Source organism: Engystomops pustulosus, chromosome 6 (genome assembly GCF_040894005.1).
Source record: "Engystomops pustulosus chromosome 6, aEngPut4.maternal, whole genome shotgun sequence".
Classification (NCBI taxonomy): Eukaryota; Metazoa; Chordata; class Amphibia; order Anura; family Leptodactylidae; genus Engystomops; species Engystomops pustulosus.
In genome coordinates this window covers 161,648,363-161,792,541 of record NC_092416.1, presented here as the reverse complement: position 1 = coordinate 161,792,541, position 144,179 = coordinate 161,648,363, and the positions used below count along the sequence as shown (strand labels likewise).

General features: G+C 43.7%; 4 protein-coding genes across 7 annotated transcripts in view; 2 read left to right on the top strand and 2 right to left on the bottom strand.

Annotated features, from left to right (window-relative positions):
* Positions 1-30,875, bottom strand: part of PPP1R16B (protein phosphatase 1 regulatory subunit 16B) — a 40,263-nt gene extending 9,388 nt beyond the window's left edge. The window contains exons 1-7 of the mRNA XM_072112156.1: positions 30,690-30,875; positions 21,614-21,928; positions 8,649-8,719; positions 6,547-6,692; positions 2,073-2,176; positions 1,860-1,984; positions 13-138 (exon numbers count right to left, since the gene is read on the bottom strand). Coding sequence (XP_071968257.1) covers positions 13-138; positions 1,860-1,984; positions 2,073-2,176; positions 6,547-6,692; positions 8,649-8,719; positions 21,614-21,869 — 828 coding nt within the window. The 5' untranslated portion in view covers positions 21,870-21,928; positions 30,690-30,875. The remainder of the gene's footprint in view (positions 1-12; positions 139-1,859; positions 1,985-2,072; positions 2,177-6,546; positions 6,693-8,648; positions 8,720-21,613; positions 21,929-30,689) is intronic.
* A 29,176-nt stretch (positions 30,876-60,051) lies between these two features.
* On the bottom strand, positions 60,052-81,575 carry ACTR5 (actin related protein 5). 2 transcript variants are annotated; one of them, XM_072112155.1, is made up of 9 exons: positions 81,480-81,575; positions 66,715-66,944; positions 65,212-65,381; positions 63,905-64,122; positions 63,067-63,228; positions 62,875-62,985; positions 62,645-62,784; positions 61,386-61,518; positions 60,052-60,763 (listed from the first exon to the last, which is right to left on the bottom strand). In XM_072112155.1, exons 1-9 carry the CDS (start codon positions 81,546-81,548, stop codon positions 60,503-60,505), a joined length of 1,494 nt encoding a protein of 497 aa, XP_071968256.1. In that variant the 5' UTR covers positions 81,549-81,575; the 3' UTR covers positions 60,052-60,502. The 2 variants fall into 2 exon arrangements, with proteins under 2 accessions (XP_071968256.1, XP_071968255.1); XM_072112154.1 differs by lacking the exon at positions 81,480-81,575 and adding an exon at positions 68,844-69,262.
* ARHGAP40 (Rho GTPase activating protein 40) lies at positions 81,532-123,673 on the top strand. Of its 2 annotated transcripts, none has more exons than XM_072112152.1 (15): positions 81,532-81,764; positions 99,506-99,672; positions 103,972-104,189; positions 105,139-105,220; positions 105,395-105,522; positions 111,577-111,742; positions 113,301-113,392; positions 113,642-113,719; positions 115,073-115,232; positions 116,154-116,236; positions 117,195-117,401; positions 117,869-118,003; positions 120,900-121,060; positions 122,034-122,089; positions 123,034-123,673. In XM_072112152.1, the coding sequence occupies exons 1-15, from the start codon at positions 81,547-81,549 to the stop codon at positions 123,138-123,140; spliced, it is 2,058 nt and encodes a 685-aa protein (XP_071968253.1). In that variant the 5' UTR covers positions 81,532-81,546; the 3' UTR covers positions 123,141-123,673. The 2 variants fall into 2 exon arrangements, with proteins under 2 accessions (XP_071968253.1, XP_071968254.1); XM_072112153.1 differs by lacking the exon at positions 81,532-81,764 and adding an exon at positions 94,496-94,862.
* On the top strand, positions 108,925-111,129 carry LOC140064857 (uncharacterized). Of its 2 annotated transcripts, none has more exons than XM_072112151.1 (2): positions 108,925-110,171; positions 110,421-111,129. In XM_072112151.1, exons 1-2 carry the CDS (start codon positions 108,925-108,927, stop codon positions 110,926-110,928), a joined length of 1,755 nt encoding a protein of 584 aa, XP_071968252.1. In that variant the 3' UTR covers positions 110,929-111,129. The 2 variants fall into 2 exon arrangements, with proteins under 2 accessions (XP_071968252.1, XP_071968251.1); XM_072112150.1 differs by having other exon boundaries at positions 108,925-110,553; positions 110,626-111,129.
* Positions 123,674-144,179: the final 20,506 nt, after the last annotated feature.

Sequence of the window (144,179 nt, the reverse complement as noted above, 5' to 3'; positions counted from 1 at the left end):
TACAGTCCTTACCTGTCCCCAAAATGCTGCAGCATGAAGAGGTTCCCACATGTCCGGGTCTTTTACATCCACACAGGCCCCATTCTCTAGCAGCATCTCCGCCACTTCTGCAAATCCCCTAGAGGCTGCGACATGGAGCTGAAGCATCAGAGAACCCAATGTTATTACATTATATTGTGAATCATCATCCAATATCTCACATTTTCAACTTGGTAACACTCCGCTTTATAAAAAAAACAGAGTCTCGGGTTCACTTTCGGGACAACCCACACCAATGAAGTTCGGGATCTGGGGGACCCGAACACGCAAAGGTCGGTATGAACCAGAACTTTGTGGTTGGGAGCGCTCATCACTAATTATATATCATATCGTATTTCCAATATACATATAGATTTTTAGGGGTAAGGGAAAAAAATTCTTTAGGCCTCTGTCCCTAATTTGTTAAACCCCTGGCAATGAACCTACTTGCTAGTGCTACATCAATGGTTGATGTGAGCTGGTGAAAGGTACTCCTGGGGCCTGGAGTATTTAGTTACATCCATGGGTATAGAATTCACTTCTAATCATTCCCTCTCCCTTTTTTAAAAATCACCTACAAATTGTCTCCAAAATAATTTGCAAATGGCTCAGCCTGAGTAAGGCTGAGGGGCAGGAGGGGGAATGTCACTTTAGACAATCCTATCTTAGGCTCCATAAAACCAAGAACCTAAGGGTACATTCATGTGTTTACATTGTGTTAACATAGTGTAAACACAATGCAAACACAATGGGGCTTATTTACTAAGGGTCCCGCAGCCACATTTTTGTCGGGTTTTCCGACTTTTTGGGGGTCACGCAGGGGATAGTGGTTTCTGGCGCATCTGCACTGGCTTTCGTGTGACGGAAATCTGGCAGAGGGCCGTCGGACGATCCGACGGATTCGGACAAACTGCAGGATTTAACTTTGCATTTGTATTGCAAAATCAAGCTTTTACATGCACCAGGAAGAAGAAGGTGAACTCCGGCGGACCTCAGCGGGGAAGCGACACATGCAGGATATCGCGGCACAGTGCATTGGAGTCGGGGAACGCACCTCGGTGATCGCGCAGGGACAGGTAAGTAAATGTGCCCCAATGTTACATTGTAAACGTCACTGCATTGCACTAACAAATGTAATGTGTGAATGCACCCTAAGAATCAATATAGTTTGGAATTGGATCTCTATCTGCATCTTGCAATCCAGACCGCTACAGAGCCCAAAATAGAAGCGTCTAAAGTGATGTTCCCCCTCTAGCGATTTCAGCATGACTCATCTCAGGGAAAATGTGATTATTTTGTAGCTTATTCGCATATGTCCTATGAATTTTTTTTTATAGATACATTTTTGACATTAAGAGGCAATTTTCTATCATATCTGAGGGTGTAAATGTTGGTGGCAGGGTTTAGGGTTATCACAAATCATTTATTTATGCAATTGATTTATACCATGGGAAACAACTACGAAGCCATTCACATTGGATGCCACAATGACATCTCTGACACCCCATCAAGAAATGGATGAGGGGGTCTATCTTTTAGCCTATGTCCGGAACATGTCCGCCATCTTGAAATACGCCATATTGGATTTTACTAATGGGAATGCGGCCATGTAACATATCAAAGAAGACCAGAATTGTTTCAGAAATTGATCTACAAATTGATTTACAATATCTCTTGTGTTTCAAAAGTTATCAACACAAAACCCTATAATAATTCCGTTTTTCTTTTTGTAATGTAGATTTGGTGGCATGGCTTCCAGGTGCATGGGATTGTGTATTGGGTAATTCTGACTACAATATGTTCCCCGAGTGAAACATTGGGTGTACAGCCCTTTCCCTCACCAGAGTGGCCCCCTGGCTGTCAGTTCTGTTCAGGTCCTGTCCGGCTGCTACCAGCGCTCTGACATCATTCAGCATGTGGCGCTCCGGGGCCTGCCGGGCCTCATTAACCATTTCTTGTGTGATGCCTGGATGGAGATGGACAACGAGAAGATTAGCTCTAATTTCCTTGAGGTCAGGAATATGTTAACCCCTTGTCACACTATTTCCCCTCACCTTTGTAGGTCATGCAGTTTTCTATGACGTTGAGCGTAGCTTCCTCCTCACACAGGTCGTAGACCATATTACCATCAGCATTAACTGCCAGCAGATCTGCACCACTGGAGAGAGAAGCACAATTCTGTGAAGACCTAAAGTGTTACAGAATCTCTAGAGTCTACATATATATGAGTCAACTATTTGAGTTTTGATCCAGATTTATAGATTGTATCATAATCCAGAGCTGCATTCACCCTCCTGCAGGCTTCAGAACTAAACTCTCCCAGTATTCCTTTGTACTATCCATGTAATATGAGCAGGGCCAGATTATAGAGAGGGTTCCAGGGGCGTGCGCCCAGGGGCCCCCACCACTCTATTCCTAATGGTGCCCCCACTAGCAGTGACTCATCAGTGAGAGAATGAGATAAAAATGTCAGGGAAGCAGTGGTGCATGGGACTGGCATGGTGACTGGGAGTAGTAGTCAGTACTACTACCACTAACATTGTGCCAGCTAGGCTAACTTGTAAGTAGGATAAAGTTTAGAATATTCATGATAGTTTAGAATAGTAATGTGTATCACTGTTTGGGCTACATTCAGTAGGACCCCACCAGATTTTGCCTCCGTCTATCTCAATCTGGCCCATGGTATGGGTCCTATCTTTAACTTGAGAAACATCCAGTCTCTTAGCACATTACCATAGAGTTAACCATCAGCATCCATACCGTAAACTTATAGTGGAATTTTTACTTTTTTTTTTTTTTATTGCAATGCTTGTGGATGAGATTTAAGATCTTCAGCCTCCAATCAGGCTTTGTTCGCACAGGCATTATGACTTTCTGTGAATGATGGGCACTAACAGTGCCTAAAAGATCCCACTCACTATAATATGCTTCTGTTAGGCCTCTTGCACACTAGCGTTGCGTTTCACGTGCGTGTGCAATGCGTGAAAAACTGACGTTTTTGCTGCGTTTTTGTTGCATTTTTCCTTGGAGTAATTTGCGTTTTTTTTGCGTTTTCGGCGCATTTTTGACGCGCGATTCAATGGGAGACTCGAGCATATTTCAAAGGGACCATGGTTTGGGATTAAAATGTGTTATTTAATTGAAAAATAATGTCTTCTGATAATTTGCAAACATCGGCGATCTATTCTTCACTGTTCCGCGCGTATATTATCTCCCGACAATTTAGCAGATGTGAAGAACAGTGAAGAATAGAATAAAAACATTGTACACAGTGAACACAGTGAACACAGGATCATTTAAGATAAAAACACAGTGCAGAACACAGTGCAGAATAGATTACAGATGTTCGGCACATCTGCTTACTTGTCGGGAGATACGCGCGGAACGGCGCGAACAAAATAGCATGTGAAGAACAATATATATGTGTGTAAAGAACACATTGCAGATGTTTCCATACATCTGCAATGTATTCTTCACACATATATATTGTTCTTCACATGCTATTTTGTTCGCACCGTTCCGCGCGTATCTCCCGACAAGTAAGCAGATGTGCCGAACATCTGTAATCTATTCTGCACTGTGTTCTGCACTGTGTTTTTATCTTAAATGATCCTGTGGTCACTGTGTTCACTGTGTACAATGATTTTATTCTATTCTTCACTGTTCTTCATTGTGTTTTTTTAATTAAATGCTCGATCGCGAGCAGGGGAAATAATGTTATTCTGGTCACCTAGCAACCCTTACGTTTAAAACGCATTGCACATTGCGTTCTTGATGCATCTCCATAGACTTGAATGGGGCGTGAAAAACGCGCGTGACCTGCAAAAATAGAGCATGCTGCGATTTTGACGCGCGTGCAAACGAACGCAAGCACGCGCGTTAAAAACCACGCTAATGGAGAAAGACCCATTGAATACAATGGGACAGAGTGCAATGCGAGTTCTGAGCGTCAAATGCACGCGCAGAACTCGCGCGTGAAAAACGCCAGTGGAGAAGGGGCCTTAGAGTGTCCACTATTTTGCCATGTTAAAAAGTCCTGCCTGTGTATTTTAATCAGGATGGTTATATAGAAGGTGAGGACAGCAAACTAACCAATCTGGGCCTGATGGGGTATTCCAGAACTTTTTATTGATCAAGCAGATTGGAAGGTGCTTAGTACCCACCACCCTCACAGATCAGTCGCTAAATAATTATTTTATTATTAAATTATCGGCACAATTCCTTAATTGATGCAGCTGGCCACATCACAACTGCATCGTGGTCGCACTGTCTATCCGTACGTTGAGAGTGCCAGACAGTGTCGGACTGGGTTTCCTTAAGACCACCAGAGAAAATCAATCCCACTCTTCATTATCCCCCAGGAAATATACTCTAGCAGCTTTTAAATTGTGTTGTTTTCTGATGGACCTCAGGGGTTCAGTATTGGGTTGAGCCAGGGCCCACCGGAGGATCCTCTGGTACTCAGGTGGGCCAGTCCGACACTGGTGCCAGAGATCCTCGAGCGCTGTGCTCAGTAACTTCCAGTAGTTCCATAGACAGCAAATGGAGTGGCAGTACGTATGCTTGACCTGGCACTCCACGCAATAGTGAGAACGGGGCCCCTGTGATCAGGCGCAATGTAGTGAGTACAGAGTAAGACAGAAGTGGGTTGGTGTTAAAGGGATATTCCCACGTTTATCTATAGGATATGTCATAGATGTCCGATAAACGGGAGACCTTCATGTTCATGTTCAACTTTGACTACGGAGGTCATGTGAATGTGCATGTGAAGCTCTGGCCATTCAATCTTGTGTACACAAAATCTATTCCTTAATCTATGTACATGTGTACAGTAAATATATGTAGAGAAACGTCCAGGATTGATGTAAGGAGTCGGCACTGCTGCTTGCGTATATTGTAGGAGATTATCAGCCATGGAAACATAATACGTGTGTAATTGTTGATGCTAATAGGTTGGTACACCTCCTCACCACTTATAGCAGCTTAGAATCTAGACACGTACGGCTTGTAACCACTAGGTGGCGGAATAGCTAATGGGACTGACTATATCTGTATATCCAGCTTATATTTCCCATGTGGTGATGAAGGAAGTTCTTAATAACATTAAGTAAATGCTGTATTTAGCAGAACAAACTTAATAGTTCCCTTAGGCCTGGAGACTATACCGCATGCACTGGTAACATCACCAGGCCCACTTATATTTATCCATAAATTATATAATGTGGTTAAGCAGAGAAAATACAGTTTAATCCCTTAATGGGCATCTGTCAGCAACTCTAAGTGCAGCCAGTGTTAGGCATAGGCCCTGGAGAGCTGTGTTACTATACCTGTGTGCGTGTTGCTAGTGAATTTATATTCCAGGATTGTAACTTCTCCAAGTACACAGGGAAAGTGTTTTCACACTGCTGTGCACTTAGCTCTCTGCATTACATTTCTCTGCATAACTCCTCTTCCTGCTCTGAGTAACTGGTAATATACAACTAGAAGTTTGTTACACCTTTTACTTCAAGAGAGGGATGGGACAGCTGAATTGCAAAGGGCTAAGAGCACAGCAGTGTGAGGACACAACCACAGCAAACATGGACAATCTAATGACATTTTTTAGTCAATAACATACATAGGCACTGTTAAAATCAAGCATCAAAATCCATCATAATAAACCAGAGACACTTACTCATAGATCCAGGCACTGTGACTTTGAAAATCCTTTTATATTTGTTATCTATGGCCTCCTTCCTTCTAAATTTACTTTAAAAATTATGTGATGGTGGGGGATGTTACCAGTGCCCCTCCATGCTATAGCTTCACAGGCTTATACTGTCTCGCCTCCCCCCCTCAATACTTCTCCCACACTCTGCCTGCTGTAATCTCACACAGTGGGAGGGGAGAAGTGCTCCTGCACAGTGTAACAGCCTATGATGCTACAGCACCGAGGTTCTCTGGTAACTAATTCCCCCAGAGCCCTTCAGACTCATTACCATAATTTAAAAAGTTAATTTTAGAAGGAAGGAGGCCATAGATAACAAATATAAGAAGATTACCACAGTCACGGTGCCTGGATCTATGAGCAATGTCCCTGGTTTATCATGATGGATTTTGATGGTAGATTTCCTTTAAACATCTCCAGAACTGCTACATACCACCATCAGTAGTTCTGCATGAAAAAAGGTGATAACAGATTTGTTCGCACTTATGTAAATGTAGATGAAGCATAACTACAGGATCAGACTACACAGAGTGTGTTTGTTGTCTGTTACCATGGAGATGCACACTACTGCATAACAGCTGTACACACTAAAATATAAGGGGATTTTGTAATAAAGACTATTTGCTAAGTTGCTTAATTTTTTTCAGTGATGATACTTTAGATGTAAAATGATGCTAGTGTTCATAGCTTACACAATATTTTCTTGTAAAAATTCCAATTTTCTTTAGGTGGAGTGGTGTGTGAACTGCCTCCTTACCCAGATTATATACTGCTTGGATATATCCCTATGTCAGATTGATTTATGACAGAAATATACTTACTGCTGGATGAGTATCCGCACCAGGTTGGTGTGTCCGCAGGTCGCCGCTGCGTGAAGAGGCGTCCAGAGCTCGTTGTCTGTGACATTAACATTAGCACCATGTGATAAGAGCAACTTGAGAAGGTCTTCATAGTTATCAATGCAGCACTGAGGGGACAGAGTGACAGGACAGACTATGTGACATGGCATGTAACAATGGCTTCAAAGAAAACAAGATTCCTGTCAAAATGACGGAGAGGAGACAGGAGACGCCATAAGACAGGACAACATCACACTGACTGGCAAGTGGCGAGATGCTTCAGGCACTAGATAAGAGGGTGACATACAAATAAATGTGACTGGAAAGTTAAATATGGCATCTCCTTCATGTACATGGAATGATGTACATGGAAAGACTGTAAGAAAATCACACATTCCAACTTGACATTTTACATGGAAAGACAAAATTACATAAAATTAATGAAGATACAGAAATTATAAAATGATAGCAAAGGATATTTTAAAAGAAACCTGTCAACAGATTTTACCTCATTAAACTACTCGGTCCCTAAGGTCCCTCTTTTTATGTGAAGTCTCCCTCGTTTACCTATAAAAAAAATCCCCCAAAGTCAGGCAAATATGACTCTTCTCATCCCATTTTCACATGAGATGAGTCAAGTTTAGTAGTTGCAGGGGAAGAGTCACTTCAGAAGCCCCCTATTTTTAGTTTTATGGTTTTGTGTCATATTAAGGCTGCATGCACATGAACGTGTGCCCACACAGCTACGGCCGGGTGCTGCGGAGAGGAGGAGTCGTATACAGGACGTATATGTAGCTGTAAATTTGTACCGTATATACATCCCCCATACGTTTGTGTGAATGCAACTTAAACATAAGAATCCAAGAATATCAGAAGAGTCATATTTGCCACTTAGGCTGAGATTTTATTTTATAGGTAAATGGTTGAGATTTCACATAAATGAGTGAATTCTAGAAATTACATTTCACCCCCTATATGAGGTGCTGGTAGGTTAGGTGCTGATGTAAAACCTGCTGACAGGTTCTCTTTAAAGGAGCCACTTCTGGAATTCACATCTGTCAGTAATAGAGAAGCCCAGAGACAGTAGGTTCGGCCGTCTGATACATATGGTGGACATACAGTATATTGGGGACATTTATCATAAGTGAGGGCAGACATGTTCTAGTTGCCTATGGAAACCAATCAGGGCTCTGATTTCACTTTCCCACAGCTGTTTTTAAAATGTAAGCTGAGCTCTGATTGGTTGACATGGGTAACTAGAACATGTCTGCCCTCAGACACTTCTGTCTGACCCCCTATGTGTTTGTCTCTGACTATTCATGTACATTTATGGGGTAGGTTATGATCTGCAGCTGGCAGGCTGACAACTCTTCTTTCAATCACATTACAATATACTTTCTAAAAATAAAAAATGTAATTAGAAATTCTCATCTCAAACACGTGACCATTATGTTCAGAAACAATTCTCGCTTAGTGACCTCTTTCTAGATACCCGCCATTATAAACAAGCCTGATTATTTCCCAAGCCCTGGCGGTAACTGATACAGTAGAAGTCGTGTACTAGGAGCACACAAGATCAGACAGACAAGCGGTGGGCGGCACACAATGCCCTCCTTATATTGTACTTCATGTAGGGAGTAAGGAATTCGCTGAAGGCTGAAGTTCTTTCCCACTGCAAGGATGGGGCTTTATTAAACTCTATAACTACTGAAACTTGCTGAAACTTTAAGTAAAATTTTGGATGTATGTATCCTCATACCCAGGGCCGGCGCCAACGCTGGGCATACTAGGGCAGGTGCTGGGGCCCAGAGCTGCTGGGGGGCCCACATAAGTCTGTACATAGGGAATCCATGGGGGTGAGGGGGTCTATATCCAATGAATCCATAGAGTGTGAGGGGGGTTTATATAAAAAAAAAATGAGAGGGCTGTTTGGAATGATAAACTAGGGAATATTTTAGGAACAGGAGACTGTTTTAGTTTCTGAATGGAAATTGAAAGCTTCCACATGATTTCACTGCAAAGGGGCCCACTGAGGCTCTGTCAACCAGGGGCCTACTGAAACCTGGTGCCGACCCTGCTCATACCTGATGTAGAGCTGTCAAACCGTCTTCATTGCTGAGGTTGGGGTCCACATTGCTCTGCAGTAATGAAAGGACTGGGGAACAGAAGATAGAATATACATGTAAGAGATAATGTATCAAAGTGCTACAGACAATAGAATACCTCTATATAACACTCATTTTCTCTACATTACAGACATTATGCATATCATCTAGATACACTGCATCAGTAATTCTTCTGAATCCTCTCCATGCTCTCCATAGACCATGTATTTCTACGGCAGAGATATCAATTAATTCTAGGTCACCAGTTACCCATTCATCGATCCCTGCTTTATTTAATACAGTATTCAATTTAACTGTGTGATCGATCGTGGAGAGTCCAGTGACTTCAGAGCAATTATAGTTACGAAAGGTCAAACTTGGCCTTATAGTTTCCGAGCTTATCCATACCGCAACCAGCCATGAATACCGGATGTGCTCTTATGTGGGGGCCATGATTCAGCCTAAACCTTTAGCACAGTTTTACTACTGCAGGAAAGCTATAGTCCTGGCCTTCACGTCTATGTACCTAAACATTGTACAGAGCAAGTACCTAAACATTATACAAGAGTAAGTACAGAGTAAGTACAGCCAGTGTCGGACTGGGTTTCCTTAGGCCCACCAAAGAAAATCAATTTGGGGGCCCACTCTTCATTATCCCCCAGGGAATATAGTACAGAAACCTCAAAATTGTGTTGTTTTCTGATGGACCTCTGGGGTTCAGTATTGGGTTGAGCCAGGGCCTACCGGAGGATCCTCTGGTACTCAGGTGGGCCAGTCCGACACTGAGTACAGTAGTACCTCCTACTGGCCATGTCCTCTTTTAATAGTATAATCTGTGGGTAAATCTGTTCCATGGAGAAGGCACATCACAATCTGCAGGATTTATATGATCTGTTGCCTATGGAAACCTAATACCTATGGTCCTCCTGTAAAATCTTTTTTAGACCACTGTGTATCTACATACAAATATTACCCGATATCCATTTGCAAATTCCTAAAACTGACCCATAGCTTGTTTGCAAGTGATTGCCTTGGATTGTTATGGTCCGAGGGGCCCTGTCAGTAACCTGCTGACTGGTCTTCATCTTTAGTTTAGGCCCTCCTAGCTCTGTGAACCAGCAATATATGGCCATAAAGTAGGGCCTGGGGGCCCTCCAAGCCCAGGGGAACTCCAATGGATTCACCTGTTCAACTGTGGGCCAGTCCGAGCGTGTCTCAATAGGTTGGAGGGGTTGTGGTTTCATGATGTATGCCCATGTTTATGACCCTACAGACCTATTATAGGTAGGACTGAATTATGAATGGGGCACAAGAGGCACATGCCTGGGTCCTCCACCACTTTGTGAATCTAGGTGGCCATCACCGCCCACCTGCCTAGTATACTTCTGTCTATATGGGTAGTGTATACACTTTTTTACCTATGACAAACCTATACAATGGTAAAATGGGGATCCCTAGTGGCTCCTTACCAATCATCCACAGCCAAGATTAGGTGTCTAATCAAATTAAAATCAGTATATTGCAGTCAAGTGAATTACATTCTTGGTTTCCTTTATAAATTTGAAAGACCTCATCAAAGAGAGGTGTGATTGGGAAACCCACCAAATTTTCTGCTCATGGTTCCTCACTAAGCTTAATCCCTTATAATAGGATTTAGTTGGGTCCCAACAAGGCTTCCATCCGTTACATTTGCTGTATCAGGAACATCCAACCAGAATCAATGGAACTTTAATATACGTGTTACAACACAATGGGGCACTTTTACTAAGGGTTAGTTGGACGCATTTCCGTCGGGTTTCGGATTTTTTTCCGATTTGCCCCGAATTGCCCAAGGTTTTTGGTGCACCCGACCGGATTGTGGCGCATCGGCACCGGCTTGCATGTGACACTAATCGGGGGGCGTGATTCGGACGCACGATCTTAGTGAAACGCGGCAGCTCCGAATCCTTGTCGGACGTTCTGGATCGGCAGCGTCAACGGGATGGGTAAGTAAATGTGGACCTGTCTAAAGCATCGGTTTATAGTATGGTATGATGATTGTATGGGGGAATGATGGTACAATATGATGATGGTATGATGACGGTACAGTATGATGATGGGATGGTAGCATGATAATGGGATGGTGTGATAATGGTACAGTATGATGGTATGGAATGATGAAGATAAGGAATGATGAAGATATGGTATGGTGATGGTATGTCTACCAAACTCATGGTCCATCTGGAGAGTGGACCTCACCAAAACACGTCTAGGAATTTATGCTATGTGTAAATGAAGATGTTTGCATTGCCTGTTACTATCATGTAATAATAGTTTACACAACATAATGACGGGTGAAACTTTCTGAGCAAAAAGGTTAATAGAGAACCAAGTGCCCATTAACCCCTTCACCTCACAAGCAATCAAAGAGAATCGCAACCTTTCCCCTCGAGCACACGCAGGAGTAGTAGTAAAAGTTGTCTCAACAATTATTAAAGGCTTTTTAACTAGATCATTACCATTTACCTGCAACTTTCATTGTGGAATCTGTTGGATCTATGACAGAACGTGGTGTAGACCTTCTATATTGCTGAGGAGATGCCAAGGGTCAACAATGTCTTGAGGGAAGTGACACAAAGCAAACAAAGCTGATCGATAGGTTTTGTATCATTACAAAAATCATATTTTAATTGCATGTGTAGTGTTCATGTGCTTGCGTTTGTGGTTTGGGCAGTCTTTTCTACTGTCATGGGCACGTGAGTGGACCCCCACATGATGACACACAGACCGAAAACAACAGACTAGGTTTGCTGTTTGCAGGTTTGCTGTTTGCAACTGTTTGCTGTTTTACAACAGGTTTGCTGTTTGCAGGCCCATGATATACACAGGTTCATGGGTATGACACCTAAAACTGCGTTCCCCTGAATAATCCCCCAATAACTAAATTCTAAATCTATTTCAAAAGCGGAACGCTCCAGGAATTAGAAATACCTTGCTGTGCCTAATACAGGGCTTAGGACTTACCGATTCTTATTTTTTCACCTCAAGCTATGTAGCGCCCCTTCAGGCCCAAATGTGGGCATTATACAGTGTATAATGCTTTCCCCTGGGTGTTCCTCCAATTAGTTTTGGATTGGTGCACTGCACATGAATAACAAGTCCCATTCACATTATACATAGACCTACTAATTATAGTATCAGCTAATGACATGAGCTCCCAGAACCACATAAACAATATATTACGGTCAATATCCAGCCAAAACTTGAAAATTCCCCTCCAGCCAAGACTACACCTCCACGGACTTTCACCATCGGTCATCCATCATGTCCAAGGTCAGTAAGGATGACAGAAGGTGCTGATCACGCAGATAAGAAAGTTGCCTATAACTCGGTGAATAAGGCTGCCTGAATGTGATTAACTTTTAGGAGTAACTTACATGATCCAGACTAACATCACTATGTTATGCTCCAGGGTTAGTGAACCCATTAGACCACCGCAGATGATGACGTAAGGACCTGGGACGGGAATCTAAGTGGTACCCGGTTTTCACCAGAGCCCGCCACAAAGCGGTTTTGGACTTGCTGTGGCGTGGTATCAGCAGGTCGTTCCAAGGCGTGGTACACAGACGTTAGGCAGAATCGTAGTCGTGGACAGGCAGGAGGTCGAGACAGGCAGCACGGGATCAGAGTCTGAGACGTAGCAACAGGTAAAGGCAGACGAAACAGGATCAGAGTCAAACACGGAACCGGGGTCACAACTAGAAATCAACAAACAGGCACTAGGCGAGGTTATAAGCTTTTTCAACGCAATAGAGCAGTGATGGCGAACGTTTTAGAGCCTGAGTGCCCAAACTTCAACCAAAAGCCACTTATTTATTGCAAAGTGCCAGCACAGCAATTCAAGCAGTAATTTATTTCTCCTTGTTATTTGACAATTTTCAATCGCATGAAGATCCAGCAAGGATTGCTGGGAGAGGCCGGCTTTAAACCATATCCTGGAATGGCCAGCACCAATCAGCACACAGCCTCCGGAGCCTAAATGAGGACAGGTGAGTGGCATGGGCGCCGCCCTTGCAGGTAGCATGGGTCGCGTGAACACACATGACACACTATATCAGCCTAATTTTGGAAATTTAGGTCCTTAAACAGTGTTGCCAAAAATATGGAAAGTGGGAAGGCCAAACTTCAAATAGCAAACAGTTGCCTCCACAGGTCCACAGTTGTCATCCACAGGTACCATGTTGTGCCAGTTATCTACTGCATAGGGCAGTGATGGCAAACCTATGACACGCGTGTCAGTTCTGACACGCGTAGCCATTTTCAGTGACACGCAGCCACCGGAGAGTTAAGTTTCATCCTCGGCTCCTACACGGCCAGGTGCAGTAGCCGGGAGGCTGAGAGATTGTCACGCACTGAGCTCCCAGCACTTCTCTCTCCTCCTCCCCTGGGCCGGCCCCTCCCCCTGTGTGAGCTGTGCCTGGTGTCTCCAGTCGGTACAGGTATCATCCCGGGGCTCAGCACCAGGAGAGGTGACCCGGCCATACACCGAGGAGACTCCTCTGCAGCTCCTGATAGTTGTGGTGGGGGGAGGATGGCAGCACAGACAGAGGCCACATCGCTGCTGCCTTGTGTGATGTCCCAGCAGCTGCCACCTCTACACTGACCATGTCCACAGCATGGATGAGGGAGGACAACCACTCTCATCATAGAGTGAGTAAAGTCAGTGCACTGTTTGATAGAAGACAGTCATCAGGGCTTGCATATCAATTTTGTGACGTACAAGCCCTGAAATAATCGGAACACCTTGCAAATCGCCAGACATTGCGATTATTTTGCTCCTCATGAAGGAGATGCAGACAGCGGCGCCTGAGCCCTCGTTATAACCTGTGAAGTTTCATGACTGAAAGTTTGCAGGTTACTAAGCATTTCCACACATGTCTGATTGTAACCGGCGATTTGCACATAGTAATAGATGATGGGGAAAATCCCCATATACTGGAATACTGTAGTATGGCAGTACATTGTAGGATCAATCACACAACTTAGGGTTAAAGTAAGCTAGAAGTTAAATAATTAGACATATTTGTTATTTAAACTATAAATATCACAAAATGATGGTTTTTTTTGTCAAGGTGACACACCACCCGAGTTATGCTCGGTTTTTTGTCGAATTTTGACACACCAAGCTCAAAAGGTTGCCCATCACTGGCATAGGGCATTTATTTCAGTGGCACATAAGGGAGCTATCCTATGGATAGGCCAATAATATCAGTGGATCGACAGAGGTGGGCGTGTCTTACCCACACCAATCTCATATAAATGACCTATTCTATGGATATGGAAATCACAGGCCTTCCAGCAAAATAATGTACATCCCAATGGAGTCCAAATCAGTCCCAATGGTATCTTTTGGTCTCCATTGGTGTCTATTTTATTACAACTCCAATCCTGTGCCAATTTTTTGCAAATGAGTATAGCCACCGGAGCAACCCTAGGGGCGGCAATCTGACCCTCTAATGACATTACATCTGGTGTCACAGACCAACCTCAGTAACATTAGTCAGGACCAGACCCTCTTAACCTCTTCAATGACGCATTTCTATGTTTCCGTAAAAATGAGAGCAACTCTGAGAATCTTTTACCACATGATCACAGACAGGAGAACAGGATACAGAATTTACCACATCCTTTAAGGTGTACACAACCTCTATACAAATGACAATAACTATTAATAGTTAGCTCTTAGGGACAGAAGAGACATCTGTGTCAAAGAGCAGAAGTAAGTCCTGGACCAGTGAGAGATTAGCTGCTTAATGGCCGATGAGCAATCATAATAAGGATGAAAAGATTGATGATCTACTATAACACCAAAGCAGTGGAAACTTAAAGGGGTATTCCAGGAATCAGCATAATTCATATACATGTGGGCACTCAAAATAGAGGCTCATGTGTAATTAGTTGTTCTTTAAATTTTTGCTCCCCTTACCAGAAAAATGCTGATGACATAGACTGTAATGAAGAATTAAAATGCTACTGGCCCTTTAATCAGTCCGTTAATTTCCTCCGCGCGTTCCCTTCGCAAAAAATAAGATGGCCGCTGGTCACATGTCCACATCACATGTCCTGTATCTGCCTGGGCCGGTCATGTGATCACCACTACGTTTGGCTGTAGTCGGTTGGTTGCAGTGCATCCAGTATGGCCGGGGTTGTGGTGATGGCAGTTACACATGATTACTATGGTAACAGAGCAAGAAAACCTGTTACATCATCACTGGGAGCAGAGCATAAGAGGGAGGAGGAGTTACTGAGAAATAAAGGATCATGGAACTTGTAGTTTCCAGTGACGGCCATCTTAGTGATAACTCCACCTACTTTAGAGAGGCCATACATTTAGTAAATCATAAAATCATATTATTTTAGCTCCATTTTGTGACTAATGACATTGAGTATTGTTGTACTCATTTATTTATATCATCAAGGGTTTTTGTGTCAGACGTTCATATTCCCGGAATACCCCTTTAACTTAACAGGCGGACTGACCATTAACGTTCAACTTCCAACAGATCTACCATGGCAACATGTATACCATTTAGATTACTAACTGCTTGTAAAGGAAAATAAGTATTCACCTGTCACACCAGATGTTTAAACATGGCAGGTTTATGATTGTCAATGTTGTTTCTGACTAGGATGAGTAAGGACAACAAATGTTGGTCTTCCAGTAATGTCTGCCCTCGAGTATGATACCAATATAGGCCTCATTTTCTAAATATATGCAAAAAAACGACACCTTATCTATACCATGTGACAGTTTAGGTATATAGTCTCATATAGTACATAGTGGACATACAGTGGAGCAAACAAAGGGTTATGGGAGCCTATAGACATTTGGTTCTGAAGGTGCTCCTTCAGCCATTGCCTATTCCTTTTGACCCCTTATACATATGCTATGTTTAGTCAAGTGTTTATATATTCTAAATGGTAAAGACGAAGGAGATACCTTCTAATGCCGGCTTCCAGCTGAAGCCTTTATTCAGGTGGTCCCCATAGACACAGTTTGGTAATCCTGACCAAAGAGGGGGATTTGGACAAATTGGGGGTCATTTACTGAGGGCCAGATTCGCGTTTTCACGACGTGTTACCCGAATATTTCCGATTTGCCGCTGGATCGCGAATGGACTGGGTAAGTAAATCTGCCCCATTATCTCTAATTTGTATGGGGGGGGGGGGGGGGCACTTGAGTGGAGTAGAGCAGATCATATACAACTGATTTATTCTATTAACCATTATTTGTGTGCCTCCCTCCAAACCCAGTACCCGAAGAACAGGAATTATACCTCGAAATGTGTTGTATTTGAGGCCAAAAACGTTAATATTACTCTAAAAGGTCAAATAAAAATCTTAAGAATGGTGCAGACCATTGAATAATTATTAGGCTGCAGTCACAACCGGAAACGCAACCAGAACCCGGTGTCTCACATTGTTTTAATGCAAGACATCAGGTTCTGCTTACTGATCGCATGCGTTTCCTCAGAAATGTATATGCGATTGGGCAGAGGCCTATCCCCTTACGCTAGCACAGCACTAGGGCTACATGTGACTGCACCCTTAGAATAGGCGATCAACAGGGTCTGACACCTGCGATCAGTTTTTATAGGGAGCAGTTTCTCTCTAGTGAGCGCCACTTCCACTTCACCTACAAGTGAACAGGGCCGAGCTGCAATACCATGTACAGCCACTTTACAATGTATGGCACTGTGGTTGGAAAAAAGTTTAGAGATTGCAACTGTTGTGGTCTTTTCAAACAGCTGATGGGGATGTTTATTCCCTTCTAATCTAATAAGGACCTTATAAGGATAGGTCTTTAATATGCTGGATCTAGAAAACACCTTTAAGTAAACCTCAATGTTCTACTCTAACCGATCTATATCATAGTTTAGAATTTTCAACCAAGCTTCAATGTGAAACACTGTTATGCAACTGTTACCACTGAATTTATGTACACTGTTTTTAATAGTTAAGATTTTTCCATAAAAAGTTTTTTTATAAGACAATACATTAAGTTTTATCAGCAGCTGACTGTAAGGTGTACTGTATGTTACCTGTGTGGTGTCCAGCCCCCAGCTTCTCTTAAACATAGATCTGGTACTTGGCTCTCTCAAACCCGCCAGCACCGGTTCCTAACAAGTCTGCATAACAAGCTTCACCAAGGTTTATTGGTACAGAAATAGTCAGGTGTCCTTGTGCTTCTTTAACCCTTACTGACCCACCCCAGTCACCCTTATACTACAGAGACCTTAAAATCCAGTCTACTAGTTACAGTCTAATTACATAAGAAATTAATCATATTATGATCCAGCGCTCTATCTAGATAAACTCAGGATCAACACAAGTCCTGATGTATATACGTCAGCAGCGATATCAGATTATATGACCTTTATTCTGGTACATCCTGTAACTTATCCTAGAAATCGGAATAAAAACAAAACTGGACATTACAGGTAGATGTTCCCTACTGAGACACCTTACAAAATAAAACAAAAAAAATTATTTGTAGCCTGGTAAAGAGATAATGTTGCATAATATCTGCTGGGACATTCAGAAGTTTCTGACATAGCAACGATTTTTGCAGGGCTCATGCTGCAGAACAGTTACATGTCCCTTTAGGGGCACATTTTTCTGTCTTGTTGGACTCAAGAATGTAGGAAACTGAACTAAAAGTGTTGTGCCCGTGTATAATGCTGGGTGCAACAGATTCATTAAAAACGTGCACTGGCCGACAAAGTTCACCGAACTTTTTGTGGTGCACCTTGAACATAGGGTGTGCGACAGAATTTGTATGTCATATCGGGCGCACGGTCCAACTGAGTAGCAGAACGCCCCCTAATTTGTGTCGCATGAAGAGTAGTGCATGTGCAACACAATTGGCCCGGACACTTCTTAAATACCCGTTCAAGCCGTTTCCACTAGAAAGAACGGGCAAAGTCCGACAGAAAACTGAAACCCATTAGTGAGAACAGGATCCCCATTCATGCGATCAGAAGAGGTCTCAGCAAGCGGACCAACACTGATCACATTCCTATCCCCTATGCTGTGGAAAGGACATAACAACAATAATTGATATAATCCTTTGCAGCTAAAGTAGATGATGGACCACAATGTTAGTCTGTGAAATCGATTGCACGAATGGAACCACCAGCAACACACTAAAATAGTTGATTAGAGAGTCAATTTTAGTCTTCTTTGACACTGATGTTCTGGGGAAAGTATATCGCCGGATATTGCCGAAAATACATCCCTATAGAAGCTTGGCCGCGGTACGGTAAGCTCACACGTGTGTCACCGTATCGTAACGTTGCCGGGAAAAAGATAGAGCATGTTGTATCTTTCCACGCATGTAGCTATGGTCGGGCGAGCATATGTTGGTGTCAAAGTAGCCTTATACTGATCGTTAGAGATGATCTGACCCATTTAGGTTCAGGTTTGGCCGAGTTCACAAAGGTTCGGGTTGAGTCACACCCCTGCTGGTTAGACCCACAATCGGTGCTGGCACCACCATGGGTGGTACTCTTTTAAATACTGTTGGCAAAGCCTGAGGTTCGTCGCTCCCTGATGACTTCAGGCTAAAGTCCGGGTTTGGGGTCCGCTCATCACTATTGATCATGCCATACACATTTAGTTTTCATAAAATTTTCAACCAGTCGCATTTTGGAGTTAATTCCTCAAAAAATGGTCAGCTGGAAAAGGCTAAAATACTTGCAAAATCAAAATGGAACGAGATGGTAAAGAAACCTCCACTTGTGTGACCTAATGGGGCACATTTACTTACTCCGTTCCCGGAGCAATAATGCAGCGGGCAGCGACTCACTAAGATCGTGCGCCCGATCCTGCATGTGTCGCTTCCCCGCTCAGGTCTGACGGAGTTCACCTTCTTTTTATGGTGCATGTAAGTGCTTGGGCTTGCGACACAATTTGAAAGTTGAATCCCGCGCTCAGTCCGAATTAGTCGGATCGTCCGATGGCGCGCCCCCTTCAATTCATGTCTCATGGAAGCCAGTGCTGTTGCGCCAAAAAACAATCGCATGCGCCAAAATCCCAGTGCAGACACCTGTTAAATACCTATCCAAACTGTGAAACCCTGAAGAAGGTGCACAGTCCAATGAAAGTGAGCAGCACGAGTAAATGAGCCCCAATGTGTATGGGGGACCACCCAATCACATACCAGCCTAAACATGATGCTCGGTATAGGGATCAGCTGGACTATACAGTATGAGATATAACAGATATAACTTTTGGTGTAACGATGGGTTTATTATGGGTTGGGTAGACAAAGAAACTTTGCGCAAACCCAATAGTTTCCATCTGTCTGTCCGTCTGCACAGCACACAATAACGTGTTTACAGCCATATTATGTAATGCGCTTTATATCTCAGGATTTGTAAATGTTGTTTTTTTCTGCCTCGCCGCTTATTACTGACAACACTAAGCGCATCCACCCACGATCCCACACACTGCCGCGGCTCCGAAGCATCTGATTTCTATGACTAACGCAACTAATTTCTAAACACTTGTAATTCTCATTCCCACACAAAATCAGCGGCTTCTGTGATAGTTGTGATTTATACTAAAGAAGGTTATAAAACATAAAAGCCAAACATATGGTAAAGTACTTCACAAAAAGTGTCTAAAAGAAAAACTTCATGTTGCCCATGGCAACAAATCTCAGGGCAGCTCTCATTCTGTATTCTACTGTGGAAAAATAAAAGCTGAGCTGTGATTGGTTGTTTTTTGTTAATGGCTTATTCACAAGGCTTATTCGGACATGTTTTCCTCCTGTTTGGACCAGTTGTCAGTGTCCTATAACTTGCTTATTCCTGGACCTGTTTAACCACCACCACATGCAGAATTAGTGGTGTATGGCTACAACTGTGTGTGGACCCACAACTGCTGTATCATGGCAGATATTCTATGTCATGTCATGTGAACACGGCCTTAAATACAATTTTTATAAATCTGTCCATGTATCCTACTGTAGGATTTAAGGGGGCAGTGCATGATTCTGGGCTACTATAACAGCTCTGCAAACTAAAATATATGGGCCAATATACTGAAGTGCAAAGCACCAGAATTTTGTTCAATTTTATTTACATTTATTGTGTATTTTGGAGCAGCCTTTGTACCCTGTTTGATAAATAAGCATGGCTAAGTGGAAGAGCCTATAGCAGAAGATGATTTTATAAAGGAAAGAATAGGAGCAAAGTGTCACCTCCTATCCTGCATATACAGTATGGGCACATCACAGTACTACTACTCCTATTCTGAATTGAATATGGGCCTGCACAGTACGTCTACTACTATCCTGTATATATGAGCACAGTACTACTACTCCTATCCTGTATATATTAGCACAGTACTTCTACTCCAATCCTGTATATATTAGCACAGTACTTCTACTACTATCCTGTATATATGAGCACAGTACTACTACTCCTATCCTGTATATATGGGCACAGTACTACTACTTCTGTCCTGTATATATGGGCATAGTACTACTACTCTTGTCCTGTATATATGGGCACAGTACTACTACTCCTGTCCTGTATTACTCCTTCTATCCTGCATACATGGGTTCAGAACAGTTCTTATCCTATCCTGTAGCATGGGCAAACCACAGTACTGCTCCTATATTGTAAATAGAGATCACAGCACAGTACTACTACTCTTATACTGTATATAGAGATCACAGCACGGTACTACTACTCCTATATTGCAAATACAGATCACATCACAATACTACTACTCATACACTGCATAGAGAGATCACATGACAGTACTACTACTCCTATATACTCCTCATATAGATCACAGCACAGTACTACTACTCCTATACTGCATATAGAGGTCACATCAGAGTACTACTACTCCTATACTGCAAATATAGATCACAGAACAGTACTACTATTCCTACACTGCATATAGAGATTACAGGACAGTACTACTACTCCTATATACTCGTCATATAGATCACAGCACAGCACTTCTTCTACTCCTTTACTGTGTATAGAGATCACAGCACAGTACTTCTACTACTATACTACATATAGAGATCACAGCACAGTACTACTACTCCTATACTCCATATACAGATTACAGCACAGTACTACTACTCCTATACTCCATATAAAGATTACAGCACAGTACTACTACTCCTATACTATACATAGAGAGCACAGTACAGTAATAGTACTCCTATACTCCTTATGGAGATCACAGCATAGTTCTACTACTTCTATACTGTATATAGAGAGCACAGCACGGTACTTCTACTCCTATACGCCATATAGAGATCGCAGCACAGTATTGCTACTCCTATCCTGTATATATTGCCTCATCACTGTAGCACCATTCCTATACTGCCTATACAGTATGGCCACAGCACATTGCTACTACTCCCATCCTGTGTATACGGGCAATGCACAATATTATGTCTATCCTTTAGAAGTGGCACAGTGAGCTATGATTACTTTTATTATATGTATATATGCACAGCATTACTACTCCTGTTCTGTATATCTGGGCACTGCACCACACTATTGCTGTTATTTCATATTTATGTACGGAGCACACTACTACTGCTCTTATCCTGTGTATCCCCTTTCCGTGACCAGCCAATGGGTTACAACAGCCCTAACAAAGGCATAGCTCTCCACCCAACAATTACAGCAACAACATCCAATCCATGTTAATCATACAACCCACAATGCATTACTATATCTCTTAAGATTGTAGGAGGAAATAACAAAATGTTAGCTTATAGTTCTTTACCAAAATCAACCTTGTCGATTGTTTTGTGACTGCAGTGACACAGATTATCAAGTCCAATTTGCTGGCCCAGTTCAATCACTGACTGCCCTCAATAGACATAAGCATCTATTTACCATCTGTCCTATGTGAATTGTCCTTACCTTCTTCTGGGTCATTCCTCAGACAAGCCTCATGGAGTGTGACACGGGAGGGGAAAGACACTCTTTTGGTCCTGGTGGGGGTCTTCCTTCTATTTTTCTGCTGTCGCCGTCTCCTGTTCTCCTCGTCCCTCTCATTTTGGGCCCACCTCTTCAGCTGTTGCTCCCTTCGCTTCTTGGCTGCTCGTAGTCTCTCCAAGGTAGAAGCTTTCTCCAAGAGTTGAAGTTCTGCCAATAGATCCATTGGCTTTGTGGCCATATCTCACTGTCAGGATAGCAGACGCTGCTCACTCATGAGATGTGGATACACTGACATATCTGTTAAATAAGGAAGAGCATTCAGAACATTGACATTGAGATGTCTGCCTCGTCATGTGTCTACTGAAAACACTCAAGTGGCCAAAGCCAAAACAATCTAGAGAACTTACCGGGATACCGTCAATTTCATGTTGTCTGTTATTTTCACTGATCTGTTTGTCATTTTCATGTACAAATCCATATTATACAGACCTTAATCTGAACTCAAATATAACATTGTGAATTTGCTTTGTATTATGTCTCTAGAATGGGCACTTACCACCCAACATCTCAAGTAGGAGGCTATGGAAATTACATAAAGGAACGCTCCAGTCAAAGCTAAATCATTGAATAACACATGGTGGAGGACCTGAAGGGAGGAGCAGGACTCAGTATTATTGTATTCCTAGAACCTTGCTAGAACCTGGAGTCCTGCTCTTCCCTTCAGGCCCTGCACAAGGTAATATTCAATGAATCAGCTGTGACTGGAGTGTTCCTCTAAGGTGCGCAAGGACTAAATCTTTGTTGGCCAACTATCATTCCATTATAACATCCCACTTTTCTCTATAGGGATTACCTTCTGTTGGAATAAAGGATTTGGGATGCTGAAATCCAATATGATCAACCATTTTTTTTCTAAAACCTTTGCTGTCAGGATACAAAACAAGTCATAGATGATCATCCAGTTCTACCAATATTAGGGGATTCAGCTGACATTGATCTAATTTACATGGCCAGCTTTAGATCATACATTGTGTAAGTTAAATAGGTCTATTCCGGTGATGACCAACCTTTTGAGCTCTGTGTGTTAAAAGACTAGCATAACTCCAGTAGTGTGCTTCTTCCCCTAGTATTACTGAGCAGTAACTGTGGTGGGTACACTGGCAGCAGGGTGAGATTTTGGTAACTTCTTGGGGTATAAGGGGCACACTTCTTCTGTCCCACCTGTAGTCACTGGAATGGACCTTGGTCCAGTGTCTTCTGATAGGACGACTTTGGGACCCAGTTCAAGTGTTCCCAGCGGTGTGAGTGTCAGTCCACAATTAATTAAGTGCAGGAGGGAGTCTAACTGCCTTCACTAACAGAGGTAAGATGGTTTTCCATTTGTGCCTCGCTTGACAGGAGAGTTGTCCCACCTCCAAATGCTGATGCTGTCAGGTTACAAGTAGGAGACGGAGAACATCAGTGTCAGCTGAGAACATGGCGTGAACAGTGGCCATCGTACCCTCTTTATTAAAGGGCACTGCTCCACTATTGCTGCAGGAAAGTTGCCTCACCTCTCGGAGCTGCTGCGTGTCAGCAAAAACGTCTTGGTGTGTCACCTCTAAGACACGTGGCGTAGGGTAGCCATCACAATTGCATTCCCTTCTGTAAAGGTGATCTTACACAGTAGATGAACACAGGCCGCACTTTTCAATTTCAAGGCTGGCAACTACACTATGTATGAAAGTGTGAGAGACAAAGGATACCTCCATATCCAAAGAAATAGTGGACATGTCCGATCCTTTTTATCTAATGGACGATAGGTCTCCACAGTGCTCCTCACAGAATATGAAGGTGTTTCTAAAGAGTTTGTTTTGCTGTTGGACCAAAAGCCTTCATCCATCAACTGCTGAAGATGTATGACTATGACAACATGAATGTCCCGTCTTATGGGTTCTCTACTTTCAGAACCATGGACTGCAGATTTTGGTGTCAAGTTACGTAGCTATAACTTTAACTATATATACAATTATTACATACTACACCTAGCAGAGACAGGGTTAGACTGTGCCCTTTGAGGATCAAAGTTCTGACTCTTTATAGAATATGAAGGTGTTTCTAAAGAGTTTGTTTTGTTGTTGGACTAAAAAACTTCATGCATCAACTGTTGAAGATCTATGACTATCACAACATGAATGTCCTGTACTATGGGTTCTCTAGTTTCAAAATACACTGCAAATTCTGTGTGAAGCTATTTAGCTATAACTATAACAATGTATACAATTATTACATACAAGACTGTGCCCTTTGTGGATCTGACTTCTGATTCACGGTGCTGACAAAATTATAAAGCCTGGGTAATGGGTAATACTACTAGTAAGACACCTGCTACTAGAGATTATTATTTTGTTAATTTCTCTTTTTTGCATTGGTTCTGTATCGTTGGGGGTTGGACCATTAGAATCATTGCATGCACTGGATCCAATGTTGGAGACTGGATCCAATGCTGGACACTGGATGTTCTTGTCCCGTTTCATAGGGGTAGTGATAGAATACAGTACAGCGAAGTGACCTAATTTGTAGCAGGGGGTTTAATCTCTGATCACTCAGCTGTATGACACATCCTGTATGGTAAGAGAAACTCAGACGTCAAATGAAACCATAGCAGGAAAGACAGATACGGACTGGACCACAATGTGACTTCCTGCAGTGACAAGTGACACACATAGGCGCAGAATATAAGCCATTACAAGACAATGGAATATGTAATACCATAATCCATCGTAATAGACCGGTGGGTCCACCTCCACTCTTTAGGACAACATTGTTCTTTAAATTACAGTAAAATGTTTCTCCTCTTTCCTGCAATTTACTACCTACAAATCCAGGTGTCTGCAGCCGCCGAGGTCTACCCAGTCTAAGTACACATCTTTAGGGAGGAATCCATAGGAAGAAAATGAACATCCTACTACAAGCTATATAAAAAAAAAGAACTGAAAAAGCAATTGTAGAAGAAGCTATTTGTCAAGTGTCTCCGGCAATAAAATGGTCGATATTGGTTCCTTCTCAAATAAAGATGGATACGGGATGTTTATTGGTTTGAAAGCAAAGTCGAGCCTTCTGGGTATTCTGGTGACAGTCCTGCGACCCGCATAATGTAAAAATACTGATGACCGCTACAGAATCCGACTTCTCCACATAACTTATTCCTAACGTCTTGGCATAGAAGGACAGATAACAAAGCTGGTATCATCAATACTGAGTATTTGGACATCTGGACCAGGGAGAGAATTCATTAAACTGCATAAATTTTGGTGCATTGGTCAAATATTTAGAAGGACAAAACATAGGAGGACGTCATTGTGATCCTGTCACTTATCTGGATAACAGGTTGGTGACAGAGCATGAGCCCAAATTCTGAAGACAGGTTCCCTTTAATATGGTATTTTGGACCATTAATTGGACCAAGTAAAATGCATAAACCATGATGTTACAAGGTCTTTATTCCCTAGAAGTTAATAGGCCCCAGTGCGCAGTTTGTGCAAGGCCCCAACTATAATGTATGGTTTATAGCACTAGTCTTCTCATATGGGAAAGTGACACATTATGGGCCCCCTAAGCCTCTTGGGCCCGGTTGCAACTGCACCCCCTATGCCCCTGTGTTTCATCCCTTTTTATCCAAGAAATCTGTTCTGGGTGGCAAGACATGACGATAAAGTGCGAGACTTGGCTCCTTCTCTTCTGAGTTCACTATTGCTCTATTTATACGCAGAATTACATGAAAATGAACCCCATAAAATTATAGTAGAAGATTTCAAAGTTACGCCTGATTATCTAATATTACAACAGGTTCATCACAGTGTCTGATTCCGGGTGATAAATCTGGTGTAATTTCAAGAAAATCTACCATCAAAATTCATCATAATAAACCATTGATACTGACTCATAGGTCCATGGCCTCCTTCCTTCTAAAATCAACTTTGGGTGAGCTTCTTGGTGCACCAGGGGCGTGACTGTGTCTGCTGGTGCTCCTGTTTTCTTCTTTCTATAACTCTTTTCTAGAAGGGATATCGGCTATTATGTAAAAAGGTGCTGCTAGTTAGTGCTGGACATTAGGGAAAGAAGAAAATGGGTCCACCAGCAGATACAGTCAAGTCCCTGGTGCACCAAGAAGCTCATTTGCATAAAGATAAAAACTGAATCCGAAACAGAATGACAGTTCCTCTGAAAACTGGAAAGGTACAGTATGTCTGGAAAACTTCCAAAGTGCCTTAATCAATGCTGGTCGACTCCCTTTAAGGCCTAAACTTATTTATATTCTTGTGTCTAACACCTCCAGCAAGAAGAAGCACACACACAAAATACAAGACACTGGTATAACCACATGGTGAAATAATCTGTAGTATGAGGGTATATGCTAATTATGCTAAGTATTGGGATAATACTTAAAGTTGCATTTAGAAGGAAGGAGGCCATGTTCAACATTTATAAGAAGCGTCCCTGGTTTATCATGATGGATTTTGATGTAAAATCTATACTCATATGCCACTATTCACTGTGAATCTCAGGGATGGGAACATCATTGGTGCAACCTTTGTGGCAGCAAAGAGTCCAGTAGGTAAATATCACCCTAAAGCCTCATTCCCAAGGCTATGTGCTCGACCCGAACCGGATCCCGGGAGAACACAGGGTCAGGAGGAGGTGGGAGGGCTGAGCGCTCTTCACCCGTCCTCCCTCCATAGGCAGACGAGCGGGCCCACTCAGTCATGGGTGCATTGACCGGAAGCCTTAGAGGTCATTATTGCAAACAGGGTCAGCTCCAGGTTCAGTAGGCCCCTGGGGCCCCTCAGTGGGCCACTTTGCAGTGCACTCACGTGGCAGCATTAAAAATTCTGAAACTGAAATAGTCTCCTGTTCCCTAAAATATTTCCTAGTTATTCATCGAAAACAGCCCCCTTATGGGTATTTTATATACAGCCCCCCTCACCCCTAAGGATTCCTTATGTACAGCCATATGTGAGCCGCCCTGCAGCTCTTTGCCCCGGCACTTGCCCGGGTATACCCAGTGCGGCGCCGGCCCTAATCACAAATCATGCGACCAGATCACTGCCCCCCAGAATGTGCCCTTAAGTCGAACTAAAGCCATAACTGAATTTTATGGCTTACACATACTAATAGATTGTTGGGGAGGAATATGGATGATCCGATGTGATAAGATATGGGAGCATAAGGAGCTCCTATGCTCCACAACTGCCTAGTATAGTTCATATAAAAAGCTCCAGATCTCCCATGTAGTCCTGTTTCTGCATAATATAATCATAGTAATCCACAATGTGTGTCAGTTTTGATGCTTCTTAGAGTTAATTTCATGTATAAATGAAAGATCAAGAGGAAAACAAAAAAACAAAACAGAAAAATGAGTCACTGGTTAATTATCAGATGTTCTACTAACGATGGACATTGGAAATTATCTTATTGAAGAGAGAAAGCACTAGATGCACCCACTTGATAAAACTGAAGATCAGGTAAGACTGCAAGCTGCTTCCACCTACTCACACATTCAGTCTAGTGGGTGTCGTGTGGGGGAGTAGCAGCCATGTTCTTGTTTTTGTAGAATTTACATCTCTATATTTTCCATTGTTGCTGATAAATCATGAGCAAGGAGATAGATGAGTCATTCACATGAAACTACCTCCTACATGGTGGTGGGCATGTGCCCAGGGTGCGAGGTGTCAGGAGAAGAACCAACAAGCCACCCTGGATTGGAAATAATGGTTAATGTGGCTATATGAATCAGATGGTTGAACAACCATTGAACAATCGTTTTGCAGATGCAATTCCTCACAATTCAGTCCAAGCATATGAAAGATGAGTGCAATGAGAACAATAGTTATCTCAAAAGATCATTTGTACTACATTTTTTTCAGAAGAACATTTCAAACACGACCAACTTCTGCCCACAACTGGCTAAAGTATCATTCTTTCCTTAATTTTACGAAACCCATATATGGTCCCAATTGTCCATTTTCATCAATTTTAGTCTAATGTATACAGGAACATTTAGGCAGTAAACTATATATTCTACTCAACTAAAGTTAATCCAAGTCTAAATTGAAGATGTCTTAAGAGCCATCAGATGACCATGAGTAATTTCAAACAAATTAATGAGATAAAATATCTTGGAACTACAAAGGACAATAGACCATTGACTTAAGCTAATCATACATGTTAGATCTTTGTTGGTCAAACTCGTGCTTTTGGTGGGACTGGTTGACCACTCAATGAGTTCGAAGTCCTCCATATTCTCACTTTCAGCTATTTTCTCACTTTCAGCTGTTTTTCTATCCTCTTTCTAGTCAGAAAAAATGAATGTTTAGCTGACCCAAGGGTGTATGTTTATGGTCAAAGAAAACAGGTGTCAGTCGAATGAGTATTTGGCCAACAGTCGTCTTATGTCCCTGACCAGACTACTCCGTCTTCTACTTTCATATTATACTTCAAGTACAGACCAGACAAAATTGTACTTATACATCTATTTTATATTTGATAAGACATTAAATATATTAAAGAGGTAGGGTATCATCACTAAACTTTACTAGGGTAAGTACACAACCTTAATAGGGTCACCCATATAGTACTTGGTAACTGGTAACTTTTGTGTAAAGTTGATGGGACCAATGGGTCATGTGACCAGTGGATAGCAGGATTGAGGACTTTTTGTGATGTCCTGTGTCCTGCTGCCTTCCGGCAGGTGTTCTGCACACCCCCACTGTCATAAACACTCTGTAGCAATGGGTGCAGGTATCCGTATCCGTGGTTATGATGGAGAGGACTTGCATATAGTAATGACTGCACAGCCGCCTCTATCCCCTGGAAGGCAGCAGGACATGGGAAATCACAGCAGACCCAAGGTTACGTGACCTGCTGGTCCCAGTGGTTTTACACAAAGTACTATATGGACTTATATGACTTACGTTGGCAAAGTTTTGAAATCCCAACCCTTTTCATTTTAATTGGACTTTACGTAAAAAAACAACAATTCCAAGTTTTTCCATGTTCCTTGTTTTTTCCTGTTGCTGTCTGTTGGGGAGGTTCTGTAAAACCCTAATTGAAAAAGTGTCAAGGCTTCTCTCCAACAGCCAAAGACCCTCGGATTGGCCAAGCTTATAAGTAAGAAGTATGTCTCCAGCAAAAAGGTTTGGGTGCTGATATCAACATACCGATCCTTCCATGGCCCAAGACCACTAGTCAAGGGAAAGCTGAGAAACCTTACATAAGGAAATCATTCAATCCAGACAAATTTGGGAGATTTCGGATGACTTATCTTTTGTAGAACAAAGACCTTCCAGGAACTGGTCTAATCCACTTTCTACAGTGTCTGTAGTTCTGGATAATTCTTGAAAGGATTCATTCTCTGAAATGTTCTATCTCAAATTATCTTTGTAGATTTAATTTTTAACTTTAAAATTAAGACAATTTTTCCTCAACATTTATATTTTTAGAAACAGAACACAAAAAATGCAGTGTCTACACTTTATGACCATGAATGTTATATAAGACAGGCGAGCACCTGCGTACAGCTACGCACCTGCTCAACAGCTGTGTCCCGGGATTCTGGAACATGCATCCAACTATCGATATAGGTAAAAGGTAATGGAGAGCATTATCTTAATATAAACTGACAGCTCACCGGTGACCCAAAGTTTTACTTATTTTTTCATTATGAAAAAATGTGGAGAAAATTAACCTTAAAGAGAAAAGATTCTTATTGTACAAGTGCCGTCCGTTTTTTTTCACGCTCCCACTGAATTCAATGGGGAGATTCTACACACATGACTCACAGTAGTGCATGCAGCGATTTTTAGCACATAGGACCTAATCATTGGACCGTGGAAAACATATGGGGGCACATTTACTTAGGACCTTGCGCCATTTTTCTGGCGGACTTTGCAAGTTATTTTATGTGCAAACTGCTTGTACAGGTATTTAAGAAGTGTCCGCACCACATTTGAGTCATGGATGCACTATTCTTCATGCAACACAAATTTCTGCACTGAAGGGGGCACTCTGGTACTCAGTAGGACCGTGCGCCAGATTTATCATGCAAAGTCCAACAGAATTGTGTCTCACACCCAATGTTGAAGGTGCACCAAAATAAATTTGGTGCACTCTATCGGGGCAGTGCAGCGGGCACCAGATTCATTAAGAACGGATGCCAGTAATCCTGAATCTTTCGCCCCCTGCACTATACATAGTACAGACTGCACTGGTTTTAGTAAATGTGCCCCATCTGTTTTGTGCATAGCACAATACACTATTGAGGAGTCAGAGTCCTGTCCGATGTAGACTAGGACTGCACTCGTATGAGAAAGTAATTTGTGGGACCGACTGAGTGATTATTTTACCTATAATAAAGACCTTCCTCCTGACCGATGTTGGTCCTTTAAAAAACCTCAACTCCCAAATTTCAATAACCCTATAATCTTAAAGGGAGCCATCGGCGTGTGGCAGTCTACTCCCCTTAACCTATTCAGAACACATGCATGCTCAGCACAGATGGGGGCCCGATTGGGAGGAATAGCTGTGTAAGTATATAACCATCTAAAACTACTGCAGATGGCCATGTGGAAGATCCCGAATTTTAACCTATTACACTACTGAACCTACTGTAGTGATAATGTAACCCCATAGTCATTTGGTTATGTAAATTCAGCTATATCATATATATATATATAAGTTATGATAAATGACCACTACACGTGTTCGGTCACACATACAACACTAGAACAATATACAGGTATTATATGTCCACGGAGGATAAAGCACCTGCAGCTAAATGATGGATGCTACATGTTCCTATATATTAATACATTCTGATTCCCCCCTATAAGAATACATAACATATGCTAGAAAGGCTCTGCACCCCATTTACTGTATGCATGAATTGTCATTTGTATAGATAAGCATAAGCCGTGCCTATTCTATAGTATCCATACATTCAGGCTATGCAGATGTCATATACATAGACACACTGGTACGGATCCTATACAGTGAGCAGCACATATACATCCATACATACCTGTGTAAGCAGTCTGGGGGCAGCAGTCAAGCCTCTGGAAGCATCAGATGGTACTTGGGGACCAACGCAAATATGGATTGATATCCAAGTGACAGCAGAGAGGGACTAATGCAGACAGAGCAGGAGCGACACAGGACTGGGTGCTAGTAGCTCTGCAGGGTAAAGAGAGGAGGCGTCTGCTGCAGCCTCACAACCCAGAGAGGAGGAGGAGGCGAGTGCAGAGACTTCTCATTATACAACTCCACCTACAGCACAAGCCTCTCCATCTACATACCCCACAGTCCTCTACCCCGCAGTGCACACTGGATGCGATTGTACTAGCATCTAGGCGATTTATCTTTATAAATGTATCTATTATTCTCTTTGTTTCCTAATTCCCGTTACATTCGGTCTGGATTATTTTCTGTAGCGGTGCCGGTGCTGCATCAATGGGTCATGTATGAGGATGGATTTTTAGAATTAAGAATTAGTGAATCTCTATGGGCCTTTTATACTATTGAGTAGTGACCTGTGGAGGGTACCATGTGTTACCCCATACAGTGTACGAATAACTATACTGCCATATTCCTAATTAGAGATAAACAAATCTGTCCAAACCGATGTTGCATCAATTGTGGAGAGTTTGCCAATTAAGGCTCTAAGGCTATATTCACACTAACATGTGCCCGCCGTACTACACGTCGGTCCCGGGGAGAGGTGGAGGGGGTGCGCTGCTCAACCACTGCTCCTCTTCATAGTGATATATGGTGCACAGCGCCATATTCCGGGGAAGCATAGGACATGTCCTATCTTTTTTCCCGGGTACTGAACGGTTCGGTGCAGCGCCATGCTCCCATTACCGTCTATGGGGGACGTATATACGGTGTATATATGTCCCCCATACGGCAGTGTGAATGTAGCCTTAAGGTGTGTTTAGACTCATAGCCATTGATGCTCCACTAAGGGATTCTGGGTAACATGCAAATATGTTCTCCAGGGTGGGAAATGGAAAACAATGCCTTCTTTTGCTACCATAAAAGGCAGCCCCCTTAACACCAAGCATGACTTACAAGAAGCCTCAAGACAGAAGGAACAGATTCACAACTGTAGACAGCACTGTTTTGACCTAGTTGGGTCTCTTCAGTACAGCGTAGGAAACTGGTTTGGCTGAGTCAGAGGCTATTGACTAGTGTCAGGTAGTAAGAGTTCTCCTTATGGAGACTTTGCCAATTAAGGCTCTAAAGACATGTGGAGACTTACAGTCATTGATGCTCCACTAACCGATTCTGTGAAATATGCAAATATGTTCTCTAGGGTGGGAAATGGAAAACAATGCCTCCTTTTGCTACCTTAAAAGGCAGCCCCCTTTACACCAAGCAGGACTTACAAGAAGCCTAAAGACAGAAGGAACAGATTCCCAACTGTAGACAGCAGTGTTTCGACCTGGTTGGGTCTCTTCAGTACAGTGTAGGAAACTGGTTTTGAAACTGGTATTGACTAGGGTTAATAGCCAACCAGTGCTGTCTATAGTTGTGAATCTGTTCCTTCTTTCTTTAGGCTTCTCGTAAGTCATGCTTGGTGTTAAGGGGGCTGCCTTTGAAAGCAGCAAAAGGAGAAATTGTTTTACATTTCCACCATGGAAAACATATTTGCATATTTCCAATTGTCCCGAAAATCAGTATATAACCCCCTCTAGTTCTCTAAAACATAGAACTAGTGAACCCTAACACTGACCATAACCCTTATTAAAAACAATTGTATAAAATAAATGAAACGAGATAGGAGCTTCTTATAAAACAGATCTATTTTTAGAGAGGGCTCTGGAGAGGGTTAAAGACCAATTTCCAGGACAACTGGAGCAACATCAGTTCAGATCAAATAGATTTGGAACCAAAACGAAGCTTCCGAAAAATTTGTTGCAGCTTCAGGAATTAAAATTTCCAGAACAATTGGGGCAACATCGGTTCATCCAAAATGAATCAGAATGTACCAAGTCCACAAATGCTGATGATAGCTAAAAGCATGTTGGCACCCACCCTGGCACACAGCACCCTTCCCAATTATCTCCCCAAAAAACTTATCCAAGTCACTAATGTGAATACTGGTATCTTACATACTTTCTTACATACTTTGGTATATAGCAAAATATTATTTCATTTGGGTGGATGGTTCTGGGAACTTAGGAAGCTTTGTGAGTATTTGTTTCATTTGGTGACTTTTTATGTGGGGGACACATAAGGGGCACTATAATTAAGCTAATTGAGTGGGGGCACTAATGATCACCAGGGTATACTAAGTAACCCCATTATCTAGTGGGGGCTGGCAGAAAAGGGCATCAATATTGATTGTGGGCAACTTTACTAAACAATGAGTATCGACAGACCATCACCAAGTTTGAGTTACGAAGGAGGACAATTACTAGGTAGGAGTCATTAAGGGCTACTTTTAACAAATAAGGGATCTGGGTGCCACCATTTCTTAGCAGGGGTCACTAAGGATCATCATTGTGTTACTACTTGGTAAGGTGGGAACTGAGCAAGTGACTCTGAATGGTATCATTGCTGAGCAGGGTATACTAAAGGGTATCAACACTGGGGCTCATCCTTGCAGTGCTAAACACCTTGAGGGGACTGATTCCAGCTATTTTGTATTTGAGGGGAATGTCTTGTTTTGCTATCTTTCCAGTATAATGAGAATTTAGCTATAAATAGAACTTGATCAGCGAACCTGTATCTATTTCCTGTCTGCGGATCAAACTGCTTAAAGAGGACCTGGCCATCCCTACTCCTGACATGACTGTATTAGTAAATGCTTGTCTTCCTAATAGTACTGGTTTGTGGTATCTTTTCTTATAATTCAGTATTTTGCTGTTCCTCTGTTATTCCCCCTAAAAGTATACAAAGAAGTTTAAAGCTGTATGGAGATAGAGGGGTGTCCTGCTCACTGACATTGTCTTAAAAGAAAGCCACAGCCAGACTCCTCTGTTCTCTCCAGACCCACCTGTCTTCTCCAGACCCTCCTGTCTTCTCCAGACTCCTCTGCCCTCTCCAAACTCCTCTGCCCTCTCCAAACTCCTCTGCCCTCTCCAAACTCCTCTGCCCTCTCCAAACTCTTCTGCCCTCTCCAAACTCCTCTTTTCCTTTCCATACTCATTTGCTACCTCCCAACTCCTCTGTCCCTTTCCCGACTCTTCTGTCCTCTCCAGACTCCTTTGTTCTTTCCAGTCTTCTCTGATCTCTCCCGACTCCTTTGTCCTCTCGACTCCTCTGTCCTCTCCCAACTGCTCTGTCCTCTCCCGTCTCCTCTGCCCTCTCCAATCTCCTCTATTCTCTCCAGACTCCTCTAACTTCTCCCAACTCCTCTATCTTCTCCCCACTCCTCTGTCTTCTCCCCACTACTCTGTCTTCTCCTGCCTTCTCTGTTCTCCTCTGTTCTCTCCAGACTCCTCTGTCTCCTCCCCACTCCTCTGTCTTCTCCCCACTACTCTGTCTTCTCCTGCCTTCTCTGTTCTCCTCTGTTCTCTCCAGACTCCTCTGTCTTCTCCCCACTCCACTGTCTTCTCCCCACTACTCTGTCTTCTCCTGCCTTCTCTGTTCTCTTCTGTTCTCTCCAGACTCTTCTGCCCTCTCCAAACTCTTGTTCTCTCCAGACTCTTCTGCCCTCTCCAAACTCCTGTTCTCTCCAGACTCTTCTGCCCTCTCCAAACTCCTCTTGTCCTTTCCATACTCATTTGCCACCTCCCAACTCCTCTGTCCCTTTCCCGACTCCTCTGTCCTCTCCAGACTCCTTTGTTCTTTCCAGGCTTCTCTGCCCTCTCCTGACTCCTCTGTCCTCTCCCAACTGCTCTGTCCTCTCCTGTTTCCTCTGCCCTCTCCAATCTCCTCTATTCTCTCCAGACTCCTCTGTCTTCTCCCCACTCTCCTGTCTTCTCCTGCCTTCTCTGTTCTCCTCTGTTCTCTCCAGACTCCTCAGTCCTCTCCAAACTCCTGTTTTCTCCAGACTCCTCTGCCCTCTCCAAACTCCTTTGTTTTCTCTATAGACTCCTCTTAACCTCTCCAAATTCCTCTGTTCTCTCCAGACTCCTTCTCCTGACTTCTCTGTTCTTTCCCTACTCCTCTGTTCTCTCCAGATTCCTCTGCCCTCTCCCGACTACGTTGTCCTCTCCTGACTCCTCTGTGCTCACCCAACTGCTCTGTCCTCTTCCGTATCCTCTGCCCTCTCCAAACTCCTCTATTCTCTCCCGACTCCTCTTTCCTCTCCCAACTCCTCTGTCTTCTCCCCACTCCTCTGTCTTTTCCTGCCTTCTCTGTCCTTTCCCTTCTCCTCTGTTCTCTCCAGAATCCTCTGCTCTTTCCAAACTCCTCTGTTCTCTCCAGACTCCTCTGCCCTCTTCAAACTTCTCTGTCTTCTCCCAACTCGTCTGACAATGGCTTAGAGCACAAGGATTGGGCAGCTGGTTGTACTACCCAATCATTATCTTTCCGGTCTGCTATCAGAGGAGGGTTAGGTAGCCCCTTGCATGTTAGATGGAAGAGATGTTTATCTGGGTGGGTTTAAAATTTAGACTAGTATTAAAATGTCCCAGATTTTTCACAATCAGTGATGCTGGATGATATATCTGGTTCATCTTCCATCATTCTGGCTTACGTTTATTACACCTATTAGTTAGGTTTAGTTGAAAATATATGCAACCAAATGGGTTTAGGTACAAGGTGTCATTTCAGTTGGCCGTCTGCCGTTACCACCAAATTACAATGTTCTGCAGGACATGCCAGTTCTTTAGTACAAATTGTAATTCTGGCTCATTTTTTGAAAACATTCAAGGCTCAAATGTCCACATTGTTAGTCTACCAATTAGGTCTTGAAACTAAGCCAGGACATTCATATTTAATGTAGAAAATCTTCAATGAGAAGTTATTCATCTAGAGATATTACAAAATCTGTATGTCTTAAATATCCTTCTCCTCTTCTTATTTTCCTTCCTTATCTGCTTCCTCTTCCTTTATCAGTTTCCTCCTCGGCCATTGTTTAGTACAATCTAACAATTTGATAAAACCTGAGAGCTGGTCTTCTACTTTCTTACAGTAACTCCATGTGTAGATATCAATGGCTGTAAGTTCATAGAGATCCTCCACTCATTGTTCCTGTCCTATGGTAGAACACCTTCAGAGAGGAACACAATACATACCTCCCAATTATCCCAGACCCAGCAGGACAGTCTTAGATTTCAGGTTCTGATCAAATTTTGGGTCCTAGTTCATCAACTGTGTCGTGGAATCAGCTCTGACAAACTGTCTTTATTATTTTTTACTAAGCCAAAACAAGGGGGAGCTGAGAGCACAATATTAGGGGGAGCTGCTGGGGGATAATATGATGGGGAGCTGCTGGGGGATAATATCAGGAGGAACTGCGGGATTGTGCCCCAGCAATATGAGGGGGAGTTGCTGGGGCACAATATGAGGGGGGTCTGCTGAGGGGATAATATGAGGGGGAGCTGCTGTGGAATAATATGAGGGGGAGCTGCTGGGGCACAAATGAGGGGGAGCTGTTGGAGGGGTTAATATGCGGGGGTTCTGCTAGGGGGATAAGATGAGTGGGAGGTGCTGGGGAGATGATATGAAGGCAAATTGCTTGGGGGAATAACATGAGGGAGAGCTGCTGGGGGATAATACAAGGGGGAGCTGTTGGGATAATATGAAGGGGATCTTCTTGGGGTCCAATATGAGGGGAAGCTGCTAGGGGATAATATGAGGGGGAGCCGCTGGGGGATAATATGAGGGGGAGCCGCTGGGGGATAATATGAGGGGGATCTGCTGGGGGGATTATATGAAGGGGATCTGCTAGAGGATAATATGAGGAGGAGCTGCTGAGGGCACAATATGAGGGGCAGGATAAAAGGAGGGTCATCTGCTGGGAGGATAATATGAGGGGGAGCTTATGCCAAGATAATATGAGGGGGAGCTGCTTTGGGGATAATATCAGGGGGATCTTCTGGGGGGATAATATGAGGGAGAGCTGCTGGTGGGATAATATGAGGGGGAACTGCTGGGGGCACAAGTGAGGGGGAGCTGTTGGAGGGGATAATATGAGGGGGAGCTGCTGGAGGGATAATATAGGGGGAGCTTTGGGGGGAATACAAGGGGGAGCTGCTGGAGGGACAACATGACGGGGATCTGCTGGGTGTATAATATGAGGGGTAGCTGCTGGTGGGATAATATCAGGCGGAGCTCCTGGGGGTATAATATGAGGTGGATCTGCTAAGGGAATAATATGAGGGAGAGCTGCAGATTATCGCCTACAGGCACACGTTTTCATTTTTATGGCGTACCCTGCACTGCTCGGGAGGTGTGCACCAACTTATTGTTGGTGCACCTTTAGCATAGAGCTTTTGGTACAATTCTTTTGAGTTGCAATAATAAATGGCGAGCAGAGTTCGAATCAGAACCAGAACCAGAACGCCCCTTTAGGTGCAGAATTTTGTGGTGCGGCGGACAAAGTGCAATGACGACACAAAACTGGCGCAAACGCTTCATAACTACATGTACAAGCAGTTTGCATGTCCATTTTAGTGCAAAGTCAGACAGAAAACTGGCGCAAACATTTTAATAAATGTGGGCCATAGTCTCGAGGATCTGTAACCGTAAACGTGGGGCACGTGTAGGGGCTAACAATCTACTTTTTATATTTAATGATGAACACTGATCACAGATTTTTCACCATTTTGTCACCCATAAATATTTAAATAAAAAGTGATCAAAAGACCAAATTGTATAAATGAATGCGTCAGGTGGTCCCTCTAAAAAAATTCCTCCTTCTATTGAAATATAAAAAAGTTATGGCTGTCTGAAAATGTCGGCACGGAGAAAGGAGAATGTGTGGAATTGTTTTCCATTGATGGCAGAGCAGCTCGATGTGAGTCTGGGCACATACTCCACAGCAGGGGCTGGTACCGGTGGGCAACGATAAACAACAGAACATTACTTGAAGCAGTACAAATTCTTTGGGAATCCAAAGAAAAGTAGAAGTTCAAAGTAAAGGTTGGATATTGCTGACACTTTGGATAGCCACGCTGTGCAGGATGAGGGATTCACGCATAGTCATTCAGACACCGTGTTCTATGATACGGGAAATCCATCAGATATAAACATCATAATACGTCTGTCACATTCATGGGATGATCTAGAAGAAATATATCTTCTTACACTGATAATAATCATTAACTTTCAATGAGACAATGACTGGAACTGTATTAAAGGATAAAATAGAACCTCAGTGCAGATCTCAGGACGGTTATTTGTAGCGTAACCTCAGGGCTTTCATGCTACACTCGCTACAGCCTCTTGCACACTTGCGTTTTTCATGTGCGTGTTTTTTATGTGCAGAACTTGCGTTGCACTCGGACCCATTGTAATCAATGGGCTTTACCAGACTTACATTTTTTTCACGCACACACGCACATTTTTTTAATGCACATTTATATCTCCGCATGCTCTACTTTTGCAAGTCACGCGCGTTAAAAAAACGCACCATACAAGTCTATGGAGATGCATCAAAAACGTATCGCACGCCGCCATAGAGGTGCATTGTGCAAAAAGAGGTGAATTGTGCAATTGCTCAAAAAGATAGGGACGGTCCTATTTCTGCCCCTTTGGAGAGGGGAAAGGTCAGTAGTGCTTCTTCGCCTGGCCAAAAACGGGATGGCTTTGTGGCCCGTTTTTTTCCCCACACCTTTGTGTGATAAATGTAATAAGCCTGCCTCAAGAGATGAGTTTGTAGAGCCTGTCTAAAACATTGGCAGTTGGGTATCAGTCTGACTGAGGTAGAACATTCTAGAAAATCACAGCAGCCTTGGAGAAGTCCTGGAGTTGTGTGTGTGGATCGAATTAAAGAGACAAATAATCTAAAATCACTGGAGGACTGACGAGCACGGGCTGGGCGATTGATGAGATGAGGGAAGAGAGGTGTAGCACTGTGCAGAGCTTTATGAATGAGGGTGATTCATTTGAACTAAATTTGGAACATGATAGACAGCCAGTGCAGTGACTGACACCAACTGGAGGCATCAACCAAAATTAAGTAGTGTATTGTATAGTTGCGTATATATTCAACCAGTGGTAGGCAGTACAAGAAATCAAGATACTAGGCAACCTGATCATAAATACTCTGCAGGATGCTCCAAATACTCCACCTTTACATGATAAATGTAATAAGCATGCCTCAAGAGATGAGTTTATAAAGCACGTCTAAAACTTTGGCAGTTGGGTTTCAGTCTGAATGAGGTAGAGCATTCTAGAAAATCGAAGCATCTTGGGAGAAGCCCGGGAGTTGTGTGTGAGGATCGACAAGCACAGGCTGGGCGACAGACTGGCATGAGGGAAGAGAGGTGTAGCACTGTGCAGAGCTTTATGGATGAGGGTGATTCGTTTGAACTAAATTTGTAAACTGATAGACAGTCAGTGCAGTGACTGACACAGACTGGAGGCATCTACCACAGAGAGGCATCGTATTGTATAATTGCGTATAATCAACCAGTGGTCACCCGTACAAGGCAACCTGATCATAAATACCCTGCATGATACTCCAAATGTCCCATGAACCTCATCTACTTCCCAGGGGGTCCTTCTTATATTACTCAGAGAGATGTACTATATTTGATGGTTGTGTAATACATGTACTCTGTTGAAATTTAAGCAAAGGACCTGGAGTGTAGCCACCAAGTAAAGTGCTCTTAATAACAGATGTAATAAAAGAAAAGAAATAGCTGAGACTAAGACATATCTGGTTACCAAAATCTGTCCTACCATAAGTGAATGCTGGGTAACCTTTCCAACCTGCTAAGCAATGAGATAAGTAGGGAACAATCAGGATTAGGTTGTTTATCCTGCAGCTTAATGTTAGGGTACAATCTTTTATGGCCATTAAGGTAACCTACGTGGAAGGTTATTAGAATCAACTGCTGGCGTTGTGGGATTAGATAGACAACAGAGGTTTGGGAGTGAAATACAGGTGAGAATACAGTCATAATGACAGCTTCCAGGCTGTTGGGGGATGTCTCTACCACCTTTGCACATCTAGAGGCTGGAGTTTTTGCCCATTCTCCTCTGTAGGATAGCTCTAGCTCAGCCACATTGTTTAGAGAACATTCGTGAAGAGAGCCGAGCAATGTAACAATGTTCTTTGATGTAAACCATTCCATTGTAGCTGTGGCTGAATGTTTTGGGTTGTTGTGAACCTACACCCCAGTACCCAGTCTCTTTTGCAGCCTTTACAGGTTTTCTTTCAGGATTGTACTTGGCTTCATCCAATTTCTTCTCAACTGTGACCGACTTCCAGTCCCTGCTTCATACTATAATGCTGCCACCGCCATGCCTCATGGTGGGGGACGTTACATTGTTAATATGGTTGAAAAAAAGTGTCCATCAGGTACAATCAAGGAAGGGAACGGGTTGGATGAGTAAGGGATGTAAGGGAACACAAATATATATTATAACATAACCAGCAATGTTTTTTTTTATATAAAATGGCATCTAGACCCATTTTGAAGCTCCCTGCTGTCTCTGCTGTGGCAAGCGCATGAGCTTCGCTATTCCACAGATTCACAGTTCTTACAGTAAAGTAGCCTTGTCTCCTCTGGTGATTAATCCTTGTTTTCCTCAGGCAGAGACAGTGCCCTCTTGTCTTTTGATTTGATTTAGCCCGAAACAACTTTCCACCATATTTCTTGTATGGACCATTTATATATTTATATAAATTATAATTTCATGTCTAATTCTTTTAAACTTTCTTCATAAGACCATCCATACCACTTATCACTTTTGTGGCTCTTTGCTGTACCCTCTCCAGCTTGATGATCTCCACACACACTTGACATCTAGGCCCAAAAGTTCCATTTTGGTTTTATCTGAACAAAGATATGGCTTTTGCTGTAAAAAAAATTGTTCCCTTTCCCCATTCTATTACAAAGGCCAGATTTGTGGGGTACATGACCAATAGTTGTCCTGTGGACAGATTCTTCAACCTCTGGATCTCTGCAGCTTCTCCAGGGTGACTCTGGGCTGTCAGTTTAGGTGGACAGCCACGTCATGGTCGCTTAACAGTTTTTACAAATGGTGGAATGATCAGTGCTCCATGAGATGTTCAGAGCTTGAACTATAATTTTTAAACCTCCCCAATAGACTTTTCTACACCTTTAACCCTCAACTGTCTGGTGTGTTCCTTAGTTTTTATGATGCTGTTTATTCACTAATGTTCTATAACAACACAGATGTAGTTATACTGAGAATAAATTATATACAGATACTCTATTTACTACGGTAATTCAGTGACGTCTAAAGCCAACTGATCACACTGGGTTTTATTTAGGGGTATGAGATTACAGGAAAGCTGAATATATATTGTGAGACACTGAAGGGGTTAACTGTGGATGGGCGGTATGTTTCCCCTAGGTTTTGCTTCTATGCAAGGCCTTAGTGCTGAGGTGGGTTTGTCCAGCACCTTGGACACAGGTGATGGGAACAGCCTAATTAGCCTGGATAAAATGACTCAGCAGAGTTGAGTGGGTTGTCTCTCTGTGGAAGGAGGCTGAGAGGACACAGCTCTGACCTGTGTGTCTGGAGCAGCCACGTGAACTTTGTTTAGTGTGAGCTAGTGGACTATTTGTATAGTTAGCACCCTGACGGGTAGGTTTTCTTTTGTTTATTCAAATACCTGAATGTAAAGGCTGGTTTTATTTTGCTGCAATAAACGCAGGCGAGACCTGTTTGGACTGTACCCTGGTGTCCCTGTCTTGAACTGCATCCCAGCACCCCGCTACCACGGTCTCTACTGGGCCAAATCCCCACATATGGTGCTTCGGATTGCGGGCAGTTCAAAAAGACATACACCTGAAAGGCTTGATACATCCTGCAACATTGCATGGCCTGGGTGAAAGCAGCAGGCAAATTGCAGGATACAGCCAAGATGGAGGACTTTATTAAATACCTGCAAGAGGAGGCCAGAGCTAATCGGCAGCAGCAGCAGGCCATGCTCCAGCAGCAGGAGGAGAGGTCCCGCCAGCAGCAGGAGGAGGCCAGAGCTAATCGGCAGCAGCAGCAGGAAGAGTCCCTGGCTAATCGGCAGCTGCAGCAAGCCATGCTCCAGCAACAGCAGGAGGAGTCCCGAGCCATGCTCCAGCAGCAGCAGGAAGAGTCCCGAGCCATGCTCCAGCAACAGCAGGAGGAGTCCCGAGCCATGTTCCAGCTGATGATGGAGAAGTTTTCTGGCATGATGGCAGCACCGCAAGCGTCGGCTACTGAGGGGTCCCATACTGGTCTACAAGGGTACCCGGTTGTCCAGCATTCCGCACGGGCTGCAGTACAAAAGGCTTTACAAAAAATGGCGGCGACCGACGACGTGGAGGCGTATCTCACAGTGTTCGAGCGAGTAGCTGAGCGAGAGGAGTTACCGGCTGAGCAGTGGGCAGATGTCCTGGCACCGTTCCTGACCGGCGAGTCGCAGAAGGCTTACTACGACCTGAGTGAAACGGAGGCCCGTGAGTACCCCCAGCTAAAGGCGGAGATTCTGGCTCGTCTTGGGGTCACCGTTCAAGTTCGCTCCAGCCGGGTCCACCAGTGGGCTTACTCAGAAAAATTACCCCCACGCTCCCAAATGCATGACCTGATCCATCTTGTCCGGAAGTGGCTACAACCCGATGACTGCACCCCAGCACAGATGGTAGAGAGAGTGGTCCTCGACAAGTTCACCCGTTCTCTGCCCTCTCGGCTCCAGCGGTGGGTTGGACAGGCCGGTCCCACAAAAGCTGAGGAGCTTGTGTCCCTTGTAGAGAGGTATCGGGCTACGGAGGACCTTCTACTTACCTCTCCCACACGAAGCAGTGCCAGTGACAGGGTCACCAAACCAGCTGGTAAGACTGCTACTGCGGAAAAGGGGAGACATGTCAGGTTGGGAGGGGGTTCATTGGGGGGCGTGGATACCCAGAAACCCAGTGAGGCTCGTGACAGAGGTCATGGCCGTATCCAGTGCTGGCGGTGCCATGAAATGGGCCATATTGCTGCCAACTGTCCACTGTCAGTGGAGCCAATGGACTGCAACCAGACCCGGCGAGTGTCACTGTTTGCCCGGCCAGTTCTGGCGGCAGAGTCAGTCACGGATGCAGAACCCCAAGTATGCATGGTCACAATCGGTGGTCACACAGTGGAAGCCTTGCTAGACTCAGGGAGTCTGGTCACCCTGGTGCGGGGAACTTTGGTTGATCCTGAACTATACAGTGGGCGGAGAGTGGGAGTGTTGTGTATACATGGGGACACACGCGAATATCCCACTGCTGTCATCAACCTACATACCCCTTGTGGTACTGTTACCCATGAAGTGGGGGTGGTGGGGACCCTTTTTCATGAGGCTATTATCGGCAGAGACTTACCGGTGTTTTGGGACCTCTGGAGACGAAGACCCACCTCAGGTGCTGTTGCAGATAATGGACATCAGGTATGTCCGGCCTTGGCCCCTGAACCCTTTGAGGCCGATGTACACACACCAGCAGTAGGGGTGACCCCATGTGATGAATTCTCTCCCCTAGAGGTCCTAGCTGGTGAGGTCGAGGGCCACGAGGAGGTGGCCGACATGCTGGACCTTGAGATTTCCCGTGAAAATTTTGGTGCTGCACAGCTACAGGACCCTACCTTGGTTAAAGCACGGGAGAACGTTAAGGTGATAAATGGGGTACTCCAAATACCAGGGGCTGATAAGATATACCCCCGAATGGTGATTATTGGGGAACTGTTGTACAGGGTCGACCAGATACGGGGTGAGGAGGTTGAGCAACTTGTAGTACCCCAATCTCACCGTAGGCTGGTGCTAGAGTTGGCACACAAACATGTGCTGGGAGGGCACTTAGGTGCTGAGAAGACCCGAGAAAGGATCCTGCAGAGATTTTTCTGGCCCGGGGTGTGGGAGGAGGTAAACCGGTATTGTAGCTCCTGCCCTGAGTGTCAACTTACTGCCCCGGTCTCCCACTTCAGGAGTCCTTTGGTCCCGCTACCAATCATAGAGGTGCCCTTTGAAAGGATTGCAATGGATCTGGTTGGCCCCATAGTCAAATCCTCCAGGGGGCACCAATACATCCTGGTTATCCTGGACTACGCTACGCGGTATCCTGAGGCGATTCCATTAAGGAACACCTCCTCCAAAAATATTGCTAGGGAGCTGTTCCAGGTGTTCTCACGCACAGGCCTCCCCAAGGAAATCTTGACTGACCAGGGTACCCCATTCATGTCTAGGGTAATGAAGGAGATGTGCAAGTTACTACAGGTAAAACAGCTCCGCACCTCTGTGTATCATCCTCAGACAGATGGCCTGGTCGAGAGGTTTAATAAGACCTTGAAGGGGATGCTTAAGAGGGTGGTCAGCAAAGATGGGAAGGACTGGGATTGTTTGTTGCCCTATTTGATGTTTGCCATACGTGAAGTTCCCCAGTCCTCCACGGGTTTCTCACCCTTTGAGCTGTTATATGGCCGTTCCCCACGTGGGCTTTTGGATGTAGCCAAGGAGACCTGGGAGCAGGAGAGGACCCCCCACCGTAGTGTGATAGAACACGTCTCCCTTATGCAGGACCGCATAGCGGCGGTAATGCCCCTTGTAAAGGAACACATGACAAGGGCACAAGAGGCCCAGTCTAGGGTCTACAATAGGTCAGCCAGACTCAGGACCTTTAACCCAGGCGACAGAGTGCTAGTTCTGGTGCCCACCGTGGAGAGCAAGTTCTTGGCCAAATGGCAAGGGCCATATGAGGTCATGGAGAGAGTGGGGAAGGTAACCTACAGGGTATCTCAGCCGGGGAGGAGGAAACCCGAACAGATATACCACGTGAACCTCCTAAAGCCATGGAGGGAAAGAGAGTCCCTGATGGCCATGGGAGTAGAGAAGGCGTCTGTCTCCAAGAAGGGGACACCGGAGGTAGGTGTACCCGATTCCAAGGTGCCTGAAGTACGGATCTCGGAGTCCCTCTCCAGGGCCCAGATTCAGGAAGCGAAGGAGTTTGTGCTCCGAAATATGGAGGTGTTCTCTACGTTACCGGGACGTACTTCAGTCATCAAGCATGACATCATAACCGAACCCCACATCCGGGTACACCAAAAACCTTACCGGGTCCCTGAAGCGCGCCGGCTTGCCATATCCGAAGAAGTCAGGCAGATGTTAGACCTGGGGGTTATCGAGGAGTCTAAAAGTGACTGGTCGAGTCCTATTGTGTTGATTCCCAAACCTGATGGTTCCCTACGGTTCTGCAATGATTTTAGGAAGTTGAACGAGGTGTCCAAATTTGATTCCTATCCCATGCCCAGGGTTGACGAGTTGATAGAACGACTTGGACAGGCTAGGTTCTTCTCCACCCTTGACCTGACGAAAGGGTATTGGCAGGTACCCCTGACTGACAGGGCTAAAGAGAAGACCGCTTTTGTTACCCCTGATGGGCTTTTTCAGTACGTGGTACTCCCCTTTGGGCTACATGGGGCTCCCGCCACATTCCAGAGGTTAATGGATCTCGTGCTAAAACCTCACCGGAGTTATGCCTCGGCCTACTTAGATGACATTATAGTCTATAGTAACGACTGGGAGAGTCATCTAGCCAAAGTACAAGCAGTGGTAGACTCCCTGAGGGCAGCAGGGCTGACAGCGAACCCCCAAAAGTGTGCACTGGGTCTGGAAGAGGCCCGTTACCTGGGGTACCGTATTGGGCGAGGGGTCATCAAACCCCAAGTAAATAAAGTAGAGGCGATCCAGCAGTGGCCACGACCTTTGAGCAAGAAGCAAGTGAGGGCTTTTCTGGGCATAGTGGGCTATTATCGCCGATTTATCCTCGATTTTGCGACAATAGCGGCACCTCTGACTGACCTGACTAAGGGTAGCAGGGCGGTGATGGTAAAGTGGAGTGAAGAGGCTGAGGGGGCGTTTCAGCGACTTAAGACGGTTTTGTGCGAGGGACCGGTACTGATCACCCCTGACTTCACCAAGACCTTTATTGTGCAGACTGACGCTTCTGACGTGGGCTTAGGGGCTGTCCTGTCCCAAGTAGTGGAGGGTGAGGAACATCCCGTGACATTCCTGAGCCGCAAGCTCACACCTCCTGAAAAGAACTATAGCATAGTTGAGAGGGAGTGCTTGGCGATCAAATGGGCTCTGGAATCCCTGAGGTATTATTTGGTAGGGCGGCAGTTTACACTGGTGACCGATCACTCTCCCCTAACCTGGATGAGTCAGGCCAAGGAGAGGAACGCCAGGGTCACAAGGTGGTTCCTAATGCTCCAGAATTTTAAATTCACGGTGGAACATCGAGCAGGAAAGCTGCATGGGAATGCCGATGCCCTATCCCGTACCCACTGTCTGATGGCCAAAAGTGTTCGTCCCCACAGGGTCAAACAGAGGGGGAGGGTATGTGAGACACTGAAGGGGTTAACTGTGGATGGGCGGTATGTTTCCCCTAGGTTTTGCTTCTATGCAAGGCCTTAGTGCTGAGGTGGGTTTGTCCAGCACCTTGGACACAGGTGATGGGAACAGCCTAATTAGCCTGGATAAAATGACTCAGCAGAGTTGAGTGGGTTGTCTCTCTGTGGAAGGAGGCTGAGAGGACACAGCTCTGACCTGTGTGTCTGGAGCAGCCACGTGAACTTTGTTTAGTGTGAGCTAGTGGACTATTTGTATAGTTAGCACCCTGACGGGTAGGTTTTCTTTTGTTTATTCAAATACCTGAATGTAAAGGCTGGTTTTATTTTGCTGCAATAAACGCAGGCGAGACCTGTTTGGACTGTACCCTGGTGTCCCTGTCTTGAACTGCATCCCAGCACCCCGCTACCACGGTCTCTACTGGGCCAAATCCCCACAATATATAAAGGTCACAATTTTCAATTTTTAAATTTGCTAAAGTTTGTAAAAGCATATATTAGTTATTTTAATGATTTAACAATATTTAATACCTTGTGTTGCTTTGTCTCATGAAATATCAATAAAATACATTTAGTTTGTGACTGTAAGGATTATTAAATTAGGAAAACTTCATGGGCTGTAAATATTCCTATGTTTGTACCATGGTTTTAAGAGGTGAACTGGTGAACACTGCATATAAAGGAAGTAAAGGGACGAATGGTGGAGCACAGTGCAGGGATAGCGGGGACATGGTTTGTGAAACAGACAGACCTCACCAAACACATTGGACATTTTTGTCTCATTAACTTTAGCAGATATGGGTAGAAAATAATCAGAAAGAAGAATTTCAGTAAATCTTGCATTTTTAAGGAAAATAAGCTTCCCTTTTCCCATTTAAAATAAATGCATCAAATCTGCAATGAAGGCATAAACCTCTGTAAGTGTGAGAATCCCATGCGGGATAGTTCTTGGCTGAAGGATATTGAACCTACGGCTACTACGACTGCCATCTATATTCATTATGAATATAGGACGGTAAGAGAATCAGGAAGAGGAGGGGACTGCACGGAGAGAGGATAGGTTGTGAATATCAGATCAGTGCGGGGCTCAGGACTTGCACTGTCCCAGTTGAATTGGATCTGGGATGCAATAACTTGGCTTGGTCACATGATCAGTTGGGTTTCCAGGTGTCGGACCCCCACTTTTCATAGATAAGTCATCAATAGCGATAGTCCCTGTCAATGACTTTTTTTTTTTTTTTTTTCAAAAAGTTCTTACACAAGTGTTCCTTATTCTTACAATTTTTTCCAATTCAATTGACAAAAATCAAAGCAAACATTTTTCACAACCCATCGTACTACCCCCCTTAAAACCCTCCCCCTATATCCCTCCCCTCCCCCCCCCCTAATTTAATATTTTCAACACCGTCTCTACATACAAGATATATTTACATAAATAAATTCCTTACATGCACATCTAGTTTATCGATCCAAGTCCTCCATTTCTCATAGAAGGTGGATCTCCTTCCTATTTTTATAGAATGTCTTAGTTCTTGTCTCAAGATTTTTATAGTATACCTTTCCCATATAATTAGTTTTGGGGTCTTATCTGACATCCACATGGATGCAATTATCTTTCTGGCAATCAATAGCAGCATTAGAATTTGATATTCATATTTGCCTATTTCTTTTGGGTTCTCTATATACCCTAATACGCATATACTGGGTTCAAATATAGAATTTATCTGGAATATGGCTTCAATTTTTTCCGTAACTGCCCTCCAGTATCTATGTAATTTCGGGCATCTCCACAACAGATGGAATATATCCGCGTCTTCTCTTAAACATTTCGAGCAGCACGAATTATCTCTGCAACCCGTTTTTTTCAGTTTTTTAGGCGTCCAATACACTCTGTGCATAATAAAATATTGTGTCTCCAAAAACCCCGGATTCCCTGTTATTTTTTGCATATCCTTAATCATATTATCCCACTTGTCCTTTGACATAATACCTATATCCTGTGACCATTTTTCCCAACATCTTATAGGGTGTTTTTCCTCTTCTTTTTTTTGAAGACTCCTACATTACAGTGATATTGTTCCTTTTATCATTTTTCTATTTTTGAGTATTTCATAGATTTCTGATTCTCCTACACCAAAATCTACTACCTTCTCTAATTCCCTTATAATTACTTTCAACTGCATAAATCTAAATTCATCCCCCTTCTTCTTTCCAACCTCTTTTTGGATGGTCCCCAAAGTCTTCATCTTCCCATCTACAAACAGATCTGATATTGTTTTTATTCCTCTTTTCTCCCAATATTTACCCTCCTCCGTCATCTGAACCCCTTGCAAATATTTGTTTGCCCATAAGGGAGTAAGTGGTAACATCTTATCTCTTTGTTCTATTTTTTTAATCTTTTTCCATACTAGCTGGATTGTTTTTAGGGGGGTCATATTTTTATCATAGTCCAAGAGCCCGGCCTCCAGTAGTTGAAATATATCTTTATTTTCCATGACCGGATATAGGGATGAGATTATTGCAGAGGTCTTTTGTTCTTGCCATTTTACTACTTGTTGTAGCTGTGCCGCATAATAATATAGTTGCATATTCGGTAACCCCATTCCTCCTTGTTCTCTAGAGTACTGTAGGTATTTTTTTTTTATCTTAGCTCTTCTTCCTTGCCACACAAATTCACCTATGATTTGTTCTAGGGTTCTAAAAATACTAGTTTTAATCCATACTAGGCAATTAATAAACAGATACATGAATTTTGGCAAAATCACCATATTAATCAATGCGATTCTTGCCGTAAGTTGAATCGGCAGTTTCTTCCATATTTTTAATTTTGCTCTAGTTGTTTGGATCGCTGGGATCACATTAAGTTCCCCATATTTATTAATATCCCCACTGAGTCTTATTCCCAAATAACCCCTGTCAATGACTAGAAACAAGTGACATCAACAAGGCCCAGTGGTTAGATGAGGTGAACCGTGTGGCATCATGTAGAATTGCGCATGCTCTTGGAGCACTCATCCATTAGTGTCTCGACTTGTTTTTTTGGTTTTTTTTAAATACATGGACAATTAACTATTAGTCACCAAGTTGGTGTTTTAGGATCTTAAATTTTACGTTAGTCCCTGATACTATCCCTTTTCTGGATGGAGAAGTGGCTGCGCATGCGTGTCTCTCTCATTTCCATCCAATGGTAGTTTCAAAGCTTTGAGCTGTGGACGCATCTATTGGCCTTCAGATATCATTTATGAAGACTACCTACATGTTAAAGGCTTATCCCTATAGAATGAATTACTTCCATTACCATTGAAATGATAGCACATGTTGCCTTATGAAGGAGCTCTCTCACGACATACTAGGGGAGATTTATCATAAGTGTCTGAGACCAAAACTGTTCTAGTTCCCCATGGCAACCAATCAGAGCTCAGCTTTCATTTTCCCACAGCTGTTTATAAAATTAAAGCTGAGCTCTTATTGGTTTCCATGGGCCACTTGAACAGTTGTACCTCAGACAATTCTGATAAATCTCCCCCAACGTTACCACCAATGTAAAAAATATGCAATGCTTATAGTACAATGAATCCTAAAAGGATCACTGTGGGCGTAGATAATGACACAGTTGTGGTGTTTTCTTAGAGGATAGATGTATTGGGAAATGAGGGTGTTTCCATTTTTTGGATGTAGTTTCTGAGGTCAAAACCAGGAGTGGATCACATAGGTAGAAAACATATAGAGGACAGATGTGACTTCTCTTTTGTATACAGGCGGTCCCCTACTTCAGAACACCCGACTTACAGACGACCCCTAGTTACAAACGGACCTCTGGATGTTGGTAAGTTACTGTACTTTAGTTCTAGGCTACAATAAACAGCTATAACAGTTATAAATGATGTCTGTAATGAAGCTTTAGTGTTAATCCTGGTTCTTATGACAACCCAACATTTTAAAATACAATTGTGACAGACACCCAAAAAATTTGGGCTGGGTTTACAATTATAAAGTATACAGTTCCGACTTACATACAAATTCAACTTAAGAACAAACCTACAGACCCTATCTTGTACGTAACCCGGGGACTGCCTGTAATCCTCTCATGTTTTTGGCTTCAAAAAACAAAATGTAACATGAAAATACACGTTCAGGGTTCATTTAGGGAATTACATAAATACAATATATACAATAATTAATCATTACTGATGCTTATTTAGGGAGAGGCGTTGTGATAATACCCTGCAGGAATCCCAAACGTCTGGTAGCCACAGCATCTGACATGTCACAGTTACAGCAGAGGAGGCCTAGGAAGTGAACAGGAACTTAAAAAAAAGTTTGCTTTGCTGTAATTTTATCTACATTTATAAAAAAAAAAATTGCATGCTGGATAACCTTGGTGCAATAGTCTTAGGCCCCTACCACACACACACATGTATGCTATGCACGGGCCGGGATCCGCTCGTAGAATTTGTTTCGCTGGACAGGTGAGCTCTCCTCCACCCTCCCCTCTCCATGGGGAACCGGGCAGCCAGGCCGCACGTATGGCTAAAGATAGAGCACGCCCTATATTTTTCAAGGGACATCACAGTACGGTGACACATGTCTGTACTCACTAGACCGCGCCATGCACAATGCACTTCTATGGCGGCCCCATGCTAGCTGCCGTTCGTACAGATAGCATACAGCCTAAGGCTAAAGGGGTTATCTCCTTTCAGAAAACAATTGATAAGGTTTGTGTAAGGTTAAGTTATACAATTTTCCAATAGACTTCCTGTTTCAATTCCTCATGGTTTTCTACATCTCTGCTTGCTGTCCTGCTATGTTTACTTCCAGCGCAAAGAAATCTGTCCATGGTCTTGTGGTCTTTCTGGGACACAGAAAAGCATTTAAGGGACAACATTTAGGTTTTCCACATGACAAACGGGCAGTGCTATGAGAGTGGTGGAGGGTGTGTGACTGTACAGACCCCTCTATCTGCTGGAAGCCAACAGGATGTCACAGAAAGTTGTTGATCTTGGTGGCTTTACACAAAGTTTAATGGGGTAAGTTTTAATGGGGTAAGTTCTATATGGGAGCCTATCTTTAGCATTTGGCCAATTAAACCAGTACTCGTATAATGTCAATAAGTGTAACACCTCCTAGTTTTTGTTTCTTTCATGGCCCAGTGTGGTGGCATCATCCAGTAAATCAACTTTTAAGTGAGATGTAAATTGGTTGTATAAAGTCAGGGAGGCGGAGAGTTTAACACTGAAGTCAAGGTGTAGAGCTCTGAACGCCTCCTCCTCTGTGATTGATATGCATCGGACTTCAGATCTGGTTAGTGATGTTTCTGGATACAGGACCATCAGTTACAGTGAAGGGGCTTTCTGCAGAAGAGAGAGCGTGCCTTCAGTGTTAAACTCTCAGCCTCTTTGACTTTATACAACCAACTTGCATCTCACTTCAAAGTTGATTTTCTGAATGATCACGCCACACTGGGTCATAAAAGAATCACGATCTGGAAGGTGCTCAGCTGCTAGACAACACTCTGGTAGTGGTTTATTAGGTCAATTAGGTAAATTCTCTTTAATAAAGTTTTTTATAGAATCCAATCCCTTTCAGGTTCCACTGGTTCCTGCTGGACCCGCAGTGATCAGTCATTTATACCCTACTAGCCCACAAATTCCAAAATTTATGATGAGTCCTTTGTGACAAGTGTTAGGTTTGCAGGGGAGACGCTGGGACTTCTGGTGGTGCTAGCAGCGTTCTCCGACCTCCGGTGCGTCTCCGTGCAAACTCCACCTATCGTCCGCTACCAGCGGTCTCTGCTGCGCTCTCCGGAAAGCGGCTGCTAAGACCTTGAGCTGTTTAGGGGTTGTGTTCTGGACTGCTGGGACTTGTGGTACCTCTGCATGGTGCCTGTGACTGTGCTTGGTATTCTGCACCATGAGGGGTTAATTCTCAGAAGTTGTTCAGCTCCTATCAGGTTCTGGAGGTGGGGTTCTGGCTCTATAAATTGCAGCTTCACTAGTCACCTGTACCAGTGTTTGAAATCCCTTTCATCGCTTGCTCCTTGCTGTTGGTTTGCTTTGCTCTTGTGTTCGGAATTGTTGTGACCTCGGCTAGTTTTTAACATTGACCCTTTTGCTTACTGATTTTGCTCTAGACGTACCCTCTCGTTGTGACCCCTGCTTGTTTACCACTCTTTTGTGTTTTATTTTTGTCAGTCTGTTTGTGTTTCCCTTTCCGCACTTATCCAGTGTATTTCGAGTCTTCAAGTAGTTGCCCCGCGGTCCGGTCTAACGTGGGGGGGGGGGGGGCTATAGGAAGGGACAGAGGTTGGAGCAAGCTCAGGGCACACTATCCCCTGTCTTCTGTGTTACCCAAACCTAACAACAAGTCATGGAAAGTTCTGGAGATCAGGGGTTAATTCGGGGACTTTTCTGCTACATTTCAAGTTGGGAAGGAATTTTTCCTCTAGTACAGGATAATTTGTGCCCCACCATAGGGGTTTTTACATTTATCTGGATCAACCCTGTAGAACTATAGATTGGACTTAATGAACCTGAGCCTTTTTATTCCTAACTATGTAACGTTATTCTACTCAACATGTATTTATGTTGTATGTATTTATTCACATCATTTTTACGCTTCACATTTAATGTACTTTCCCTCATAACAGCTGCGTGGGAGGATTCAGTACAATAACCATACTGTACGGTTATTGTAGTGTGCGGATTCACATTGCACTCGCTGCAAATTCTACATATGCCTAGAAAAGGGCGAAATCTGCTTAGATAAATCGCAATATGGTTTGTGATAAATTGCAATATGTTTTGTTATATCATAAATGTATAACTATATTCCAAGCCAGAGATTAGGTCATACTGGTCAAGAATGGATCGTCACTTCCTATCGTTCCAGGGTTTCAATGTCACCTGTTACTATATGTACACTGCAAGGATTGTCTCCTGAGGAAAGAAGAGAGGCTATTCCGAAACGCGTTTAGTGGGGGCATACTGTGTAACCTCCTCTACTGGACTGTAACCTAATCAGAACTTAAAGAACTCAATGATACTGACATTACTGAGTGGGTAAAGAAGGCCCCCACACTGGAGTCTATACACTTCAGAATGAGCAGTGGAACTTCTGACTCCAGCATCTTAAAGGGGATTCCCAACCAAACAAGTTAGGCCCTATCCTGTGGATAGGGCCTAACTTGCTGATCGGTGGGAATCTTATCACAAAGACCCCCACAGATCACAAGAATGGGGTATCCAACGGGATCCGAAGTACGTCCATCGGAACCCTCATCGCTTCCCTAGATGAGTGGAGCAGACGGTCGCACGTGTCCGTTCTGCTCTAGTCACCTATATGGAGCTGACGGAGCTTGCCTAGTACCGTGCTCCACTCATCTCGGGCAGTGAAGACCCCCAATGATCAGCAAGTTAGGCCCTATCCTATGGATAGGGGCTAACTTGTTTGGTGGGAAAACTCTTGTAAGAGTGCATCACACAGAGATCTGGGAACTAGAAATCCCAGTGGAGTGTCCACAACATACGTTCTGCCACAGTACATCCCTACGCAGAGAGTGAATACACTACGCATGCACAAGAGGAATCATCGAGTGGACACGCCATTTCCCTAGACCTAGTTGGAATACAAGTCTTACCTGCATAAAACTTATAGAACACAGAAATTCGAAATTCTGAATTTTTAATGCCGCCACGTGAGTTCACTGCAAAGGGGCCCACTGAGGCTCTGTCACCCAGGGGTCTACAGAAGCCCGGAGCCAACCCTGAGCATCATAAGCTATTTTACTACAACTTTAAAGTGCACCTGTCACCAGGTATGTGATTTTTTTATCTGGTTACAGGTCCCCATAGTTATGATATGTTATATAAACCCTTCCCAATGAAAAAAAATCTGCCCTTGATCCAAGATGGTGAAGTTAACACATTGATGACGCTGTGATTGGCTATTGGCTTATCACAACTTCTGCCCATATCCTCTCCACACGTGTCAAAAACTTGGTCCATGTGTCGACCAGATTTACCACCCCAAACCCAGTACAGCTAAACTGAACGCAGTCACCTGACTTGGACCGGCTTAGTCAGACCAAGCGGACACAACTGCTGGGCCCCATACAAGTGGTCATTCCTGATAACTGGCCCATAGGCGGGTCACTCACAGGGTACAGCAGATGAACAGCTCCATGTCCATGGAAAATTCCATTCTGGAAAATATTGATGTTTATTCAGGAAAAAAGAAAGGCCATAATGTGATAGAAGATAAATAATTCCAGTATCAATGCAGTCGGAGATCCCTCGTGAGGAAATCCTGTATGTGAGAGATAGCTCATTACTTATTTACTGCTCATTTCCACAATGTTTAGCAATTAGAGCTGGAGTATTATCACATCCTGTCCCTACAGCGATCAATGTGCAATACACACAGTACTGACACTGCACTCCACCACGGGAGGATTAAAGGGAACCTGGTGTGTTTATAAGGCAACCTAATCTGCCGCCTGCATGTTACAGTAGATTGTATATAGCGTCCTATCACAGGGACCAGGTTATAGAGCAGAAGGAGCTGATTGTACATAGTGTCCTATCTGCTTGCAGCATGTTATAGAGCAGGAGGAGCTTAGCAGATTGTTCATAGTGTCCTATCTGCAGGCAGCCTGTTATAGAGCAGGAGGAGCTGAGCAGATTGTACATAGTGTCCTATCTGCAGGCAGCATGTTATAGAGCAGGAGGAGCTGAGCAGATTGTACATAGTGTCCTATCTGCAGGCAGTATGTTATAGAGCAGGAGGAGCTGAGCAGATAGGACACTATGTACAATCTGCAGGCAGTTTGTTATAGAGCAGGATTATGGAATGTCCTATTTGTTGGCCAACTTCTAATTCCTGACTGTCTTAGTTGGCCGGCACAGGGTGGGGCGGGTTATGGAGCTTTCAACTCCCGTGTCGGATATACTAACTCCTCCTTCAGGGAGTTATTCACATCACATGTTGGAGATGCATGTGCCAGCACTTGATAACCCCCCCTCATTGTGCGATCTTGGGGGTCACTGGCATGTGCGTGCTGCAAAAGCAGGCAGGTATAGTTTCTGTGGCTATTACACAGACCAATACAAGGTGTGTAGGAAGCCTTATAGAAAAATGATTTTTTTTCTACAAAACTAAATATTAATCCCTTAAGCTCAGACGTAGGATCACAGATCGGAGACTGGGGCACGCAGCTGTCAATCTGCGAAGAAAACTTCAGAGGGAACTGGGAAAGTAGGGAACACAATGCTGCCCAAATATAGGAAGAGTCTCAGCAATAACCCAACTTCCCGATAAGTTTCGACACGACCACATTCACTGTCATTTACATTCAACTCCCGACCTAAAAGGACATTAGTTGTACTGGAATCTGTGACGGCTATAAAGCAGACAATACACAGGTTGTAGTATATGAAGGGGGGAATTGTTTGCACTGCAGGGAAACAACATTAGAAAAACCTGATAAATAAAGTAACATAAAGCTAAAGACAATAAAGATGATGCAACAACCCCCCCCCCCCATTATTTGTGTAACCCACACGCACACGTTCAGCTATCTTCAGACCTAGTTTAGTTTCCATTCCCTTCGCTGACGCTTCCTGTCTCTCAGCGTCTGCACCTTAGACCTAGAAGCAGTTCCGGTCCAGGATTATCTGCACAGTTGTACGGGTTATCCACTTTTAGGATGCTGAGCAGTATAGGTGCGTCTATCAGTGTTGAATGAGGCCTGTAGTAGTCGGACTACACTGTGAGGGTGCCACCGGCCCAGTCACCGTTCTGTCTTTTAACCTAATTAGGGAGTTAGATTTGATGTGCATCCCATACCCTTCGAAGTCTGGTTCTATGTGACCTACCTACAAGTACTACTGTATCATATGCTCAGTATCTAAGGAAAATAGCAACGGCAGTAGCGACAGTATGTACACGTTTATGCAGCTGCCGCCGGCACTGGAGCAGCAGCTACTGAGCATGCTCAGAGCTCCCGAGAAAACGGTAGCACAGCGGACGAGGACGAGCAAGGAGGCATCACGGCAGAGGCTACTGGGGTGTGGAGAAGCCTTTGCTCCCACAGCCTGGACAGGCTACTCCACACCAGTAGCCTCTGCAGGTAATTTTCATAAAACGAAGATAAAGTTTAGTTCAGAATAAAACAACTAAAAGGAGGAAGCTTTTTTTTTTGGAATCAAAGTTTGTTTTTTTTTTTATTTAAATTTTTACATAAACACATAGGGGTTCATTTACTATTCGGGTTTCCCGAATATTTCCGATTTGCGCCGAATTCCCCTGGGATTTTGGATTGTGGTGCATCGGCGTCGGCTTTCACGCGACTGAAATCGGGGGGGGGGGGGGTGGTGTGGCCATCAGACAACCCAACGGATTCGGAAAAACAGCGGAATTTTAAAAAAGATTTGTGTCACAAGATCAGCACTTACATGCACCAGAAAGAAGAAGGTGAACTCCGGCGGACCTCGGTCCAACAGCGACACCTGCTGGATATCGGGCGCACGACCTTCGTGAATCGCGCCGGACCCGAATCCTCGTAGGACAACGCGCCGCGGGATCGTGACTGGACTGGGGTAAGTAAAAGTGCCCCATTCTCTTTCCCACCCTCCCCATCTGTCCCCTTTTCTGTGAAAAGACAACCCACCCCTTCTCGTAACAATCCAGACAAAGTGCATCTTACAATATATACTCTGATGGTACCTGGGTGTCCAGCTGAAACAGGTTTCACAGATGGCAGCAAAAAGTAGGATATTTAACAATCAATCAAAAATAGTTACATAGAGGCCGAAAAGGGATGACGTCTCAAATGTATAGATGCAAGTCCACGAGAGTCCAACCAGGGACCCGATATCCATTCACATTTTTCACTTGCTTTTCATTTATAATAAACACTTTTTTCTAGCCGTACAAGGACTACATCATCAGATCTACCTCTTAACGACTATCCATTTTTTCCTGACTCTGTAAATTTTTAAAAATAGTAATACGTCGTCACGCGCTGTTAAGGGGTTAACTTTTAATTACCGTATTTTTCGGACTATACGGCACACCAGATTATAATGCGCACCATCAATAAATGCCTGCTGAAACCTCTAGGTTGATATATAAGGTGCATCGGATTATAAGGATGAATGACCAGCAGGTGGCAGACCTGTGCACAGTTCAAGGCAGCTGTTGTCTGTAAGTGCGGTTCATATATAAGGCGCACTGGACTATAAGGCGCACCTTTGATTTCTGAGAGAATCAAAGGATTTTTTGTGCGCCTTATAGTCCAAAAAATACGATAAATGTATGGAGGAAAGGAAAATCAACTTCTGGTTTCACATTTTTTTGGAGGGCCTTTCACCTTCCCATAAAAATAATATCTATAATCTAATAATCTTTATTCTATGGATCTCTACGATTACGCCGTTGCCTAGTTTTTACAATTTTACAAAAGAAAAACTTAAATAGAGAAAATCTCTAGCATCTCTCTGTTGTCGGAAGCATAACTGTATCTTTCCGTTTACAGAGCTGGGTAAGGGCTTATTTTTTGTGTGACAAGTTGTTGTTTTCAGTGGGCCCATTTTGGTGCCTATAACTTTTGAGAACATTTTTGGCAAGTTTTTTTCCTATCTACGGCATTCATTGAGTGGGTGCAATAATTCCCCCAATTTAAGAAGCAAATATGTGTATGTGTGTGTGTGTGTGTGGGGGGGGGGGGTCGGAGTTCATGAATTTGTGTACTTTATGTTAAATTTAAAAACCTAGTTTACATTTTTTTTTTACAGGTTGGCTTGAACAAGTGATCCTCTGACTTTGAGAGGAGATTGCACAGCCCCCACACACTTATCAGACCCTGGGCGGTTGTAGGACAATTGGACCAAAGCCCCCCTCTACACAATGCAATTCAAAGGGGACGGAGGCTCATTCCTCCACTCGTGAGTCAGTGCAAGAAGATGGACATAATAGTACTGCACAGGTGGCATTGTTCTAGCTGCAAGCTCTCACAGTCTGCCGAAACTTCAGCAGTGAACAGAAGAAAGTCTGCCGTGTCCAGCAGAGACTCCCGCTCACTCGCAGAACCAGGGACCGGAGTGGGCTGATTCTCCACAGGTTGATAAAGATGTGCAGTGCTGGGCTCCCCACTACATATTCCTGTGGGGGCGAGATTCCCATTCCCTCCCAGTACCGGGATCCGGAGAGAGCTTGTTCGAAATCGGATGGCACTGACAGCCAGCGCTACCTGGTCCATAGTTGAGCCGTCTGCTGCGGAGACTCCAGATCCATCGAGCCGACACACACACGACTCACGAGCGGATGACATACAGTCGGAACTGGAGCAGGCTCCTTCAAAGGAAGTGACAATGATAAAAGGTTTGAATCTATTGAAGGGGAAAAGAGGCTGCAGACCCGGCACGGAAGTGGAATAAGATAATGGAGATACAGTAAAGGGGAAAACATGGGCAACAATAGCCGACTCCAAAACGGCAGCAGGAGATGGACATTCATGTGACTCTATACGACCTGCCCGTCCGTACTCTGGATGAGTTTAGGTTGTGTCCAGGGGCAACCAAATTACATAATGGTGACATGTTATAAAAAGATCAGTGACACTTTTTTTTAATACCCTTAAATTACAAAGAATGTTATTTTTCAATTCTGCATGTAATTAATAATCTTGTCTTTGTGGGAATACCCCTTTAATGATTATGTAGGGCTGCTCCTCACCGGTGGAGTAATAGGATCCCATCATGTTCCCTGTTAATAAAACAACAAGTCAAATCCCTTTCTGTCATGGATTGTAATAGACTAAGCTTTAGCAAGCAGGACCCCACTCCTATTGTTTCACATGTTATCCCCTTAATATCTTATTCTGTACGTATATTTTCAGCATGATCTGTACAGAGTTGCCGAATATGATGGTGCTATAAAAGATTTACAGAACAGTACAAATGTCATGTGCGCCCCCTGCTGGCATATTCTATTACAGCAGAACAAGCGTTTTCTCGCTTGGCACCTACTACAGAGATGTAGATAAGGCAGAACTGTATCCTGAAAAGAACTGTAAAGTCAGTTCTGCTCAGTCATATTATTTGCAAATGCTACAAGAGGACTGATACCTTTGGTGCATCCTTAAAGGGTCTAGTTTTTACCACCAGTAACAGCACCACCAGTTTTAAACTACCCCTCAAGTAGGGCATGAAATATCCTTCACTTTATTCCCTCTTTTCATCACATTTGCCTATTAAAAAAAAAAAAAAAAACTTTTCTAAAGTCATGTGAAAATAAGCAAAGAAGAGTCATATTTGTCTGAGAGGAGTACAATTTTGGGGCTGGACGAGAGAGTATCACTACAGATAATAATTCCTTTATTTATATAGCGCACACAGATTACGCAGCGCTGCACAGAGCTTGCCAAATCAGTCCCTGTCCCCATGGGGCTCACTATCTAATCAACCTACCAGTATGTTTTGGAGTGTGGGAGGAAAACTGAGGACCCAGAGGAAAAACCTACGCAAACATTCCTAGCTTTGGTTCAATAGTACCTCGAAGCATGGAGGGGGTGTGGTGGTATCAAGACTGGTGTTGAAATTCCAGTCTGAAAATTCCCCCTGCCGGTGGTCCTGCACCCATATCAACAATGTTTTGCTGGAAAACTGACAGAGACTATAGTAAATGTGATGGTCGGAGAATGCCAGAAACTGGTGGGGACAGAGCCATAATGAATATCCCCATGGAATCTCATATTTCAGATCACATCTAACTTGTGGCACTGTGAGCTTCACAACCTGCTTGTATGACTATTTTTGTAGCTGACAGAACCACAAGCCTTCTGAAAGATGTATAGAACAATACAGCAGCTTTCCTTGTTCTATACAGAACAGAAAATATCAGCGTCTGAAGTGAAGTGACGTTTGGAAGAAATGACATTGATGACGCTGAGATTTCCAAATAGTCTGAAGTTTTATTACAAAAATAGATATAAATAAAAAAGTAGAGACATTACTAATATTTCCCCTGCAGGGTACAGATTGTTTCATAGACCCTCTGTCATAGTGAAACGATTGGTGGGCTTCCAGCAGTGATGGAGGATAAGAAGCTCTCAGCTGAATGCTGTGCTCCATAGGCCCCAGATGGTAATTCTTGACACTCATTGGAGTCCACACAGCACTAACCTGCTATATCCAGACCGGACGCCAGTCACCGCTTCTGTCTGGTAGAGGTCACAGCCCTTAGACCTGGCACCATTTCTCATGGATGTCATAAGAACGCCATAAGATGCTGCATGACTGCTGTTCACCTCTTTGATCTGTCAATCTGACGCTGAAGAGCTCCGCTAATCCGGCTGCGGAGTCTCTTTAGTGCAATGTCAATCCTACACAGTGCATGGGGACCCTATGATGGGGCAGCGCCTGTGTTACTCTGTGGGACAGACTCCGTCTCCTGGCTGTTGGCTGGGGCTGCGCTGCGGGGAGCGGGTTTGGGCAGACGAATGGCTGTGTAGCGATTGGAGGCCACGTGCTCTTTAAGGTACTCTCCTCCCATCTCTTCATAGTCTTTACGGCTTATCCAGCCCTCATTCGTTACCAGATTCTGGATTGCCCAATCAGAGGCGCCTTTCCAGGTGTCCAGAACAGGGTGAGAGGCCAGTGACACCTGTGTTATATAATAATAACCATTTAAAAAAAAAAAATTCCAAATTTTATAAATAACAAAGAATGACAAGTAATATAAAGCAATAACTAGTCAATGAATTAGCAATACATTTAGAAAAGAATGCTTAAAGGGTTTGTCCACTTTCAGCAAATAACTGATATTGCTTGATACAACTTTCCAATATACTTTCTGCATCCATCCCTCACGGTTTCCTAGATCTCCGCTTGCTTCACTGTTTACTTGGTCATGTGATGTCATACAGATGCACGGCTCATTCGTATCACAGAGATCAATGAGAACTGTTGGATATAACAAGCCGGGCACCTGTGTGACATCACATGACCAGGGACCGCTTCATATACACAGGAAGTAAACAATGAAGCTTCCTATAGAATGACAACAAGCAGAGATCTAAAAAAAAAAAAAAAAAAAAAAAAACACTGAGGAATTGATACTAGTATATTTTAAAATTGTATAACTTTTTTATTACACAATCCATATAAATTATTTGCTGAATGTGGACAACCCCTTTAAGGCATTAAAACAACATAAAGAAAAAATAATATACATAAATGTATGTATCTACATAATATATCTGTCTCTCTCTAAATACTAACCATACCTGGAAAGTGGAACCAAACGGCCTCATCTGCAGCAGTTCCTTCTCCATCCGCGCCTTTATTCCCGGATACATTACATTACCACCAGTGAGGAAGACATTCTGCACCATCTCCTGCTGCACCTCTTGTGGGTACCTCAAGGAGATAGAAAATGATGTATCAAATATAGTACAGTTCACACCACAATGACTCAGGACATACATATGCCATAGATGCCTCATGCAGTTCCTACAAATCTCTGTAAAATTTTTCCTCTATTTGGTAGTCAAAGACACTCCCCCTGTTATGGGCTTAGCTATCCAGGAAAGGGGCGTCTCAAACTACCAAGTCACCATTCACAGTAATATGAGAAGATGATGGACATTTTACAGAAATGGAAAGAATTGGGATGGATCAGAGGATCCATTAAAGGGGGTTTTCCATGAAAGAAAGTTCTCAAATTTTAAACCGCTAGTGATATTTACAAACTAAAGATCATTTTAACCCCTTTACAATTTTACTAGTATTATTCCTATTTTTGGTCCTCCCAAGAAAGGTCAGGAAGAATCCATTGTGTGAGCGTGGACTCTCTAAGCAGACACGTCATGAATTATCTGTACTATGAGATGTCGTATGCTGGCTGACAGTGTGGTTAGATCATCAGGGTACAGGGTTTATCTACACTTTTATTTAGCTTCTGAACTTTCTACTAGTATCTGACACATAGAAGATACGAGACAGATCAGAGATTTTGAGATCCATAAAATGGATATAAAACACAATGACATTCTCATCTCTGCTAAATCACCTAATCAATAAAACGGTCAGCCCTGCTATAAAGACAGCTTGTCTTGTAATGCAGGGGGGAGGGGCAAGAGGCAGAGAGCACTGCAGTGTACAGACAAGAGAAGCTATTTATTAGAAGAATCCGACCATAGGCAGAAGATTTACAGTCAGATGCAGAGGCAATCAAAATTGTAAACATGAGGACTGATAGAGACATTGTTAAGAACATTTAATTAGAGATTGTGTTATTTAAGAATCTTGTCTTCATAGGAATACTCCTTTAAAGAAGAGTATTTTAACCATTTATTATGCATCTATTGTGAACTGCAGTATCCCTTTCATTCTTCCTCCTTGCGTTCCTTTGGCTATAACCTTCAATGGAGTTTCAGAAATATACATGGTTAACTTTCTGGTATATTGGTGAAGTAAATGAAAGATGGGGTTGTGATTGATCCGATTGTGATTGAAGACCTTCTCCTATGGATATCCTACTCACCGATCCAGCACAAACTGCATAGTCTCAGCCAAGCCTGCCTGGTCCTCCCCTATCAGAGATGGCTGAAATAGGACCTCAGGAGCCCGAATTCGCTCTGTGCCCAGATACATCTGATGATACTCTGCAATGTTAAACATAGGCTGCAGGGATAAGAACGAGTTGGTATATTGTTAGATAAATTGTCTAGAATCTTCAATGCGAGGACATGTTAGTAAAGAAATTATCAATACCTGGACACTTGTCATGGTCTTCTCAGGTTCCATCTGCTCCTCAGAGTCCAGAGGTTCCAGTTCAGATATCCCCTCCATGTCTTCTGTTTCTCCTCCCACAGTTTCTGGGGTCTAGAGGCGGGTTAAACAACAATGTATATTCTTTCTGTACACTGAGAGTGGCTGGCTGGATTCTAAGTGACAATGACTTACCTGTGGCTTGCTGTCTATAGAGTCCCCGAGGACCCGCTGCCTGCCCTGCTCCACGGCCATACTGAGCTTGTGAATGTAAGACTGTAGTTCTTCTGCGGAGTCCATATTCAGCTCCATCAAAGCTTTGTGGAACTGCTCCACATGTCCATCCTCCAGAAGTTCCTATACGTCATTACAATGTTACAAAGGTCAACGTGGAGTCCGTGAAGTTACTAAATGCTGTGGTTAGCAACGAGTCTGACCTCTGGGACAGAACCCATTATCCTGAGAATGCCTCCGCTGATCTAATCACAGTTTTTATTTATATAAAATTGCCCCATTAACTGGCTTTGCAAGGAAATCACAGCACAGCTCAAGTCACGTGGTGGGTGCCTGTTGAAATACCCTGCACAGCTGGGTGACCCATCTGTGGTTCTATAGAACCTAGGAACTTTTGGTGCCATATTTAATATTAGAATCTCATCTTTTGGATCACATCAGGCTTAAGGTTCTGTGATCTATGTAACTGGAGGTGCAGGCGGTCAATAAAAAGGCAGAAACTGGATTATTATGTACAGCTCATGTTTCCACCTATATCGCAACTGCCTGTATCTCCCATTCGGTACATAACAGAACCACAAGCCTGATGAGACGATTATCTTTAATATGACACCAGCAGCATGTTACTAGGTGCTATAGAACTGAAGATAGGTGTGTCCAAACTAACACTCCACTTGAGGCCTCTAAAGTTGACTCATCTCAGGCAAACTATAACCCTCTTATTTTTATATATTACACACAAATTGTAATACATTGTGCATGTAGCCATAGAAAACCCCTCTTGAACAAGCTGCGTTACCTGCACATACAGAAGCCTCTCCAGCCTCTCCTGGTCTTGCTGTAGCTTCTCTTCCCTGCGTCGTGCGTTCAGTTCTTGCAGACGTCTTAGCTGCTGCTGTCTGCGCTCCTGCTTCTCCTCCGATGGCACAGCGCTGCTCAGGAGCTTGGAAGAAAAGGGCAGCTGCATCTTGTGGACGTTCTCCTCGTAGTAGTCAGGACAGCGCCACTTATGGAGCTCTAAAAATGAAATATACCTAAGCAATTTCTAATGCGCTATGTATCTAAGAGAACATTTGAGTAACCTTCAAATAATCAGAACAGTTGGTTAACAAATCTGAATTGTTGGGCACAGTTAACAACAACAGGGGCCATCAAGAATTGTGATACTGAAAGATATCAGGTCTCTTGGTATCCCTGCATCTTGGAGGCATGATGTGGCCTTGTTCTTTACCAAGCACAATTCTATACACCTGGTAGTGGCCCTGTACCATTCACCTGTATAGGACTAAGCTGCAGTAGTAGACAACAACTAAATGTATGGAGCCAATTCTTGTAAATAATGAAGAGGCTAAAGCACTTGCCCAAGTGCCACAGCCCCTTCAATTAACTGATTGGCACCTAATATACCCTAATATATTAAAGGGAATCGGTCACCAGAAGGCACAATTTCACAGGCTGCAATAGGCACTCATAGTCCTTTACATAACTGTTAAGTTTCAGATCTCTGCTCCCCTCCATTCTTGCAATATCCCGTGATAAAAATTACCTGGCTCCCCCCCCCCCCAACAAGTCCTGGCCCGGTCCCAGGTTCATGGCTCTTTTCAAATCTAACGTTCGCTTGTCAATTCCTTCCCCTCTGTCACAACGTGGTTAGCGTACCTGAGCTCTGCCAAGTCGGAAGGCGCGGAGAGGGTCGCATGCGCAGTTCGCTTCCGGGCGCATCGCGGGTGAAGAGAGAGTGTAGAGCTCACCACACACGTACAAGGTTTGCTGCAGGGTGAGCCAATGTCAGAGAGGGAGAGTAAGGAGCCGATAGGATGTGGAGGGGAAGGAATAGAATATTAACTAGCTGGGGCAGAGCCCCGTTAGAACATTAGATTTGAAAAGAGCCATGAACCCGGGACTCGGCCAGGACTTGTTGGGAGAGAGCCAGGTAATCTTCATCACGGGAGCAGAGATCCGTACATGTAATGTACTATGCAGTGCCTATTGCAGCTTGTCACCAGTGAAATTTTGCTTACTTGTAACAGGTTCCCTTTAAACTTACCTTGTTAATATAACCCCCCCCCCCCCTCAACTCTATCTCTCCTGGATGTTGTGCCTTACCTTCCATATAGTCGTCGGGGACATAGCAGTGTTCATGTAGAATCTCCTCCATGCGACTTAATGTGATAGCGGGGACATGTCCTGGGTACTTCAGCTGCATAAGCCGGTGGAGGTAGGTCACAGCATGGAAGCCCCCAATATTCATACGCCTGCAGTTCTTGCCATCCAACCTACAAAAAGATGACTTATAGTAACAAAAAAAAAAAAAGAGAGAAGGCCACAGCATCCAATATGATGAAAAAAGGTTAAACCTTTATTCACACAGACATAGGAAAAACTGCATTGTTTCGATTCGCCATGAATCTTTGTCATGGCGAATCGAAACGTTGCAGTTTTTCCTGCAGTTTTTGGATGCTGTGGCCTTCTCTTTTTTTTGTCTTGGACTATGGATCCTGCACACTAGGACCCTGGGCTGCGTGCATCAAACAAAACAGCTTTTGGTAATTATATAGGTTGCTGTCTTTTTTCATAGTAACTAAAAATCATCACCCAAAAAGAATGACCTCATTACCGAAAACATTAGGCCATTCTAACACAACTTCTCTCTAAGGTCCGGGTGCACAACCATTGTTGTGCACTTGCGCTTCCAGTTGAAGACCAACATGAAGCCAGGACTATGAACCTGCATAAGGTAAGAAAACTTTCTTTGTTTTGTTCACCCCCTGCCGTGCTCCCCTAGGAGTGATACATAAGTCCTGGAAAAGTCCTTCAAAGGACAGCAGTCAGTGAGATGTGGGACACCAAACCACAAACCTCCTTATGGACCGGGGCTTTAGTGTCCCAAATTTCCCTTTAGCAATTCTGTCTATGCTCGCCACAAAAAAAAAAAAAAAACCCTATACAGCTAGTCCCAGGTTATGTACAAGATAGGTTCTGTAGGGTTGTTCTTAAATTGAATTTATATGCAAGTCGGAAGTGTACATTTTATAATTGCAACCCCAGACAAATTTTTTTTTTATCTCTGTGACAATTGGATTTATAAAAGAGTTGAATTGTCATAAAAAAACAGGATCAATAATAAAGCTTAATTGCAGACACATTTGATAACTGTTACAGCTGATCGTTGTAGCCTAAGGCTAAGGTACAGTAACTTACCAATTACCAGAGGTCCGTTTGTAACTAGTGCTCGTCTTTAAGTCCAGAGAAATCCGGAAAATGGGGTCCCATTATCACTGATGTTGGGAGTAGCAGGTCATGCATGTGCTATGCTGCTACATTCAATGTTCTCAGAAATTGCTGAGCACTCAGACAGCAACTGGGAATGCACGAGATACCCGAGCACTTGCTTGGCAATTTCCGAGAACACTGAATTTCTGTCACTACCTTAGAAGTAAATGGAGTTTCAGGACGGATACTCTACCTGCCATGTGACAAAACTATGAGAATAGGACCCCCGTTCTCCGGACTGCTGGCTCAGACCCTCAATCAGCTTGTTAGAAATGCACTGTCATGACATCTCTCTATGGCTGCTGTCCAGTCTATTTGTCAATGTATAGGACTCACCTGCCATTCAGGATGGGCAGTACATGAGTACAGTGATAGCCGGAGGATATGACAATAGCACTGGGGGGCATGGCTTCCTTTTTGTTATGATACAAGCTGTACAGTCCATCAATGCCAAATGACACCTTAGGAATCCGATAACACTCGAAGAGGAGCTCGGACATCATCTGCCGGACGTGAAGCGGGGTGCAAGGGGCTTCGGTAAACACAATGGGATGATCAACACAGCCCTGCCAGGGGAGACAAATGTTTTATTAGATCTGTAGCCATGGCCCCTGCACGGAGCTCAGAGATAATCACATCCTGCCTGCACATCTTGAAGAGAGGGAAAGCTGCAAACTACAAACTACCACCAGATAAGTAATCCGGGGGAAGGGGAAGGCAGGCACATTGCTGTGAGATGTAGCAGAGCTGAGACATCTCATATCTCTAATCTGTCTCATTTCTCTATGTGTCACTACAATGTCAGAAACCATATGAAAGTGTATATACACCTGTACACTCATAATCTAACCACACAGAACTAGATTGATCCTAATGGGCACATTTACTTACCCGGTCCACGGAGTTCACATTGTCCAACAATAATGCCCTGTGCCGCGATTCACTAAGATCGCGCACTCGATATCCTGCATGTGTCGCGTCCCCGCTCAGGTCCGACACAGTTCACCTTCTTCCTGGTGCATGTAAGTGCTTGGGCTTGTGACACAATTTGCACTTAGTCCGAATCAGTGGGATCCCCCTCATCACCCCCTTGTGTCGCAAGGAAGCCAGCGTGTGCCAAAATCCCAGCGCAGACACTTGTTAAATACCTGTGCAAGCCGTGTAATCCAAAAAAAAAAAAAAAAAAGGTACACAGTCTGAAGACAGTGTGCAGCGCGACCCTTAGTAAATAAGCCCCATTGTGGCTGCTTAGAGATTCCCCACCCACACCCTTGGATTTTGTCCTGAGCAGCCTAGGGAGTGATAGGCGCTAAAACAGCATTAACACTGAGTAACATTTTAAAGTAAGGGGTTAAAATTATCTTTATTGTCTGAGCATCACTAGGGGAGGGGGGAGGGGGGATGTGAGAAGTTTCTATTGTGGGAAAACTCCTTAAAGTAAAGCAGCCTGTTGTGGCTTTTTTCTGCTCCTTTTCTATTGAGCAGTGTATCTGAAAGCCTGTTTTTGCTCCATCCACTTCAGACAGACAAGGAGGCTAATAATTAACTCTTAAAGAGGACCTGTCACCTAAAGTAAGCAGCTCCTAGTGCTTCAACAAACGCCACAGTGATAGCCGGAAACCTCCGGTAACGCTATCTAACACTGCGGCGGGACCGCCCTGCTCGTACATAGGCCGACAGTGACTGCCGCACGCTAGTTGGCAGTCACCTCCCCTAGCCACGTCCCAACCCCGCCCCCTCATGAATACATCGGACAGCTTTGCGATCAGCCCGACAATTACACTGTACCCCGCCACAGTGTTAGATAGCGTTACCAGAGGTTTCCGGTAACACTATCACTGTAACACTGCGGCGTTTGATCAAGCACTAGGAGCTGCTTACTTTAGTACGCAGCTCCTAGTGCCGATAAATGGGGTGACAGGTCCTCTTTAAAGAATTTGCGCCTAGAGAATATTTCCTTCAAGGTTCAGCTAAGTCATTAGACAGTTTAATATAATTTATTATAGAAATATAAATTTTTCCATTATCATAAACTTGAAAAACTAAGCATGTGATCGCACCCCAAGATAAATATGAACCCCTCTGACCCCCCCAAAAAGACAGATGTAAATGTCCAGACTAAAGATAAATGACCCCCTCTAATCTTTTTTTCTGTGATTTGTGCTGTCCATGACAGAATCCCACTCATTTCTACACAAGAGCGATTTCAACCTGTAGACTGGGGTACTAAACCAATGAGATCATGTCTGGCGCCTCTCGCTCAGGGGTCCCTAATATTGCGCAGGGGCTCCATCTCTGGGCATTGAAGAGTTGCCGTAGCAACAATAGGACAAGTGTGAAAATATATTGTAATGGTAAGAAAACCTGAGTAAAAGCACTAAAAAGTAGTATGAATTATAAGCAGATGTCTGAACAGGAGAACACAGACAAAAACACATAATGTCATTAGTAGTGTATACAGTCACCTGTGACGTCACGCCCAGCCTCTGGAACACGTGATCACACAGCAACTCCTGCAGCTCCAGGTTCACCGGCAGGTTCTTATCAAAGGGCGTCCGGAGCAGCCACCGCAATGGCTCCAGACTCGGGATGTCATTACCCACACGGCTCAGGCTGCGGGCCCCGCCGCGGCTCCGGGCTATGACTGAGCGCAGCTGCATACTAGGCCCCGCTCCCGCCCAGCCTGCCCGGAGCTGGAAGGAGCCATTGTCCAGCACCAGCACTGCGGCTCCGTCCAGCTGTGGCTCATGGACCGGGTCAGGAACCGCCCGGGCATCCCGGAACGTGTACACGTTACTCGCCGGTCTGGGCGCGGCCATTTTGCACAGTATGTCCGTCTACAAACATGTCCGCCTAGACACTGAAACAACGTTCCGAGGAAGAACTGTTCCTAAGCTAAATCCCGTCAATTTTGGTTTATACGACTACACCATATTTACACACAAAATGTTTAACTTTTTTCTTATTACAGGGACATAATTAAGAAATATATTTACATATAAAATACAAAGTAGCCTGAGATGAGAATACATGGCTCATATTTGGAAAAAGACTAATGCGGCCCCTACTAAACTGTTTTTGTAACTCACTATAGGCCAGTGATGGCAAACCTTTTGGAGACCGAGTGCCCAAACTACAATCAAGACCCACTTATTTATCGCAAAGTGCCAACATAGAAATTGAATTTGTGATTTATACTCCCTGCTCTGTCACAGCTTTCATTCATACCAGCACCCTGAGGACATCAATAAAGCAGAAAATAGGAGAAATTTGGATGATCATTGTAGTTTCCCTTCATGGTCCCATAAACAGGAAGAATTGTCAGGGCCGGAGCAGGAGCTACAATGATAATCCAGATCTGTCCACACCTTCCCACTCCTCCAGTAGTCCCAGGTAGCTCTGTCGCTTTAATATAGCTCTGTGCACAGCAAGTCCTGGGCTGTCTGGGACTGCAGGAAGATACCTGGAGTCCTCTCTGGTGATAGCCTGGGTGCCCACAGAAAGGGCTCCGAGTGCCACCTCAAACGCAATTTGAACACATTCGGGGCACGTTCACACGTTGTGCTTTAATTGCATTTTCATGATTTGCCTCATTACATTACTATTTACATTTGTTAACGCACGCGTTAACAAAATGTATGCGTTCACGCATTGTTAATGCATGCGTTAACGCATGCGTTTTGTTAACACAAACGTTAACACACATGTCCTATCTTTCCCCGTATTACGGCGCTGTGCGCCATTACTTCCTATGGAGAGGGGTGGGGGTGAGCTGCGCTCACCTCCTCCTCCTCTCCCCGTGCTGCCGTGTGCCCGCCGTGCCACGGTGCGGCGGGCTCACGGCAGTGTGAATGTAGCCTAAGGCCCCTTCCACACTAGCGTTTTTCACGCGCGAGTTCTGCGCATGCTTTTGACGCGCAGAACTTGCATTGCACTCGGTCCCATTGTTTCCAATGGGCCTTTCCTCATTTGCGTTTTTCCCGCCCCATTCAAGTCTATGGAGACGCATCAAAAGTGCATTGCACTCGCAAGCATTGCAAGTGCAATGCGAGTGCAATGCGTTTTAAATGGATGGGTTGCTAGGTGACATGAATAATTCCCCTGCTCGAGATCGAGCATTTAATTAAAAAAACACAGTGAAGAATAGAATAAAAACAGTGAACACAGGATCATTTAAGTGAAAAACACAGTGAAGAACACAGTGAAGAATGGATTACAGATGTTCGGCACATCTGCTTACTTGTCGGGAGATGCGCACGGAACGGTGCAAACAAAATAGTATGTGAAGAACAATATATATGTGTGAAGAAGACATTGCAGATGTTTCCATATATCTTCAATGTGTTCTTCACACATTTATAGATGCCGAACATCTGTAATCTATTCTTCACTGTGTTCTTTACTGTGTTTTTCACTTAAATGATCCTTTGTTCACTGTGTTCACTGTTTTTATTCTATTCTTCACTGTTCTTCACATCTGATAACTTGTCGGGAGATAATATACGCGCGGAACAGTGAAGAATAGATTGCAGATGTTTACATACATCTGCTAACTTATCAGAAGACATTCTTTTTCAATTAAATAAAACATTTTATTCCCGAACCATGGTCCCTTTGAAAAATGCTCGAGTCTCCCATTGACTTAAAAAACGTGTGTGAAAAACGCACCGAAAACGCAAAAAAACGCGAACAACACGCGCGTGAAAAACGCAAAAACGCTAATGACTCCAAGGAAAAATGGAACAAAAACGCAGCCAAAAACGTCAGTTTTTCACGCATTGCACCCTGACGTGAAATGCAACGCTAGTTTGGAAGGGGCCTAATACTGTCAAAATCCATCATAATAAACCAGGGACACTTACTCTTCGATCCAGGCTCCGTGACCGTGGTAATAATAATAATAATATTTATATAGCACCATCATTTTCCTTGACGCCTTAGAAATCATAGGGGACATATACAAATATAATATAACATTACAGAGTACAAACAGCCATATGGAACAATAAAAATAAGGGCCCTGCTCACAAGAGCTTACAGTCTATGTAGTAATTGTCTTATATTTGTTTTCCATGGCCCCCTTCCTTCTAAAATCAACTTTTAAAATTATGCTAATGAGCAAAAGACTGGGGTTTTGTTGCCAGAGCCCCTCCATGCTGCAGTTTCACAGGCTGTTACACTGTGCAGGAGCACTTCCTCGCGCTGACTATGTGCTCACCACTTCTAAGATTACAGGTGACAGGCCTTCTGCATCTGTGAGTAAGTATCCCTGTTTATCATGCATGATTTTGTTGGCAGATTTCCTTTAAGGCCTTACTACTTGCATTTGGGAAGTAGCAACCTGTGTCCCACTTACAGGTATTTAAGTCTAAACAGATATGCATTTAGGGACATAATTTGCACATGTATTTAGGTAGTTTTTCCGCCAGTATAGTGTCTCAGCTGCACCGTGCGTGCCGCAACACAATACTGTGCACCTAAAGCAGCGTTGCAATGCATATTCGCACAGCCCACATCATTTATGTAGCTAGTCCGACATAATTGTGGCACACGTCCATTAAACTAAGTGCACCAGAAAGAAACTGGTGCAGTCAGTTTATGCGCGATTGGCACATGCAGGGTGCGCCAAACTCATGAACCCGTGAGCAAACTGCACATTAGTGAGGCAAACTGCACATAGCTTATTATTACTGTGTAAAGACTAGTAAAACAGGTTAATAAACATTGAGAGATAGTTCTAACTGTGTATCTCTATCCCTAAGAGAAACTGATAATTTTCCACAGCTATAGTTTATATTGTTTTACCGAAGAAAAACAGACTTTTTACCAGACAAGTAGACAGATTGACCTTTAGAATGACAGGTGCTGTCTGGAAAGTTGTTTAGAATATTATGGGGAGTCAATGTAAATCTATATGAAAACACTTTATCATTGTTTTTGTGCTGAAATGTAATAACTTCTTCCCTGGTAGAGATATATAAGGAGAATAGTCCCAGTCCTCATTGTCTTGTAGTTAGAGAACAGAGCCTGGAGGAGAAGGCTACCAGTCTACCTGAGCAACCAGAAGAAGAAGCTGTGATGGGGTAGACCCTGGGCTCCTTGCCTGTGACTAAGTTATCAGCCTTCTGAGAAATAGAGGGACAGCTATCCCAGTCTTTTCCTCAGCATTAACCCTTCTTCTGCCAGGGAGGAGATTGGAGAAGTCAGCTCTATGATTTACATGTTTTGTACCTGAATCTTCAGTAAAGATGGAAACTGTTCACTGCTGACCCTGATTCTCTGGACTTATTTCCCACTGGGTTGCACCAGGCCTTACCATCCCTTCCGGAGAGCAGCAACACGTGGTGACACCTCACCGGTGCCTGGTGGACCCAGCAAAACGCTGGGGCCACCCCTAGCCCCGGCACTTCAGTGTGTGCACCTAAAGCATGACTAGCCACCGCACTACAATTGATTCCAGGGGAGGAGTGGAAAATTGGCTCCTCATGGATCCACCTTTTCTGCGCCCCTCTTCACGACCACTTTCCAAAAAGTGTCCGGGGAAGCAAAAACCCTATTCACCCAAAAAGTATTTGTGCAAAATGAAGAAAAAGATGTTAACCTGTGGTATGTTCCGTTTTTGACCTGAACAAGGTGGTGATAAATGTCCCTTTCATGTTAGCACTAGAATGTGTATCCAAGCCTTGGTTTCCACATAGGTTTGAGTGTCATGGTGATCATGCATACACATTGTTGCTTCCGTGGGACTTACCTAAGTAGCTGGGCACAGCCAGCTCTGTTATTCCCCTAGATATTAAATGGTGTGGTAGGTACTTAAGGGATGTAGTATGAGAGAATCCCCTGAGTATGGGCACATTGACATCTTATTTTAAACCTCTGTTCTAAGGATACGCCTGGAGAAGTCTCAATATTTTCTTACAAAGCAGTTACATATTCTGTATGCTAAAGAGCTGCTGCTCAGGGTACTTCCTTACAAGGACAGTGACATCACTGGGGACCGCCCTGAGCATACGCGCAGCAGTGGCTGTGGATGGATGCCATACAATTGTATCTGTCCCCCATTGCCTCCATTGGCCTCCACTGAGCTTACAGGTCTCTCAGCAAGAAGGAGCAGGAAATAATGGCCACATACTGCATCTTTCCATTCTGTGTTTCCTGCTGGGAGCTCTGTATACTGTACAAACCAGGACAATAAAGTAAGTCGCCATCTGTCAGTATAGTCTGTGGATATGTTCAGCCAATGTTCCAGAAGCTTTCCTGACATATATAGGCTGAGCTTATCAATAACAAACAAAATGGAAATGTATCCCAATATATAACCACCTCAGGCCTGACACTAGGCATAACACCATGTAGCAATTCCCAAGTAATACACAGGATAGCGGATAACAATTTGATTAGTTGCGGCCTGACCGCTCAAACCCAGGGGACCATTCTCGTTCACTGATGAAGCAGCAGATACATCAAGATGCTGCAGCGAGTGCACAGGAACGCCCTGCGCCAGCCCATTTCCCACTGGCCGCACGCCCCCCCCCACCCCCCTTCGTGCCCCCCAGCCTGCAGGTTGCGGGAAGGGGAAAATAATTGTAAGTGCTAGCATTTGTGATTATTTCAGGACTTCTACACCACTGGTATGACTCAGAAGCCCTGATAAATACCCCCCAATGTTTCTACCCCATATAAACCACATGCTCTGCCTCTCTGATATGTAGGCAGTCACCTCCTAAGTATTTCCAGTGTTGTATAATAATGGCTTACTGATTTGGCACAGAGTTGTGTGATTTATCATAATTAAGTGTCATAGTTTGTGTAAATGACCTTCCAAAGAAAGAAAATGACAGAGATAATATATTAGAGCAATATGACACAACGTTATTTCCATGCAGGATATGCAATAGTCATGTGTTTATGGTTATGTGTTAAATGCATGTGGCCATCAATTACAACAGGGAACATTTACGGAGAGTTCACAACCGGCAATAATATTGGAAAAGCGGAAACTAGAAGAGGGGGCACTGAATGATGACGCTTCTCACCTGAGAATTTTCCTATTTTCTCAGTGACAGCAGACATATTTCATGCAGGATTCAGAGATGTTATCTGTTAAATGGAATCTGTCGTGTTTATAATGCAATTCTATCTGCAGGCAGCATGTTATAGAGTAGGAGAAGCTAAACACATTTTAGACAGACTCTGTCTTAAAGGTAGGACATTATAGAGCGAGAGGAGCCGAGCAAAGCGTATCGAGGCCCCTTGCACCCAACGGTGTGCTCACCTGGGCCATACTTTGGTATAGCATACGGCTGGGTTCAGGAGGGGGATTATCTGACCGTTCCTCTGACTGCTGTAACACTGTACGGTGGGCCAATATGGCCACTCAAATGGATGACTGTATTGCCCATTGAATAGAATGTGGCCGTCTGATACCAGTATTAAAACGGAACGGGTAGCACACTGCCCTATATAACAATCATAGAGTACTAAGTGCAGACGGCATGTTGAGGATCTGAGCAGATTGCACCTAGTATTCTGTCTGAAGGCAGTGTGCTATAGAGCACATCGTACATAGTGACCTAATGGCAGGGGAAATGTTATAGAGCAAGAAGAGCTGAGCAGGTTATACATAGTGTCCTATCAGCAAGCAGCGTGTTATATAACAGGAGGAGCTGAGCAGATTATTCATAGTGTCTTATTTGCAGTCAGCATCTTATAGAGCAAGAGGAGATGTACAGATTTTACATTGTGCCCTATTTGCATATAGTTTGTTTCATGGCAGGAGGAACTGTACAGATTCTACATAGTGTCCTATCTGCAGGCAGTATGTTATAGAGCAGGAGGATCTTAGCAGATTGTATATTATGTCCTATCTGCAGGCAGAACATTATAGAGCAGGAGGAGCTGAGCAGATTTGTGAATAGTTTTCTAGAGAGTGTATCAGGCTGTAAAGGGGCATGTAAAAGATGTTATTGTCAGCGAAATATCCCATATAATTACGAACCTGAGTGAAGTTGGCCCCCCCACCTTGTTCAAATCAAACAAAATTGGTGTCAAACGTTTGTGCTACGTTTGTGCTGGTTTGTGCAGCAGAAATTTTTGTTTGTGCCGCTATTGTTTTTGAGATTTTAATGAAAGTTTCCAGAGGTCATCAGAGGTCAACCAGCCCCCCCCACATTGCCCAAATCAAACAAAACTGGTGCCGAACAATTCTGCTACGTTTGTGCTGGTTTGTGCTGCGCAAATTTTTGTTTGTGCTGCTTTTGTTTTGAATATATGAACAAAAAATGAAAGTTCAAAAGTTCAAGCAGCCCCCCCACATTAACGGAATCTAACAAAACTGGTGTCAAACGTTAGTGCTACGTTTGTGCTGCAAAAATTTTTGTTTGTGCTGCTATAATTTTTAAGGTATGTCCAGGTGTTTGAGGTGTTTAGGATGAACTGGTAAAAAACAAACCTAGTGACACTTCCCTGATTTGATCACCAGGGGGAGCTAGCAAACACATTGTACTTTGGAAGAAATGAACTCTGATGACCTCTGCAAAAAAGTATGAATATATTAAAAATGATAGCGGCACAAACGATAATTTTTGCTGCACAAACCAGCACAAACGTAGCACTAACGTTTGACACCAGTTTTGTTTGATTCGGTTAATGTGGGGGGGCTGGCTGAACTTTTGAACTTTCATTTTTTGTTCACATATTCAAAACAAAAGCAGCACAAACAAAAATTTGAGCAGCACAAACCAGCACAAACGCAGCAGAATTGTTCGGTCCCAGTTTTGTTTCATTTGGGCAACGTGGGGGGGCTGGTTGACCTCTGATGACCTCTGGAAACTTTCATTAAAATCTTAAAAACTATAGCGGCACAAACGAAAATTTCTGCTGCACAAACCAGCACAAACGTAGCACAAATGTTTGACACCAATTTTGTTTGATTTGAACAAGGTGGGGGGGCCAACTTCACTCAGGTTAATTACGACCCTGTATCAAACAATACAAAACTTAACCATTGAACCTAGACTCTTCTTTCTGAGGATATTATCCCAAGAAACTGGCAAATATTTTTTCGCAAAGGGACTTAAAAAATGCAGTTAGACTGCTCCTTATATGTCATGAGGGACTTTTGATGGAATCTACATCTACTTTCCTCCTCGCATTCTTTGTCCTTGTGGGCTGTACTATGATCCTAGTTGTTGTTTCTGAGCAGTTCTTCACCTTTCCGATGTTTGCTTATATGAATACCATTGTGTGGGCGATGTAGTATTTTATTCCTCTAGTCAGTGAAGGATTAGATTTTTGCATTGGTGTGAGAAGAGCAGACACAGAACGGATCAGACTAGAATTGTAGCACGAAAGAGAAATCGGAACCGATACAACACAGTGAGTGGTTATACATTAAGTTGGGTAGTCCAGAATCCAGAGTGGTTATACAATGTATTTCATGTTTTGGGGATATGACTTTATATACTGTAATTGTCATTGTTGTCCTATACATGAGACCTTATTGTAAAGGCGGGTAGTGGGTGAGAATTATTGCCCTGTACCACTACCTCCATATTAGGGCACATTCACACCAGCATAATACAGCTCCATAGGACATCAGAGTTGTAAAGGCTCATTCTCACCATTGCTCCCTGTAGTTTAAGGTAAGCTTGGACTTCACATTATAATAAGTGAAACAAATTGGTCATATCACTTATGTACCTTTATGTTATACTGGTGGTCTGACTGTATTCTCTGTTGTTTCTTTTAATGTTAAAAAACTAAAAATATGGATAAAAAAATTAATTAAAAATGAAGTAATGCATTCACCATTGGAAGTGTAAATATCGCTAAAACCATAACGTAGGTTTCCAAATCCAATTTGTGCTGGTTTTTTGCTTCAAGTTTGGGGTGTAAATTCTGTAGTTCAGCCACTTTTAACCCTACACCTAGCAAAAAGAGATATTCCGTCTGGAGAATATAAATTACATTTAACGTATGTACCCGAGTATAAGTCAAACCAAGTACAAGCCGAGGCAACTAATTTTGCCACAAATCACTGGGAAAATTCATTGGGGCACATTTACGTACCAGGTCCTGTCACGATCCCCGCTGTGCATTGTCCGACGATAATGGACTCCGTTCATTAAGATTGTGCGCCCGATTTTGTGTCGCTTAGCCGATCAGGTCCACAGGAGTTCACCATCTTCTTCCCAGTGTATGTAAGTGCATTGTCTTGCAACACAATTTGAATGTTAAATCCTGCGCTCAGTCCGAATCCGTTGGATTGTCCGACAACCTCCCCCATTTTGTTTCACATGAAAGCTGGCGTGATTGCACCAAAATCCGATCGCATGCGCCACAATTCTCTTTTAAATGCAGGGCGAATCGGTAGTCGTCGGAATATCCAAATGCTCTGCGTGGCTCCTCTTCTCTTCTTCACTGGTAACATAGCGTGCAGAGACAGTGACACCAGCAGTGACACCACCACATCATAGTGTGCGCCGGCGGGTAGAGTGCTTCGACGCGTCTCTGCCCGCTCTGTTACCAGTGAAGAGAAGGAAGAGGAGCCACGTGGATCATCACAGTAATATTGATGGAGATGGCTGTACAACATTTTGGATATACCTGTAAATTTTTCTAGATTTTCTAGTTAAATAAAGTGAGAGGAATTATCACTCTGTCCTCCCAGCAGCCAGAGGTTGCACAGTCTCTAGAGGCCCATGTGAGGGGCTCCTGATACATGATGAGGGAGAAGACAGCACAGAGTTGGAGCTGTCTAGTAGCCATGATGGTGTTAGATGCAAACAAGCACAAGGAGTGTGAATTTCACTCATACTTTACATTTCTTTTATGTACATGGCAATCAGTTAAGGGCTGCAAGGATGGGGATAAAAAGAGTTTCCTTCTGTCCCCAAAACTGAATGTGCGCTTCCAGTTTACACCATGCATCTCTCGTAATCCTCATTCAAAAAGGGGAAGTCTAGTAACCTAAAATATGCCTTGTTATGGGTGGAGGAGGGGCAGTATTTTCCATCTATAACTAAGTATTACCAGTAGGAATACACAAACTGCAATCTAGTAGAGAATGATAAAACCTGAAAACTTTCTCCATGTACTGTATTCCTGCACACAGATGTAGCAGAGCTGGGGCTGTCATTTCACAGTCTTGCTGTAGCCTTGCTTGACATATTACTGTATTAACCTGTATCACATAAAATTGTATTGTCCGAAGGAGTCCTAAGGGTGAAGACACACATGGCGTTTTTGGGCCGTTTTTACTAAGTGCGTTTTCAGATCGTTAAAAACGCATGCGTTAAAAACGCATCCGTTTTTTAAAAACGCATGCGTTTTTGTCAGTTTTCCCGAAATTGCACAATGAAAAACGGACAAAAACGGCCCAAAAACGCCATGTGTGTCTTCACCCTTAGGCAAAGTTTCACTTGTATTTAACTGACTAACCAGAAGGTCTCAGTCACCTGTCCATGTAGCATTTCTATTTGTAGGTCATAAGATACACTTATGTGAGACATTTTTTCACTAGGCAGTCAATTGTTTTACCTCTGATTGCTAAGATTTTGCAGTATGTGGCTGTGCGGATATAAACATGGAAAGAGATTTACTTTAAATTTCATTGAATGCAAAGATTTTGTATGGATTTCGACATTAAATTTAATGGAGAGGAAGAAATCAGCCATCAAGCCTACAAGACATAACCAAGCTTAGCAAAAATCAGTAGCCATGTGGGCGCTGTCACACAATAGCGTTTTGAAACTGAACCAAAACGGACAGGGGCGGATCACGGCCAAATGCCATGCTCCCGATCAGCTCCCGATGTTTTGTATTGTCTAAATACAAGACTCCGGATGCTGATTCGCTTGCATTTGCATTAAATTGCATTTGCGTTCAGCCGCGACCCAACTCAAAACGGAATCATAATGCTATCGTGTGACAGCAAACTTTGTGTACATGAGGAAGAACACCGCTTCTGGTCATTTCTGTGCTTTGTATTTGTCTATGTCAGCTGATACCTGAGCTTCTGTCCATAATGCTAAAGAGATAGAATCCAGCAGAGATTTTAGAGTGAGAAACAGATTAAGAAAAACGGAGGAAGAATGATAACAGCCAAAATAAATGGAGAAAGTGACACTTTGTTCTGACAAAATGTTACAAGGTTACATGTGTGCACCGGAATTTATGCAAAATGTATCGAAAAGTTAGAAACCATTTAATATAAAAATAAAACACTATATTGTCCATCCTGATGTTCATTGAGAGCCGCAATTTTACTGTGTTTTTACTGCGAGTTGCATGGTTTGGGGTCACCGCAGCATGAGGAACTGTATTGCGGGGTCACAGCATTAGAAAGGTTGAGAACCACTGACATAGACAGAATTCAATCTCCAGGACATACCCAAAAATCTGGGACTGTTCTTCTCAATCTGTACACCAAAGTCGTGAGGGACTAGGGATAGGTTCTCATGTGAGCTCCAGGATAAACTCTTTATATATTACAGTAGTTGAAGACTTTGCTGTGGATTACACAGATCCATATAATCCCTCTGTACAACTGGCCTTCAGCAGCAACATGCTGTGACGACATGCGTTACTGTTGTGTCCAATTACAGGCTGAAGCAGGGCGACATATGACGACACATCATCATTGATGGACAGACAAGGCCGTGTTCACGTGGTCGTTTTGAGGCACAATCCAAACCTGCTACCCTGAGGCCGTGTTCACACATGGGCCCACATTTATCAAAGACAGTGGGGGACATTTACTATGGCGTTTCCGCCTGTTTTGTGGCGCTCTCACCACACGTTCTGCTCTCAGACCTATTTATTAGCTGACGGCTCCAGAAAAGATTACTTTTTCCGTCTGCTCCGACTCTTCTCTGAAAAGGGGCGTGGCTTTGGCGGAGTGGAAACTCAGACACAATTAATATGTGTCGCAGCCATTTTTGGGCGCTGTAAACTGGCGGAAAGTAGACCAAAAGAAAACTGGTCTAGCAGGGACTGTTGGACACATTTCTGGTGCTCGGGACAGATTTTGGTCCCAGGGACAGAAAATGGTCTCGGCACCAGAAATGTCTCTGCACAGCTCTACAATATTAAATGTGTATCTTCTTTCCGAGAGCAGGTCAGTAACAAAGCCAATGCAGACACCGACACTTTAAGTAAATGTCCCCCAGTGTGTACTATGTGCAGTTGCCTGTGTAAAGTGCAGGGGGCACGATACTGGGGACATTTATATAAAGTGTCCCTACCTTGGGTTGGTTTCCGACTAGCTGTCAGTAATAAGGTACATATTTAAATTTTCTGTCCCAACGCCAGTTTTCAGGACCCAAATAATGGAAAGGACAGATATTAATTGTATTGGAGTTTACATACCATAAAAACCATGCCGCTTTTTGGAGTGTAGTCGAAAAATCTCATTTTCTGGCGCCAACCACTAATAATAATAATGCTTTATATAGCGTACACAGATTACACAGTGCTGCACAGAGCTGCCAAATCAGTCCCTGTTTCCAATGGGGCTCACAATCTAATCAACCTACCAGTTTTTTTTTTGAGGTGTGGGAGGAAACTGGAGGACCTGAAGGAAACCCACACAAACACAGAGAGAACATACACAGTCTTTGCAGACATTGACCCTGGGACTTGAACCCAGGACCCCAGCGCTGCAAGGCTGTAATGCTAACCACTAAGACACTGTGCCGCCCTATGGGTTGGAAAGGAAAAAAGGTGGTGTGAGCAACACAAAAAAAGTGGAAACCCCATAGTAAATGTCCCCCAATATTCATGCAATCTAAATGCTATTTATGCAGATTGTAAATGCAATCTACAATGTACATGCAGCGCGCTTCATTTCATGCCCTCTGTACGTCCACGTTTGATGGACATTTATAACTGCAATATAGAAGACAAGAAGGAACTTGTGCACAAAACCATCCACATGCCACTTCTGTATTTAGTCCTACATTGCGACATTTGTCTCTGAATGTAACATCACTGTATTACAAAGCGCTAACAATTCTACTCCAGAATGAAACCCAGCTCTGCTACATCTGTATAGTGGTAACAAGCATTGGAGTTCATGCATGTACATCAGCCCCACATACCAGGAGGCATGTCACTGCAAACCGACTGCTCAGAGGCAACAGACAGGCATGAAAAGAGGAATTATTCATGGGAAGAGCGTATTGTCCAGGCCATGCGCATTGTCCATGGGAGCAGCTGCAGCTGGGAAGCCTTAAAGGATCCCTCAGTAGTTGTGCTCCTCTCCTTCCCCTCCTCTTTGTGGCAGCTGCTGTAATCAGTAGGAGGAACAGGCAGCCGCTCCAGGGGCTCACAGGAACTTCTGGACTTGCAGGCTTTGTGACTACCCAGTGTCTCCCTATGAGCAGGTACTGTACACCCCTTTAATTCCCCAATAAGTGTTTAATACATTCTAAGTTGCAGGTGTGAATTGTACAGTCATAAGTTTGTTTTCTTATTTGCTTCTATCAGCAAAATGTTTCAATTCCTTAAAGGGATATTCCACTTTTGGGAGGAAGGGGATAATAATGCACATCCAGTGTATAGACATTGCAGTTTATGAGTTTATGGGGCATTGATCTTCTTGGGGTTTCGGTCAACTAGAGATGGATGAGAATTGCATTGTATGATGGTGTATACATGGTATATAGTCAAATTTGATTCCCATCTTGGGTTTTTTTTTTTTTTTTTTTTTGGAAACGTGTTATCTTTAGCTTTGGACCGTTGACTGATTTTTTTTTTTTTTTAACAATCGAGCTATAGCTGAGAGTTGTATGTGATCTTGTTTGTTGACACTAAAGGGTTAAAATCAATTAGTAGCTCTACAGAAGGTCTTGTGTAGCCCGAGCTTTACATATGATGGGATCCTGTTTCATCTTGTACATACAGTAGCTCTCGCACGGGGCTGGATTACAGCTGGATGCAGCCTCAGGCTAGGGCTACACCTAGACTCTGCTGGAGAGACTTGGCGCAAGCTGGAAAATTGGTGCAAAATACTTTATTTTAAAGAGCACGCTACCCAATCGCTTAACAGTTGCTGTGATTTTTGGGTGTTTTGTAACAAAGAAACATCATGACATTAAGTTATTTAAAAAATACATTTTATTCATACATTTGTGTCAGACCCAGAATGGGATAATAAAAGTTTTTATTACAAAGGTTTTGAAATAAGTTTTTTGCTTTTGCATATAATATCAAAATAGATGCATTTTGAGTCCTAAAGATCAAAATAACCTATCATAAAGTATAGAAAAAGATAACAACATAGAAATAAGATTAAATAAGTCACATGAGGCTGGTGACACGTGTGGCGTTATTGTTGCGTTTTTTTTTTTTTTTTTTTTCATTGTGTTTTGGCATTCTTGATCATATTTGTATATTGACTTTTTCAATGCGTTTTAGGTTAAAGTGTCTTAACTTGGTGTTTTCTCCCCTGCAATTTGTCTGCATTTTTGAGGTGCATTTTTATTACGCTTTTCAATTGCACAAACGGCATGGAGAATAAGATCACTGTGGTTTTACAAATTCCAAGAGACAGAGCTAAATGCAATTTAGGCCGCGGTCACACGTACCGCTAGATGCCCACCGCTAGATGCCCGTTCATAACGCGACACTAGGCTAGCGCACAGGGGGAGGTCCTCGGCCCGAACGCACATGCGTTAATAGGGAAACGCATGCGATCGGTTTATCAATCGCATGCGTTTCCCTGTTAACGCATGTGCGTTCGGGCCGAGGACCTTCCCCTGTGCGCTAGCGTTGCGTTATGAATTGACGTCTAGCGGTACGTGTGACCGCGGCCTTAGCATTGCACAACAAGCATTGCGTTTTTACAAAAAAATGCAAGCAAACCTTTGCAAAATTTGCAACAGAAAAGCGACAAAAACTCCTTGTGTGTCACCGGCCAGTTTTGACCAAACTGAGTAGCACAACTTGTTGACAAAGTAGCCTACTGTCACTACTCGCAGTGCTAGACTATATCACATGAGAATGTAACATGTAGGGGCACATGTACCTTTGTTTTGGCTTTCTGCGCCTGTCTTTTTTTTTTTTTTTTTTTTGGTCAGAAAAAAGTTGGAGCCCTATTCCTGAGGATGGGGCCTAACTTGCTGATTGGTGGGGGTCCCACAGATCACTAGAACGGGGGTCTGATGTACCTGTCGCAACCCCTCGTAGCACCACAGAGATGGCAAGCCATGGCTCGTAGCCAGGGGCGTCAAATTGCTAGACTCGCGTAGAAGTGGAATACATGTCACTCCCAGGGTAGCTCGGGTGCAGCGAATAGGGCACAAACCCGTGTAGAACCAGTTATCAAAATAATTCGGCACTCAATTTTGCAAAATAGAAGAAAGTCTTTATTCATGATATACAGGCAATCCAATAATTCCAGTGTGTAATGTTTCGATCCACTTTGGGATCTTCTTCAGACCCTAAAATATGGAGAATAAATATAGTTCCATCATATCAGCATGTAACATCTTATATCAAATACAATGGAGAACCAAATCAAAACATAATAATATACAAAACTGTGCGCCAGCGATAATATTGGTATGCAGGAACAAAATAGTAATAAACAAGAATTGGGAAGTCTTAGGTCTTTCGGATTCCTAAATGAGAGATGCATAAAGCATAGTAAAATGTTTAGGTTTACCACCTATTCAATAACTATAAGGAAGTAGATAACATGGTCATAGTTTCAATAAAAAGGTCTTTTGTTCAAAAAGTCACTAGCTAACTAAAGTTGAAAACTGTTTTTCTACGCCTGACAGCGGGTATGGATTTGCAAGAAGTCGCAACTTTCACATCTGGAATCGGGTGATAACTTTGCAGAAAATTAAACAATGGCAAACTTTGGAGGAAAGTTTTCTTGGGTGCAAAAAAGGAATAAAAGCCACGCCAAAGCAAAGGTACAAGTGCCCCATAATGTATCAGGACGTAACAAGCACATAGGAAAACCATTAATGGAAGGTGAAGACCGTGACTGCTTTAGGACAGAATCTGCTTAAAAAAAAATGGTGCATTTCAAAACACTGACCCATATTTACTAGAGCCCCTGCGCCACTTTTCTGTTGGACTTTGTACAGGTATTTAAGAAGTGTCTGAGACACATTCGTGTCGCCGCTGCACTACACCTGACACAACACAAAATTCTGCACTGAATGGAGCGCAGTTGGACCCTGCACCACATTTTTCATCCGACAGAATTGTGTCCGATTGTTAAAAGTGCACCAAAAAAAAAAAAGAGGTACCCTCTGTCAGAGCAGTGCAGGGGGTGCCAAATTCATGCAGAATATGCGCCAGAAATCCTGAATCTGGCTCCACCTGCACACTACACAGGTAACGGCACATAGGACAGACTGCACTGTTCTTAGTAAATGTGCCCCAATGTGCGTCAGACTCGAATTGTGTAAATATAAAAGTTACACCAGATTTTAAGCACATCGGTAGTGTATCTGGCACAATGTTAGGCTTTTACTGGCTATGGAAAATTTTATTTTGGTGTAGATTTTTTTTTCTTTATTGCTCATGCTGTATACCATTTAGGTTCTTTCCAGCCCCATTTCCCTTTTCAGCTGGTTTCTGATGTGTTTTTTGGTGAAATTTAGCTGTAGCAGGGGGCGGAGCTCATCCTTTGCATTTATAATTGCATCCTGCAATGTGATCCGCACCAATTGAATAACATCCTGCGTATCATCAAACCACAGTGAACTTCTTTTTTCTGTACTGTGTATGGGATTTGGATAATTCCCTGACCCTACACTCCTACTCCTATCTTATGCACACAATTCATAATAAAATCATATGTCACCAAGCTACCACTGCCAAGAAAGAGTTTGAAGTTTAAAAATGGGAAATCTCTCTCTGCACAACCCAGTGCTGGGAATAATCCATACTGAGAAGAAACTGGGGGTAGAGCGAGTTTTCTATGGCTTTATTTTCTGAAAAGAGCTTAAGTCTAAATTTATGAGTATTACGCCTCATGCTTATGACTTTATGTGCAATACGGGCTGCAAACCGGGAAAGTGATGGCTTGTTTTGGTCAAGTGGACCTCAATGGGTGAGTACCACTTACCCTGCCCATGTCCATAGGAAATGAGCCTTAAGGTGGACAGGAATAGGACTTGCTCTAGGTCTAATAAATATTTCTACAATTCACTTTTTATATGTTTGCATTATCTACATGCAAAATGTGGTGCTTATTTATGTGTGTGCAGTTATCTGTGTAGTGTGCAGGGGGCCATGATCCAGGAATTGTGGTGCATGGTCTTCATGAATCTGGTGCTTCCTGCACAGCACCGAAAGAATGCACCAAGTTTTTTTTTTTTTTTGGTGCAACACAATCCTGTTGGAAATGTGGTGCACGGTCCACTTGTGTGTACCAAAACGCCCATTTTAATGCAGAAATTTGTGTCATGTCTGGCATAGTGCAGCGGTGACACAAATGTGTTGCAGACACTTTATACATACATGTGCAAGCAGTTTGCACTAAAAACAATGGGTGGGATTTTTATAAATGCACTTGTGCCACAATTCTGGTGGTTTTGTGCCAAAAATACCACAGGTATCAAGGCTTTTTTTTTGGCACTTTCCCAACTTTCCAATTAAGGGGGCGTGGTCTTCTTCAGACAGGCGTGGCCTCGTAAGAAAGGGGCGTGGCTCACAGGAAACCATCAGTGCGCCCAAAATTCTGGCGCACAGTTTATGTATAATCAACATTTATTGGGAAGACATAGCAAGAAACGGTACAAGCGGGTGATGGCAGTACAAGGCTGATCACGCAGGATCAGAAACCTAAACCCATAAGACTGTTCATGAGAATTGGGGGGGGCTATGACACGCTCCACATATGACAGAAGAAGATCCTGAAATTCCTGTGAGCTTAAAAATATGTCCCATGAAGCCCATGCTGTGTTCGTCTTACCAGGATCTGCAGAATCATTAGCTACCAACTCCTCCATTCTACGAATAAACCCAAGTTCCTGGACCCACTCGACTATCGTGTGAGGTTGTGGACTCTTCCAATGTCTGGGGATTACCGTAAGGGCTGCGGTCAAAAACTGACGAAGGAGGACTTTCTTAATAGTAGAGAGAGCTCTATTATCGATTATACCTGATACTATCTGAGGAGTAGGAGTGACCCTTTTGCCAGTGACCTGATGATAGGTGTCGAAGATCTTGTTCCAAAACGGTTGGAGAACAGAGCAGCTCCACCAGATATGAAGTAGAGTACCCACCTCCGCACCACAACGCCAACACACGTCTGAAACTTTGGGGAAAATTCTGTGGAGCCGAGAGGGGCACCTGTACCACCTAGACAATATTTTATAATTCTTTTCCTAAGCACTACAGGGTAGTGGCATCTTATGCGAAAATAGAAAGGCCTCATCTAGCTCTTCATCCGTTAATTCAGCAGAGAGAGCTGCCTCCCATGCTCCAATATAACTCGGCCTACCAGGAGTGGCATCCTCAAGCCATATATGGCGGAGAGCGCATGGGCTGGTGAGTTCAGTCTAATCAAAGCTTCCAGGGCCGTAGGAGACGACCCGATTGCAGTGTGATCTGGGTCCGCCATTACATAGGATGCACGTTGTCTGTGCCCCAGCCAGGACAATGGGATGTCAGGATGGGAGGCCTTCAGGTACTCCATGGTGGGAATGGATACACCATCAACAATCTGGCCCAGGCGAACGTCCGAAGAAGCCTCCCAACTGAGAAACCTGTGTCTACCCACGCCAGGTGGGAAGGCAGGATTATGAAACGGTGGAGTCAAAGGGCCCCTCATCCTGAGCAGAGTGTTCTTACTCATCAGTCTGTCCGATGCAAAGAAAAAGTATTGGGGAAAACAGTGAATGGTTGAGGTCTGGAGTTGACCCAAGGGAGATAGCGTAGCGTGGGGTAGACTAGGTCAAGTTCTAGCTGAACCCACTGTTTGGAATCAGTATTGTAAGTCCAGTCAACCAGTCGTTGAATAGTGGCCGCTATATGATATAACTGTGGATCCGGAAATCCCACGCCACCCCTGGTTTTCGTACGTGCCAACACAGAAAAGCTAATGCGGCTAGATCCGCCACCCCAAATACACTCCGAAAGGCCGTGCACAGACTCAAGAAGAAAGAACTAGGGGGGTCAAATCGGCAGTATCTGATATAGGTATAGGAATCGGGGCATTGTGTCCATCTTAAGGACATTAACTCGGCCGAACCATGAGAGATGGCGACCACGGTATTGGCCAAGATCTTTAACGGTTAGCTCTGAGAGGTTTGTTAAGGCATACAGGGATGAGAGGTCTGCGGAAATATGGATGCCCAAGTAGCAAGTATGGGAGTTTTTCCATTTAAAAGGGAATTGAGAGGCCAGATGGAGCACCTCAGTCCCGGGGAGGGATACTTTAAAGATCTCTGATCTGGCGCACAGTATAGACCAACTAAAAGTAGGCCTAAAGTAGGAACCAACAGTCTGCACCAGAATTCATCATCACTGTGATAAATCTGGTGCAGCAAAAGACAAGTTTTCCAGGTAGAGACTGTGGAACCTGAGACACATTGTTAAATCTCCCCCATTGTGCAAAGTCAGACAAAAAACGGGTGCAGGGGCTTTAACCTGGGTCACTGTATTAAATGAAGGGAGACTTTATCCAGGCTTGTACGGCAGTATTTTGGGATCCCTGTAATAACGGCAATCCCTGGGAAATTGGGAGGATATTTTTTTTCCCCTCTCATGGCTTCACAACACATGGGGAACATGCACTGCACTCCAACTTGACCTATGGAAAAAAAGCCCTCATACACTTTATTGATTGACAAAATGAAAATGATGTTGTTGCAAATGCATAGAAAAAAAAATAGCCATTGAGGGGTTAATGTTGTTTATGTACCTCAGGTTCTCATGAACTGGAATTCTGCAAATAGAAACACTTCTGCATCTATTGTGTTCTCCACTATTCGTATGAGAGGGGCTCTTCAAGCAATTATGCCTGTTTATGCATTTTTCCGCCCTTGTATCCAAACAGGACCTGGCAGATCTGCTGGTCTGAAACCTTGGAATGATGGGGGCACTCTAGGGGGTTAGAGAGGGGGCCTCTGTGTATAAGGGCTCTGATTCTCAACTCCTAACCTATTGCGGGGTACAGTCCAACAATGGAGGGCATAAATAGTTTATGAGCTACTAATTATTGTGCTAATTTGGTGACAACACACACATCACCGATTTTATGGCTTCTTAAGAGTAACTAAACCATAGAAGCTTATTATATTTCAGAAATGAATAAGGCAGATAATAATGAAGTATATTACAAAATGTACCATTAAGCAAAGCAGCTTCTCTGTGTCCCTTTTCTGCTTCTTTCTCCTGTAGTGAGCAGTGTATCTGAAAGTCTTTTGAGGTCTGTCCACTTCAGACAAATAAGGAGGCTAATAATTAACTCCTTCCATACCTAGAGAATATTCCACTTGATTATTCAGCTCTCTGAGGTTATTAGTCTATCCAGGGACTGTCTGCAAGGAGTTAAGCCATTTGACACTTTATTTTTTTATTTGGTTCCTTTAACTCTCAGCTGTCGGTGTATATAGGACAGAAATTTGGTTTATACAAATTGCTTAAAGGGCTTCTACCACCAGGATGAAGGACTGTATGCAAATTAGTCTGAGGGGCTCTGTGCTCCATAGGTGTTAATGGAGCCTGGAGCCCCTCAGACTCACTTGCATACAGTCTTTCATCTTGGTGATAGATCTCCTTTAAGACCCCTTTAGTTACCCAAAACAAATGTCCTACCTGAATTACCGCATTGTCTAGCAATTTAAGGCACAGCAGAACTCTTTCATTGCCACACAATTTTACAAAAAATGTGTTTTTATGCACCAAATGTTGACCTAGTGCCAAATTAACACATGGTTTGGTTCCGATAGCCCAGCATTGGGGCCTGACGTTCCAGCCAGCACACGCTGTGAAGATGATACGTGTTGGACGCATCACACTCGCTAGTGTGTAAGGGGCCTAAGAGGAAAACTTTATAACGCGTCTCAGACCAAATTTTTAACTGAAGGGACACTTGATGTTGGAGGCAGTAATCTACTATGGCTTCTATGGAGCAGTGCTAGTGCTGACAGGAGACTGTCCCTAACTACGGGAAGGAGGGGAAGCATTTCCTGTCAACGAAGAAGAGGCAGAAAAAGAAGAAATGTCTAAATGTTTGATCAGATTAGATGAGAAAACTGTTAATTTGGCAAAAACTAATTATTTCCACACATTTCTCCACCCGCTGGTCAACCCATATACCGTAAATAAAAAAAATTTAAATGTTAACATAAAAAAAAATAACACCTGGTACGGAAGTTTTCATATCCCAGACACTTCCACTTCAGACTTTGTCCTTGAATCTGTTTTGGTTATTTATGGTTTTTGGCAGCAGAATGAGGAAATCCACTGATTCAGAAACAACATTGGACGTGTAGGATAAGTTCCTCATTCTCTGAGGGTAATGAGGGCTCCCGTCTGTCCTTACCAAAATAATATAGTTCTTTATAAAGCTTTACACACGCAACTGAAATTTTTGATTTTTGATGCGCAACTGAAACTTTACATTCTTTTTATAGCCTGTTGCTGCCATATAGACATGTCTGTACCTCTTATAATTGATATGTTTCTCCCGATAGATTGTATACAAATCATAACATGCACCATATTTGGTCAATGTATATGGAAGAATTCAAAAATATTGAGAGGTTTTCTGTTTTTTAGGAAAGCCTAAAGGTGGCAGCACATGTTTTAAGAGGCCTTTTGTGGTTCTGACAGCAGCTCTTGGTCCTCTGTTACATGTGGTCCTACTACTCTAATATGACCCCCACATCCTCCCATATACAACAATAGTATATGGGGGGGCCGTATTATAGTAGTTATATTCTTGTACATAGGGGGCAGTATTATAGTAGTTATATTCTTGTACATAGGGGGCAGTATTATAGTAGTTATATTCTTGTACATAGGGGGCAGTATTATAGCAGTTATATTCCTGTACATAGGGGGGCAGTATTATAGTAGTTATATTCTTGTACATAGGGGACAGTATTATAGTAGTTATATTCTTGTACATAGGGGGCAGTATTATAGCAGTTATATTCTTTTACATAGGGGGCAGTATTATAGTAGTTATATTCCTGTACATAGGGGGCAGTATTATAGTAGTTATATTCCTGTACATAGGGGGCAGTATTATAGTAGTTATATTCCTGTACATAGGGGGCAGTATTATAGTAGTTATATTCTTGTACATAGGGGGCAGTATTATAGTAGTTATATTCTTGTACATAGGGAGCAGTATTATAGTAGTTATATTCCTGTACATAGGGGGCAGTATTATAGTAGTTATATTCTTGTACATAGAGGGCAGTATTATAGTAGTTATATTCTTGTACATAGGGGGCAGTATTATAGTAGTTATAGTCTTGTACATAGAGGGCAGTATTATAGTAGTTATATTCTTGTACATAGGGGGCAGTATTATAGTAGTTATAGTCTTGTACATAGGGGGCAGTATTATAGTAGTTATATTCCTGTACATAGGGGGCAGTATTATAGTAGTTATAGTCTTGTACATAGGGGGCAGTATTATAGTAGTTATAGTCTTGTACATAGGGGGCAGTATTATAGTAGTTATATTCCTGTACATAGGGGGCAGTATTATAGTAGTAATAGTCTTCTACGTAGAGGGCAGTGTTATAGCTGATATATTCTTATTCTTTTCTTATTCTTTTTATTATTTATTACTATTATTATCACTCCTGTTACCAACCCACATCAGCAATGACCTCTATACCCACAGCTGGTCATGCCCTTGGTGTAGAGGTCACCAGTGCAGTCATCTCCTGACAAATTTACTGTTTCAGGGAAACTTATTTCCAAGGAATGTATTTTTCTGTACATATGTAGGTTTCAGGGAACTTTCCCCTGTGTCCTTCTCATGAGTGATGTAATGCAGGATGCCCTGTGCCAGTAATGTTACTCATGGGTACCAGCCCCCATCACAAAACACACCAGGGTTTTACGAGAACACAATTATCCCGTGCAAGTTACAATTAGTTGCTTCATGCAACAAGGATCAAAATTAGTCACATACAGCTCCTACTTTTTGAACATTTTGCCTTTTGTTTTTTTGGAAAAAAATCTTTCTAGCCCACACTTAGAGATGTGAACTTTTGTTTCAATGCACATTTTGCCTAAACCACAGATTCAACATATGATGGAAAAAGCTTCTGATGTTTGCATGTAAAAGTATCCATACGGCTCATGTACCCAATGCACAGGCAGATCCTTGCACCCCACGCAAACTAATAGAATATATGGTTGGAAAATGATGCAGACCCATCAAGTCCCACCCAATGATTAAACAAGTGGTTTTTTTTGTTTTCTCAGGACCTACATGAATTTAGGAACCAAAATGAAAGTGCCTCTGTCCGAAAATGTATTATCAACTGGTTTATAGAGATTTATCTGCTATCCATAGGTATCCCCCAATGCAATGACCACAGGGAAACCAGATCCTCATGTCCCCTGGAAATATGTTATTGAGATGGTGATGGATGTATACCTGTCTGGAGCTCTGGTCATAGTATGTAATACTAGTTCATACACACAGGACACCGAGGGACCCCCTCCATCTCCTTCATCATGTTGTCCGACTTCCACCCAGCAGAATTCTCTGGATAGAGATTAGTGTTTTTAATTGTGGGAAAAACCCATAAATGTTCGTAAACTACTTGGGTCAAAGTCCTTTTCCTAGTCTCCCTTGGAACCGCACCTCTTCTACACCTTCAGTATAGTCCCTGGTTACATAAGGATGTTATAAATACTTAGCTCTGTCTGGCAGCTAATCGTAGGCCTGGCCCTGGGGCACGGCTATATATAGGCATGGACAGGTATGTGTGTCTATTGCAGGCTGTAGTATACGGGCTATATGGGTCGTGATGATACACCCACTGATTGGGGACACTTATACTAGGAGATTGTGACATGCACAACTCACACAAATATTTGGGCATCTTGGTGACGCATCTTCCAGATATTTGGTGCCAGGCTATTCTTGGGGTTAGAGTTGTAGCATTGGAAATTCATTTATGACGTCTACATGCCGATAATTTCCAGGTCATCTAACATAATTGCTGCTTGTGCATGACAGGTGCATTTTTAGTATCGGGTGTTATGTGTTCTGGACTACATCCAATATTCGAAGTTTTACAAATATATATCATGTGACCCCCTATTTGAACGCTTTCTAGGGCTACATGCCCACAAAACTCGGAGGGTCCTAATGTTTGCGTCTCAGACCTTCTCATAGAAGTCTATGGAAACCTAGAAAATATGTGGTCTATATTTGCAGATAATTTGTTGTCTAACACAATCATTTGACCCTTCAAGGGGTTGGATCAAGTTAGTGACATTTACCAGGCTTTTTAGAACTATAATAGTAGTAATAATTTTTTTTTTTTGCAAAAACTGATGACATAATGACCCTTTTTGAGGACCTATAGCTGAGAAATAGATGACACACCTAACAGAAGAAAGGACCATGGATCTGTAGTTTACATGGGGACCCTCACTATAAGGTCGCTCCATTAATCCTGGTCAACAACACTGCAAGGTCGAGACTCCACATCATAGCGCTAATATGATGCACGGAGTCCCTTTACCCCCCACAAACCAGCATTGATGAACTGTTATGATTATAGTGCTGCTGGGAAGCAGGCACTCCTTGCATAAAAATACTGCTACGCTGCATGGAGTGTTGACGTTGGATGTATGCTAAAGCCTTGACTCATGGATGGGCTCTACGAGTCTGAAGTAGGCCTTTTAAATAAGGGTCCTAGTTGTAGACGTTTACTATGGTGATCTCTTTGCTATCTTTATGTCAATGATGGCTTTTTTGGGTTCCATTGGGTTTGACATATTGCTTTAATTAACAGACTTGTGGGGTGTAGATCAAACAACCCCAATAAACCATTGATTTAGCAGTTTGCCATATTAACCTTTTTGTATGGAGATCTTCCACCCACACCAACAGCGTGTCTTTTCCTAGTAAAACTTGTCACAAATGTCCATTTATAGTGATTGATATTATTTTTTGACCTTGAGGTCAGGGGCAAGATCACCCTGTTGCGTTGCCAGTAACGAGAGTGGAGGCAGTAATTAACTCCCGACTTTGTTAACGTAGAGCTCATCAGCAAAATGCAATCTTCCGAGAATCCACCCTACTGAGCAACCCCATAGGCGGATTTCTAGATGTGCTTATTTTTTCTCTACTATTAGTATTATTAACCATTTATATCAACCAGTTCTATTTGGTTGTTAGGACCATGTCAAGTATTCATGGTTGACCTTTTATAGTTTACCTAGCAGCGTGTTTTTGCTGCTTATGTTGCTATGCTGTCTAACCCCAGGACTCCTATGCCCTGAGACAGTTGGTGTATACTTGCTTTTGACCTATACATTGTTGCTTTTTTTTTTTTTAAGAACCTTTTTCGAAGACGTGTTCCTCTGAGTCTTTTGTGTTCATTTGTAGATTTACTAAAGTGGGCGAATCCAAAATGATGGTTGGTTGATTTGTCTTTTAATTTATTTACAACTCTTCAGGTTGATGTTCTGCATTTCTGTTCTAGTGTATTTTTTTTTTTCTGCTAGAAGAAATCCATGACTTGCCATCGTACATCTACATAGAATACATTTAAAATGACCCACTGGTGAATTGGTTCTAAATGAGAAGGTCTTCTACTGGACATTTGGTGACCATTATTGTGTGAACTTTGGTCCATCAAAACTTATGGTGGTCTGAACTTGGTTGGAATCTTTTGTGATGGGCATTATGCTGATATGTGAGAGTCCTATAGTATCCTATCAAAAATAAGTCAAAGTAAAGGTTTTGCCAATGAGCTGACTTGCACCTACCATAAATATTTGGTTACCCTTATAGGTGGCTTTTAATTTCTGACTTGCTTTTACCCTAAAATCTACCGCACCCTGTTTATGCCATTTCCACGTGGATTTAGCACCCCCGCCCTCTGGCATGTAGGCATAGCAAAAGCATTGCCCGAAATGGATAGGCTGTTAAACCAGTATAGCAAGTTCACTACTGCGGAGCAAAAGCCAAGGAGAGAAGGTGGCTTTCAAATACTTTCTACTGTAGCTTTTCTTGGCTTCTTCCTACCTCGGAGCTCCTACACAAGATAACGCTGGAGAAATAAGATGAGATGAATCTTTCCAGCTGTGTTATGATGTTTTCTACTTCTTGGAATGGAAGTTGTGTTCTGTGCCTGCTGTTTCATCTAGAACCTACAAACCTTGTGAATGGATTCTAGGATGTCGCCTTCTCCCAATGTAGACTCTCTCAGGCAGGCACAAGATGCCTCGCTCTTTCCTATTACCCGGATCCCGAGACCCCAGATTCTTCTCTCCAGACACTTGTTTCCACTGATGAACAGGTAACCAGAGTATTCTTATTGCAGGGGTTCCTATATTTCTATACTGCATTATATTATAGAAGTATTTGTATAGTGGCATATATGTATGCTTAATACGTAAGCTGTCATTTGGATGCACCATACTGTACAGTATGCAGTAAGGACATGGGAACAGAAGGGCAAGACATATGTTATTGCTGTTTAGCGCATTTATACCGGATTTTGTTGTGCCAGTTTGCATTGGCTGAACAGGTACCTATCATGCCATCCATATATTGTAATAGGGCATTTGGAAAAAGCTTTGTCCTATTGAGCCTATTGTGTATAGAAATTAACTATATATACAGGCGGTCCCTTACTTAAGAACACCGGACTAACAGACGACCCCTAGTTATAGATGGACCCCTCTGCTCACGGTGACCTCTGGAAGCTTTAGTTTTGTCCCTAGCTGCAATGCTCAGCAGTAATGTGTCTGTAATGAAGTCTTATTGATGATAATTCTTGGTCACACTACTACAGCAAAAAATGTGACTAGGACAAAAAAAAATTTGTCTGGAGCTACAAAATATATATATTTTAATAGGAGATGTGCCCCCTACTGCCTGTTATTAGGGTACAGTTATCATTGGTGCCTCTGTATCACATGCAGAATGTAATGTAGAAGGGAACTTTAGTCTCTCAAATATCATCAGCTAATGAAAAGTTTTTTTGGGAGCAGTTGAATTGGTTCCACATATAAGATGTCCATCCCTTGTTTATGGGATGAATTGTGGTGAATATACTATGTTCATGGGACCATATGTTCTTGCTTTTACCCTTCTGTAACGCGCTGTATGGAGAACTGGGTCAGTGAAGCCAGTGACACAACAGAGCAGCGCCGTACAATGCTGACTAGTTCCGCATGATGCACACAGAGCGGTTATTCATACATGTCTTTAACTCTCTGCTGTCCGTCCCTGAAACTGAATGAAAGCTCTTATTATTACTAATATAGAACCAGTCACTGAGTGATCCCGGAAAAGACATGACAAAGGGACATATTGTGGCTGTCACAAGTTGTGCTCTTCCTGGTGCTTACAAATCTTGTAACTTTGAATCGGGCTTTATGTAGGAAGCAAATTTTTGTAATGGTCTCAAGAAGATGACCTGATCGGAAGGGGTCCTCTACCCAAGCATACCTGCCTCGTGACCTATAGCATTATATGGTGGACATTGGTAAGTGAACGGCTAATAATATAATTCTCCCTAACTTATTATTGTTAAAAAAAACATCCCTGCTCTGGGACCTCGGCTAAATTGGTCTGGAATGGACTTTTTGGTACAGAGTTGGCAAATTTAAACTCTTTTTGCCACCGAAAATACCAAATTTGTCAGGATTCTCTTGCTATATTCAGGACCGTCCTAGCACATTAGAGACCTGTTTGACAATTGTGGCCTCCAGAGAGTACCGGTAGACAAAGTTGTCTTCTGTCCTGATTCCCTTGCACAAGACCCTCTTCACCCCCCCTCCCCCCATTGCAGTCGGCATACTTTTTGGTGGGTGTTCTTTTAATGACAAAATGAGGCCTATCCCACAATGTTTTTTGGTTGTGCATGGGTGTTTGTTGCCGTTCACAGCCGTAATGTATAAAGGGTAATCAATAAAGTGGTGTCCATATCTCATTAGGAAGTACGGACTCTGAAACTTGGACTCCAATGTATTTGCTTATATAGTAAGTTACTTGATATATGGCTAAAATTGTGGATTATTGGTTTAACCCTAAGAATTGGCAAGGATGTGCAAATGGACCTTCGGAGAAAGAGACATTTCAGATGATCAGACTTTCTGGATGTTGGTTGAGAACTTGGAGGATCTTGACACACATTACATCAATTACAAGCCCTCCCATTGTTAGATTGTGTATTGGAGATATATACAGTACATTGTCTCCTGTGAGATACAGAGTAATACATGTAATACAAATGTCACGGTTGTGTAGAATTGAGTATCTGCTGTAGATATGACTCTTTTTGGTTTGCAGGAAGTTGCCCTTTGGCAAGACTTGTGGAAGGGGAATCCCTGGTGGCGTTATGGAATTTCCTTCTATGAAATGTTGAGGAAGTGTGGGCTTCCTTATTTGTTTGTGTGGGAAGTGTTTTGAGGTGGTGAGGAACTAGAAAGTGCTCCTTACTGGCTCCACCTGCACATGTGGTATTCTACTCGGATGAAAAAGGGCCAAGTTTATCCAAAGAATAAGTGACAACTGATCAGAGGAGGTCAACTAATAGAACCCGTACTAGTGAATAGAGCCAATTACATTACTTGGGATTACGTCAGGGGCGTAACTTGAGGGGGTGCAGAGGTTGCGTTTGCACCAGGGCCCAAGAGGTTTAGGGGGGGCCTTATGGTGACACTTTCCCATAGGAGAAGACTAGTACTATAAACCATACATTATAGTCAGGGGCCTGGAACAGACCTTTAGCTTCTAGTTCTGCTACTGGATTACATGGCAGTTTCATGTAGATGAATAAATGAGTAATAAGCCTGCAGGACCTACATCTTTCATACAGTTATCCCCTATCCTGTGGAAAAGTGATGATTTGTAAGCTTGACCCTACCCCTCAATGAGGCATTCCTGTGCTAGGAGCACCTGAACTTTAGTTCCTAGGCTATAGGAAGAAGTGTTTATCATATTTCCTATCCCCTACCACTTGTAAAGCCACATGTAGTAGGAAATCTTAAGACTTAGAGTATGAATACCGGGTCAGACTACACATGGTTTATCTGTAAGCTTTCAGCTCCGAGAAACATAGGTTGGCGCATAGGAGTGGTAGTTCAAAATAAAAAGCTCTTCTTGGATTGTCTCAAGTTTGATTGGTGTGTGTGGGTCGGCTTCTTGATAGGTTGGAATTTATGGGTGGTCAGATTCATGGAGCGTCAGGTTGAGCATGCGTCTGGGACCCCTAGTTGGTAACTGTAAGCCTCCTTCAGATGCTCCACTCCGTAGCGAAGCATGTTGCCCAGCTGTATGTGCGGGAAAAGATAAAGCATGCTCTATCTCTTTCCCGTGGACAGTACGATATAGCGACGCACGTGTTGTAACCTTACCGCCACTGGGCTTCATAGGGGTCCACGGGGACTGATATTGGTCCCTCCAACGATCATGTGAAAGCAGCCTATCTCTATCTTTTCACCTTTAGTATACAGAAGAGAATAATAAAACCAATGGTGCTGATGTGAACTGGACCTAAAAGCAAAACCGAATATTCTGTTAAATTGAGTTGTTATAATGACTAAATAAAAGCATGTGCTGCAGGTGTTAGTGTTGTGATTAGAGCTGAGCCACAATACCAGACACTGCCTAAAGACAAAAGTGGAGCCGTTTGGCAGAAATTATAACAAAAACCTATTGATGCGAGATCAAGGACAACTAAAGAAGGATTTCAAAGAGTATATACCGTACACACAAACTAATCTGATTTGCCTCCTATCTGATTTGCCATCCTATGGACCACAGAGCCCCTCAGGCTCGTTTGCATAATTTTTAAATGCCTTTTTATTTTAAAAACCAGGGCGTAAGAAGCTTAAAGAGCAGATCCTGCCATAGGGGGCACACACCAGTATGTACATGTGCTTGGTTTACAATCGTTCATCCTAGTGGTAGATGTCCTTTTAACCATTAAAATAATGGATGGATGCATATATCCATTCAAAAGTATTAAAGTTGAAAAAAGTGTGGGATATTACCCTCATATAACGATATAGAGGGGGCAGAAAATTTAATGAGGCGTGGTGCCAATGGAATCCTTAAGGCCCTTTTTTTTTTTTTTTTTTTTTTTCCCTCTTTCTCCACTTCCCGATCAATCCAGCAAGGGGTGGGAGGGTTGGATGAAAATCCTGATGATATATCTGACACGACCTTTATGTATATGCATTTGAACCAGTATTTGTGAATGATATATCTGTTGAATACTATAATGAAGATATTGTAATTCTGAAATTTATGTAATAAATAAAGCATTTAATACAAAAAAAAAAAAAAAAAAAAAGTTGAAAAAAGTGTAGCCAGCACTCCAAAAATCCAAAGGATGAAGTTTATTGAAACAGTAGCGACATTTTGGGGTGCACCACCTTCATCAAGCAATTTTACTAGTGAACCCATCCATATCAAAAAAGCAGAGCAGAAATATTAATAAAGTGAAGCCTCCTGTCTTTTACCATATCAGCCCCAGACATTCCTGTCCATAAAATGGCCGCAGATGGAGGGTCATGTGATCGCTATCTCTCTATGAACAATCGCCCTGCCAGGACCATGTGATGGTTTTCTTGTATATACGGGTCCTAGCATGGACAGGTGTATAATGGTAAATTACATAATATTATGGCCCCTTATCGATGTGTGCATCCACCCTTGATCTTTTTATAGCAGAGTTGTCCAGAAGGGAGGACATTTTACAAGTAGATTTGGGTTAGAAAGGGTCTATATTTGAAAGAGAGGCTCTTTCTAGGAGGCCGAAATGGCCACATGTAGTCTGACTGGGGGTTTTGGGCCTGATAGTCAGACAAAACCCAAACTTTTTATGTAAAGCTGAGTATATATTAGGGAAATTCATTCACCTTATGTACACTTGTCATCTCATCATTCTGTCTTTATTGTTCACGCTTCTTTCCTTGTCTCCCACAGCCTGCAGACTTGCCAGTACAACATGAACCAGCCCCAAACCAGCTCCTGTCGGAAGAACTCAGACCCTCTATCAATGAATGACTTTTGGCTAGAGGTGGAAAATATCAAGCAGATGCAAAGCTCTGATGGGGAGGAGAGCAGTTCATCTGAGCCCAGCACACCAGAAGGTGAGGGACTTTAAGTGTTCACTAACTTTACACCAAACTTAAACAAACAATTCTTAGCCATCATAACTTTTGTCTTCTACTAAGAAACTAATAATTTAATGTTGGTAGTTCAGCCCACCACCATAGCTCCCAACCGTCCCGATTTTGCCGGGAAAGTCCAGTTTTTCTTACCTCTGCCCCGCGTCACAGGCAGCTGAGATTGTCATGGATTCTCCCCCCAGGTCCCGCTGTGTCCCGGCGCTGTGTCCGCATAGTAAATACTTTGAAAGTCTGAACTCACAGTACAGAATGGCTTCTACAGACATCGGGAGGGAATCCTTTTCAGAGAAGTGTCGGCTTAGCGGAGAGCAGGGACCACGTCATCAGCTCAGATCAGCATCTGTCCATATATGGTCTCCAGGGCTTCCCCAGACACAAGCTACGCGTGCCGCCATTTTGTCCCTCTTTCACAAATGTTGGGAGGTATGCCCACCGCTGTCTAACCCAGTGGTTCTCAACCTTTCTAATGCTGTGACCCCGCAATACAGTTCCTCATGCTGTGGTGACCCCAAACCATGCAACTAGCCGTAAAAACACAGTAAAATTTCGGCTCCGATGGCTTTAGGCGAGCCCCGGTTTTGGTCGTTCGACCCCCGCTGGGGTCCCGACCCACAGGTTGAGAACCACTGGTCTAACCAGAACTAACATTTCGTGCCATGTTCACACAATACATTTGCAGTGCGTTTTGAATCGGGAGAAGGTGGCCTCAGAACTATGTTGGGACGTGCTCCTTTAAGATGGGGAATGGTATCATCCAGTTGATTTGTAGCCACCACATAACCCTCAGTATATATGTAGCCCAGGACACCACATGACCTCCGCTATATAGGTAGCACAGGCCAGCATATGTTCTCCCACTACATATAGGTAGTCAAGGCCAGCATATGTGTCCCCAGTAAATTGGTGGTCCCAGCATTTGCCCCCCCCCCCCCCAAAGTATATATATGCAGCACAGCCGAAAAAATTTAAAGATTAATACTCTTACATGTGCCCCCTGCAGCTGGCTCCTCCTTGCACCTGCTCTTCAATTCTAGGCGCCGGGAGATACAGGTGTTATCTCTGTGACCCAGACGCAGTGGTTTAAGCAACAATGTCATTGGTGTCGCCTAGGTTGAGGAAAGGGTGTAGGCAGCAGTAACATTGCTGCCTGCATCTAGTGATCATCACAATGTGCATCTAAAAGATGCACATAGCTCTGATTTGACATTGGGGGGGCCGTGGCGGTGCCCCCAAGGTTAGAGGCAGGGGTGGCGTCCAGGTGCACATGTACAGTCTCCACCCGGCTTGAGAAAGGGGGTCGGCATACAAGTTTATAGATGGCCCTGGACACCACATGACCCCAAGTATATAGGTAGCCAAGGCCAGCATATGATCCCCAAATATATAGGTAATCCCAGCACATGCCCCCAGTAATAAAAAAAATTATACTCCCCTACATGTGCTCCCAGCACCTTCTTGCACCCGCTCTTCTATTCTAGAGCGCCGGAGGATGCTGGTGTTGTCTCTGACCCAAATGCCGTGGCTTAAGCAACAACGGCGGAGGCGCCGCCTGGGTCACAGAAAGTGCGCAGGCAGCAGAAACCTTGCTGCCAGCGTTCAGTGATCAGCACAGCACAGTATATGCAGCACATATATGCAACATCCCCCACCGGGGCCTAGCCCTTTGCGGTGAGGCCTGGAGTCAGCCGGGGCCCGCTGTACCGGAGTGGCTGGCGGTTGCGGCCTAAGCACGCTATTGTCACGGTGCATGGTACGGGGGAACCGGAGGGCTGTCCTACAGCCTGGCAGGTCTCCAGCAGGGTGGTGTTGGCAAGAAATGATGAGGGAGAGGCTGCTATAGCGGATCTCCCTGGGGCAACCCCTTAATGTCCCGAGTGTGAGCCTCTGTGTGGTGGACAGGGTGCCGGTGATGGAGGCAGCCGTATTAGCAGGAACCAGACGGAGGCAGAAGTTGAAGCAAACAACTTACAGTTTATTGCAACCGGCAGGAACTGCAGAAAACGTGCCTTTAACAGGTAGATGGAGTGCCGAGATGTGAGTTGGAGGGAGCCTCAGGAGATAGTTCACCAGCCTGGATGGTAGAGGGCAGGCTGGGTGGCAGCTGTGTCCTTATAGGAAGCTTCAGCTTGTCCTGTAGAGCTTCAGGTATCACCTTCAAAGGTAAGATGATACCCCTTTCCTCACTACACTACTCTAGTCTAATAGCTCCACTCTTCAGAGGCAGGGGCTAGGCTCTTCCTGCTCTGGTATGGGCCAGACTGAGATACGCACACACTCACTCACTAAGTCTACAAGATCTCTCTCAACTAGAATCCTTGCTGAAAGAACTCTGGAAAGACCCAGAACATTCCTGGGCCAGAGGTTTTATTACCTCCCTTTGGTCAGGTGGTGGCTGCTCCTCCAATCACATCTCAGCTACAGAGCACAGGATGTAACACAGACATTGGTCAATAGCATCTTGCATTATACAAAATACTTAACCTCTGCCTTGCCAGGCAGGATTAACCACTGCAATTTCCCCTTGATCCTATAAGGACCATGTAGTGTAATGTGATGTTACCTACAGGTGGGACGTATTCGCAAGCACTACCTCGCCATTGCATCGGCGAGGGTGTTGCATATACTTTTAAGTTTAAAGATTAAAACTCTCAGATTCATTAATCTGCCATATATAAACATTTCTTTAATTAGATGCCAATAAAAAAAAAAAAGTTTCTCATCATATGGTCCCTTAGAAACAAGAATGTGTCCTTGGATACGGCCACCTCTGCTGGAGGGATTGCACAAGGAATGGTAATGATTGCTGAAGCCGTGTGGTCAGGCAGGACTCAATAGCGCATGTCTGGCCACTGCTGCCAAAATGTGAGGTGGTCGTATCCAAGGAAGCTATCTCGTTTTTAAGGGACAACATGGCTACAGAAATTATCTTCACAGGGGAGCATTTTTTTTTTTTTTTTTTTTTTTTTACAATTGAAGAAATGTTTACATATGGCAAATGAATTAAATTAAACTTAAATGCCCAGATGAGAATACCCCTTTAATTCCTAACATCCGGGTACATGTTGTTTTGGACTCTGGGGGGCCGTAGTCGTGTGTCCCATGGGACACTTAATCCACCATTGGTGATTGGGATTGTGTGATTAGGTTGATTAGGTTGGTAGGAGGTGTGTATGCCTTCAATAAGCTATTGCTCATTCTCACTATCAGCAGGCTACTTTATCAGCAGCAGGAATGAGCCGCTGCCTAACCCTGTTGTTGTTTTTCTTAACAAGAGCCTTTAAATCTCGTGTTGATCTCCTTATCTGCGTCTTTATACCTTCAGGTCAGCAGGCCCATATACACATTGCTGCGTGACTCACACATTCTTCCACAGAAAGAATGCAGAAAATATGTGCTAAGTGTGAAGAATTACACGTCCTTCACATAAAAGTCCTAAATTAACCTAAACCTGTCTGAACGTGCAGTACACCGCCCCACCAGAAGGGGTCTGTCTCTGCAACAGTGGTGCTCATTTACTTACCCGGTCCAGTCGCAATCCAGCGGCGCGTTCTCCGACGAGGATTTGGGTTCTGCCGGGATTCACTAAGGTCCTTGCCTTATATATAACAAACACTTCTTGCTGGGTAGAAAAGTAGTTTGCATAACCCATATATATCCAAAATTCAGGCACTTGGAATAGAATTCCAATCCTATATGTCCAGCTGGACTCGCAGCTGGCAAGTCGGCCAACCGAGCAACCACTATCTCAAATCTTCCACCATTCCACCTGCTGTGACTTGAAATTAACTATAAAATACAAAGGCAAAACATTACAAAAAAAACATACCATCTCAATAACATAGGGCGGGAAAGCTTGTGTGTGAGGGAGATAAAATTTGAGTGATAAGCAATATAAACCCCTACATCTTGCAGGAGGGGTGGACGTCATGAGGTAAGCAACAGGAGAGGGGTGAGAACACACCTTAAAGGAATAGATCACCAAGCCTATTGGTGCAATAGTACCCAATTTTTTTACGCTTTTGGCATCCCAATCTAAGGATACCTTTATTAAACAGTAAGGGGTACCCCACAATCAAGTAAAAAAAAAAAGAAATTGGGAAGTTTTTATCAGAATCTGACTAGTATTGAAGTATAGCCAGTCTTGGAGAACCTCATTTTAATAAAGATGTCAAGTTTGGTGTTGAAATCGTTCATAGCATTTGACAATTGGAATAAAAAAACTGATCATTAAAGTCCACTATTTTTCCCACCTCTTTTTAGATGGGGAAGCAGAAGCTGACTGGCTGCAGGACACCGGCCTCTCCCCTCTTATTGATGACCAGAATCCTACAGAAGACAATGTCCTAATCCTATCAACCCTCACAAGGACACAGACCGCGGCGGTGCAGCGACGTCTCAACAGCTATAGCCAGTCCCTGAAGAAACGCTCCAAACCAGCACGGGATGTCAGGGAGGTGTTCAACAGAGCTAGCAGAGCGGTGAGTATCTGCAACCCCTGCAGTCTTACCCCCAAATCTTTAGTAAAGAGCAAGCAATTATAGTCAGTATTTCAGCTTTACCATAGAAAGGTGAGACCTGATAAGAATTGTCAGAGTATTGGCCAACCACCTAAAATCCTTTTTGGCAGCGTAATTTAACTTTTTGAAAGGGTTGTCTCATTATAAACTTATTGAGCTACCAATAGTTTGAGTCACATATGATGGGCCCTCATAATGTCTCCCACAAAAAGTTAAGGCATAGCACATTCTTAATGCCAATGCAACTTTGTTCTAGTGTAGTTACATCATCAGAAATTGGTGGCCGATCCAAGTTATCATGGGCTTTGAACATTGTCTTAAAGGGTCATCCTGGCATCACAACATTTCACCTATCCACTGGGTACATGTTAGATGTGATACCAGGAGATGGGGTGCCCTATGACTACCACTGTACACAGCAGTCTCCCTCACTCTATGGAATTTGAATGAAACTACAGGCGGTCCCCTACTGAAGGACACCCAACTTATAGACGACTCCTAGTTGCAGACCGACCCCTCTGCCCACTGTGACCTTTGGTGAAGCTCTCTGGATGCTTTACTATAGTCCCAGACTGCAAGGTGTCTGTAATGAAGCTTTATTGATAATCCTTGGCCCCATTACAGCAAAAAATATTGAAACTCCAATTGTCACTGGGACAAAAAAAAATTGTCTAGTACTTCAATTATAAACTATACAGTTTCAACTTGCATACAAAAAACAAACCTCCGGACCCTATCTTGTACGTAACCCGAGGACTGCCTGTAGTGTATAGGAAACACATATAAGGTATACAAATTGTGGTCCCAACAGGAGGGATTCCCGAGCTACTTCTCATCACTTGGAAATATCCGCAATTCTTTCTGCTTCTCCTTTTCTTGTGGTCTATATAATCCCTCTATCTTCGTATAGAACCTCCTTGTGGAGGAGAATGGAACGGATGAACAGAATGGAACGCAAAACGCAAACAGTTTCGTGAAGAAGAGTGAAAAATGTAAGCATACCCCTTTATGAACCCCTATATAATACATGTATATGTAGAGTAATGGGGTGAGAGTAAAGCGAATGAGAGGGATGCTTTTCTGAATTGGGCTTTTGGATCCCATAATTGCATCTAATCTTATGCTAAAGATACATTTTTTAAAAAAATTTCCTTTTATTATTCAAGCTCCTTCCAGTTTACACAGAAGCTCTGGAGAATCTAATGTGTATAACATGGACATGGCATATTCTGAACAAGCCGAAATGGGTCACAGTGGAAACTGCAAAACAGTCTGGCAAACGGAGTCTTTACCTGTAAGTTTCCTAAAGTTGTGGTGTTACCAGAAAATTGCCTATTTTTCGGGGGGTTGGAGGAGTGGAATTTTTAGAGCATTTTTAAATAATATATATACACAACCCCCCCCCCCCCCTCCCCGTCACAATCTAGATTTTCTATAAAAGTGCTAAATCCTGCAATTCAGACTGAATAATAGATAGAAATGTGCTAATTCTGTAGGTATCGGTCACATCCTTTACCTGACCTATATCATTACAACAGAAGAGAACGCCCCTATAGAAAGCGCAATCACGACATCATTACTGTTAGTAGATGTGACAGAGTATCTACACCACCTCCTATCATCACAGAGCAGACCTAGAAAACCCTCCATAGACCATGAGACGTCAGCTACAGGCTATCGCTGCCTATGGCCATGAGGCTGCTGTAAAAGTACTGTACAAGCAAAAATCTTCCACTTCTGAGCGCAAGCTGATTAAAAGTGAGGTTTTTCCATAACGTCCCCCATGACGGCCCACTAGGAGGATGACCCTTGACCTCTGTAGGGACAGGAAGCAGAGAGGTTAAAAGGCTCCCCCCCTCATCCTCCCGCCAGTGTCTTCCTGTCCCTACAGGGATCAGGTCAAGAGAGGGTCTCTCTCCTCCTAGAGGGGGGGGGGACGTTTTAAAAAAAAAAAAAAAAAACGGAAGAAGGATCTCCTTACCTGGGGTTACGCCGACTGCGGTCCAAGTTCCCCTCCGGACAGTCCTCGGTTAGCCCGGCGGCTGCGGGCTCTCCCTGGACAGGAAACTTCGTCCGGCTGGCGTCCTCTCCGGCGGGCTGGTCCGCCAGACTCTCGCGCGGACGCAGGGAACTACGTTTCCCAGAATTCCTTCTGGCCGATGACGACTTCCGGTCGCGACCGGAAGTGACCGCGGCGCCACGCGCAGAACGCGGAGGAGGCCACCGGCAGGGGGATGGGCTCCCCATGAAGGTATTTAAATCCTCAAAAGCGGGTAGTCAGTTGGTCTGAGGTCTATGTTTCGTTTTGCTTGGCTGGCCGTCCCAGACATCATAATGGCTGATGAGGCAGACTTGGGCCTACTCCACCCCCCGGTGCACGTGAGTGGTGCTGTATGGCAACATATACAATTGTTTTTTGCTGTGATCTCCAAGTCATTATCCCCTTGCCTTCCTTCCCTAGGAGCAAGTTTCTAAGGGGAAAGGCAAGGAAGAGAAATCAGGGAAGTCTGATAAAAGTAGAGAAAAACCTGAAAAAAGCAGGATTCCGGTTAAAAAATGCAGTATGTGCTTCCGTACCCTACTAGAAGGCTATAAGAAGCCGATCTGCAAAGCCTGCATTGAAGAATTTATGCGGGAGGAGAAGACGTCTTTTATGGACGAGCTTAAGTCCTTTATAGACGAGAAAGTGGGTTCTTCGGTGGCGGCGGCAACGCAGGGAGCCCCCCCACGTAAGAAAGCTCGGATAGTATCAGCGTCCTCCTCAGAGGAAGAAGAGGGGTGCATTTCAGACTCTCCTTCCTGTTCTCTGACGGGAGACCAGGATCACCAGGATCATGAGCAGGCAACAAGCTCCCGCTACTTGTTCCAAAATGATGACCTGGATGATCTTCTGAAAGCTATGCGGGATACATTGAACCTGGAGGACGAGGAGCCCCCTCTTTCTCGTGAAGATGAATTATTCGGGGGACTCAAAGCCAGGAAACAGCGTGTTTTTCCCCTTAACGATACCCTTAGGGGACTAATCAGTCAGGAATGGAGAGACCCTGAGAGGAAGATCGCGGTCTCTAAGAATTTTAGGAAACGCTTAGTCTTCGACCCTGAAGAGTCAAAGGATTGGGACTCGTTTCCCAAAGTTGATGTACAGGTTTCCAAGGTCTCTAGGAAGATGGACCTGCCCTTCGAAGATTCGGCTCAGTTAAGAGACCCGATGGACAGGAAATCTGAAGCCCTTTTAAAGAAAGCATGGGAAACCTCCATGCTAAGTCTAAAATCAAACTTAGGAGCCACCTCGGTGGCGAGAACATTATACTTCTGGCTGGGGAAATTAGAGTCCCATATCCGGGAGGGTACTCCCAGAGAAGACTTACTGGAAAGTATACCATTGCTAAGATCAGCTACTGCCTTCCTTGCTGACGCATCTGCCGAAGGAATAAGGTTTGCTGCAAAAGAAGGAGCTCTTACCAATGCCACCAGGAGGGCCTTATGGCTAAAGCAGTGGAGCGGGGACATCCGCTCTAAATCCAAATTGTGCAGCATTCCTTTCTCCGGGGACTTCGTGTTCGGACCTGAATTGGACGCTATTCTTGAAAAGGCGTCTGACAAAAAAAGGGGATTTCCGGAGTCCAAAACAATTCACAAGAAACCTTCCTTTCGTCCTTTTAGGAACACCGGAGAGACTTACCGTGGCAAGGGTAAGCAAGGACGATGGAGTTATCCCAAAGGAGGCAGGGGAAGGGGGTTCCTTTTCTCTAACCTCCCAGAGGGCCCAGGAAACAAGAAACAATGACGCCAGAGTGGGGGGGCGTCTCCTGGGATTCCTATCCCAGTGGACAAAAGTCACCTCGAATCCCTGGGTACTGTCTATCTTGGAATCAGGCTACAGGATAGAGTTCTCATCACCCCCCCCTTCTCCAAGGTTTGTCGCTCCCTTACCATCTCTCTCTCTTTCTACACATTCCTTCATTTGGCAGGAAGTTTCCCATCTGATCCACATGGGAGTGGTGGTGCCGGTCCCTCAAGAACAAGAAAAATTGGGATTCTACTCCCCGTTGTTCCTCGTCAAAAAACCAGATGGATCAAATCGCCTAATTATCAACTTGAAAGAGCTGAACCGCTTCATCGTTTACAGAAGATTTCGCATGGAGTCGGTAAGAACAGCTACCCATCTTATTCACACAGACTCCTACATGTGCACACTAGATTTAAGGGATGCATACTATCATGTACCTATCCACCCCTCATCTCAGAGATTCCTAAGATTCTCGGTTCTCTCTCCCGGGGGTTCTGTCTTACACTTTCAGTTCCGTGCACTTCCATTCGGTATCTCTTCAGCTCCAAGAGTCTTTACCAAGATTATGGTGGAGGTGGTAGCCTTTTTAAGACTACAAGGCATATCAATCATCCCTTACCTAGACGACTTGCTAATTATAGGGAAAGACAAACAAAACCTAATTTTGGCAAGAGAGTCTTCCCTAAGAATCTTAACAGAGTTGGGGTGGTTAATCAACCTGAAAAAATCAAGTTTAGTACCCTCCACTCGGAAAACCTTTTTAGGGATCATTCTAGACTCAACTCATCAAATGTCTTTTCTTCCTCAGGAGAAAATATCCAACATAATGCATCAGATTCGTTCATTCAGACGGAAGGATTCTGTACCAGTCAGACAGGCGATGAGGATCCTGGGGCTCCTCACAGCATGCCTACCTGCGGTCGCCTGGAGTCAGAGCCATACTCGGATTCTTCAGAATTGGATCCTAACTTTCTGGAACAGGAAGTCTTCAGGTCTAGACAAGAAGATCCGGATTCCTTCCTTCGTAAAGAGGGACCTACTGTGGTGGACAGAAGTGAGGAACCTAGAGAAAGGGGTATGTTGGCACCACCTCCCAACCATCACCATAGTGACGGACGCAAGCAGCTCAGGCTGGGGAGCAATCTTTCCTTCCCACTACGAGCAGGGGTCCTGGACTCTAGCCCAAGCAGGAAACAGCTCAAACTACAGGGAGTTAAGAGCAGTCTGGGAAGCGCTAAGATCGAACACGGCCTATCTGAGGAATCATCACATCCACATTCTCTCGGACAACGTCTCGACAGTGTCCTATTTAAGGAGACAAGGGGGTACAAGATCCCCAGTATTATCGAGTCTGGCTCGTACCATCTTCCAGTGGGCAGAAGAAAATATCTTTTCCATCTCAGCCACTCATTTGAAGGGATCCCTAAACAGAGAAGCGGATTATCTCAGCAGGAGGGAGATCCTACCGAACGAATGGTGTCTCAACCAGGAGATCTTCCTACACCTAACCAGCATCTGGGGCATGCCCCAAATAGACCTATTCGCCACGAGGGAGAATTCAAAATGCCAACAATACTTTTCTCTGGAGGCCGGCGAGTCCAGAGACCACTTGGACGCGTTCAGCCATCGTTGGAGCGGAAGTCTCATGTATGCCTTTCCCCCAATTCCCCTAATTGCGAGAGTACTCAGAAAAATTTTGCTCGACCGGTCAAGGGTGATCCTGATCTGCCCAAATTGGCCAAAAAGAAACTGGTACCCACTGTTGAGGTCCCTATCTGTCCAGCAACCCTTTATTCTACCGGTTCAGAAGGACCTTCTATTTCAAGGACCGATTTTCCATCCCGATCCAGGAAGACTCCGTCTGGCGGCTTGGATCCTGAGTTCGAGTTCCTAAGGTCCCAAGGTCTCTCTCGGGCTGTAATAACTACTTTAAAGGCAAGTAGAAAAAAGGTTACTTTCGCCATATATCATAAGATATGGAAAAAGTTTGTGACCTTCTGTGGGGCTAATCCCCCCTCTCAGTCTAACCCAAATATTTTACAGGTACTAGACTTCCTGCAAAAGGGACTAGAAATTGGACTCTCTACCAGCACTCTGAAAGTCCAAATTTCGGCTTTGAGCGCATTTTTCGACCATCCCCTGGCGGACCACAGGTGGGTCAAAAGATTTATTGCAGCTGCAAATAGAATTAGGCCTCAGATTCTGAAGCGGGTTCCCTCCTGGGATCTCTCCCTGGTTCTGGATGCTCTCTCCAGACCTCCCTTTGAGCCTTTAAAGGACGCTAGTATAAAAAACTTAACTTTAAAGACTTCCTTATTAGTAGCTGTGACTTCGGCTAGAAGGCTGGGGGAACTCCAAGCCATTTCTATTAGAGAACCATATATGTGTATTCTCCCCGACAGGATAACTCTGACTCTGGACCCAAGCTTTGTTCCAAAAGTGGCGTCTAGGTTTCACAAGATTCAAGAAATAATCCTTCCATCATTCTACGGGAATCCTTCTTCAAGCAAGGAATTGGAGTGGCATTCCCTGGATGTAAGACGTTCGGTCTTAGAGTACTTGAAGGTTACAAAATCCTGGCGCAAAGATCACAATCTCTTTGTTCAGTTTCAGGGGAAGAACAAAGGGGTAAAGGCATCCAAAACCACGATCGCCAGATGGTTAAAGACTGCCATAGCCTCTTGTTACACAGAACAAGGGAAGGAAGTTCCTCCTAATCTTAAAGCCCATTCCACCAGAGCCATATCCGCCTCCTGGGCAGAGAAGAGGGGCGCTTCTCTTGAACAAATCTGCAGAGCTGCCACCTGGGCTTCTTCATCCACCTTTGCAAAACATTATCGGTTGGACTTACCTAACTCACAGGATCTCGCCTTCGGTCAGAAGGTTCTCCAGGCTGTGGTCCCACCCTAACTCTACTAATTTTGTAGATCTCCTAGTGGGCCGTCATGGGGGACGTTATGGAAATTGTGAATTAGACTCACCGGTAATTCGGTTTCCATCTAGTCCTCCATGACGGCCTATATATATTTCCCTCCCATGTTTTCTTACACTCTGTTGTTAATTTCTGTATGTGATGTCAAAACATGCAGAATAAAATTACGTTGTATCTTCCACCGGTGTAGTTATTTGGTAGACACTGGCGGGAGGATGAGGGGGGGAGCCTTTTAACCTCTCTGCTTCCTGTCCCTACAGAGGTCAAGGGTCATCCTCCTAGTGGGCCGTCATGGAGGACTAGATGGAAACCGAATTACCGGTGAGTCTAATTCACAATTTTTTTTTTTAAAAAAAGTTTGTCAATAATAAAAAAAAACTAAACGGCATTTTGAATAGAGTCCAAAATGTTGTAACTAGAGCTCATTCAAGATGGCAGCCCCATAACCATGGCCATACATTCACTTAGAGAACTTTTCTACTTGCCTCTTCTCCTCAAGCCTACTTGCCGAGTGGAGAACTTTTACAAATCATTGAAATGAGAAACCTATATCACTTACAGGGTTTTATGACTCTTCTTCAATGATGAGCTTGTCACATATCTCACCCTGCTTCTTGTATCTGTAGCATTTTCAGATCCAGAAGGGAAGGCTTGGTGTGACGCGGATTTCTGACTTGTCCTCTAGTGACATGAAGCAGGTGCCTACACTCGCTCTCATTGAACTGACTGCACTTTGGGATGTTTTAGGATTGGATTTTAAAAGGAATAAAGCAGTCAAGCGTAGACCTGCGGGTAAGTACACCCTACTCTTGTCCTTATAAATATACAGCAGTACAAATCGAACCCACAAAGAAGGCTGGTCTGTAAGGGGTGATGGCTATTTTGAAATCTAGGGTGATGCCTCTGGAATCTCAACTATGCAGGGACACTTTCCCAGTCATGACCATAAAAAAACCTATTACAATCTACAGCGGGTATGGAAATTATTCAGACCCTTTCACATTTTCACTTTGATTCATAGCGGCCAATTGGCAAGATGAAAAAAGTTATTTTTTTTAGCTCGATAATGTTCACTCAGCACCCCATCTTGACAGATGTTTCAGAAATTAGCAAAAATATCTAAACAAGAAAAACTGAAATATCACATGGCCGGAAATATTCAGTCCCTTTGCTGTGACACTCATAATTAACTCACACGCTGTCCATTTCCTTCTAATCCTCCTTGAGATGGTTCTACTCCTTCATTGGAGTCCAGCTGTGTTTAATGAAACTGAATGGACTTGATTAGGAAAGGCACACATCTGTCTATGTAAGACCTTGCAGTGCATGTCATGGCACATGAGAATCATGAGGTCTAAAGAACTGCCCAAGAGTCACAATTGTGGCAAGGTATAGATCTGGCCAAGGTTACAAAATAATTTATGCAGCACTCAAGGTTCCTAAGAGCATGAGGGGCATAAAGATGTGTGTGGAGAAAACCAGGCTCTTTTGATCACCTGCCAAATACAATCCCATCATGCTATGTGGGTACAATTGAATTTAAGATGAATTTGGCCAAGTACAGAGATTTCCTGGATGAAAACCTCTTCCAGAGTGTTCTGGACCTCAGACTGGGCTGAAGGTTCACCTTCCAACAAGACAATGACCTAAGCAACAGCTAAAATAACAAAGCAGAGACTTCAGAACATCTCTGTGACCATTCCTGACTGGCTCAGTCCGAGCCGGATCTAAACCCAATTGAGCATATCTGGAGAGACTGGAAAATGGCTTCCACCGATGTTCACTATCCAACCTGAGGGAACTGGAGAGAATCTGCAAGGAAGAGGCAGGGGATTCCTAAATCTAGGGTGGAAAAACTTGTAGCATCTTCCCAAGAAGACTAATGACTGTACTAGCTCCAAAGCTGCTTCTACTCAACACTGAGCAAAGGGGCTGAATACTAATCACCAGGAGCTGAATACATATTACCATATTAAATTTTTTATATATGTATACATTTCTGATTTTTTTTTTAAAAAAAATTTTCTGTCAAGATGTTGGACATTAATGAGCACAAAAAAATACTTTTTTGATTTTGCCAATTGGCTGCAATGAAACAAAAAGTTAAAAATTTTAATTGGTCTGTATACTTTCCATGCCCACTGTACTTTGTGCATAACGGTCCAAGCACTCCTCCAGTGTTCCTCCATACAAGCCACCTATTTTAGCCCTTCCTACCCTATTCTTTAATATCCCTCTGAAACATTGAGACCCTTGGCCTTACCTTAAGCTATGAAATGGTCCAGGTATATACTTTTTTCTAGATAAAACCCACTAGTGACTCCTTTCTTGTCCTTTTTATATTAATCAGACAGTCGGTTATTTGGAGTACCTCTCAATACTCTTCTGGAACATGATCGAAAGCTAATAAGCCAAACGCAGGTCCCGCTCATCCTGCAAGCGGTAAGTATTCTTCACTTATTAGCTCTCACATGCTTAAGCTGAGTGACGCAGACCCAAGATATTCTGTAACTGAATGGTAGGATGTTGGGGATAGTCGTTTTTACCGGGGGTGGTACCAATGCTAATACCCGCCCTCTGCTGCTTTGTTTCTGTTCTGGACATCATATGGTACTGAAAATTTGTTTGGAAATGTCCTTTTATGGTATTTGGTTATACTATAGGTCATAACTAATGTATATTTCTCCATAGATTCTCAACTGTGTAGAGAAGAACGGTCTTGAGCTTCAGGGTATTTTAAGAATCTGTGGCTCCCAAGCACGCATAAAGGTAATAACTACTCTCTTTCCGAATACGGTTTAAAATAAACACCTTCATCCACAAAGCTCTGCACAATGCTGCACCTCTCCACTCTTATTTCAGTCTATCGCCCCGGATTAGCAAATGTGCTCTTAAGACCCCTCTCTTTTAGGCAGGCTTATCACAATCCCTATCTGCATGAGACTTCAACTTTCTTTACTAACCCATCCTGTGTCCTCCTAAAAACATGTGAGAGGAGGGCTCTGATTCTTATTTGCTTGTGGCCTCCAGAGATGGGAAGTAAGACTTCTCCGCACAGAGACTTTGCCAGTTAAGGCCGCTTTACAAGCGTGTGGAGATTTACAGCCATTGATGCTCCACTGGGGAATTCTGGAAAATATGCAAAAAAATTTTTAGGATGAGATAAGGGGAAAACCACCTCTTTTAGCTGCCTTGTAAGGCAGCCCCCTTAATATTAAGTATCACTCTCAAGAAGACTAATGACATGATGCAGGATTAAAGGGGTTTTCCCACAAACAAAGTTATGCCCTATTCTGTGGATAGGGCCTAACTTGCTGATTGGTGGGGGTCTCCGTGATGAGACCCCCACAGATCACAAGAACTGAGGGTCCACACGGCGCTTGGCAATCTCCATCAGCTTCATACATATTAAGGCTGCATTCACACGACCGCAAGGGGGACGTATATACGGCCGACGTATATACGGCCGATATACGTCCCCCATAGACGGCAATGGGCATGCGGCACCCTACGGGAGCGGTACGGTGCTGCACACGTGCAGCACCGTACTGCTCCGTGCCCCGTGAAAAAATAGGACATGTCCTATTTTTTCAGGGCATACGGCGCCGTGCGCCATATATCCCTATGGAGAGGGGCGGGGGTGAGCAGCGCTCTCCCCCTCCTCCTCTCCCCACGCGCTGCCGTGTGCCCGCCGTGCTATGGTACGGCGGGCACCAGTCGTGTGAATGCAGCCTAACACAGGTAAACTCCTCTAAAGGAGTTCTAAAAAGAAAAATGAACTGACCATCAGCCTAATAATGGGAGCAGTCATCTTTGGGTTGCTATTTTTACTATCATATTGGACATCATTTTGGACATGACAACAGATACCATCCAGTATATGTGGACAGAACCGAATTCTCTGCATTAACAATATGATTTTTTTTTTTTAAGCCACACATCCCATGGGCTGACCATGTCATGTATATGGAACAAGGCTGGCTCATTGGGCAGAGTTACAGAGCTAAACTTTGACAGTCAATGGAATACTTGAGGCTTGCATATGGGAATGTATTGGAGCTGTCTAAAAGGCTTGAAAGATTTGAAAAGTTTTTAATATATTTTTATGTTATTCCTTTTTAGTCCCTACAGCAGCGTTTAGAGAGGAATTTCTACGCTGGCCTCTTCTCCTGGGATGAAGTCAATCCACACGATGCTGCCGGCCTCCTGAAGCTCTTCCTCCGAGAGCTGCCTGCCCCATTACTTACTGCTGAATACCTACCTGCCTTCACTGCTGTCCAAAGTTAGTACTAATACTACACTAGTTTGTGGACCAGCCACGGTTTAAAAAAAAAAAAAAAAAACTGGCAGGGCCATCTTTAAAACATGCCTAACCTTTGTACAATGTCATGACTAGTCCATTGTGTGTACGTGAGGTCATACAGGAAACTTGTAATCTTCGTTTTCTAGCAGTTACAATGTATACAGCCTGTATCTGTAGTTTGCAGTACACCTGGTGGTAGGAGATCTAGCTGTTGTGATGCATCTATTATCAGGCGAGTTGAGGCTGAGGCCTCAGGACAGCAGGGTGCAATAAATCGTGTGTACGTATCTATATACATAACCAAAGAATATGGGGGAGGGGTGTCATTTGACCATTTCTTGCCTCCGAAAGACTTGACTGTTGCCCTGTTCACTTACCAACTGCATAGAGCTATGGGATTGCTCCAATACCATATATTTTTTTTAAGTGCAATAATGTAACCCCATATAAGACTAGGCTACAGCTCATAACATGACACTGGTTACATTGTTAACTTTGGGATTGTCATGTCTGATAAGTGTCATGGTTGATGGTTTTTATTGAGCAAATGAAGTGTTACTCTATCCTCTCCAGTCGGAAGTAAACTATGATGGATGTTATGTAATGCAATAACTGGCATCATTATGGGCACTACCATAAAAGATTACATTACCATAAAAGGAAATTTAGTCTACATTGTATTTGGGAGCAGGATTTTCTACATATAAAGTATATGTTGTGTAATGAAGATGAAACTCCAGACAACCTGTAATCATCATCATTGGGCAATGGGAGAGCAGGTTTTTCCTGAATATTTCATTGTATTGTCCCTACAAGGTATATAATGGATCTTTATTTTAGGTTCTGTTATGTAATGAAGAAACTAAATGCATCAGTTTTTTATTTTCATTTTTTTAACAGAAATCACGGATTTAAAGCAGAGACTCCAAGCTCTCAACTTGCTCATCTTGGTTCTCCCAGAGGCAAATCGCAGCACCTTAAAGGTACCATTACTAGATACAAGTCTGTAGGTGATCCGCTGCATTACTTTCTCAATTCTCGAGATGAAAGATATATATTTATTTCTTTCTTTCTTCTTTTTTTTTTTTTTTTTTTTTGTCCTTTTACATTTATGCAAATTCTATTTTTATTTTAAGTCTGCATTCCAGTAAAGAGTTATTCCCTTTGTCACTTCTGAGCACTGGCACACCATTTATATAGTGGTCTGTCTAATAGAAGTAAATGCAGAGCGTTTGACCTACTGATTCTTATTTATGGGGTGCACATGCCCCCCATCCCTGTTATTCTGATTGGTGGGATCCTCTTCAGGGGCAGTTTCAGACAGGGCTGTGGAGTCGGTAAGCCAAACCTCCGTCTCGGACTCCTCAATTTCCTGAACTTTGACTCCAGATCCTCTAAAATTGTCATAGACTCCGACTCCACAGGCCTGGTTTTAGAGGACCATGGTTGGCATGTGAATCACGGTCCATGTTGTGTCCTGTTTCACGAAACCGACCACAATGCAAAGGATGTGAATTCCTATGATGCGAGTCCTATCTTTTGCATTGTTGTTGGTCTGTGAAACTAGACACTACAATTTCATGATTCAAAGTCCAACCATGGTCAGCTGAAACTGCCCTAAAATGAGCATCTCTTATTGAAATGTATTGACTCGCATAATGTATAGATATTTGGAGTCCTCCACAGCAAAAAGGCATTTTCTATCTGAACCAGACAATTTAGGAACAGACCCTATACCCAAACTTGTGGACCCTATAACCATAGCTCTATGGAATGGATCCCTTCACTTTACACAATTCATTATTTATCATAGTATATAAGACTATATTCACACACTGCGCTCCTAATTAAAGTCTCTATTGTCTCCTGTACCCGAGATATCACTTCCATATCTCTTGCTGCCTATAGTAACCATGACGTCTTATCCCCCTTGGCTTGTAGGCATTGCTGGAATTTCTCCGTAAGGTGGTTTCTCATGAAAAGTGTAACCTCATGTCGCTGTGGAACATTGCCACCATCATGGCACCTAATCTTTTCCTCTATCGAGGGAGCAATGGCAAGAGCCAAGAAGGTGGAGAGAAACAGCAAGCGGAGGGGGTGGCTGGTCTGGTCAAGGCCATGGTGCATTACCAAGACCTGCTATGGACGGTGAGTAGCTCTATGAATGTCTGCTGCCATAGTTATATGACAGACTTGACCTAGAATACAGACTGTTCTCCAAATTAAAGTTAATTATGAAGTGCCACATGACGCATTAAGATGTGTAAGACATACCTGAAGCATACCTCAGCTGCCAGCACATTACTCCAGTATGTGTACACGTGGAGTAATACATTTTATGGTCATTATGTAATGTGTAATTTTCCTTTTTTAGGAGCTCTCCTCTATCTGTAGTTTATGGTCTTCTATATGGTGGTGGGTGGAGACCTAGCTGCTGTGACTCTCCTCTATGCATAGAGCTACTATGTAATGTGACGGCTTCTGTCCATATTGCTAGCAAGACAGAATTTAGCAGAGATTTTGGTGTGTAAAGAAGATTAGGAAGAGACAAAGTAGCATAACAGCTAAAAACACCCAGAAAGTATTAATCCCAATGCATTTATGATATATTTTAGGTTCCCACCTTCTTGCTGTCTCAGGTCCGTAAGCTGAATGAGAACAGCAGTAAGAGATCCAATGAACGACGGCTGCTCAATTTCCTGCGCAAGATGAACATTGACAAGGAAAGGCCGGAGAAGAATCACACGGAGGTGTGTAGACGTTTAGAGGATTTAGGAAGGGCACATACCACGCTTTGTTTATCCTGCATTATTTATATGGGAGTTACACATTGACATGCGGTATAATTGGATTATCTCTATACTTAGTCTTAACTTTAGTTTATGGGATAGCTGCTACTGCATGCACAAATTTGCAGAGAATGTCCCATTTACCTAAATGGGGTTAATAAATAAAACAGATACCTGCTGCATACATTTCCATTCAAGAAATGCATGTGAGAAATCTGCATCTGCACACGGTCAGGATTTTGTATTAGTATTTTTAAGACAAAATAAGGAATGGCCCAAAACATGTAACAGTTGCAGATATTTCCATTATACTTTTTCCGTGTGTAGGTTCCACTTCTGGTTTTGGCTTAAAAATACTGATGCAAAAACCTGATCAAATACTGACAGTGTGCAGATACCCTTATAGTCTGGGACACATCTTCATCTTAACATCAACCAATTACTCTCTGATCCAGGATTCTTGGTGCTGTACACAGTGATTATGGTAAATTTTGACTTCACGTCAAAATGTATTGATGTCCACAGAAAGACTATGGTGAAGCAGGGAGTAATAGACTCCCTGCTCTGCCTATCACAGCTAAACTGTGTATTGGGGGCCACCATGACACTACTTTGCCTCGATCACCAGAAATCCCATGTCTGTGCCAGTGTAGATACCCTGTTTCCCCGAAAATAAGACAGTGTCTTATATTAATTTTTGCTCCTAAAGAGGCGCTAGGTCTTATTTTTAGGGGATGTTTTAATTTTTCCATGAACAAGAATTTACATTTATTGTTGAACAAAAAAACAACTTCTCTAACATCCTTATGACTCTCCAAACTCTGAATTTCATGCTGTATTTAGTAAAAGCACTTTCCATAAAACGTTCCTTCTTATCCTGGTCGCTGCTGGGATCACATTTGCAGCACAACAGCCTGTGATATAATTCCATGGATTCTTCCCCATGTCACAACCTTCTGCAGCATCTAAAAGATTTCCTAATACTAATGTATGGTGCGGGAGGAGCTGCTGCAATCACTGCCGCTGGGTCTTATTTTCAGGGGAGGCCTTATATTTCTAAGCCTGAACAAAATTGTACTAGGTCTTATTTTCGGGGGATGTCTTATTTTAGGGGAAACAGGGTAGTCCTCCAACTACTCGCCCTGCTCACCAGGTTGCCAAATAACCAGGAATAACCTAAGAAAGTCCTGTAATTCGCCATCTTTAAAGGGTGGTCCAGAAAAATGGTTCTTAAAATATGACCTACAAATGTAGAATCTACTATAATTTCATTAAAGGAAATCAACCACCAAGATGAAGGATTGTAAACCAAGCACACTGACCTACTGGTGTGTGCACCCTCTGCCATAATCCACTTTTCTTTAAACTTCTTATGTCCTTGTTTATAAAGAAAAAAAAAGCTTTAAAAATATGCAAATGAGCCTTACTGATTCCAGGATCCGTTAACATATACTGTATGGAGCCTGGAGCCCCTGGGCTCATTTGCATAATTTTAAAGTCCTTTTTTTTTTAACCGGGCATAATAAGCTAAAAGAAGAGCAGATCCTGCCAGGGAGGGGGCACACACAAGTATGCCTGTGTACTTGGTTAACAATCCTTCATCCTGGTTATAGATGTCCTTTTAAACATGTCATTTCCCTTCTATTATTCCCACATTGGATGTTCTGTAGTTTTTTCTTTTACATCGATACACAACTGTTCCTCCCCTCCCTTCTGTTTCCAAATTTCATTTGTTTGTGACCAAAGGTGGTTGGCTTCCCTCCATGGTTTAGGGTAACGGCAGTCTTCCATTATTAACCCACTCACCATCCAATGTTTACTTACAGTAGATTACTAGTGATAAGTGAACCTGTTAAAATGTAAAAACCATGTTCAGATCCAATCAGTAACGCGGGTTCTGGCACTGATTGCGGGTGTAAAATGTTTAAATGCATTAAGCAATGCCAGTGGCATTTATATGGCTGTGGGCACTGGCGCTGCCATTTTGGGGTGGGTCGTTTCTCCCCAAGCATGTCATTGGAAGCAACGATCCTGCCCAAAATGGCGACGCCCTGTGCTCTCAACCACTGCCATTTAAAGGCCACCGACAGTGTGCGCTAACGGCAGGGGGGGTTAAGCCAAACCCAGACCTCAACTTCTAATGAAGTTCAGGGGCAGGTGTGGGGGAACTCAAACCTGTAAAGTTTGGTTGAAATCTCCACATTGCTGCGTAGGTGTGCTGAACACTACTATACATTACATATTTGTATGGTATATATAGTTTCAAAAAATTTACTGAACAAGTACTTTAATGTGAAAAGTAGCTGAACTGCAGCTCTTAAAGATGGTTACTACACCGGGAATTCTGCACAATTCTCCTGTGTTGCTCCTCTACTAGAGACTTCAGGAATCATCTGTGAGGTGGAGGTCCTTGACGTACCACCCCTACAGGTCTGCATATTAATATTCTGTCCTTTGGTCCTAAATTACTGACCTGGAAAACCCCTTTAAGAACTTGCAGTTTACTGTGGAAGTTTGTAGCCCACGTGTTCTGCTGCTGTTGTCACTCGGTCACGTCCACCTCTTTATGAATTGTCCGCTTTGCCCATAGTACAGGGCACTTTAGGAAGGAAGGGTGCTGTGTAATGGGTGCTATAGAGTGTACCCCTTATTTTATACATTCAATAGATGTCCTAATGAAAAGACCCCTCAATGTAAAAATCTATTTAGCTCGATTGAATGGACAAATGATACGTCCTTGAAATTTCATAACAGGCTTGGCTTCACGAGAATGAATTGGAATCTTATGACTCTGACACTTAGTCATTATTACATTTTGTTACTTTGTTATGTTTCCTTGTTTCTTCCTCCCTTTCAGCCCTGTAAACAAGTAAAGATCCGAGCCTCGATATTTGTGAAGGATTCCTTGGCCATCCAACTGAACGAGGGCACGCAGGCCGCAGATGTCCTCAAGAAATTCCAGGAACACGTTGGCAATCGTAGCTGGCAAATGGTCAGCACCATGGGCCTGATGAAATGGTACAAACCCTACATTTCAAGATGGATATTCAGAGTTTTTCAGATCTTCAGGTTGTATCTACTGATGACTTCAATGAAGTTGTTCTAGCAGGGTTACACTCCTAGGCTTCACTGGTTGGATGTCATCTCATAGGCAGCCATCACCCCATAGTAATGAATAAAGCAGCATGAGCACCTCTACCATGAGAGATCAATGACCCCAAAGATGTTGAGTATAAGGGTCAAATATTCCTGTAGCGCCTCCTCAGGGGAATGAAGAATTTTATTATTCCTATTTAATCCGGTTAAGTAATTATAAATAGTTACATAATTAATAGAGTTGGAAAAATACTTCTGTCTATCAAGATCAAACAAGGAAAGCAAGGAACAGCGGTAATGGGTAGTAATGTATGGAAATAGCATTCTATATTCTAACATCACCATCCATTATTTTGCTCTTCTTGAAGCTCTCTGCTGTGACCTGCTCATTAGCATGATGTTAAAAGTTGATTTTAGAAGGAAGGGATAATAAAAATAAGATTATAACCTTAGTCTTGGTGCCTGGGTCCCTGGTCTATTGATGATAAATGGTAGAAACAAATCCAATACAAAGGGGCACTTTTACTGACCCGTCCGAGTCCCGATCCCTGATCCGGACTCTCAGACGACAATGCACTGTGCTGTGATCTATGTAGATTGCTTGGTTTGGCTTGGCTTGCGACACAAATTTAAATGTTAAATCCCGCGCCCCCCCCCCCCCCCGATTTGTGTCCCGTGAAAGCCGAACCCCGATAAGTCAGGAAACCCGACGAAAATGTGGCCGCAGGACCCTTAATAAATAAGCCCCAATATCTTAACATGAAAGCAAAAGCAGGCTGCAGTGCACAGAACAACCACTGGGTGGCCACACATACATGTATAGAAGGGTGAAGATGCATCACAAAATACTGTATTTTGAACATTCTCTGACCCTTCTTATGTTCTCATCTTTCAGTAATAGTTCCTTTGCCTTTCCAAATCTGGAGCTTTATGAAGTTGGAGGAAACATTGGTAAGTAGCTTTTCAGTTTATACCAAAACGCTAAGACCTGACGCTGCAGTCACACAAAAAGTACTCGACCCCCACACCACTTAAAGGGAACCTACCACCACAAATCTACCTATAGGTAGATTGGGTGGTAGGTGGATCAATGAGACGTGAGGATAGCCCTTTTAAGGGCTAATCCTCACATCCCCGCAATTTTTTGGTAACTTGTCTAACGTTTATGCTAATTTTATTATGCGGCTACTGGGGCGTGGAGTAGCCGCATCTGAGGTTACATGAGGCGGCTACTCCACGCCCGGTAGCCTCTTTTCTCCTCCTACTTACCCTCGTCCAACGATCCTGCAGTCTGCGCATGCGGCTTCGGAGCAGTGACCGCGCAGGCGCGGGCCTGCTGTTCTGCGCCAGGCCCGCAATGTTTGTATCTGTTAATCACTAGTGTTAACCCCAACTCTCCCAATAACATGCCTGTTTGGGTTAGAAAATATTAGTGGGGTCCTAGCATTCGGACTTCAACTGATCAGATTGTGGATAGGGGATAAAATTCAAACTTAGTACAACCCCTTTAAGAGGACTTTTGGTCACCTGTTCTTCTAATCGCTGGGAGTCCTATCCCCTGTACTCCAGCACATTCCCTATTCTGTAGATAGTGGATACATTTCTATTCATACACAGCCCCTTTAATAGAGCGAATTGGGTGATTAGTGTCATTTAGGCCTTACAGGTAGAGTCAGCAGATTTCTAACATCTAATGGGGACAGGGACTGATGTGACAAGCTCAGTGCAGCCCTGCGTAATCTATGCGCGCTATATAAATAAAGGAATTATTATTATTCTTATAATTAATGTCTATGTCCAGTTTTGATCATGTAGAACTACTTTTTTGTTTTGAAATTTCTGCTACAAATCTGTGAAGTTATAATATAATGTATCTAATATCTATGTCTGCCTAGGTGAGCACTGCCTGGATCCGGACACCTACTTATTGGACTTGTACAATGCCAATCCTAACGGAGAATGGGTGATCAAGCCAAGCCCACCTACCACACCTACCTTATAGGAACTGCTTATAACTTTGCAAACAGTAAGCACATTACAGAGCCCTGGAAATGTGGAGCCCCTTCACTTTGAGACATGGAGTGATGGAGTCTAATCTATCTGGGTTCCATATACAGGAGAACATACTGTATATCTGATTATCCGCCACAAGAAGCAGTGCCCTGACCTTTCGGCGTTCATGGGACCATTTAGGACTTTCTATGCTAAATATAAGAGTAATGGCCTCGCTGTCCATTGCCAAATGTCAATCATTTAGGTAGAAACATTCTTTCTGAAATCTAAACAGTTAAATGGGAATCAATGGAGTGAAGTTCTTTCACTTCACCACCACCAGAGGGCAGCTTCCTCCTTTTTGTATTTTGGACAGCGGTTTTTGAGAGATCTCCGTCTGCTCCTGTATTGTACAATGATGGTCGTTCATTCTATATGTTGATACTGAGTTTGTCTCTATTATTATTTTTTTACGTCACCTTTTTGTTACATCTGTATTTAATGTACGATAATTAAAACCGGAAATTAATGAACGTTTATACAAAAAAAGTCTTGTGTTTTTTTTTTTTGTTTTTTTTTTTAAATTCTATATATTTTTTTTGTACTACAAACATGTTGTGCTCAGGGACGGGCGACCGGTTCTAGTTCATGAGGACCGGCAGCTGTATGTGAGTCTGCAAAATGACTGTAATTATGGAATCAGCCGGAGCCCGTGCTACTGGGGAACAAAGGCATGTAATGGGGTGTATCATGGGTGGGGGGGTGCCGCCAGATGCAAAGCATTTAACCCTATGTTAGCTGGTCTCCTGATGAATCTTTTGTCACATCCATGTGCGTTGATTTATATGATTAATCCTCCGTAATTTCTTCCATAACCCGGCTCCACATCCCCGCTACCCCGAGGTACAGACATGCGAACAGCTCGCCAGCTGCTACGGAATGACAAAACTCAAGATGTGCGCCACTGATGTAGGGCGGGGAGTTAAAAAATGTCTAAAGATGGCGGCTAGTTCACCTGCCTGCTACAGGAATACATCTATTATTACCTTTTATATTGTGTTTTTTTTCTTTTCTATCTGTGAAATAATTCCATTTTTATCCATCATATCTGTCTAAAATATGTATCTGTGCATCTCTTCCTAAATATATAAAATAACTATTGTCTATTTCTAAAATATCTAAGTCTCAAGTATCTCTATCTACCTGTGTCTACCTACTCTGTTTGATCTGTAAAATTACCCATCATATGCCCAGACAAGAATAAGATGCCATAATATCTAATATATTCCATATTTTAGCTCAGTATATCTAGTTTTTACATCTACATTGTAATATTTCTCCTGCACTTCGCATAGAGCATGTTTCCTGACTCGGTTGCTCACTTGCTGCCATCCATTTTGAGTGAACGCTGGTGTCGGACATTTTGTCCCCTGTAATGTCAGCAGCACTTGTCACTTGGCGTCATCCTCCCTCCCTCCATGGCGCGTTATGACCAGAGGGTTTTTTACAATGTTGCTGGATTGTGTGTCGTGCTCGGTGCCTTGATGAGCTTCTCTGCTTCCAAGCCATTCAGCCATGGAAATGATGCCTGTGTTATCAGCAACGTGCAGGCCTCGCAGTTGCCAGGCAACCCAGATTGGTCCATGGCTAAGCCTATCCGAAATAACTGCGCCCTCCCCAAAAATAGCTTTGCCTTTCCCTGGAAGCAGAGATTTATCATAATGACTGGGTGTTTGGAGATATGAGGTCTGGGGATATTCTTCCTTATTTGGGGTGTGTGGTTTGGTTTGTTTTTAGTCAGAATCTGACTGGAGGGAATATTCCGTACTAAAACCCAGTCAGCTTTTCTTTTTCCCTTTTGCTGTATAGTATTAACCCTTTTAATCACATTTTCCTCATTCTGTTACACACTGTATATGGAAGATGTATAACATTTTCTTCATTGCCACTATCAACCAATCACAGCACTGCTTTCATTTTGTAAGGACAGAATTCAAAATAAAAACTGTGTTGTGATTGGTCCTTTTATAGGCAAAAATCACTTTCACTTTATTGTGTTCCATAAATCTCACCGTAGGATTTTTTTAAAGCAGATTTTCTCTTATTTACAACCGTGATTACAGACGTAATTTGAAACTCTTGACCTGGACTGCAGAATTGCAATACATTTTCCAACCACTATATGGGGGGAAATTTATTGTATGTTGTGCTAGGGCCTCTGTGCTGAATACATCTGGAGGCTCCAGAGTGCTGGCGTACAACTCTACCTTAGACCATGCTTGGCGTAGAATTGCGCTATTACCTCCGCCCATTCAGGCACAGGCTATAGCAAGTGCGCAGGGAGTGGGGCAGGAGCTCACCGTGCTGACCCACTCCCCTGCCAGGCATGCCCCTTTCAGTCATCCATCCCAAGTGGCATAAAGGGGGAAATAATCACAATGCCTAACAGTTGGCAATTCTGTTTATTACATGGCTTGTACGACTGGCATACAAGCCCCCATAAATGTCCCCTCATGTGTTGATATGTGTTTGGATTACATATACAAGATATCTTCTTATGGGTGATTTCACACATCTCATTTTTTTTTTTGGGGGGGGGGGGGGAGGGGAGTTTTTTTTCGGATTTTTCAATGAAAAAGTAACCAGATGTATGGATTAATTGACCACACCAGCTGTTTATTGACATGGGACTAAGAACTACCACCATAGTCATTTCAAAAACATATTAGTGTGCCTAGGTTGAGGGTATTCTCAGAAGCAGGAGTTTTTCAATAGCTGGTATCCAGACATTCGACATTCGATTGGGTAACACAAATCCCCCTGAGCTGCTCTAAAAAGAATCAAAATACTGGGATCAAACGTTGTTGTCTTCAATAGAGCCAAGGCTATGGTTGTGCAGTTGCAGTGGTCCAACCTAGGATCTTGAAAGCCATCTTTGGTGGACTCACTACAAAGTCTCTCGAATTTAAAGAGGACCTGTCACCCAATTTATCGGCACTAAGAGCAGTCACTGCCGGCCTATGGAGCGAGCGGGGCGGTCCGGGGTAGAGGCAGCGCCTCGGACCGCCCCCTCATGAATACATCGGACAGCTTTGCGAGCTGTCCGATGATTACATTGTATTCCGCCGCAGTGTTTGATAGCGTTACCGGAGGTTTCCGGTAACGCTATCACTCTAACACTGCGGCGTTTGTTCAAGCACTAGGAGCTGCTTACTTTAGTAAGCAGCTCCTGGTGCCGAAAATTTAGGTGACAGGTCCTCTTTAAGGTGACTCCAAAGTCTCGGGACACCCTTTTATTTCAGAAACAAAGGCGGGGGTGGGGGGGGGGAGAATACTTCAGCAACCAATGAGTGAGGGGGGTCTATCTTTTAGGCTGGAACATGAAAACCATCTTAAATGCTGCCGTACTAGATCAAGGGGAAATTTGGATGGTGGTCATGTTACGTATCAAAGAAGACCACAATTGATTGCCACAATCCACTTTTGAAGTGACATTACAAATCTATTAGCAAACAAAGTTGCAACAACAACCGGTAATGTTCCCTGTGATGCACAGCTATATAAAATGTTGTCCAAGGTGCTGAACACAGAGCTGAAGGTCCTGTTCATGTAGTTGTTATGAACACACAAGAGACTCCACAGAGATCTGATTGTCCTCATTTTTTTTTGTGACTTACAATCTGTGTCAGATGTTCACATGTATAGGTATAAAGTGGATTTAGCAGTCCTATAATGGGCTGGATAAAGTTCACCCAAAATCTACATTAAAAATCAACAGCTATGTAGCTCCATGCAAATTACCCTTCCTTAATTAGGGGTAGATTGTGGATTTTGTGGCAGATTCATGTGAAACTCCTGTGTAAATATCTACCCTGATCTATAGGGAATCCAAATTGAAATGATTCGGAATACACGTTATAAAGAACACAATATTGAAGTGCCCATGAGCGACCACCAATCATGTGCAGTACTGAATCTGGAAATATGAAGCCATGTAGAAAGAAACACTATGGGGATATAGTATAAACTTGCACAAGGGCTTAACATGGGGTGCAAAGAGCATAGTTAAACCTTTTTCCCAAAAGCCTCAAGGTTATAATGTGTGCCCCTTCCCTATACAAAGAGATCAGTACTATACCAGAAACATTCTAGTTCGGGGTCAAGTACAAATTTTGCTTTGCAACTCCGCAGCTACAAAGTACAAGAAATAATGTGGTTCCAGGGAGGGGGTTACATCAGCCTTTGATTTTAGGGGATCCAGTTCACCTGCCAGCATGTCCCCACCTCTATTCTGTGCCTGTAATAATGGAATCCCCCCTCCTCTCCCTCTGATTGTGCATAAGTATAGAAAATTGCTCCATTACAGGGAAAATTGCAGCTTTGAAATCTGTAAAGAAAGTGGAGCAGAGAGAGCAGGGGGTGGGGAGCGCCAGTAACCAGGCAGGGAGTAAAGGCGACTACCATTGTAGTAAATTATAGGGAGATCTGATAATTATCTCTCTGGATGTGGATCACATTGAATATGCATATAGTGTACAGTATGCAGTTCTCAGCTCTAGCTTGCAGATTAGGGATCCTTATATTCCAGGGTGTGCAGAGGAGCAGGTGCATGTAACCATGCTCTTCATATTGTATTGTTGTTCTCATTACTTTCCTTTGAAATTTACCATTTTATATAATTACAGTATTAAACCACAAAACAATTATGGTGTAGATAAGTGCAGAGGTAAAGGTTCAGTTTCATGATCCCAATGACCAATCACATGCCATTTATTTTTGTCTTTTGGGGCACTGGGACCCAATCCGATTGTATATGGTGCCTTGTCTGCAGACAGCATGTTATATAGCAACACATACTGACCTGAAATACTGCCTCCAGATAGGAAACTATAAATCTGCTTTGCTCCTCCTGCTCTATAACATGCTGCCTGTAGATAGGACACTATGTACAATCTGCTCAGCATCTCTTGCTCTATAACATGCTGCCTGCAGATAGGATACTATGTACAATCTGCGCAGCTGCTCCTGCTCTATAACATGCTGCCTGCAGATAGGACACTATGTACAATCTGCTCAGCTCCTCCTGCTCTATAACATGCTGCCTGTAGATAGGACACTATGTACAATCTGCTCAGCATCTCTTGCTCTATAACATGCTGCCTGCAGATAGGACACTATGTACAATCTGCTAAGCTCCTCTTTCTCTATAGCATGCTGTATGCACATAGGACACTATGTACAATCCACTCAGCTCCTCCTGCTCTATAACATGCTGCCTGCTGATAGGACACTATGTACAATCTGCTCAGCTCCTCTTTCTCCATAACATGCTGCCTGCAGATAGGACACTATGTACAATCTGCTCTGCTCCTCCTGTTCTATAACATGCTGCCTGCATATAGGACACTATACATAATTTGCTACACTACTGCTGTTCTATATAATTCTGCTTCCAGATGGGATAATGTGTATAATCTGCTCAACTCCCTCTGCTCTATAATGCCCTGCTTGCAGATCTATGCTCAGCTCCTCCTGCTCTAAAACATTATGCATGCATCTTCTGTATTACCCAGGGAAAAAAAGTATTCATGTAAGTGGGCACCATGTAGGAACCATATTAAATAGAAAGAGTTACTTTTCTAACCTTCCATTATATGTCTATAGAAAAACTCAGATTAACGTGCCCCATACTGTATCTATTACCACTGAGATCACATATCAAAATTGGATTGTTTTACATCAGCATCAAATTTTAATGCCCATATGTCTATTTTTCTGGCTGTTCCAGGACTACCCCTAGCAATGTCTATCCTAAATACCTTGCTCTGAGCCAATAACTACTCCCCCCTTCCCATTCCAGCAGCAGAGCGGATTCTCAGCAGAGTCTCTGTGCAGCAGGAGATAACGCCTCAACAATGCCCAAGACGCCTGTGATATGTGTAAATCCCCCAGTGCTGTCAGATAAGAGCATCCCAGCATCACACAGGGCGAGACTAGAGCCCAGCGAGGATCCTGTCATCTGAATGTGTGTCTATTACAACTTGTGACATGAAACACACTGTACACTATATGTACACATCGCACTGCATCCATTTACACAATCCTCTGTCTGCGCAAATACATAACGTAGATTTCCCTGTGCGTTCTTTACCCTACATTCATTACCATTTACCAGCCATATCCATAGGGATATCATTGTTATCATAAAGAAATAAAGATTAAAATGCTGACCCCACCCAATATTACTGGTGTCCATAAAGGGTGCAGAGCAGGGGCGTAACTACAGTGGTAGCAGCCATAGCAACTGCTATGGGGCCCACAGTGTCAGGGGGCCCCACCATCCAACCTGACACACTAATGAGTGAAGGATGTGCATCATTATATCCATATTATGCTGCACATTATACATCATAATATGTATATAACATATATGTGATGCTGCATTTGTGATGAGTATGAGTATGTGATGTATGTGTTTATGGTGTATAGTGTCTGCATATGCTGTATGTGTGTATATATTGTGTATATACTGTGTGTTTGTATATGTCACTGTATGTGTGTATATGTTCTATATGTATAAATGTGTGATTGTAACTTGCATGTGTGAGTATACAAATATGTATAATTTTTAAGTGGGAAGTGGGGCCCCAATCAGAAGCCTGCTATGGGGCCCTGCCTCTCCTAGTTACGCGCACTGGTGCAGAGGTTACAATCATATCCAAGTCCTCTGAGGTGTCACTGTCAGGGGGCCCCATAATGCGACCTGAAACGCTAAAGAATGGAGGATGTGCACAATTATATACATAGTGTGTTGCACATTGTACACCATAATATGTGTATAACATATATGTGATTTATATGCCTTATGTCTATATACTGTTTGTGTGTATATCTGCTGTTCATTTGTATATGGCACTGGATGTGTGTATATATGCTCTATATGTATGTGCATGAGTGTCTCTTCATAGAAAATAGAGCCGCACGGCCGTTCTTGCGCCCGAAGATAGAGCATGCACTTTCCTTTTTTGCGGCCACAGCTCGCCGTACCATAGTCATCTATTGGGCACAAATTTGCTGTCGTGTCAATGGCTTTAGACTGAATTTATTTCTTTACAACTTTCCTTTACTACAATCAATTCAGTCTCTATTTTCTATGGATATTATTAGGGGTCCGGAAGAGCATATGCAGTAGTGGATTACAATATAGGTAGTTTGGGCAGTAGCCTGGGGCCCAAGCCTTCTAGGGGGCCCATGGTCCCTCAAACCACCCACCAAATTTTATACTCAGAAGGACCTTCATCCATTAAATCCTTGTATATCTGTTCCTGCTCTCAATATACATGTACACAAGAGCCAGGGCACATGGCAGTCTTAATCCGGCCCTTAGCATATGCTTTTAGTCAGGGTTGGCTCCCTGGGTTTCAGTAGGCCCCTGGGCAACAGAGCCTCAGTGGGCCCCTTTTCATTGAACTCATGTGGTGGCATTAAAAATCCCTAAACTAAAACAGTCTTCTGTTCCCTAAAATATTCCATGGTTTATCATCCCAAACAGCCCCCTCATGGTTATTTTATATACAGCCCTCCTCACCCCCATTAATTCCTTATGTACAGCATTATGTGGCCCCCCCCAGCAGCCTTGGGTCCTGGTACTTGCCTGGGTATGCCCAGTGCTGGCACCAGCCCTGCTTCTGGTGCTGGGCACAGAAATGGGTGCTATAGAACCTGTGTGATTTAATATTACCCATGATATTCTGTCACAGGGCTCTGACAAATATCTGAATTTCCAACCTTTCATAGACTAGCTAGAAATCTGAATAATTATAGTCTACACTGAGGTTATTCTGAAGATTTATGCTTCCTGATTAGTACTATTGTGTCTATATGCTAATCGGGTCAGAGTTTATTCTACCATATTGGCTACTGTGGTGATTGTGATTAGAGGGGGGGGGTTATCATTGAAAAGACACACCTTATATGGAGACTTATGTAAATGACTTATATGGTTTAAGAAGTACATTTTACTATTACATTTTACATGTTATGTACAAAAAGGGTAGCTATGTACTAGAAGGCAGTTTCTATGATGCTGCCATGTATCCGGATTAGGTGTAATACACACAAACATGTTCCATCCAAGAATCCCAGAATGTGTGGTAGATTTAACGGACCGAACAAAGGAGTCCATACATGATAGTTATACATGATACTAGGGGCAACAGCTTCATACTGAAAACTTGATTAGAGTACATTTATAACTACTGTAGGTAGTCCTGTTTTCGGTCTGTGAAATCTGGCCACCATAGACCCACCATGTACTTATGTTACTAAGGGTGCAGTCACACATTCAGTTTTTCACATGCAGTTTTTGATGCCCAAACCAGTAATGGAGTAAAAGGAGGAGCAGCACCTTTCAATTATTTGTCTCAATCCATTATCATCCACACCTGATTTTGGCTCCGAAAACTGCATCTGAAATACTGAACGTGTGGATGCACACTCAAGGGAAAGGACATTAATGACAGTTCTGCTATTGAGGTTTGTACCATCAGGGATAACATCTTTACTGATGACTTCTTTCTCACTTTTGGGCCAATACACATAACACAGAAGCCTGTGGATATAGGGAAAACAAAAGCTTGGATACAACAAGCTATTTATAGAGGTTTTCCCATTGACATTTATCTACTGGATAGGGTAGAAATATATGATAGTGGGTGGATATCTGGTTGGATCCCACTATGGTCCTTTTGGAGACCTCAAGTCCCCCCCCCCCCCTGGCTGCCCTGTATTGCTGGCTTCAGGCATTACCTTATCTAAACTAGAAATCCCAAAGAAATCAGTGGGGCACAGGACAAGTTTTAACCTTTTTAACCTATGGTTTGTAGATTGCCATTGGATTTCTAGAACAGCACAAAGGCAAAAATTATGATGGCAGTCAGAAATACAGGGCAGCTAAGGGGAATTCAAATTCCCCTGGTTCACCTAAAAATGTGTGGTTTCTCCACTAAGACCCCAAATTAAAATCTGTACCAGGCCCCTGATTATATTACTTGAGTATAGACACATATATGTGTGTATATACCGTATATACTTGTGTATAAGCCAACCTGAGTATAAGCTGAGGTACCTAATTTTAAAATAAAAATTGGGAAAGCGTATTGACTCGACTATAAGCCTAGGGTGGGAAATGCATTGGTCACAGCCTCTAGCCAGCATAAAGCCAGCAGCACTCCAGTATATAGCCTGCCAGCCCCTGCCCCGCCAGGAAATAACGTGCCAGCCCCTCCTCACCAGTATATAGCCAGCAAGCGCCTGCCCCAGTTATATAGCCTGCCAGCCCCTGCCCCAGAGTATATAGCCTGCCAGCCCTTGCCGCCACCCAGTATATAGCCTGCCAGCCCCTGCCCCCAGTATATAGCCTGCCAGCCCCTGCCCCCCAGTATATAGCCTGCCAACCCCTCCCCCCCAGTATATATCCTGCCAGCCCCTGCCCCCACAGTATATAACCTACCAGCCCCTACCCCCCGGTATATAGCCTTCCAGCCCCTGCCCCTTCAGTATATAACCTGCCAGCCCCTGCCCCCTGTATATAGCCTGCCAGCCCCTGCCCCCCCAGTGTATATCCTGCCAGTCCCTGCCCCACGAAATATATAGCCTGCCAGCCCTTGCCCCCCCAGTATATAGCCTGCCAGCCACCTCAGTATATAGCCAGCCCATGCCCCCCCCAGTATATAGCATGCAAGCCCCCACCCAGTATATAGCCAGCCCATGCACCCCACTACATAGCCGGGCAGCCCCTGCCCTGAGTATGACAAGCCTTTAATTTAAAAAAATAAACACTGTACTCCCCTTTCCGACGCCCCCTGCAGGTCCTCTTTTTGCTTCAGATGCCCTGGGCCCCTTTGGGTCTTTCGATCTTTCGGCTCCTCTTCCGCCCCTCTTCTGCTCGTTCAGCTCCTCTTTGGATCCCCGACCCGAACAACCTGACATCTGAAGCAAGAAGAGGACCTGCGGGGGGAGTTGGAAAGGTGAGTACAATGTTCATTTTCTATAGATCCAAGTACACTCACCGGCCACTTTATTAGGTACACCTGTCCAACTGCTCGTTAACACTTAATTTCTAATCAGCCAATCACATGGCGGCAACTCAGTGCATTTAGGCATGTAGATATGGTCAAGACAATCTCCTGCAGTTCAAACCGAGCATCAGTATGGGGAAGAAAGGTGATTTGAGCGTGGCATGGTTGTTGGTGCCAGAAGGGCTGGTCTGAGTATTTCAGAAACTGCTGATCTACTGGGATTTTCACGCACAACCATCTCTAGGGTTTACAGAGAATGGTCCGAAAAAGAAAAATCATCCAGTGAGCGGCAGTTCTGTGGGCGGAAATGCATTGTTGATGCCGTAGGTCAGAGGAGAATGGGCAGACTGGTTCGAGCTGATAGAAAGGCAACAGTGACTCAAATCGCCACCCGTTACAACCAAGGTAGGCAGAAGAGAATCTCTTTGAGGCAGATGGGCTACAGCAGCAGAAGACCACACCGGGTGCCACTCCTTTCAGCTAAGAACAGGAAACTGAGGCTACAATTTGCACAAGCTCATCGAAATTGGACAGTAGAAGATTGGAAAAACGTTGCCTGGTCTGATGAGTCGCGATTTCTGCTGCGACATTCGGATGGTAGGGTCAGAATTTGGCGTCAACAACATGAAAGCATGGATCCATCCTGCCTTGTATCAACGGTTCAGGCTGGTGGTGGTGGTGTGGTGTCATGGTGTGGGGAATATTTTCTTGGCACTCTTTGGGCCCCTTGGTACCAATTGAGCATCGTTGCAGCGCCACAGCCTACCTGAGTATTGTTGCTGACCATGTCCATCCCTTTATGACCACAATGTACCCAACATCTGATGGCTACTTTCAGCAGGATAATGCGCCATGTCATAAAGCTGGAATCATCTCAGACTGGTTTCTTGAACATGACAATGAGGTCACTGGACTCAAATGGCCTCCACAGTCACCAGATCTCAATCCAATAGAGCATCTTTGGGATGTGGTGGAACGGGAGATTCGCATCATGGATGTGCAGCCGACAAATCTGCGGCAACTGTGTGATGCCATCATGTCAATATGGACCAAAATCTCTGAGGAGCTTCCAGCACCTTGTTGAATCTATGCCACAAAGAATTGAGGCAGTTCTGAAGGCAAAAGGGGGTCCAACCCGTTACTAGCATGGTGTACCTAATAAAGTGGCTGGTGAGTGTATAAGCCGAATTAGGTTTTTACAGCACAATGTTTGTGCTGAAAAACACGGCTTATACTTGAGTATGTACAGTATATACTTTATGTGTTGTGTATATGCTCTATGTGTCAGCAAATGAGTGTATAATTGTGTATGATTGTGCAACACCCTCGCCGATGCAATGGCGAGGTAGGGTTTGCGAATAAGCCCCATAACATGTCACCACATCACACAGGGGACATTGCAGTGGTGAATCCTGCCTGGCAAGGCAGAGGTTAAGTATTTTGTATAATGCAAGATGCTGTTGTCCAATGATATGTGTTACATCCTGTGCTCTGTAAGCTGAGATGTGATTGGAGGAGCAGACACCACCTGACCAAAGGGAGGTAATAAAACCCCCTGGCCAGGAATGTTCTGGAGATTTTGAGAGAGATTCTAGTATGGAATCCTAGAGATCAGTGAGTGAGTGAGAAATCTCAGTCTAGCCCATACCAGAGCAGGAAGAGCCTAGCCCCTGCCTCTGAAGAGAGGAGCATTAGACTAGAGTTAGTGTAGTGAGGAAAAGGGGTATCATCTTACCTTTGAAGGTGATACCTGAAGCCCTACAGGATAAGCTGAAGCTTCCTACCAGGACACAGCTGCCTTCCCAGCCTGCCCTCTACATCCAGGCTGGTGAACTATCTCCTGAGGCTCCCTCCAACTCACATCGCAGCACTCCATCTACTTGTTAAAGGCACGTTGCTGCGGTTCCTGCGGTTCAAATAAAGAACTGTAAGTTGTTTTCTTCAACTTCTGTCTCCGTCTGGTCCCTGCTAATACGGCTGCCTTCATCACCGGCACCCTGTCCATCACCCAGAGACTCACACTCGGGACATTAAGGGGTTGCCCCAGGGAGATCCGCTATAGCAGCCTCTCCCTCATCATTTCTTGCCAACACCACCCTGCTGGAGACCTGCCAGGCTGTAGGACAGCCCTCCGGTTCCCCCGTACCAAGCACCGTGACAATAGCGTGCTTAGGCCGCAACCGCCAGCCACTCCGGTACCGCGGGCCCCGGCTGTCTCCAGGCCGCACCTCAAGGGCTAGGCCCCGGTGGGGGATGTTGCAATTGTAACTTGCATGTGTGAGTATACAAATATGTATTTTCTTAAGTGGGAGTAGGGGCCCCATTTAGTAGCCTGCCATGGGGCCCTGCCTCTCCTAGTTACGCCCGGGGTAAGGGGCTATTAGCAGAGAAACTTTTGTAAAAATGGAAGCTTTACAACAACATTTCTTCCAGTATATAATTTAAAAAATGAAAGCGATCCTCTGATTGGTTCTAACAAATTGGAACACAATTTTTTCCCATATGTAGTTTTCGTGGAAATCCCAGAGTGCATGTCTCATCTGCTCTGCCCGTCCTCGTGTTTCTTGAACTGATTTTTTTCTGCCCTGTGGCTACGAAACACTCAGCAGGAAAAGCCAAATTCATTACCCTATTTATGCGCGTAACCCTTGCTGCGCCAGACGTATGTGCCTCCAAAGCCAAGTGTGGGGAGGAGGGGGTTAATGCGCTGACAGAAAAGGAGGGAGGGGGATAATTAGGGTCATTATCTGCTTCTGATTTTAGGCGCTATCTGGTGGATAAGAGCTCTGGCACAAATACAGTTCCTGCCTTCTTCTAATTTATCATCCATTTCAGCGCCGCTCTCCTCCCTCCGCGTCCCCCACCCCTCCTCTCATGTCCGTCGCTCTCCCACCCACCGCCAATCATCATCTCACCGGGGAGCTTTGAAAATAGCAGCTTGCCTATTTAAAAATAAAATGAAAATTTAATGCCAACAAAATGCCACACACATTTTCAGATGGAGTGTGAATGGAGGAGGGGGGCTTGCCCGGAGCGATGTGTGTACAATATAGAATTCCCTCCTTGTAAACACAAATGACTCCTGTCACTTTCTGCTCCGTCACCTCAGGGCACCGACAGGTAGAGGAAGTGACATAATGGAAAACGGAGGAAAAAATTACTTTTTGAATTATGAATCTTATGCTTGTACCAATACATTATAGGGGGAGATTTATCATCAGGCTTCTAAGGTAAAACTGGTCCAAGTTGCCCAAGGAAACCAATCAGAGCTCAGATTTAATTTTATAAACAACTGTGGGAAAATGAAAGCTGAGCTCTGATTGGTTGCAATGGTCATCTAGACCAGTTTTGCTCTAAGATACTTATGATAAATCTCCCCCAAAAATTGTATTTTATGTCTATAGCCCTGCTTTGATTCTATCAATGTATCTGACCCTCTGAGAAAGTAAAATAGACCAAAAATATTTCTCTATTACCTTCACAGAATTGTGTGGATGAAGGAATTGGGTCTATAATAATAATTATATTAACAAGTTTTCTCGAAAATTGGCATGAAGCTACACATGCATATGGAAACTGACTCGCATGAAGATGGGAGTCCTTGCATCCCACAGGAATTTAATGGAAGGACTCCCTGTCTGTCAGCAAAACAGCCACACTGGCTCTGTAACAGTTTCTATAATACTGGTGCTATAGTTTGGCCGTCAGACAGGATGTCAGTGCATTATTTTTCTTTTCAGTGCAAACTACTTGCATGTGTATTTATAAAGTGTCAGTAACTAGGGATGAGCGAGTATACTCGTCCGAGCTTGATGCTCGTTCGAGTATTAGCATACTCGGAACGGCTCATTGCTCGGACGAGTATTTCCCCTGCTAGAGATCGAGCATTTAATTAAGAAAAGACAGTGAAGAACAGTGAAAACAGTGAAGAATACAATTAAAACAGTGAACACAGTAAACACACGATCATTTAAGTGAAGAACACAGAAGAACACATTGCAGATGTTCCGAACATCTGCTCACTTAGCTGAAGACACGAGCAGCGACGCTGGATCAGGCATGCAGGAGCGGAGGCTGAAGTGGAGCAGGGCTGGAGCGGGCATGGAGGAGCAGAGCGGGGCTGGAGCGCGCATGGAGGATCGGAGCGGGCATGGAGGAGCGGGCGTCACGGAGCGGAGCGGAACTGGAGCAGGCATGGAGGATCGGAGCGGGCATGGAGGAGCGGGCATCACGGAGCAGGGCTGAAGCGGGCATGGAGGATCAGAGCGGGGCTGGAGCGGGCATGGAGGTTCGGAGCGGGCATGGAGGAGCGGGCATCATGGAGCAGAGCGGGGCTGGAGCGGGCATGGAGGATCAGAGCGGGGCTGGACCGGGCATGGAGGATCGGAGCGGGCATGGAGGAGCGGGCATCACGGAGCGGAGCGGGACTGGAGCAGGCATGGAGGAACGGAGTGGGGGCTGGAGCGGGCATGGAGGATTGGGGCTTGAGCGGGCATGGAGGAGCAGAGCGGGGCTGGAGCGGGCATGCAGGAGCGGAGGCTGAAGGAGCAGGCATGGAGGTTCGGAGCGGGCATGGAGGAGCGGGCATCATGGAGCAGAGCGGAGCTGGAGCAGGCATGGAGGATCGGAGCGGGGCTGGAGCGGGCATGGAGGATTGGAGCAGGCATGGAGGAGCGGGCATCACGGAGCGGAGCGGGACTGGAGCAGGCATGGAGGAACGGAGTGGGGCTGGAGTGGGCATGGAGGATCGGGGCTGGAGCGAGCAGGGAGGATCGGGGCAGGAGCGGGCATGGAGGAGCGGGCATCACGGAGCGGAGCAGGCATGGAGGATCGGAGCGGGGGTTGAAGTGGAGGCTGGAGCGGAGCGGGGCTGGAGCAAGACCAACAGCACAGAAAGAACACAGTGAAGAACAGATTGCAGATGTTCCGAACATCTGCTAACTTATCGGAAGCCACGCGTGCAGAACGGTGTTCGTCACAATAGTGTGTGAAGAACATTATGGGGCAGATTTACTTACCCGGCCCATTCGCGATCCAGCGGCGCGTTCTCTGAACAGGATTCGGGTCCGGGCGGGATTTATGAAGGTAGTGCCTCCGCCGTCCACCAGGTGGCGCTGCTGCGCTGAAAATCATCTGAACGCACCGGAATACACTGAGCTGGACCAGGTGAAGGTAAGCGCTTCCCAAGCAACAGATTTTCGTTTTTTAAATGCAGCGGTTTTTCAGAATCCGTCGGGTTTTCGTTCGGCCACGCCCCACGATTTCCATCACGTGCATGCCAGCGGCGATGCGCCACAATCCGATCGCGTGCGCCAAAATCCCGTCAATTCAGGTACAATTGGCGCAAATCGGAACTATACGGGTAACACGTCGGGAAAACGCGAATCGGGCCCTCAGTAAATGACCCCCTATGTGTGAAGAACACATTGCAGATGCTGTTCTTCACACAGTATTTGCTGTTTTATAAAAGGAATCAGGGATGTAAATAGGCAATGTCCAAAACAAATAAAGGAGCTTCGTGAATATCATCATCTTGCATCTTGCAAGCCATAGGATATGCTGGGAATGCTCTTTTAGTTCATTCTCGATATTAGCCAATAATTGGCAAGAATTTTTTATTAAATGTGCCCTTGTTTTATTAAACTAATTGGACTCCTAAATATGGGATAGAAGATTACTGCCAATCTAATGAGCATGTCTTTTCAGATATTCTACTTGTAATTGTGGAATATACATGGGAAAGGCCTGCAATTTGGTATTGTTAACTTTATAGTAAGAAATTTTACTAAAATTGTCTATGGTTGTCCATTAAGTGTGGAAGGGATGTAGTAGGGTTTGTCATAGTTTATATGATGCTGATCTGAAATCCTTTGTCTTTGACTTAGCCAGTCCCCTGGTGCTTCACACCGATGTCCATGCACCAGCCACGGCCAGTGGCTATCCACCACAGAGTTAGCGGTGGTGGCCATAAGTCACCTCTAAATAGGGTTGAAAGTTTTAATAACAAAGGGTCCAGGGATGGCGCATTTAGTGATTGACCCAAAGTCATACCGGTTGAATAGAACAGTCCAAAACCTGCTGTTAGTTAGTAAAAATACTTTGTCTGCTTTCCTATAAAAAGACTTCCAGTGGTAACTTTGGGTAGTGTACGTTTTGTTATAAGATTGTTGACTGGCTGATGCACCTTTAGGGAATTTTGCCAAGTTTACACTGAAATAATGACACATATGGTCTACAAAGACTTGATTCAAAATGTTGTTGAAGAACATCTCCTGCTGCCCTATGTACAGGCTTTTAGGGGCTAGTTTGGGTAGTGTCCCTCTTGGTACGGAGTGTATCACAGGATGGGCAGTTCAACAAATTGCTCACTCTCTACGTCATTCTGAACTGGCTGTTAGGAGCTGATGGGGACAGTAGTTGTCTGAAGCCAGATACAGACTGTGAACACGGCCTCTGTGCCCCGAAAATCCTTTTAAAAGTAGCATCCCTGATGTCTGTGGCACTGAATAGATGAATGCTAGCCTTTCTATCAGTGGCGTAACTAGGAGAGACAGGGCCCCCTAGCAGGCTACTGCATGGGGCTCCCCTTCCCACTTAAAAAATATACATATTACTATACTCACACATGCGAGTTACAATCACATATAAATACACTCATGTGCATATACACACACATACAGTGCCATATGCAACATTCAATGTATACAGACACCATATATACTGTACATCACAAATACTGCATATATACATCACAGTATATGTTAGATACATATTATGCTGGGCAATGTGCAGTACAATATAGATATAATGGTGCACATCCTCCATTCTTTATTGTGTCAGGTCAGATGACGGGGCCCCCTGACACTGCGGGCCTTATAGCGGCTGCTATGGCTGCTACCGCTGTAGTTACGCCCCTGATTTCTATGCTTTATAATAGTGGGGATAATAATGTCCACTTCCCAGGTGGTCTAAAGTAGTAAAAGAGTGAATTCCAACCAGTATCAGACTTTGGTTCCCCAGGCCCATCAGAAAAATGTAGTCGGGGCCTCCCGTATATTATCCTCCTTAAATTTTAAGGTTAGAGCGTGGACCCACCGGATCCTCTGGTACCCCGGTGGGCCAGTCCGACGCTGATTCCAATCATCATTGGGATAACTTACAGTAGATCGTAATGCCCTTGGTAGCGTGTATAGGGTGTATTCAGTCACACACAGACCTTTATTACATGATATCACCCTCCATAGCCAGTTTTTTGGGTAGTCAATATTATTCTATATATAGTATTATAGTTTATACGGTTGAAAAAAGACACATATCCATTAAGTTCACCCAAGGAAGGGAAGGGATTGGATTGGATGAGGAATGGATTTAGGGGAAACAACTCCTGCTGTGACTAGCGCCAATAAGATGATGATCTCTCTCTCTCTCTCTGGTCTGCTCCTAAGATGGGGAGTGATGTGAAGATCATACGTCCCCAGATGTCCTGGATAAAACTCTTATCCTGAAGGGACAAAAGGAAAAGCCAATCTCATGCATTTTCCAAGACTTCCATTTCCTATATCAAGACTTGACCCAATGTCATAAGAGGCTTCAAGATGGTCAATTGTTTATGTAGCCGGAGATGAATATGGAAATAATTCTCGGTGGGTGATTTGCCTGGAGAGGAATAGAGTCATTCCAGACACTTAGCACAAGCTGCCACATCTATGAAATCTTCAGAAATTCTATTAATATAATATGATAATGTCCCTCAGCTCCAGCATCCATCAAAGCCGATGGAACAATATTAACTCCCTATATTTATGTGTCCAAAAGATTTAAAGGGCAGTTACACACAAATTGCAATGCACATAATTTATAGATTATTCAGTCTCCTAATAAATATGTTTCCATGGTAATCACTATAGGTAGGTACTCATGGTACCTACATGACATGGCTGACACTGCTTCAAGACAAAGAATAACCTAGATATGGCTGAACGTGGCCATGTATGACCTTTGGGGACTTACAGTGGGCATCACCCTCTGTACCTCTGAGCTGGTGGCCCCTAAATTTCTTTGACCTGAGTCCTAGGTGGATGTCCAGTTTCAGCAAATAAATGTTACAGTTTATATAATTCAAAGTTATACAATTTTCCAATATACTTTCTATATCAATTCCTCCCTGATTTCTAGATCACTGCTTGCTGCCATTGTATATGTAGCTTCATTGTTTACTTCCAGTACATAAACACCGTTCTCTGGTAATGTGATGTCACACAGGTGCAAAACTCATTATATCCCTGGTCATGTGATGTCACACAGGTGCACGGCTCATTATATCCCTGGTCATGTGATGTCACACAGGTGCAAAACTCATTATATCCCTGGTCATGTGATGTCACACAGGTGCACGGCTCATTATATCCCTGGTCATGTGATGTCACACAGGTGCACGGCTTGTTATATCCCTGGTCATGTGATGTCATACAGGTGTACGACTCGTTATATCCCTGCTCATGTGATGTCACATAGGTGCAAGGCTCCTTATATCCCTGGTCATGTGATGTCACACAGGTGCACGGCTCATTATATCCCTGGTCATGTGATGTCACACAGGTGCATGGCTCATTATATCCCTGGTCATGTGATGTCACACAGGTGCAAGGCTCCCTATATCCCTGGTCATGTGATGTCACACAGGTGCAAGGCTTGTTATATCCCTGGTCATGTGATGTCACACAGGTGCAAAACTCATTATATCCCTGGTCATGTGATGTCACACAGGTGCACGGCTCATTATATCCCTGGTCATGTGATGTCACACAGGTGCAAAACTCATTATATCCCTGGTCATGTGATGTCACACAGGTGCACGGCTCATTATATCCCTGGTCATGTGATGTCACACAGGTGCATGGCTTGTTATATCCCTAGTCATGTGATGTCACACAGGTGCACGTCTCATTATATCCCTGGTCATGTATGTCACACAGGTGCACAGCTCATTATATCCCTGGTCATGTGATGTCACACAGGTGCACAGCTCGTTATATACCTGGTCACGTGATGTCATACAGGTGTACGACTCGTTATATCCCTAGTCATGGGATGTCACAGGCCTCAACTGGATGAGCTCCATGACACCAGGAAGTATATATTTAATTCAGGGCGTTGTATGGAGACATGGTTGAAGTATTCTTTTTATGTATAAAAATTTGGCTGAAAATGGGGCATGAAAAGACTTTTTGAAATAGGAGGACATCATAGGCCCTGGTGGAATACTCTGCAAAGGGCATCATCCAAGCTATGGCCAAGTCTGGACCTTATGTAGTTCCGCATCTGCTGGTTTTTATTTTATTTTTTTAATGTTACAATTTTAATCTATACTGTATGACGGTGGGATCCTGCATTTCTCCCATCAGCCCCACCACCATAGGGAGGCAGCGAGCGGCAGGACAGAGGTGAAATCATCAATCTGTTATCAACTGTGACACAGAAAACGAGGCAATTATGTTCTAGTGTCCCAAGGGGAGCGCCGGAGGAGAGCAGATAAACTGCCGGCTTTGTAAGGAAGGCGAAGGGGAGATGGAGGAGATGGGAGGTGGAAGGAAAAGGGTTAATATGGACAATAGTTATGGTGCAGGGCAGAGTAGCATATAGCATGCAATGCAAAGAATCATAGAGGACCGTATAGAAAACTTGATTGTATACAGTCCGTAATTGGTGTCTACAAAGTGACATGGTGGCGCTGGCCAATACTGAAGACCTGTTTCTTTTTAGTCAAAAGATAATAGAATCACAGTCTTAAAAAATGTATCATCACCCTGGATTATCTGGAAATTCTGATATATGTTCCTCTGCAAACCATGGCAGTCAAGTCGGGGGCTCATTGCTGGGGCATACAAGTAGGTTTCTCTACAGACCCACCACAATATTGGAAGGGTGAAATTTCGGTGGTGCTCCAGTACATAGTGCTAGTGTAGGTAAGTCTATGGTTAGTTCACAGAGTTTGACCTCCTGCCATGACTGCATGCGTGGCCCCAGCCTTATGCTGGCTCCAAAAATAAAGAATTAAAGGAAACCTACCATGAGATGTTAGATGCCTCCTGTCTGCCCTCAATGTTATGTAAAAGATTGTTGGAGAAGAGTCAACCATTCTTTCCTAAATCGGCAGGTCAATGATCATCTGATGTATATGTGATCTTATGTAGGGATCTGATACAATTGGGTGATGACCATGTGCAGGGCCGGATCAAGGGTGGTGGGGGCCCCTGGGCGCAAACTGGTGTGGGCCCTTCCAACAATGCTTTTGGAAGAATATAGCCAGCCCCTGTAGTATATAGCATGCCAGCCTCCGTATATAGCCTTTTAGCTCATGTAGTATATAACCTGCCAGCCTCAATTGGAAACTGGTGGTGGCCCCTTTGAAAGTGAAAGTGGTGGGGGCCCCGGGGCTCAAGCCCCGGGAGCCCCTCCTTTAATCCGGACCTGACCATGTGAGTAAATTAGGAATTACTGGATGGATTTGTTTTTGCTGATAATTATACTCACACCTCCGGGGCTTCCAAACCCCATGTCCAAGGAATTGTAGGACAATTGGTCTGGGGAAATGACCGTAGTGTCCACATTGTAGTTTCCAAGATATAACCCAACTTGAAAACAGGTTTGGATGTGACTTAGAAATCCTATGCAACTGTTCATGAAGCAATAGAGCAGCCGGCTAATAGGAGAAGGGTTAATCCTAGTTTACATTGCCATAATAAACAGATAGTAATGGCTGGTAATGAAAAGTCCATTTACCTTTAATGAGCTGGCGGAGGAGCAATAAACATCATTAGCCGAGGCTGGCGAAGGCTTTTAAGACATCATTTCTGCAGTCAGGGAAAAAGGTTTCTTCCATCCGCATCCTATTGGCGTTACACAGAGTTCTTGTATTATCCCACTGACTTCTGTAGGGTTTATTAGATGATGTTCGTCTGTTTCCTACA

Coding starts and splice junctions, on each gene's coding strand:
- ACTR5 (XM_072112154.1), bottom strand. CDS start 69,197: ATGGCCGCGCCCAGACCGGCGAGTAACGTGTACACGTTCCGGGATGCC. Junction 62,986..63,066: donor CTATAGACAGCAAGCCACAG/GTAAGTCATTGT, acceptor ACCCGCCTCTAG/ACCCCAGAAACTGTGGGAGG. Junction 60,764..61,385: donor CGTTTGGTTCCACTTTCCAG/GTATGGTTAGTA, acceptor TATATAACACAG/GTGTCACTGGCCTCTCACCC.
- ARHGAP40 (XM_072112152.1), top strand. CDS start 81,547: ATGGGAAGAGCGTATTGTCCAGGCCATGCGCATTGTCCATGGGAGCAG. Junction 113,393..113,641: donor TCCCGCTCATCCTGCAAGCG/GTAAGTATTCTT, acceptor ATTTCTCCATAG/ATTCTCAACTGTGTAGAGAA. Junction 113,720..115,072: donor GCTCCCAAGCACGCATAAAG/GTAATAACTACT, acceptor ATTCCTTTTTAG/TCCCTACAGCAGCGTTTAGA.
- LOC140064857 (XM_072112150.1), top strand. CDS start 108,925: ATGCCTACCTGCGGTCGCCTGGAGTCAGAGCCATACTCGGATTCTTCA. Junction 110,554..110,625: donor TGGAGTGGCATTCCCTGGAT/GTAAGACGTTCG, acceptor CTCTTTGTTCAG/TTTCAGGGGAAGAACAAAGG.